Genomic DNA, 144,179 nt, shown 5'->3' on the forward strand with positions numbered 1-144,179 from the left:
CATAGAATGCCCACCCCAAATCACACCCTGACCAAACCAAATAGAGACATAAAAAGTCTCTCTAAGGTCAGGGCGTGACACACCCTAATAAAGTTTCGTAGTTGTAGGTAACTAAAGAAGTCCCTGTTAGGCAAGTGGTATTTCTGTTTCAGCTGTTCAAAAGACATAACTCCCTCCTCATAACAATGTTCCAGAAGAGTGATACCCTTATCAGACCATGGTCTAAAGTTACTATTCTGAAAAAAAATAGGAATCAATCTATTGTTCCATAAAGGGGTTTTAGGGGAAATAAATCCCTCTCGTCTGAACAGCTCATGCAGTTTGCACCATGCCAGGACAGAATGTATGATTAAAGGGTTGTCTGTGATGGTTTTTATAGATTTTCTGTCCCATTTGTAAAACAAATCTGCCCCAGTGTCATCATTTACCTCAAACTTTTCAATGTTCAACCATGAGGGAGAGGCACCATTGTCAAACCTCTGAGCCAGAAACCTAGACTGTGCAGCCCAGTAGTATATTCTAAAATTGGGGAGGTTTAAGCCCCCTTGACCGTAATCAAGGGTCAGTTTATCCAGGCCAACCCTAGGGGTTTTGCCGTGCCAGATAAACCGTCTGGTCAGCTTGTCGAGAGAGGAAAAGAATGCTGCGGGAACAGGGATAGGAAGAGATTGAAACAAATATAGAAATCTGGGCAGGACATTCATTTTAATTACATTGATTCTACCCAGTAGAGTGAGAGGCAAGTCCATCCATTTACACAGGTCACCCTCCACCTTTTGCAACAAGCTGGCCAGAGTTTATAGAGGTTCTTCAGGTTACCATCCACCATTATGCCCAAATATGTGAAGCCCATAGGCGACCATCTAAAAGGAAACTTGTGCTTGATGGTATGATGGTCAAAGACAGACAACGGTAAGATTTCGCTTTTATCAAAATTGACCTTATATCCAGAGAAAGAACTATAACACTGTAGTAGGATCTGCAAGTGAGAGAGGGACTGTTCTGGGTTTGTTAGAAATAAGATAAGGTTGTCCGCAAAGAGTGATAACTTATGGGTATGGGGGCTCACCTCAAAGCCATGTATGTCAGGGCACGTTCTAATAGCCTCAGCCAACGGTTTGATGGCGAGGGCAAAGAGGTGATGGCTAATTTGGCAACCTTGTCTGTTCCCACTATAGAGAGAGAAAGAGGAGGAAGTAATCCCATTGGTAGCAATCCTAGCTTTAGGAGATTTGTAGAGTGATTTTATCAAATTTACAAACACGGTACCTAAACCAAACTTTTCCAAGACGCGAAGGAGGTATGGCCATTCAACCCTATCAAAGGCCTTTTCAGCGTCGAGGGAGACTGCGACACTAGGTATTTTGTTTTTGTTAGCAAGGTGAATTATATCAAAGAACCTTCTGAGATTATTGGAGGACAATCTATTAATTATGAAGCCAGTCTGATCTGGGTTGACCAGACTCCAGTCTCTTAGATAGCATCTTGGTAACCAGTTTACAATCCGTGTTAAGGAGAGAGATTGGTCTATAGGAGGCGCACTTTGGCGGGTTTTTCCCTTTCTTGTGGATTACAGTAATCACTGCTTGAGAGAAAGACTCTGGAAAGCAGTTGTCTTCCCTGGCTTTTTTAAGTACCTCCATAAGGTAGGGGACCAACAGCTCCCTAAATTCTTTATAAAACTCTGGAGGGAAGCCATCCTCCCCAGGAGATTTATTAGAAGGTAAGGATTTAATGGCCTCCAACAATTCAGTTACTGAGAACTGTTCACTCAGGCGCTCTCTGTCTTCCACTGACAGGCATGGGAGGTTGAGAGTGGAGAGAAAGGAGTCGATCTCTGATAGAGCATCGCTTGATAGGGAAGTGTAGAGGTCTTCGTAGTATTTCTTAAAAGTATATTCATTTCAGTAGGGTCGAAAGATATCTCATTAGTAAGAGTTTCTATAGCATTAATTGTCCTCTTACTTTCCTCTGCTTTCAGTTGCCATGCCAATACTTTGTGAGCTTTCTCTCCAAGCTCGTAATAACGCTGTTTTGATTTAGTGATGGCCCTCTCAGCTTGATATGTGTTCAGAATATTATATTTCAGTTTTTTTTTTTACCAAAAGCCTGTATAGATCTTTAGTCGGGCCTCTTTGGTAGGTTTTCTCTAGCTCGGAGATTTCAGATTCAAGGACACTCAGTTCCGCACCGTGTTTTCTCTTCAGCCCTTTAGTATAGGAAATGTTCTGTCCCCTCACATAGGCCTTCAATGTGTCCCAAAGAATGAAACTGTCAGGAGCGGGTGGTTTGTTTGTCAAAGTAAAAATATGGATCTGCTCTTTGATGAATGCACAGAATTCAGGTTGCTTTAGGAGTGTAGAATTTAGTCTCCATCTATATGCTCCATTTACCTTGGTAGGAATGGAGATTGATAATACCAGGGGAGAATGGTCACTAAGCAATCTGGGGAGATACTCGATATCTAACACTCTATGAAACAGTTGTGTCGATAGTAAAAAGTTATCTATGTATGTATGTGTCTTGTGTGGGTGTGAATAAAAAGAGTAGTCCCTATCCTGTGGGTGCAACTGTCTCCAGATATCTAGCAAATTAAGATCTTTCATGAATGACATGGTGAGCTTGCCGGCTTTGGTAAGAAGTGAGGGTTTATCAGAGGACCTATCAATAACTGTATCTAAACTAAAATTAAAATCTCCTCCAGCCAGTAGCCATCCTGGTGGTGCTTGAGCAACCTGAAGGAAGACATTCTGAATAAACATATGGTCATCGAAGTTAGGAGCATAAATATTCAATAGGGTCCAAGACTCAAGACATATGCCCCTGCACCAAAACAAACCTGCCCGAGGGATCAGAGATGGTGTTGTTGACGCAGAAGGGGATGTGTTTAATTATCAAAATTGCAGTTCCTCTTGCTTTGGAGTTAAAAGAGGACGCAAAATTTGTCCTACCCATTCCCTCTTCAGTTTATTGTGTTCACTGGCTGTAAGATGTGTTTCTTGTAAAAATACAATGTCAGCCTTTAATTTTTTAAGGTATGTATAGACTCTTTTCCTCTTAATCGGGCTGTTAAGACCTTTTCCGTTGAATGTGACATATTTTAGTGGATTAAGCATAGGTTGGGTTTCAAATATGTAACCGAATGGAAATCTCTCATATGTAAATAGTCAGGAAATGTTTCAACTTTAGTTTGAACACTGAAGTGACCTATGAGTCTCTTTAGGAAGGAAACAACAATAAACATAGAAGAAGAAAAAAAAAAACACACCCCGATTGTCAGACTAAAACAACAATCCCAACAATCAAACATGAATACACTTGTAGAGATACGTTGTTGCTTGCTTTCCATCTTGCTCTTACTAGCTAAACCTTGGCGTAAACTAAAACCTGCGAGCTCTCTAAGTTGAAAACAAACGTTGTGAATAGACATTTATGGCTGAATATTTACTGCCCACAGTAAGGGCTGCTTGAGTCTCTTTTCAGGAGAGGAGAAACATAAATGGGGGGGGGAAAGCAGTGGGCCTAAGCCCACTAATTTGCTTCGCCCAGTGGATATTGACTATACCAAAATATACTTTCCTGTAAATGTAATAGAACTCACCCAGGGGGAAAAATGGTTAGTTGAAAATGTACAAATCAATTATAGCGACCGGATAGCGGGGTAAATGGATCCAAATTCCAAGAAGATATCAGCAGTTCAGTTCCAGGACAGCACGGATAAGAAAAATCAAAAAACTTCATCTTATCCCCCAGAGAGACCATCCTGATTCAGACGCAGTTCAGTTCTTTGAGAAAGGTGACCCCTTTTCCAATGGTGTGTTGAAGAGATGGCTTCGGCCTTTGTATAGAACTTTCACCCGCGCAGGGTGGATGAGGTAGCCGGTGATGATCTTCTCCTTCAGTGCTTTGGCGGCAGGTCTGAACTGTTTGCGATGTCTGGCGAGATCCGCGCTCATATCCGGGAAAAGGCTGACCCTCTTGCCATCGATGGTGATGTCCCCTTTGGCTCTTGCGAGTTGCAGTATCTTCTCTCTGTCCTGGAAACGGAGGAACCTGATCAGGACGGCCCGTGGGGGCTCATCTGGCCGGGGTTTCGGCGCTGATGTTCTGTGGGCGCGTTCGATTTCCAACGGCTTGGTGAAGTTGATTATGCCTAGGACATCAGGGATCCATTGAGTGAAGAAACTGACCGGGTCACGGCCCTCGCTGTCCTCTTTCAATCCCACCACACGGATATTGCTACGTCTGTTCTGGTTCTCCATCTGGTCTACCTTGTTTTTGAGGTAGGCATTGTCCTTCTGCAGTTGTATCAGAACCTGGTCATGTTGAGTGATGGTATCTTCAACTGTGCTAATGCGCAACTCAGCTTCAGTCGTTCTCAAAAGGAGATCAATCATGGAGGATTTCAGGTCGTCAATGGACAATGGACAATGGAGTTCAGCCGATTTCTTGTCAATTTTCAGAGAAAGACCTTTGTTACCATCCTGAATTTCCCGGAGGAGAGTAGCCAGCATGTCGGCAGGCTCGCAAGTGGCTCGTCGTACTTCTTGCCTCTTGGTCGGAGGTCGGAGGTCCATGGATCTTTGGGAAGGTAAGTACTTGATTTATCAGCCGATGTTAGAATATTGTTTCAACGTTGGTAATAATGGAATAACTTTGAAGAGCTCGGTTTGTCAACGTCTGCTCAGCTCCCAAATCACGTGCTCCCAAAAAGGGGGCAGTTCTCCCCTGGTGCAGAGTCAAACAGCCTGCACGCAGATTCTGAGGTGTCCGCATGGTCCTTAAGCACACCGGTGAGCGTTTTTCTTTACAGCCTACAATTTCACAACTCTTCAACCATCAAAAGGTTTCGGGCTGGACCAAAAACATTTGGAGCTGAATCCCTGGAAGCCCACCCGTAACAACGCCAATGGTCAGCTGCTTGGCACAGGCCTATAACCTGACTACACATCCACATCGCTTTGGCCAAACATCATGCCCACTAGCATTTCTTCTGGAGAGATCGATAAGGTAGCGGAAATTGAGTCATCAAGCAAACACCTGCCTGCTCGCCCAGCATCACTACTCTGGACGGTTCTGACTTAGAATATGTGGACAACTACAAATACCTAGGTATCTGGTTAGACTGTAAACTCTCCTTCCAGACTCACATTAAGCATCTCCAATCCAAAATAAAATCTAGAATCAGCTTCCTATTTCGCAACAAAGCATCCTTCACTCATGCTGCCAAACATACATTCGTAAAACTGACTATCCTACCGATCCTTGACTTCGGCGATGTCATTTACAAAATAGCCTCCAACACTCTACTCAGCAAATTGGATGCAGTCTATCACAGTGCCATCCGTTTTGTCACCAAAGCCCCATATAATACCCACCATTGCGACCTGTATGCTCTCGTTGGCTGGCCCTCGCTTCATATTCGTCGCAAAACCCACTGGCTCCAGGTCATCTATAAGTCTTTGCTAGGTAAGGCCCCGCCTTATCTCAGCTCACTGTTCACCATAGCAGCACCCACCCGTAGCACGTGCTCTAGCAGGTATATTTCACTGGCCCCCTCCAAAGCCAATTCCTCCTTCGGCCGCCTTTCCTTCCCGTTCTCTGCTGCCAATGACTGGAACGAACTGCAAAAATCACTGAAGCTGGAGACTCATATCTCCCTCACTAGCTTTAAGCACCAGCTCTCAGAGAAGCTCATAGATCACTGCACCTGTACATAGTCCATCTGTAATTAGCCCCTCCAACTACCTCATCCCCATACTGTTATCTATTTTATTTATTTTGCTCCTTTGCACCCCAGTATCTCTACTTGTACACTAATCTTCTGCACATCTATCACTCCAGTGTGTAATTGCTATATTGTAACTATTTCACCACTATGGCCTATTTATTACCTTACCTCCGTTATCCTCCCTCATTTGCACACACTGTATATAGACTTTTTCTATTGTACTATTGACTGTATGTTTGTTTATTCCATGTGTAACTCTGTGTTGTTGTTTGTGTTGCACTGCTTTGCTTTATCTTGGCCAGGTCGCAGTTGTAAATGAGAACTTATTCTCAACTAGCTTACTTGGTTAAATAAAGGTGAAATAAATAAAAAAGTTAATCTAAAAATAAAAAAAGACCTATACCCTGAGAATGACAAACACACTGTGATACCACTTTACAACACACGATGGCAGTGTTTTCATAAGAATGTACTTTTCCCATAATTTTCCAAAATTCTCTGTTTATGCCTACAGAACAATTTCATCCGGAGTAAGTATTCCACATACAGTACACCATGTAAGACTATGGAGTTGGTTTACAATTTGATCACTGGTTTACTAATGCTGCTTTTAAATGTTGTCAGAGACAACTTTGTGTGTGTGTGTGTGTGTGTGTGTGTGTGTGTGTGTGTGTGTGTGTGTGTGTGTGTGTGTGTGTGTGTGTGTGTGTGTGTGTGTGTGTGTGTGTGTGTGTGTGTGTGTGTGTGTGTGTGTGTGTGTGTGTGTGTGTGTGTGTGTACAGGACAGGGATGTGATATAACAAACATATGCCTTCTCAAAGAATCAGACACATCTTGTCAGTTCTCAGTTGAAAACACAAAGAATCATACTGTGAACAATGCAACAAAATACATAATGTCATTTATACGCAACTTTTGTAGTATAATAAATGTAGTCTATAGCAGCCAGAAGCATCCCTGCTGCTCTGTTATTAAATAGCTCAACAGAATAGAACAGTAAATATGTTGCAATTTATTGTTTTAGATTTCATTAAATGAGGAAAGACTATGTCAAAGTGTGTACACATTTGTGCCTAATACAATAAATAGTTAGTTCACGGTCCAAAACGTACATGACCACAAACACTTTTGATTGATTATGTTCTGGTTAGATCTGCACCTTGATATAAGGGTTGTGTAATGGTGAAAGAATGCATGAGATCATGTGAATACATCATCAGCAACAAGTGATTTCATTCACTATCAAAACTGCTGTTAGTTTGCCGATGCCACTCATTTGCATCTGTAGTGCTTATAAATACTTTATGAATGGTCTATGAAGCTCTATAAAGCCTTTATTCCTTGCCTCTCTGCTGTTTAGTTCCTGAGATCAGAAATCCAACATACTCATTAAAATTCCGGGCTGTAGGACCCGCTGGCACAGGAGAAAGGCAAACTGCTTGACGCTGGTGTTCACCCTGTTTTATACAAACAAGCGGGGGCACAGAGTGGGCTCATGTGCAAAGATTGGTTTTGAGAGGTGGCATCCAGGCATGCTGTGCCTGAAGACAGAGAGTAACAATAGGTGGACACACCATAGGGCCCTAACCAGCCAGGCCTGACACTCACGAAGCGCTATTACTCTCTCTCCCTCGTTTTCTCTTCTCTCTTTCTTTATCTCTCTCTCTCTCACACGCACACATAGCCTACACACATAAGCCCTGAATATACCTTTATTGAATCCAACTTTTGTATTCTAGTTGTCCACAAGAAGGCGCTGTTTACTTTTGCTCAATATCTGCTAAATTGCTGAGCTGGGGTCAAATCCAGACTCCAAGACGTGCCAAGCTTTTGAGTAGTTGTCTGATAATAGGGAAAGGCTAACATGACCATTCTATGTTATTTTTATGAGAATTATGAGACTTAATCTGACAAATAGTCCAGAAAACTAAAAACATCTTTGACGCTTCTCTGTTTTCTCAATGACATTCAAATCAGCATTATAAAAAGGTGCAAGATTAAGTTTGTTCCACCTGAGCGAGTGATGACACACCAAATGTGTTTGATCGATCGAGGGAAAAGCGCAGGAATAGGCTTTTGTAGGCTACAGTCCAAGGTATGTTGCCATCCAAAGATGATCTAACTTGAATAAACGCTTGGAGGCAGTGGTGTAAAGAACTTAAGTAAAAATACTTTTAAGTACTACTTAAGTAGTTTTTTGGGATATGTATCTGTACTTTACTTTACTAATTATATTTTGGACAACTTTTACTTTTACTCCAATACATTCCTAAAGAAACATTTTTACTTTTTACTCCTTACATTTTCCCTGACACCCAAAAGTACTCGTTACATTTTGAATGCTTAGCAGGACAGGAAAATTGTCTAATTCACGAGCTTATCAAGAGAACATCCCTGCTCATCCCCTGCCTCTGATCTAGCAGACTCACTAAACACAAATGCTTCGTTTGTAAATTATGTCTGAGTGTTGACCCTGGCTATCCGTAAATTTAAAAAACAAGGAAATCGTGTCCTCTGGTTTGCTTAATATTTTACTTTTGATACTAAAGTGCATTTAAATCAAATACTTTTAGACTTTTACTCAAATAGTATTTTACTGGGTGACTTTTACTTATACTTGAGTCATTTTCTTTTGAAGTGTCTTTACTTACTCAAGTATGAAAATTGGGTACTTTTTCCACCACTGCTTGGAGGTAAGGATGACAGCAGTGGTGTGGTCTTCGGCAATACGGATATCCCTTATTAAAGATATCTACATAGAGCATTAACGTGAATCACACTGCTGCTCTCTCATTTAGCTAATTGCACCTTATGGATTGTGGTTGTTGTGGATGGCTGTTTACAAATCTAAATGTGTATTTGAACCCAATAATGGTTGAATTCAAGAAGTTTAAACTGACTATCAGTCATTGTTTTTGAAACCAGTGGACAGCCAGTGAAAAATGTTGGGATGTAAAAATTATATATCCATTGATTCTTGAAGAATATAACTTATAAATGCCTCATGAGCTTAGTTCAACTGTCATACTACATGAGAACCCAAAATATACACTTGTTTTTCTCCAATGTTTGTAAACATTGTAAATGTAAACACTGTATAGACTCATAACATGGTTTAAACAATCATTTTGATATCATGGATGGTCAGTCCTTGAATCCATAGCTCTGTCTATTCATCTGAGAGTGATTACATTTCTCCAGGCCCATCCCTCAACTTTTTACCAAAACAGAGGCGGGCCAACGATTTTGTTAATGTTTCATCTGTGGATTTGCCCTTTAAACAGCTGCATATTATCAAGATATCAAAGTGTCACCAACAAAATGGTAAACAATAGGCCTATAGCAAATGCAGCATATGGCATTCATTTTTCACATGTAAATAGCACTTTTCAGGTGCCCTCAAAGCATGCCATTCCATAAGGGCAGCATTTATTTTTCAACTCGTATCAATGAGCCTAATCAGTCCTCCATGACAACAAAATCATAAACAACAGAGTAGGGCTGGCTAATAAGTCCTTAGTTTTGGGATTATACTCAGGTAAATCAATTTGGTTAATCTATACTTCCATATTTCCATATCCTATTCTTGAAGATCAAGGGGTATAACATTTATTGGAATGACTGGAATTCTGATAGACTTTGGTTTTTAATGTAAAGATATAATTTAATTGTATTATTATATGTAGTAGAAAGTGATGGGTTAGAATAAGCCTACATAACCAACCCATAAAGTAAAATGTAACATCTATATATGGCCTGCTATGTAAACTTTAACATTGATTTATCCTGCAATAGATGTCGTTCAATTGGTAACATACATTTTTGTTTTCTTCTAATGCCTCTTGAGGAAGGAAGTAATCTAAAAGTAACTGAATGTAATCTGATTACATTACTGAGTTTGGGTAATCCAAAAATTATGTTACTGATTACAATTTTGGACAAGTAACTAGTAACAGATTACATTTAGAAAGTAACCTACCCAACCCCGCCTATTGTCCATACAACATCATGTTGCTCAGACACATTTATCAGAAAGGCCTGCTATATATATGAAAAAAGTGTCAAGCCCATTGATAATTGCGGAAAGTGCCTAATGTGTAGGGTATATGGAAGGCTTGTTTCCAAATATATTTTTTTATCAGTGTTGCTGCTGCTATAATGCCAGGCCAAGACAACTAGAGATGGGGAAATAAATATCAATTACCAGAAATATGTGAAGGCCAAATAATTATTCATTGGGTGGGGTTCGGTGGGTGATATACTAATAAATTGAAATGATATCGTATTCTCAAATGAATAACCCAAGTGTCTCTGACAAAAACTGTCCTCCCACAAAACGTTCTGTCCGTGAAATCGAACAATAATTAAACTTTATCTAACTTTTCCCGAAACCCAACTGTTGGATTGAGTTAGCCCGGCCCATCTGGAGCAGCAAATGGCCCAACTCAACAGGGAGCAGGGAGGAGGTGGGGGGGTGAGAGTAGAGGGAGAGAAAGAGGGGATCGGATTGAAAACAGATCAGCCTGAAGATCTCACCACCGCATGTCTAGAACAACTGTCGATTAAAATCGAGTCTTTCAGCGAAAACACGCAATGCGCTTTCATATGAAAAAGCGCAAAAGGGAGTGAGAACTTTACTGCTTGAAGATGATGGATTGTGTAAAAGTTAGATGCGAGTATAAATGCGCCCCTCCGAATTAAATTTGTTATCCGAGGGATGCAGTGCCCGTAATTTCGAGTAGAATTTCAAACTTTTCTTGAAGTGCACCTCAATGGATTTTTTTCAAAGGGACATATCCTGTCCAAGCGGTTTTGATTGAAAAAGTAGAGTTTCAGTACTATAGTTCCCGGATTCTTTGCGGAGAATCATCGGACAAAGTGAACAAGAGAACAGGGTCTAAATAAATCATTCAAGGTAAGAAAAGTTTTTGTTGTGGTGTAGCCTAGATGACAGCTTTCACCACCGCACATTGATTTGGATACATTTTACAATTCCAATTGTTCTTATTTTCTTATTTGACAACTCTTGATGTTGAATGTAATATGTGTTTAAACTTAAACCACTATCCTGCAGTCACAGTTTAATATTGCGTGTCAAGGACTGAAGGGGTTTGGGGTAACTCCACATCTCATTTGCACTTTGAAATTATTTTACATAGGAATCTAAACAATTCTGTCCTGCAACTTGATCCAAATGTGAAGAGATGTGATCAGAAAGCTGCAGCGCCATTCCTACAGTCCTACAAATGCCTCGGAGTAGTAGAGCTATTGTGATCACTCACCATCTTTAACTATGATCCCAAAAGTTTGTTCAAAGTTCAGTGTAAACAATAACTTTTATTTTGCAATACATTTTGTGCATATTTTTTTATGGTTGAGATTGAAGGACTCATTGTGAGAGGCTATAACCTTTAGAAGGTTTGTGTTTTCAAATATTGTTGTATTGTCGATCATCATTTTTTGTGCATTCTGATAGACAAATATTGCATAGGCTACATTCCAACTTAAGGTAGTGGCTACAAGTTGATAGTGTCGAAGAAAGTGATAGGTAGGTGCTCAGGAGGCTCTCACTTCACTATGTGTACAGACTATTTCAAGATCCCTCTCATTTAAACACTTGCAAATAAAGATTTAAAAAATAAATGCTTCAAGTACTTGGCATGCTGTAGAATTAAGGCCACCTTCTTGGATCTCCCTGGTCAGTAGGAGTTGTGTAGCCTACTTATTGGTGAAAGATTCTCAGTTAGCTTGTTTGCACTGTAGCCTGAGTAATCAACAAACACTTGATGCTTTTGTGCTGGGTAAAAACACCTATATTTGCGCTTGGCTTTTACTCATCTAGAGTGTGTGCTAATAATCCCTAGGCTCACGCCTGAACTAATAATATGAGCACCATTTTCTTCCTTGCTTTGGTCTCAGATCAGTTACAGAACAACTGGTTTTAGGGTTGTGTGTCATTTCATAGGATAGAGCTTAAAGGTAGAATAAATTCCTTAATCAGTGACTTTCATCAACTCAATGTTAAATCTGATGAAAGTCATGTTAAAGTTATTTTATGTTGAAACTGCAGGGTTTTACAAAGGAACAATATGAGTTTTTCTAGAGAATGAAGTGAAAAGAAAACAGTGAAATTACAGAAATTATTAAGAGTAAGAAAAAAGTAAGAGAGAACCAATGTTTCAGGAAAAATCGGACTTTTTCCAAAAGCATTTTTGGTGGTGTGCATTTCTGCGTTGCGCATGGTGTGTATCTCTGTGCATGCACCATGAGTGTGTTTTTAATTTAATATGATGATGCCCATGCAGTTGGAGGGATCATTAGCATAAGAAAAAAGGTTTAGTGCATTTACCATTGTGCTGAATGAAGAGTTCCAGCAGTCAGACCCAGGGAGAGTGAAAGGATGTAAAGAAATGATGGGGCTATTCAGCTTATTCAGACCCTGCCTGGGGCTCCCTTCTCTGGGCTCTGAAACCCATGGTGGCGATGTCACTTTCATCTCCTGAGCCAGATCCAGCCTCCCTCTTTTCTGTTTCCCCGTTCCCCGTTTCCCCCCGTTTCTCTCTTTCACACGTCTCTCCACAGCTAGACCCACTTTATTGATCTTCTCCTTTTCTTCTCTGGAAGTCTGTGGAAAATGTAATGAACCGAATACTGGAAAGGGAAAGGATGGGAGGGGAGGCTTTTTAAAAGACAAATACCGATGAAGTCTAGCGTGCAGAAGGGAGAAGAGGAAAATAACAACCCCCCCTATGGAGAGATCTGAAAAGTTTAGAAAATAACAGGGTCTTCTTCTTTCTCTCTCACTCTCTCACCTCATCTCTCACCTCAGTGAGCTAAGACACTGTACTGTACTAATAAAGCCATTTCATTTACCACTGCATGGTATTCCTAGATTGCAGTCCCCCTTAAACTTAAAGGGATTCTCTGGTACTTTTGTATACTTTTTAGCCAGTTTCTGAAAGTAGCACTCACAAGCCAAAAGTGGTCCCTGAAAATTGCGTACTACGTCACACACTGTATGTGCAGATGTGCGACACCACGTAATTTCTCTCTGTCTGTATGTTGTTACAAATACATTTTTCCAAGCATTGGATTTTCTATACACATTTGCATTGATTACATTTTTTTTTTTTACATTTTTACATGTCCGGGACAGATGATATATATTATTTTCAGTCACAACTATTACAGATTAATAACTAATACAGATTAAATCGCCTTGTTAATGTCCAAAAGCAGAAGGCTCTCTTTCTATTTCCCCTGAAAACCGTAACATCCAGTTTTTGGGTACCCAGCAGATGCTAGCTGTCACTCATATAGCAAGGGGCTGAAGCTCATTGGTTGAACTCGAATTGCTAGGGGGCTGACCCACGTGGGGGAAAATGTAGGGAAAATGGCACAGCATAGGTTTCAGAAAAACAATTGCTTTCAAACTAGGGATTTTGTGCTAATTGAGGTAAATCTGCTCATAGATTATGCATGTATGAACTACACATTGACACATCCAGCCCAAAGCGGGAGGTAAAAAATATACTTAGTAGTCGCCAACGTACCGGAGCATGTCTTTAACTGCTCTGTAATCTAGAGAAAGGTCAGTATTTCAGTTATTAAGTTTAGAAAATTGTTGTGCTTAGGAAATAATTGTTGTTGTGCTTGTAAGAGAACCTTAGCTGGTTCATCTCTCCATAGATGACATGTTTTCCAGAAGGCTGCTTTCCCACAATTATGTGCTTGTTTTGATTGCCAAAATACATGGTTATATTAGGCCATTATGATTTTAAACCACACAGTTTAGATACAGTGAAAATGTTGGTGGTTGAATTGATTCCAAAGTGCCCTACAGTGCATTTAAAATGTATTTTCATCTTTCCATTATTGTTAAGGAAAATTAACATGCCAACTTCCCAACTTGTTAGGCCTGCTGTATGTTTTGGAACACGTTATTGAGGTCAACACTATTTCCCTTTTATCTACATGAAGTATATCCCTGACATTTTGTACAACGAGTGGTTGCTATGGAGTGAAAAGAGCTTTATCATTCTAGACTTATCAGAGACACCACTTTGAGCCTGTGGGACAACCTTGCAGCCTTCCTTCAGCCCAGCCCGGGGGGAGCTGTGGAGGGTGGCTGAAGTACACTCATGTCTGGAGCTCAATTGGTGGGAATTTAATGGCCATTTAGGGAGCTGTAAAAAGACAGCTATGTGATGAGTTAGTCTAGTCGGCCGCGCCTTGCTCTTCTTACAACGAGCCTGTACTTGAGATGGGGGGGCAAAGTGGGAAGTGGGGAGAAACACAGAGACGACTAAAGTGCCAGCAGCCGGCAGAGTAGCTACATTCATTTATTTTCAGGGTCCCTGTTTGAGTTCCTCTCTGCGTTGGCTTGGATGGCAAGAGGACACAATCAAGGCTTTTTAGTGGCTGTTGTCCCACACCCTCGAGGCATCCGGCTCATTCTCTCTCAAGTGTCTGGGGTTAAATAGGATCACATGATATCCGGTCTGGGAGAGAGAGTGCAGTTCAGCCTGCTCTGCCTGGCCTTGTCCCCTCATCCCCCTCTACATCTCCTACAGGGTTGGCTAGGAGTGAGCACTAAGATCCGACCTCGTCCCCTTCTCCATCTCATAGTGCCAGCCATGAATGAGACACACAGTCACATGGAAAGTGAGGTCTCATTGGGTTGAGAGAATTGACTTCTGTTATCAAAAGAAAATGGGAAACCGGTATGGCCTAGTTCTTTGTAAAAGCCATATGTCATTGTAGAAGTAAAGGAGCGAGCCCGATGTGGTTTTAACTAGCCATTTAAGTACTGTAAGGTAAAATCACTGACAACCTCCTTCCATCGCGATTGATGTCATCAATCATGCGAGGCAGCAGGCACAGTGAGTCCCCCTCATCAAAAGGCAAGAAGCTAGGCTACAATTATGAAGGAGCTGGTTTCTCTCGAGGAAACACTATTTCCAGGTTTCTGTTAGTCACGCAACAAGGCCTAATGATCTATTTCCTCTAGGCCTACCCATTTATTTCACCAAATTTCACCAAATCACCATGACAGGCACTAAAGTGGGGATATTTTGGGGGCTTTTGGACTTCAAGGGAGTGTCCAGAATGGCCCCTATTCTCTTTTATAGTGCATTAGTTGTGACCAGAGTCCTGGTCAAAAGAAGTGCACTACGTAGGGAATAGTGTGCCACTTTGGGGCCTCTGGACTCCATGACTCTGTAGTCTCAGCCTACCTTTACATGTCCAAGCTGTTCTCTGAGGGAGGACGGAATGAAACTTCAACAGATTAAATAACGTATACTATTTACACGTTGTTATATATGTGTCAACACCAGAACATCTTGACATGGTACCCAGCCCCCTGCCAGAGTTCTCCAAAGGAAGTTGTCCAGCTTGTGGAGGGGATGACACAACATTTATTTAATTACTTCACCCTAAAATAAACCATTGGGTTTAAGCTGCAGAGCTATGCACTAGCACAGCAAAAACCACAACTGGACAGGCCCACTTTGCTCAACCCGCTGCATGGCTTAAAAATGACTGGTTGCATTGGTATTACATCCCATGTTACCAATACACTACTAGTCAAGCTTTTCTGGTGCACTGGCACCAAAATGTAGCTGAACCATGTGCCTGTGCCTGGTTCTTCTTAGTTCTTGGAGAGACCTGAGCTCATCGTTGCTCATCTGAGGGGGTTGCCTTGATCCTGCTGCTAATTACCTCCTATAGCGGGTTAGCTAGAGTAAAACTTGATCTTCTGTTACATCAGGGAAACCTTCTTCCACTGTAGCTGGCAGCAGCCCAGGCAGAGTAGCATTATTAAGACCACTGTGTCTTCTCCTATCTTCCTCTCCATTGCCAATGAATGAACAGATTCATTGTGTTGGTTGTTCTTAAGACTGACATGGACTCCCAGACAATGCAGCATTGTCTTGAATGTTTGCCGTCGGCTTTAATCTGATGCAGCAAGAGGCACTGGCAGCACACGCAGCACATTCAACAGTGTGTGTGTGTGCTGTGCATGCATGCTCTGTTTGTGCTTCCAACATTGGGGTTTTGAGAAAGGCGAGAAGAGTCAGTTGTAAGTTGTGATTTATCCGAAGGCCTCCCATAGCTACAAAGCAAAGTTGACTTGTTGACTTGCCCATAGGGGCTGAGGGGCTGAGCGGTTGGCTGGCTAGGCTCTTCTTATTACGTTTCATATAATGAGAAATATTAACTCCTTGACTCTCAGCCAGGCCACAGACTCCTCTGTAATAGACTGGGAGACGAGCTGAAAGCATTGAAAGCATTGAGCTGCTTGCTAAGAAACCATGTGGCAGTCTTTAGCAATCTCTCCCCTTCTTCTACCCCTCCTCCCTCCCAAACACATGACCACTTGCTGTCTGCCTGCCGCCATTGCATCGGCCTCTCTCTGACTCAGAACAAGACTGGTTCTGGGTTCAGTCCAGGTTGAGGTTACTCTTGTCTTGGAATCCTCTCATTACAGAGAGAGAGAACAGGACGGGATGATGATTGTATGTGTACATTTTGTCTTCGTTTTCTCTTTGAATGTAACTGGAAACATATAAGACTGTCAAATACAATGCCGTTGCACGATGTGTGCTGGTCAGGGTTGCATCAGCAGGCAGTTATGGCATAAAAGTCTTGAGGTTCTCCTCGCCTGAGTTAAAATACCTCTTGATAAGCTGTAGACCGCACTCATAGGGCTGTATAGGGCATAAGCAAACAAGAAAATGCTCACCCAGAGGCAGCGCTCCTAGTGGCTGGTGATTTTAATGCAGGAAAACAGAAATCCGTTTTACCTAATTTCTACCAGCATGTCCCCTGTGCAACTAGAGTGATAATAACTAGATCTCCTTTACTCCACACACAGAGATAAATACGAAGCTCTTCTCTGTACTCCATTTCTAAATTGGAACATAACTCTATCCTCTTGATTCCTGCTTACAAGCAAAAACTCAAACAGGAAGTACCAGTGACACGCTCAATACGGAAGTGCTCCGATGAAGCGGACGCTAAGCTACAAGACTGTTTCTCTGGCACAGACTGGAATAGGTTCTGAGATTCATCCGATAGCATTGAAGAGTTTACCACATCGGTCACCGGCTACCTTAATAAGTGCACCAACGACGTCATCCTACAGTAACCGTACGTACATATCCCAACCAGAATTACAGGCAACATCCGCACTGAGCTAAAGGCTAAAACTGCCACTTTCAATGAACGAGACACTAACACGGACGCTTAGAAGAAATCCCGACAAACCATCAAACAAGCAATGCATCAATACAGGACTAAGAGCGAATCCTACTACACCGGTTCTGGTGCTCGTTGGATGTGTCAGGGCTTGAAAACTATCACATATTACAAAGGGAAACCCAGCCACGAGCTCCCCAGTGCCATGAGCCTACCAGATGAGCTAAATGCCTTCTATGCTTGCTTCGAGGCAAGAAACACTGAACCATGCGTGAGAGCATCAGCTGTTCCGGACAACTGTGTGATCACACTCTCTGTACCCTATGTGAATAGGACCTTAAAACAGATTAACATTAACAAGGCCACAGGGCCAGATGGATTACCAGGACGCATGCGCTGACCAGTTGGCAAGTGTCTTCACTGACATTTTCAACCTCTCCCTGACCCAGTCTGTAATACCTACATATTTTAAACAGACCACCATAGTCCCTGTGCCCAAGAATGCCAAGGTAACTTGTCTAAATGACTATCGCCTCTTAGCACTCGCATCATGAAATGCTTTGTAAGGCTGTTCATGGCTCACATCAACACCATCATCCCAGACACCCTGGACCCTCTCCGACGCCACAGATGACGCAATCTCTATTGCAACCCACACTGCCTTTTCCCACTTGGACAAAAGGAACAAATATGTGAGAAAGCTATTAATTGACTACAGCTCAGTGTTCAACACCATAGTGCCCTTGAAGCTCCCTGGGACTGAACACCTCTCTCTGCAACTGGATCCTGGATTCCTGACGGGCTGCCCCCAGGTGGTGAGGGTAGGCAACAACACAGCTGCCGCACTGACCCTGAAAACATGGGCCCCTCAGGGGTGCATGTTTAGTTCCCTCCTGTACAACAGCGTGGCCGCGCACGACTCCAACACCATCATTAAGTTTGCCGACAACACGACGGTGGTAGGCCTGATCACCGACGATGATGAGACAGCCTAAAGGGATGAGGTCAGAGACCTGGCAGTGTGGTGCCAGGACAACAACCTGTCCTTCAACGTCAGTAATACAAAGGAGATGATCGTGGATTACAGGAAATGGAGGGCTGAGCACACCCCCATTTACATCGATGGGGCTGTAGTGGAGCAGGTCGAGAGTTTCAGGTTCCTCGTGTCAACATCACTAAGAACCTATATTGGTCCAAACACACCAACACAGTTGTGAAGAGGGCATGACAGCGCCTCTTCCTCCTCAGGAGGCTGAAAAGATTTGGCATGGGCCCTCAAATCCTCAAAGTTCTACAGCTGTACCATTGAGAGCATCTTGACTGGCTGCATCAGCGCTTGGTATGGCAACTGCTTGGCATCCGACCGCAAGGCGCTACAAAGGGTAGTGGGTATGGCCCAGTACTTCACTGGGGCCGAGCTCCCTGCCATCCAGGAACTCTATACCAGGCGGTGTCAGAGGAAGACCCAAAAAATTGTCAAAGTCTACAGCCATCCAAGCCACAGACTGATCTCTCTGCTACCGCACAGTAAGTGGTACCAATGTACCAAGTCTGGAACCAACAGGCCATAAGAATTCCCCAAGCCATAAGACTTCTAAACAAGACTGCTAAATAGCAAATCAAATGGCTACCCGGACTACTGCATTGACCCATTTTTGCACTAACTCACTAACTTTTTTGCACATATGCTTCTGCTACTGTCTATTATCTATCCTGTTGCTTAGTCACTTTACCCCTACCTATATGTACAGTACACAGCTACCTCAATTACCTCGTACCCCTGCAAATCGACTCGGTACTGGTACTCCCTGTATATAACCATGTTATTATTTACTTGTTATTTCTATTCGTTATTCACTGTTTCACTATTAAAACAATAAATTAAATAAACATGTCATCCTTAACTCTGAATGACTGGAAAAGGACCAGTAAGTAATCATTTCACTGTGTCTACACCTGTTGCCTTCGAAGCATGTGACAAAAAGAGGTGATTGGTCTGTCCTCTTCTACACATAGCTCCCCTTTGTCAGTATGGAGAAGTGTGGAAGTTCCTTAAATTGCAGAGATTGTAAAATGTAATAAAGTCACTTGCGGTGTTAAACTGCCTACTACTGCCATCTCGTGTGGGTGGCTGATCTTTATACCTCAAAGTTGTGAGGTCTCAATGCTTTTGAATCATCGCTTGTAAAAGATGGACACATTCTGACAACTGATAAAGTAAAGTAATCTCTTCTCACTTCTTAGTGTGCTTGGGCAGCTGGTGGTACAGAGCTCTGACCCCCCACACACACAGACAACAGCCAGGGCTGTCCCATTCTTGTCACCAAGGCATCCGATCTGAGAAACAGCTGATACACTGACGACTCACACCACACACACAAACACGCACTCACTACAGAGATACAGTCTAGTTTCAAAAGCACTTATACTGGAATGATAATCTCTTGTAATAACAATGTGGATGTCACCATTAGATAGACAAACTTAGAACGACAAATGGCAACTTTAGATTTTTGCTAACTTTGATTGAAAGCGATGCACACATACGCTACACACCATACCGCCCACACCACCCACCATGGACTAAGGGGCCTAGTGAGGGTATTGACAGCTGTAACTGTTGAGAGTGAGTGCTAACAACACATTTAGGATAAATTACCAGGCCCCAAATGCTACTGGGAGAAAGAAGACAACTCTGCAATGTGGCACAAACGACAGCTGATCTGAGCTGGGGGTTTCGCCCATAGAATTATATGAGCATCTTTGGTTTGTCCTCTGGAAGGGAAGACAAGGGGATCACCTGTCCTGAGCAGATGACCACTTCATTGACCATACATGACACAACTTGATAAAGTGCCCAAATGTGCTTGTTACTGCATGGCCAGAGCATTACATAACAAAAACCTCCCCAACACACAAACCCCCCAACACACAAACCCCTATGTAATTACATAGAGATAAATTGAAATGATCACTGTTAGCGAACATGAAGCAGAAGTTAAATAACCAACAGTTAGGAAATTCCTTGGGTGATTGTGTGTAGGCTGTGTGTGAGTCTCCACATCTGTTTTCTATTGGTCAGGAGACAAAGAGATTAACCACAGGATATTACATTTACTAGCAGGGAGTGGTGGTGAGGAGGGTGGGTAACAGGGAACAGCTCATCCACATGGCTTTTCTTTCTGTGTAGATCTTTTCATTATGGGGCTCACTGGAGAAACATGGTCTCTGAGGGACTGACTGATTGCTTCCCAGTTACTAAGAACAGGACACAGGATCTAGTGGACCCCAGTCATTGACTGTATGTGTGTACAAAATTTGTTTTCTCATAGACAAAATCCAAAATAGCATCCTATTTCTTATGTAGTACACTACATTTGACTTAGCTCTGGATAAAAGTAGTGCACTTATCGTGAATAGGGTATATAGTCAACTGCCGGTTCTTTCAGGCTTCCTATGTGAACATGTTACAGCAGTAATAGTAGTATTTTCCTAGCCTGGGAATCCACACTACCTTTCACTGTTTCTCTTCAACTGTTAGTCTGGCCTTCCTCTAGCGTTTGTGCTCAAATTTCTCAATCTACTGTTGGTTCACTCAATCTTCCTTTGTGAACATGTTAAGGTAATAGTTTCCTTTCCCGGTTCATTGACCAGGAGGATGCCTATCTATATGACATATCACACAACAGATATTCCTTCCTGGATCTGAGTCAGGCACATGACTAATGAAGGCTCCCAGGTCTTTTTTCGCCATATTTAAACATGTGCCCTTTTTAAACCAGGGCTTCAAAGGTTTGCAGGAGTGTATGTTTTTCTGAAGACAGTGATTCACCCATCTAGAATGTGCCTTTGTCTTAACCCCAGCGTGTCTTGTTTAACAGAGACATCTCCGTGTGCCATCAACCTAATAGGACTAATGTGAAACATGGCCCCTGGAAAGGCTTGGAAAATAGACTAAATCAACTCAGATTTTGAAACTAAACAGAATGGTTGGAGCTGTTGCTTTTGTTTGAATTAAAATAAATCAAATCACATGTTATAGTAAGACAACACACTTATTTTTGTACAATATATGAGAGAGCGAGAGGGAGAGAAAATGTTGAGTGTAGAATGAGATGAAAACCTGTAACGATCGTCCTGGAAAGAAGGTGACCAAAACGCAGCGTGGTAAGTGTTCATTATAATTGAATAAATAACCTGAACACTGAAACAACCAAAATCAACAAAGTATGGGTCTGGGTGGGCATCTATCCGCGGTGGCGGCTCTGGCGCGGGACGTGGACCCCGCTCCACCTTAGTCTTGGCCCACTTAGGTGGCGCCTCTGGAGCGGGGACCCTTGCCGCCGACCCCGGACTGGGGACCCTTGCAGTGGGCCCCGGACAGGAGGGCGACCCTGGCGGCTCCCGGACAGGAGGGCGACCCTGGCGGCTCCCGGACAGGAGGGCGACCCTGGCGGCTCCCGGACAGGAGGGCGACCCTGGCGGCTCCGGACAGGAGGGCGACCCTGGCGGCTCCGGACAGGAGGGCGACCCTGGCGGCTCCGGACAGGAGGGCGACCCTGGCGGCTCCGGACTGGAGGGCGACCCTGGCGGCTCCGGACAGGAGGGCGGCTCCGGACAGGAGGGCGACTCTGGCGGCTCCGGACAGGAGGGCGACTCTGGCGGCTCCGGACAGGAGGGAGACTCTGGCGGCTCCGCACTGGGGATCGTTGCTGGCGGCTCCGGACTGGGGATCGTTGCTGGAGGCTCCGGACTGGGGATCGTCGCTGGAGGCTCCGGACTGAAGGGTGTCACTGGAGTGGAGAGACACACAGGAGGCTTCGTGCCATGGCTCATGACTGGAGGCTTCTTGCCACGGATCATCACTGGAGGCTTCTTGCCACGGATCATCACTGGAGGCTTCGTGCCACGGATCATCACTGGAGGCTTCGTGCCACGGATCATCACTGGAGGCTTCGTGCCACGGATCATCACTGGAGGCTTCTGGCCACGGATCATCACTGGAGGCTTCTTGCCACGGATCAGTGATGATCATCACTGGAGGCTTCGTGCCACGGATCATCACTGGAGGCTTCGTGCCATGGATCATCACTGGAGGCTTTGCTCTGGGAGAAGGCACAGGACTCACCAGGCTGAGGAGACATGCAGGAGGGTTAGGGCTTAGCACAGACACAGGACTCACCAGGCTGGGGAGACATGCAGGAGGCCTCTTCCTTGGCCGAGGCACCGGATACACTGGGCCGTGGTGGCGCACTGGCGGTCTCGAGCGCAGAGCTAGCACAACTCGTCCTGGCTGGATCCCCCCTGTAGCTCCACCGCATAACATGGTGCCTGACCAGTACGACGCTCGCCACGGTAAGCACGGGGAGTTGGCTCAGGGTCTCCTACCTGACTCCGCCAATCTCCTCGTGTGCCCCCCCCCAAAGAAATTTCTGTGGCTGCCTCTCGTGCACGTTTCCTCGAGCCAACTCCTCGTAGCGTCGCCGCTCCGCTTTAGCTGCCTCCAGCTCCTCTTTAGGATGGCGATACTCTCCCGGCTGTGCCCAGGGTCCCTTGCCGTCCAAGATTTCCTCCCATGTCCAGGAGTCCATTCCACCACGCTGCTTGGTCCTTTGGTGGTGGGTAGTTCTGTAACGATCGTCCTGGAAAGAAGGTGACCAAAACGCAGCGTGGTAAGTGTTCATTATAATTTAATAAATAACCTGAACACTGAAACAACCAAAAACAACAGAGAGAGAACGAAACGAAACAGTTCTGTCTGGTGCAACAACACAAAACAGAAAACAACTACCCACAACAAACAGGTGGAAAAAGGCTACCTAAGTATGGTTCTCAATCAGAGACAACGATAGACAGCTGCCTCTGATTGAGAACCACACCCGGCCAAACACACAGAAAAAGAAAACATAGAACACCAGACATAGAATGCCCACCCCAATTCACGCCCTGGCCAAACCAAAATAGACACATAAAAAGGATCTCTAAGGTCAGGGCGTGACAAAACCACATAAATGATACAGGGGCTCATCACTAGCCAAACCACTGTAGCAGTGGGATTGAATTATTACGAATAAAGAGGTAGATTATACTGAGAATAACTCACTGTGTGAGACCTCCAGATGACCAAACCACCACATGCAGTGGGATTGAGTTATTACGATTGAAGAGGTTAGTACTGAGAATAACACACTGTGTGAGTGCCTTGACCCCAGATGTTACCCCTGAGAGAGAGAGAACAATCTGAGCTGTTTGTCCTGCTGATAGATAAGTACTATAAGTACTCTGTGGGTTTTAGTGAGTAATGTCCTGTAACGCCACATGTCCTCTGGGTCCAGAGGGCATGCAGAGTACACTGGGCACAAGTGCCACGTCTAGGTAGAACAATAGTACATAGGATAGGCCAATTTCATGTTCAACAGTGTGTGGGTCTAAAGGGAGGAGATACCTAGGCCTAAACCATTATGTTGTTGTGGTAAAATCATTGCTAAGGTTAGCCAGAGTAAATGCACAGTTGCGAACTTGGAGGGGAAACTGTTGGTAAGTGAAAAGAGGATTCAATTATAGGTGTTTTGATGGTGCTGTATGTCACAAAGTCAGAAGGAAGTCAGCATCGGTCTGGCCAAGGCAGTTAGGTTAGGTCTGGCCATGCAATGGAAAATAAAACAGCTATATTTTGTCTGAATTAGCCGGTGGCCTTCCGTTTTTTCGAGGAGGAAATGGGTTGGATTTTGGGTTAGCTGAATGACTATGTTCATTCACTGTACTCTGTTAAGGCCAGGACAGGGGAGAGTTTTTGTAATGGCAGGTTGCAGAGAGAGAGAGGGCGAGAGGGCGAGAGAGAGAGAGAGAGAGAGAGAATCTTACCAGCATCATCATCATGAGATAGGAAAAGGAGTGCAGAGAGGAGTCTGAGAATCTTCAAATAAGAGAGCTGTCTTTGATGTCTGTTTGCATTCCTTTCAGTGTTGGTGAAAGAAGAGATGTTAAACGGAAATGGAAGAGAGGGAGACACTTGAAATTGAATGAGGCGCTAATAAAAACACACACCAGGTCTCCAAACAAAAGCAATGGGGAGAGAGAGAGAAAGAGAGGGAGAATAATTGAGAATAAGAGTGTAGAGATCAAGGGATCGAGAGACTTAAGGAAGGGAGAGAGAGCGAGAGTGTGTGTGTGAGAGAGCAGAGAGAGGGTAGTTGTCCGCTACATCTCTGTGCTGTTTTAAGGCTTTGTTGTGGTTAAGTGGCACGTCCTGGTGATCCATCTAGCTAAGTAAAGGCTGGCAGTATCAGGCTTTGTCCTAAATTACATCCTATGCCCTAAGTAGTGCACTACATAGAGAATAGGGTGCCATTTGGGACATAGTGTCACATAACCATTGTTCAGGGCAAGGAAGGGTTCATAATGGAGCAGAAGTACAATATCTGGGTCTCCTCTCACTTGTTTGCGGTGGTTGCTCCCGTCCTCATGCTTTTCCCTCAAATGGGCTGTTACACATGCCTTTGTTTCCTGTTGATTGTCTCACTCAGAAACGCTATAATGACAATGTGCATGAAGTAACATGTATACAACTTGTTTATGGCTTTTGAAAAATAAACTTGTGTAATGCAGTATGATAAAAACAGGACTAGAGGACCTTGAGCAGAGGCAGGGAATGACAACACGAAAAGCCTTCTCTCATTGTAGTTAGTGCACAGTAGAGTATGGATGGAAGAAGCTGCTTTTTACTATACCAGGACCCAGCCTTGGCCAGGCTCAGACTCGCTCACTGAGAGGTGTGGTATTGGGAATGGGGCAGCAGAGGGACAAATTCAAGAAGGGGGGCTGGGGGTCTGGTAAAGGGGATTATCCACACCACCCAGCACCGTAGAGTCTTCTGCCTCTAGTACTGTGGGGTGGAGGGGGCCGGGTGTGCCGTGATTCTGTTGGCACTCTGCACTAGGCTGACCAGCCAACCAGAAGAAGGGGAAAAGAAGAAGAAGAAACGGCCTCTTGTTGTTTGTTCTCCTCGTCCTCCATCTGTCTGTTCAGTTCCTGACACCTGTACTGTCCTGTCAGAGCCTGACACCCTGACAGGGGCAGATAGGCCCAGTCTTCAGGGACTGATGGATGGGAGGGAAGGATAGAGCAGCTAGCGAGACCTGCATGGTGGAGATGTGGGGGGATGGGATGGGGGTGAAGTTGGGGCCACTTCGCTTCTATCCCAGCAACACACTTTCTAGCTCTATAACCCAAGCTTACAGTACACTAAGATCCAAGCCCTACATTTTTTATAATGGACTTAACAGAACAAGCTTTTGTCTGTTAAATTCACAACTTGGAGCTTAATATGTATTTGTGATAGTGATAGGGAAGGGGAATTGATAAACCAATACTCGACTTGATTTAAAAGCAGAAAACAACTGCGATTTAATGGGTTGTCAGCCAGATGTTCCTATAAAACATTAATCAAATAAAATGTTATTGGCCGCGTACACATATTTTGCAGATGTTATAGCAGGTGCAGCGAAATGTTTCTAGCTCCAGCAGGGCAGTAATACCAAACATAACACACAAATCTCAAGACTAAAAATGTATTAATTAAGAAATATCAGAACTAACAATGTAGCAGTCACTAAGGTGCAGGGTAAAGTTGCAGGGTCTCCGCCTTCTAGATGGTAGCGGGGTAAGCTCGTTGATGATTTTCTGGCCTTCCTGTGATGCTATCAAGAAGAAACTCTCCTCTTTAGGGGTCATTCCACGGAACACAGTTAGACACTGACGTTGAGGGTTTAGTATGTGCTCTAGGGCTCATCCAAGAGCCTTTCATTGTCTTTGATTGTAAAACAAACATCTTTGTTCCAAATTCCTAAATATAACACTTCTTACTACTTTGGTTTGTGATCGGAAAAGGAAATGTCTTATGGTTGAGTTGTCAGCCTTAGTGACAAGATGGCTGGAAGGAAGACAACTTTTATTTGCTTTTGGCATGACAATAAATAAACAGATGCTTTCTAAACCTGTTAGCTGCCCACCTCTTAATCGGCTTACCTTGGCACAGGGACGGGCAGCGGGATGGGCGACTGGCATCTTTGAAGGGTCATACCAATAGCCAGTGGTCCACCCTTCCTCCAATAGAACATAACATGTTGGAGGACTACATGATACCAAAAAGAATACTTCATACATGAGCACACATTCAATTACTTGATAGAGTTCTGTAAGTACTGCTCACAGTGACTTGTGTATAACGGTAGAGGAACAGAAAATACATATTTAATCAATATATTACCAAAGCATATAGAATAATTCTTCGAAAGACATCATCAGTTGAGAAGTTCCTATTTGGTCTCTAAAATATCAAAATACTGCAAATACTATGTATGCCATAACTCAAGTGCTGTTGGTTTTCTTAAGCTCTGAACCTATCAAGTCATTTAAACATTTTTAGTATATGACAGTGTAAAATAAACAGTGTAAAACATAGTTTATGTTGCATTCATTTAAAGTTCTGACTGCCAAGTGCCCACGTCTGTTAACAAGTGTGTGGAAACTGTGTCACTTCACTTTGACACCACAGCAGAGCTGTTTTAAGTGTGTTTTACTACATTGAAGAGTAGTCCTAAAGAACTACAGAATTGTCAATATCCCACCCATGAATTAGGTAGCACAAGTTATCTGTTGTTGGGAAATCATGATTAATAAGCTCATAAATTAAATCAATTAGGTTTGTTTAGACACTGTCAATAAGGAAACCCTCATGTTCTCTCACTGAAGAGTAAAACCAGTGTGGATAACCATGACCACAAGCTAGTGCCTAGTGAGGGTGTGGAATGACCTCCCCTCTTAGCTTTAGACCGCTACTTGTTTGCACTTACCCGAGGATAATCGTGTAGGTTCCACAAACTCAAACAAATGGCTTGCTGCCAAGTCTTCTGCCGTTCAAACAAACATGTAAATGTGTTGACATAGTGGTGTCATAGTGGCTCAGGACAGACTTCTGAGCGTCTGTTCTTGTCACATTTTTACTATGGAGGACATTAGGAACGTATTACACTGAAAAACTGAAAAACCTGTATCTACAGTGCTTTCAGAAAGTACTGTACTCACACCTCTTGACTTATTCCACATTTTGTTGTGTTACAGTCTGAATTTAAAATAGATTAAATATATATCACTGCCCTACACATAATACCCCAGCCATCACTAACACAGAGAAGTTGTTGCCTACATACAGACTTAAAATCATTGGCCACTTTAATAATGTTTACATATCTTGCATTACTCATCTCATATGTACAGTTGAAGTCTGAAGTTTACATACACTTAGGTTGGAGTCATTTAAACATGTTTTTCAACCACTCCACAAATGTCTTGTTAACAAACTATAGTTTTGGCAAGTCGGTTAGGACATCTACTTTGTGCATGACACAAGTAATTGTTCCAACAATTGTTTACAGACAGATTATTTCACTTATAATTCACTGTATCACAATTCCAGTGGGTCAGAAGTTCGCATACACTAAGTTGACTGTGCCTTTAAACAGCTTGGTAAATTCCAGAAAATTGTGTCATGGCTTTAGAAGCTTCTGATAGGCTAACTGACATAATTTGAGTCAATTGGGGGTGTACCTGTGGATGTATTTCAAGGCCTACCTTCAATCTCAGTGCCTCTTTGCTTGACATCATGGGAAAATCAATAGAAATCAGCCAAGACCTCAGATGGTATACCTCCACAAGTCTGGTTCATCCTTGGGAGCAATTTCCAAACGCCTGAAGGTACCACGTTCATCTGTACAAACAATAGTACGCAAGGAAAAACACCATGGGACCACGCAGCCGTCATACCGCTCAGGAAGGAGAGGCGTTCTGTCTCCTAGAGATGAACGTACTTTGCTGCGAAAAGTGCAAATCAATCCCAGAACAACAGCAAAGGACCTTGTGAAGATGCTGGAGGAAACAGGTACAAATGTATCTATATCCACAGTAAAACGAGTTCTATATCAACATAACCTGAAAGGCCGCTCAGCAAGGAAGAAGCCACTGCTCCAAAACCGCCATAAAAAAGCCAGACTACGGTTTGCAACTGCACATGGGGACAAAGATCATACTTCTTGGAGAAATGTCCTCTGATCTGATGAAACAAAAATAGAACTGTTTGGCCATAATGATCATCGTTATGTTTGGAGGAGAAAGGGGGAGGCTTGCAAGCCGAAGAACACCATCCCAACCGTGAAGCATCATGTTGTGGGGGTGCTTTGCTGCAGGAGGGACTGTTGCACTTCACAAACTAGATGGCATCATGAGGAAGGGAAATTATGTGGATATATTGAAGCAACATCTCAAGACATCAGTCAGGAAGTTAAAGCTTGGTTGCAAATGGGTCTTCCAAATGGACAATGACCCCAAGCATACTTCCAAAGTTGTGGCAAAATGGCTTAAGGACAACAAAGTCAAGGTATTGGAGTGGCCATCACAAAGCCCTGACCTCAGTCCCATAGAACATTTGTAGGCAGAACTGAAAAAACTTGTGCGAGCAAGGAGGCCTACAAACCTGACTCAGTTACACCAGCTCTGTCAGGAGGAATGGGCCAAAATTCACCCAACGTGATGAAAGAAATAAAAGCTGAAATAAATCATTCTCTCTACTATTATTCTGACATTTCACATTCTTAAAATAAAGTGGTGATCCTAACTGACCTAAGACAGGGAATTTTTACTAGGATTAAATGTCAGGCATTGTGAAAAACTGAGTTTAAATGTATTTGGCTAAGGTGTATGTAAACTTCCGACTTCAACTGTATATACTGTATTCTATATTATCTATTGCATCTTAGCCTATACCACTCTGACATTGCTCATCCATATATTTATATATTCTTATTCCATTCCTTTACCTAGATTTGTGTGTATTAGGTATTTGTTGTGGAATTGTTAATGTTTCTGCACTGTCAGAACTAGAAGCACAAGCATTTTTGCTACACTCGCAATAACATATACTAACCATTTGTATGTGACCAATAAAATTTTATTTTATTTTTTCGTTTATTTCACCTTTATTTAACCAGATAGGCCAGTTGAGAACAAGTTCTAATTTACAACTGCGACCTAGCCAAGATAAAGCAAAGCAGTGCGACAAAAACTACAACACAGAGTTAAACATGGGATAAACAAACGTACAGTCAGTAACACAATAGAAAAATCTGTATTCAGTGTGTGCAAATGAAGTAAGGAGGTTAGGCAATAAATAGGCCATAGTGGCAAAGTAATTACAATTTAGCAATTAACACAGGAGTGATAAATGTGCAGATGAGGATGTGCAAGTACAAATACTGGTGTGCAAAAGAGCAGAAAAACAAAAACAAATATGGGATGAGGTAGGTAGTTGGTTGGATGGGCTATTTACAGATGGGCTGTGTACAGCTGCTGTGATCGGTAAGCTGCTCTGACAGCTGATGCTTAAAGTTAGTGAGGGAGATATAAGTCTTCAACTTCAGTGATTTTTGCAATTCGTTCCAGTCATTGGCAGCAGAGAACTGGAAGGAAAGGTGGCCAAAGGAAGTGTTGGCTTTGGAGATGACCAGTGAAATATACCTGCTGGAGCGCGTGCTATGGGTGGGTGTTGCTATGGTGACCAGTGAGCTGAGATAAGGCGGAGCTTTACCTAGCAAAGACTTATAGATGACCTGGAGCCAGTGGGTTTGGCGACTAATATGTAGCGAGGACCAGCCAACAAGAGCATACAGGTCGCAGTGGTGGGTAGTATATGGGGCTTTGGTGACAAAACGGATGGCACTGTGATAGACTGCATCCAATTTGCTGAGTAGAGTGTTGGAGGCTATTTTGTAAATGACATCGCCGAAGTCAAGGATCGGTAGGAGAGTCAATTTTACGAGGATATGTTTGGCAGCATGAGTGAAGGATGATTTGTTGCGAAATAGGAAGCCGATTCTAGATTTAATTTTGGATTGGAAATGCTTATTTAATGTCAAAGTGGAATTATGTTTTTCGACTTGAGTCAATAAGTATTCAACCCTTTTATTATGGCAGGAGTAAAGATTTACTTAACAAGTCACATAATGGGGCCTCCCGAGTGGTGCACTGGTCTAAGGCACTGCATCGCAGTGCTAGAGGCATCATTACAGATCCGGGAGACCCATGAGGTGGCGCACAATTGGCCCAGTGTCGTCCGGGTTAGTGGTAGGGTTTGGCCGGCTGGGATGTCCTTGTCCCATCGCGCTCTAGCGACTCCTTGTGGCTACCGGGTGCATGAACGCTGACTTCGGTTGCCAGCTGTACAGTGTTTCCTCCGACACATTGGTGCGGCTGGCTTCCGGGTTAAGCGAGCAGTGTGTCAAGAAGCAGTGCGGCTTGGCGGGGTCGTGTTTCGGAGGACGCATGGCTCTCGACCTTCGCCTCTCCTGAGTCCATACGGGAGTTGCAGCGAGGAGACAAGACTGTAGCTACCGATTGGGGAGAAAAAGGGGTAAAAAGTTTTACTTTTTTAAATTTTATTATAAATAAATAAATACAAGACAAATAGTAAGTTGCATTGACTCACTCTGTGTGCCATAATAGTGTTTAACATGATTTTTGAAGGACTACCTCATCTCTGTACCCCACACATAAAATTATCTGTAAGGTCCCTCAGTCGAGCAGTGAATTTCAAACATAGATTCAACCACAAAGGAAGGTTTTCCAATGCCTTGTAAAGAAGGGCACCTATTGGGTAGATGGGTAAAAAAAAATCTGACACTGAATATCCCTTTGACGATGGTGAAGTTATTCATTACACTTTGGGCGGTGTATCAATACACCCAGTCACTAGAAAGATACAGGATTCCTTCCTAATTCAGTTGCCGGAGAGGAAGGGAACCGCTCAAGGACTTCACCACGAGGCCAATGGTGATGTTTAATGTCTGTGATAGGAGAGAACTCAGGATGCATCAACAACATTGTAGTTACTCAACAATACTAACCTAATTGATAGACTGAAAAGAAGGCAGCCTGTACAGAATAAAAAATATTCCAAAACATGCATCCTGTTTGCAACAAGGCACTAAAGTAGTACTGCAAAACACTTTTTGTCCTGAATACAAAGTGTTATGTTTGAGGCAAATCCAATACAACACATTACTGAGTACCACTCTCCATATTTTCAAGCATAGTGGTGGCTGCATCATGTTATGGGTATACTTGTAATTGTTAAGGATTGGGGAGTTTTTTAGGATCAAAAAGAAACAGCATGGCACTAATCACAGGCAAAATCCTAGAGGAAAACCTGTTTCAGTCTGCGTTCCTCTAGACACTGAGACAAGAATTCACCTTTCAGCAGGACAATAACCTGAAACAGGCCAAGTCTACACTGGAGTTGCTTACCAAGAAGACAGTGAATGTTCATGAGTGGCCAAGTTACAGTTTTGACATAAATCGGCTTTAAAATCTATGGCAAGACCTGAAAATTGTTATCTAACAATGATCAACAACCAATTTGACAGAGCTTTAAGAATTTTGAAAAGAATAATGGGCAAATGTTGCATAATCCAGGTGTGCAAAGCTCTTAGAGACTTACCCAGAAAGACGATTCTAACATGTATTGACTCAGGGGGTTGAATACTTATCTAAGTTATATTAGTGTTTAATTTTTCATGATTTTTCTTCCACTTTGACATTTTACAGAGTATTTTGTGCAAATCGCTGACAAAAAAATGCCAATTAAATTTATTTGAATCCCACTTTGTAACACAAGAAAATTTGGAAAAAGTAAAGGGGTGTGAATACTTTCTGAAGGCGCTGTATTTAAGTGTACGTTTTCATATTGAGTGACCTCTTAAAACTATGTACAAACATGGTAGTTACTAGTTACAGTATGTTAATGTATTATTTGACAACTATATCCTGAGCGATACTTCTTATGACATACAGTCAAAACGTTTTGTTTTTATTCTCTGCCGAAAAGTTAAATAACTACATTTAGTTTAACTGTGCAAGAGAGAAGACTAGGACCAGACACGCTAGGTGATGTAAAATGGTAGCTAGACTAATTTCTCCTTTTGTGTCGTTGTTCCCAGACAGTGCCCGGTAACCAGCAACGCTATGCTTTACCTCAGAGAAGTGTGCTTCATGTCATAGAACTAAATAGTTATATATACAGTATAATTATTTTTTTAAACGCAAGCATATTCTTTCTTATTCATTTCATATTTTATACACATTGTTGGACTGTAATACAGAGTGTAAAATCTGTAGAGCTCCCTCTGTTGGCAACTCGGGCACAGCTGGGGGAACTCTTACATAGGATAATACAAGCAGTGAATGTGTTTTTTTCTGCGTGTGTGTATCCATGTTTTGTGACCAAAATAACCTCCTCATTCCAAAATATCCTACTTAAAAAAGCAATTGTGTCAACAACCTTTTTAATCGCTTTCCACATGTTTTGCTTTAATCTCTCCTTCTCCCTCTGTTTCTCTAGGTTGACTCTGACTCCCTGCTGTCCACCATGGAGACCTCTGCTCCGACAGCCACTGAGAAAAAGGAGCATAAGGGATCAGGTCTGGATGGAAGCAGCTTCTCAGACCTGCCAAAGAAACCATCTCCCACTACTGTGACCAGAGGTATGAATGACTAAGCAGTGGTGGAAAAAGTACTCAATTGTCATACTTGAGTAAAAGTAGATGCCTTAAAAGAAAATTTATCAAGTTCACGCAGTAAAATACTACCTGAGTAAAAGTCTAAATGTATCTGGTTTACAGTGGTGGATACAGTGGTGGAAAATACAGTGGTGGAAAAAGTACTACATTTTCATACTTGAGTTATATTTGGGAAAAAACAGACAGGGGAACACTCAAACATCATTTACGGACGTATTATTTGTTTTTAGTGATTCTGCCAGATCAGATGCAGTAGGGATGACAACGCGTTATATTGATAGATGCGTGAATTGGACCATATTGCTGTCCTGCCTGAGCATTTGAAAACGAGTACTTTTGGGTGTCAGGGAAAATGTATGGTATCATAAATATAACATCTTTTCTTTAGGAATGTAGTGGACTAAAAGTAAACTTGTCAATGATATATATTAAAGTATAGATACCCCCCAAAACAACTTAAGTAGTACTTCAAAGTATTTTTACTTACTTTACAGCACTGTGACTAAGAGCTAACACCTTCAACTATACCTCCAGTCTCTGTCTGTACACTATAGCAGTGCTCCCAGTCAGAAGTTGGCATCTTTGATACCCAAATCAAATACATTATAGGTGTCCCCCTGTCATATGGGATCTCCAGAAGTTTTCTTCCAATATTTTCATTCTGAAAATATTTTCAATATAAAATACTTCTTGACTGAAATTGATTGTGCAGAAGGTAAAATCTTGCCTTTAGGTATTGTTTTTCTTTCGGTGGTCCATGTTGGTGTATGCTTTACATAGTGTCTTATTGACCCACTCAGTGGCACGTGAAAAAAAGAGATATGGAGAGGGACTGCATGTTTCAAGGATGTCAGAAACTGGGTGATGGGGGAAAAAACACTATAATGAGGGCGAAAGACCTTGTTCTTACCTCGTGAGTATAAACGTTATAAATTACTAAAGCAGTCTGTGGTAACAGTGGACGGCACAGTGCATCAGAGTCCTCTGACACCGGCGAGGACCGTGAAGTACCTTTTGATATGCTAATGAGCTGTATCTGATATTGTGGCATTGGTAAGTTATATTTAATGATAAGCTTGGTGACCTGCCATAAGCAAAGCCATATGAGCATTAATTGTTTAGAGAAATAGATTTAAGAAAAATAGGACGCTTCTCTCTGCCCTCAATGGCACCTCTTCAAAGAAATCCTAGAAGATTGTTTCCAAACCTATTAATTATATTTATTGTACTGTATCCTATACAGGGTACCCTATTGCAATTATTCAAATCTACATAGACCAAATAATTGTGATAGTTGCAAATTATATTGTAAGTAATATAAAGCTGGTATAGTTTATTTTTATGGAAAGTAGCTGGCAGGCAACTCTTATGTGATGATAACTGTAGTGAGTTTCCATCCGGTCTGAGAAGAAAAAAGAGAGAGTGTGCGAGAAAGAGTGAGAGAAACAGAAAGTGTTAGAGAGGGAGGGAGGAAGAGGGAGATACAGATTAAGAGAGAGAGAGACAGGGAGAGAGACCTCTCATGTATTAAATATGAGACCTCGTGTTTTCATCAGTGAGTATATGTGATGAAATCTCCCCATAACGAAGACTGAGGGCCTTGTTCTCGCCTCCAGAGGTTTAACATTATGAATTATAAACGACTGCATGGCGGAGCGGTTCAACTGGACTCTGAAGTCCTTCCTTCTGAGATGGACAAAGACATCTAGCGAGGGCCCACCACTGAAATGTTAATAGAACTTATCAGTCGTACATTTTTACTGTTTAATGAATGGCTTGGTGGCCTGCCATCGCCAAACTATAATCATCATGCATTCTTTATTCACGCATTGGCAACAGCGAAAGTAGAACATTTACACCCATACTGACTTTGTTACATAGTTATACTCCTATGTTTCTCATTTGTTTTTGTCCTTTTGATCAGTCTTTTCACTGGTCCTGCAATTAGTATGAATATGAATATAGGGCCAAATCTGTTCCTGGAGAGCTACCCTCCTGTATGTTTTCACTCGAACCCCAGTTGTAACTAACCTGATTCAGTTTATCAACTAGCTAAATATTAGAATCAGGTGTGCTATATTAGGGTTGGAGTGAACTTACTCACCAGGAACAGGGTTGAAGAGCCCTGATATAGGGCATAATGTGAATAAATCAATATGATAGTGTATTATTCTTAGTACATTTCTCAAAGTAGCCAATATCAATGGCCTCATTCACTCAACTCTATTGAAACTACTGTTAAGTCAAAGGGTAACTAACTGAAGGATCATCAGACCACTCGGTGAAAGGTCTAAGAAAATCGCTCTAATGTCTGCATTAGCTTCAATGGTAAGTCATTACAAATGAACAGAGTTCCAACTACGGTACATCGTTTCCCTTCGCTGGCCTGCCCTGGACACGTTGGCAGGTTGAACATCAGTGTCTTACAAAGAAGACTCCGTTTCAGTTTCATGGAGACATGCCCTGCCTAGTTCAAGGGAAACTTCACCGCTGAACATTATTTGGGGTGTTTTTCCAGTTTCCTACATAATTATGAGTGATGAGGTGTTTCAGACATAATTATGCACCATAGCGGTATTTTTGCATTTCTGCCCAGGAGAGTTCAACCAATGATGTCATTGGTTGATTGAGCCTGCTATCTGAACAAAAAATGGGTTTAGTCCTGTTTTGTAGCAATTATTGTGGCCTTTGTGTTTTGCCGATTGCATGACGATCACGCTAGCAGCGAGTAGATATGATTGTCCTTGTTCAATAGATAGGAACGATGTTCCTAGCTGCCACATCATTGCAGGATATCTAGGTTGACTCATTTTCCCGAGCTTTGTAAAGACTACAGCCTGACGGGAGCCGTATTTCCTTGTCCAATTGTGTTCCCACCCTCGAAGGCAGGTTTTTAAAAATGGGTTTGGTACTAGTTTCTACAAGGTTCATGGGAGCTATGTTACCATGCACTGTCTAGCCAAGATGGCTAAATAATTACAATGGCTGCTTCTGATGATTCCTCTTTCCAAGAAAAGCTGGACGATGAAACAGTTTTCGATGTTCTTTTACATACTAACATGGGGACATACTGCCCTATTCATTTGAGCCGGGAATACACTGAATAGGAGTTGAGACGAGTACATGAATTGCGAAACCAGCAAGCAGCGATGGGGAACCACGGTCAGACTCCGATGGATCGTGTGTATGTGACAGACCATATAGGTTTTGTTGCACACATGGATAGGAGTGTGCTGTAGACCTCTAAGATCAACTGGCGGCGGCAGCCTAAACCAGTTAGACCAGGAAGGCAAATGACAAACGAGTAAGTTGTTTTGCTGTTGGTCCCTAGCTAGCAATATAAGCTATCTTTTCACACGAGGCAGTGCTGTTCAGTAAAGTATAATTTCGTGATCGATTCAACCATAACAGGGCTTACTAGTAACACTACAAGCCAAGCTAGCCATGTTGAGGTAGCTTTGTTTGCTTTAACCAAAAATCTACTGTAGCCTAATGTTATAGGTAGTTAGCTAACGTTAGCTAGCTAGCCTCAATGTATCTTATTAGGATTAAATGGATTAAATTAGGATTGATGATGATAATGAAGAGTAATGAGTAATGAAATTACTTTGGCTTTATGACTCGTATTAGTCTTTGAATAACTATACCTGTGTGTTGTAGCTAGCTAGGTAATGTGTGTCTGTGATATGTGTAATATTCTTTATTGTGCTGCAATACTAATACAGACAGTACACAACAATTGCCCATAATAGCGTTTTTGTAATTATTTTACAGACAATACCGCTTAGTGGCCTAGGGATTATATGTGTAGTTTGTTCTATGTGGGGAGAAGCTAGGCACAGGACACCGAATCCCCTTGCCTGCGTGGGTTGTTTGGGCCATTCAATTTATCCTTCACACGATGGACAGTATGTCGGATACAAATAAGTGGATGACTCGAGGAGATATGAAAGGTCCATAACAACAATCTCCCATTGTATCAAAGTGACTCCGAACATCTCACTGCACCCACCAAACACACCATATACAAATATTCCCTTTGTAGACCTGTAGTATTTGTTATAGGCGTTAGTTGTATATTTGTCTTTACTGCATACAGTATATGTCATACATTGCCATAATGTTTCTGTGTACTGCTGTGTAAACTCACCTCGCTCTCCAGAGCAAATTACATTTGTCTTGAATACAATCCATGTCTATTTATTTGCTACATTGACAGACTAATCTACTGATTTATTCAAACATGTTTACTTGCCAACAAATTAAAGTTGAAACGATACACCAACTCCCTCCATCATTTGTTTTAGCAGTAAGATTGTAGCTAGTTACTTCCCCCCAAAAGTATGAATATCACAAAGAATAGATCCAGAAGTAGAACTCAGGACTTTATTGGTTTCTGATGCAGCTTTAATCACTTTGTCACTTGTCAGTACACATATACAAAAATATTATATAAACATTTTATCAAACTCCATTATATACATATGTAAAAGAGCTAGCAATATCTATACCACAGTGCAATTGTGAGCATACTAGGCATTCTATATTATATGACAACATCAGTCTAACATGGATGTTGTGTTGGCTGAAATTATTAATCCAATGGGCTATAGGATCTCTACTACTAAAGCTGGTGTCACGGTCAGCAGCAGCAGGATTAGTCAGTGATTAACCAACATTTTTTTGTTGTAAAATGGTAGCCTAGTGGTTAGAGCGTTGGGCCAGTAACCGAAAGGTTGCTGGATCGAATCCCCAAGCTGACAAGGTAAATATCTGCCATTCTGCCACTGAGCAAGGCAGTTAACCCACTGTTGCTGAAGACTTGGATGTCGATTGAGGCAGCCCCCCACACCTCTTGGATTCAGAGGGGTTGAGGTTAAATGCGCAAGACACATTTCAGTTGAAGGCATTCAGTTGTACAACTGACTAGGTATTCCCCTTTCCCCAGTACACACTCAAACAAGGTACTATATCCACCACTATATCCACCCATCACCCTCGTGTCAATACATCATGCTGACTAACCTTCACACACAATACCCACTGCCAGCAGACACCAATCATTCATCCACACCATCCCATTCTTAATAATAACTCTGCTTTACTCCAATTTAGACTTCAAGTTTTGCATAAACAATCAACTAAGCCTCCATAATACAGAGAAAACTATGTTGTAGCCTACTTATAAACACGCCAACTAGGACAAGACACAGGCCATGTTTATGCCTAGCTCCAGCATATTTATTTGCTCATCGTGGAGTCATGGAAAGATTTACAGTAGCAAAGGTGACTTACAGTGCATTTGGAAAGTAATCAGACCCCTTGACTTATTTATTTTTTTAAATGCGTTACACCCTTATTCAAAAATGTATTAAATCGTTTTTTTCTCTCATCAATCTACACAATACCACATAATGACAAAGCAAAAACAGGTTTTTTGAAATCTTTGCAAATTAGTAAAAAAAGAAAAACTGAAATATAACATTTACATAAGTATTCAGACCCTTTACTCAGTACTTTGTTGATACACCTTTGACAGCGATTACAGCCTCATTTCTTCTTGGATATGTCACTACAAGCTTATTTGGGGAGTTTCTCCCATTCTTCTCTGCAGGTTCTCTCAAGCTCTGTGAGGTTGGATGGAGAGTGACGCTGCATCTCTATTTTCAGGTCTCTCCAGAGATGTTTGATCGGGTTCAAGTCCGGGCATTGACTGGGCCACTCAAGGAGATTCAGAGACTTGTAGCTAACATTAGCTAACGTTCACTTGCAAAGTTACAAATCACATTGCCAGATAGCAACTGGAAAATTACATTGATTTGCTTTGGAATGTCTAGCCAGCATACTAAGAAAACTAACTAGCTTGGTTTAGATAAACAAATGTAGTTCGCTAGCTACGTTACCTCTGCTCGACTTCTTAGGAAGGTAACCAATGAAATGTTACCCCAGCATCCTGTGCTTGTAGTTTGCACATCCATGTAATGAGCACCACACCATGACTAAACTTTACAGTTGTTGTCGACACAAAAATATAAATAAATAGTTGTTCGCAAACTGATGTTCTATGAACGAGTGGCTGGTCCAGTGAGTAATTTTAGCAACCTGTTGACACCCATTCTCAGCTGGATCCACCTCGACAAGGGCGGTACTACGTCCTGAAATCGCTATGAATGATGGATATTGTGGTTTGCTTTTAACCAGGAAATTCACATGGCCCGTTTTATACCGATGAGATGCAGAAATGTTTGTATTTGGATGTAGTGAGGAAATTCTAGATTTTTCTGACACACATATATGTTAGTAACATATGAATGGACATATACATTGAAAGACCAGCAGTGAAATGTCCCTTTTAAATTGGAGTCCATGACTCTTAAACCAAATGGAAGTATGCGTAGCCCCTATAGCTCTTAGTGCAAGGGGCCCTGACTAGAAGGGAAGGGGATGATGTTGGCTTGGCATGAATTCGCCTGTTCCTTGATATGCATCAGGCTGTTTCTTTAGCCGGGCCTTGTTAATGATTTTAAATGGGCACCCACGTTCTCTGTGACACCCCGCATCTGTCTGGCAGGGCAGGCTCTTACTGTGTGTGTGTGTGTGTGTGTGTGTGTGTGTGTGTGTGTGTGTGTGTGTGTGTGTGTGTGTGTGTGTGTGTGTGTGTGTGTGTGTGTGTGTGTGTGTGTGTGTGTGTGTGTGTGTGAGCGAGCGAGCTGTAAGGCTGCAACAGGACCCCTAGTCTGTAGGAGTTATTGGTCTGTCTCTCAGGTTGTGGTTCGCCAGTTGTAGGAACATGTGCACAGATCAGGTACTTCATACCGGGACAGATAAACATTCAAAGCTAAACCTGGCCTGGCTTTAGCAGATTCTCTTTCACACCAGCAAGGGAAGAGTGATGTGTAGGCATAGATAGACACAAGCTGTGTTCAAATACCCATACTATCATACTGTATACTACATATTTAAGGAGTGTATATACTATTAGTTCATTTTAGTATACTGTAAATGAACGGTATCCCTTCAGTTGAGTGTACTAGCGCTTTGCCTGTCTACCGGAAGTTGATGCTGTTGCTATGCAACTTCTTGCTAGCTTGTTAGCATAGCTAACAAATTACCAGCTTGTCAGAGTCGTGTGTATAGGTGGCAGGGAAGTCAGGCACAGGAGAGTTAAACGGAGTGTAAATGGAGTCTTTTAATATATGTCCACTTAACATGCTCCAAACACTAATATGTACATACATAAAATAAACATGGGTACGAGGACCCGTCGCGCACCTATACAACCAGAAACAACACTGACATAAAACAATCTCTGACAAAGACATGAGGGGAAACAGAGGGTTAAATACACAACAGGTAATGAATGGGATTGAAACCAGGTGTGTGGGAAGACAAGACAAAACCAATGGAAAATGAAAAATGGATCAATGATGGCTAGAAGACCGGTGACGTCGACCGCCGAGCACCGCCCGAACAAGGAGAGGCAACGACTTCGGCAGAAGTCGTGACACAGCTAGACATTTTACTTCTTCATTAGCAATGTCCATTAAGAACGCACAACGACTATACCTTTTAGCTAAACTAAGAATGCTGTGAATAATTCAATAAACGTTGGGTAGTTAGTTAGATACCATTTAGTTAATTTACTGGCAAGCAGGGACGGCACTAGAGATTCATGGATAGGGGGGCTAAGCTTCTTTTAGGGGGGTCTGGGCATACTCCCCCCTATAATAGGCCTAGCGACGTCCCTGCTGGCAAGTTTTATGTATTATTAGCCAACTAACGTTAGGTAGCTAGCTAACATACCAGTACATACAAGCAACTGCTGTAATGATATGCAATGAGGTTGGTTAGGCTAGCGTAGCTAACAAAATGTCACCGAACTGAACGTGTAACATAAGTTATTTGAAAAGGCATAATATTTTTACATTGCTCAGTATTTTCTTAACATTTGTCATAATTAGTATTTTACATTCTTCAAATCTGAAAATGTTGTGAAACCACGCCCATTTTCGGAAGAAATGCATTAAGGGCCCCAAAAGCACAGAAATAATGTTCACTGCTTGTATACTTCGTATTTTGGCAAATGTAGTACGACATCCGGGAACCTTTTGGCATACTTTGACCAATAAGCATACTACATACTCAATTTACATCACAAACAGTATGGTTAGTGCGGTTAGTAGGAGTATTTGAACTAGAGGTCGACCGATTTATGATTTTTCAACGCCGATACCGATTATTGGAGGGCCAAAAAAAGCCGATACCGATTAATCGGCCAATTTTATTTTTAAACTTTTTTTATTGATTTGTAATAATGACAATTACAACACTACTGAATGAACACTTATTTTAACTTAATATAATACATCAATAAAATCAATTTAGCCTCAAATAAATAATGAAACATGTTCAATTTGGTTTAAATAATGCAAAAACAAAGTGTTGGAGAAGAAAGTAAAAGTGCAATATGTGCCATGTAAGAAAGCTAACGTTTAAGTTCCTTGCTCAGAACATGAGAACATATGAAAGCTGGTGGTTCCTTTTAACATGAGTCTTCAATATTCCCAGGTAAGAAGTTTTAGGTTATTAGTTAGTTAGTTATTATAGGAATTATAGGACTATTTCTCTCTATACCATTTGTATTTCATATACCTTTGACTATTGGATGTTCTTATAGGCACTTTAGTATTGCCGGTGTAACAGTATAGCTTCCGTCCCTCTCCTCGCTCCTACCTGGGCTCGAACCAGGAACACATCGACAACAGCCACCCTCGAAGCAGCGTTACCCATGCAGAGCAAGGGGAATAACCACTCCAAGTCTCAGAGCGAGTGACGTTTGAAACGCTATTAGCGCGCACCCCGCTAACTAGATAGCCATTTCACATCGGTTACACCAGCCTAATCTCGGGAGTTGATAGGCTTGAAGTCATAAACAGCTGTCACGGCCGTCGAATAAAGAGGACCAAGGTGCAGCGTGGTGAGCGTACATATTCCTTTATTTATATCACGCCGACAAAAACAATAAACAATCCAAAACAACCGTGAAGCTAAGGGGCTATGTGCCACAAACAAAGTTAACCTCCCACAAAGACAGGTGGGAAAAAGGGATACCTAAGTATGGTTCTCAGAGACAACGATAGACAGCTGTCCCTGATTGAGAACCCTACCCGGCCAAAACATAGAAATACAAATAATAGAACTAAAGAACATAGAATACATAAAAGAGACATAAAAAGGCTCTCTAAGGTCAGGGTGTGACAACAGCGCAATGCTTGAAGCACAACGAAGAGCTGCTGTCAAAACGCACGAAAGTTCTGTTTGAATGAATGCTTACGAGCCTGCTGCTGCCTACCACCGCTCAGTCAGACTGCTCTATCAAATCATAGACTTAGTTATAACATAATAACACAGAGAAATACGAGCCTTAGGTCATTCATATGGTCGAATCCGGAAACTATCATCTTGAAAACAAGATGTTTATTCTTTCAGTGAAATACGGAACCGTTCCGTATTTTATATAACGGGCGGTCTAAATATCTAAATATTCCTGTTACATTGCACAACCTTCAATGTTATGTCATAATTATGTAAAATTCTGGCAAATTAGGCGGCCCAAACTGTTGCATATACACTGACTCTGCGTGCAATGAACGCAAGAGAAATTACACAATTTCACCTGGTTAATATTGCCTGCTAACCTGGATTTCTTTTAGCTAAATATGCAGGTTTAAAAATATATACTTCTGTGTATTGATTTTAAGAAAGGCATTGATGTTTATGGTTAGGTACACATTGGAGCAACGATACGCACCGCATCGATTATATGCAACACAGGTCACGCTAGATAAACTAGTAATATCATCAACCATGTGTAGTTAACTAGTGATTATGATTGATTGATTGATTGATTGTTTTTTATAAGATAAGTTTAATGCTAGCTAGCAACTTACCTTGGCTTACTGCATTCGCGTAACAGGCAGGCTCCTCGTGGAGTGCAATGTAATCAGGTGGTTAGAGCGTTGGACTAGTTAACTGTAAGGTTGCAAGATTGAATCGCCCGAGCTGACAAGGTAAAAATCTGTCGTTCTGCCCCTGAACAAGGCAGTTAACCCACCGTTCCTAGGCCGTCATTGAAAATAAGAATGTGTTCTTAACTGACTTGCCTAGTTAAATAAAGATTAAATAAAGGTGTAAAAAAAAAAAAAAGATTGTTATGAAAACTTGAAATCGGCCCTAATTCATCGGCCATTCCGATTAATCGGTCGACCTCGAATTTGAACAGTCTTTCTGTTTTGCCATTTTATTTTAATTGTCCTCTAGTAAGCAAGGTGCATTGTCTTCAATGTTACGTTAAAAAAAAGAGGTTAGCCCAGAAAACCAGAGGTAGATTTCTCTGTCATACTTTTACACTATACACTGTCTTTATGTAACCCTCAGATTGGAGTTGAGTTCAACAGTCACCATTGTGCCCTGTTGTGTCCCTCCCCCCACTCCACATACACTGGCTGTACAAATGTGGACTGTAGAGTGTAACCACTAGCCTAAACTCTGGGTCTAGTGACTACACTAGATGGATGAAGTGTCATTAGTTTTGTTAAGAGAGTGGTGAGCTAGTGATAAGGATGGAGCAGTGTGTTAATCACGCCCTCTGGTGTCCGTAAAGATGGTGAGTGAGTAAAGGTCAGGGTTCCGAGGGGTGATGGGAAGGTTAAGGCATCCGCATGCTTCCAATCTGAAACAGTTCGGGACAGTTTGTGAATATATTATGACAACATTTTGTGAGGTTTTTGTTCATTTTGTTCTTCGGCAAGGGTTTTTTCCGCTGTTTGTGCACACACATTTTTCTCTTGGGGCAACCCGAATTTCAGTAGCCGAAGTCTACGCCCATTCGTCGGTCATTGTTCAACTGTGGGGATTCTTCAATGAAGTGTTTGTTATTATTCAATGGTAGACGACTCATTTCCATGCACATTTTCTCACTTGAAAAATACTGCACCAAACATCTCAGTTAGATGTAAAATTGCGTAACTACAATCTCCTCAGCAAAAGCATAAACATTTGACAGATTTCTTAAATTATTTTAGACTTATTCTATTTTGAGGAAGTGTATACTGACTACGTCATCTCAAGACGTTTTTCTCGAGTTCGGCTAGTCGCCAGCCGACCGAAGCGTGCATAAGGCTTTTGAGGTGTGCGTGAGAGGGGAAGCAAGGTGCGTCTCTGCCATAGACCTCTCTCATGGTCCCTGGGCTGCTCTGCTCTGGAGAAGGCGCTCCGGAGGTTAGGCTGCTGGCAGAGAAAAATGTGACCAGAAAAAAAGGCTACCCGCCTGGTTGTCCACAGGCAGCGTCACTCCAAAGGGACAGACACAAATCTTCCTGAGAATGGGATTTCTGCTCTTTCTTTCTTTCCCACTAAGTGGAAATACCTAGTCAGTTGTACAACTGAATGCCTTCAACTGAAATGTGTCTTCCATATTTATCCCAACCCCTCAGAGAGGTGCAGGGGGCTGCAATAACCAACATCCACGTCTTCGGCGGCATGCTCAGGGGCAGAGCAACAGATATTTACCTTGTCAGCTCGGGGATTCGATCCAGCAACCTTTCGGTTATTGACCCAACGCTCTAACCACTAGGCTACCTGAGGCCCTTACTCTGCTGTGGTACTGTGGCCCCATGAAAAAGCAGGGAGAGAATAGAGGATCTGTGACTCAGCGGTTAGCCAGTGCTGTCTGACCTCTACCTCCTCCCTTATATGTTGAACTAACTCCATGGTCCCTCTGGTGTTTTAAACTGATCAAATAATAAATATCCTGATGAGTGGAATATTCTCTGTACTTTTTAAGATATTCATAACGTTACTCTAACTGCACAACGTGGATGAGTGCCTTCGTATTCGTTCCCTTTGCCTTTAAAAAGAGTAAACAAGACAATGCAAGAGATAAATAGTTCTGGTTACTGTCTTGCACAAGGCACCACCTCCATTGACCTTATTATTTTGAAAACAGCTTGACACACACATTTGAAAAGCCCATAATATATGTATCTTTCATTTCCCCAGTATATTGTCATGTTGGGAAAGAAACGACCAACTCTATCCAGTGTCATCTATTTCATGACATTGTATCAATACTGCATTGGCTAAGACCCGATACCTGAGAAGACTATACCAGGCAGGTCTTACAGGAAGGCCAAGCTATTGACTGGTTTGGCCCAATTCTGCTTTCCTGTCAGGGCGCTCCTCTTCTATAGCACACAGAGACAGATATCATTACAGAGCGGGAAAGACGTTCATTTTATTTTTATGGTCATGTTCTGTCAAACTGTATAGATCCTCCTAAAATGGTGTCTTATTTTACAGTAAATAGGTTATATTTCATATCTAATATGTTTTAAAAGAGGTTCATACAGAGTCTGTCCTGGGCAGTCAGCTCAATACATTTCTTTATACTTATACATTCCCTTGACTCTAAGTCTACATCAGTGTGAAACAGAGCTCCTTGGAAAACAGATTGTGTTATACTGAGGAGTTTCAGAAGTTACTCTGCCTCTGTCGGTAGTCATTAGAGCAAGTTCAAGTCTGAAAAAGTTGTTGCCTGCATAGGCTTCAGCACAGGGTGCGATACACTTCTGTTCTCTTGCTGGGAATTGGACACGGGTTGGGTTTTGCATTTTACAGTTGATTCTCTGGATAGTTGTTACATAGAGTAAATACATTCCTATGCTGAGTTCAGATTAATATTTAAGATGCTTAGAACACTACTGTGATCACAATTTTAAAAAAAATATATATGTTTGTGTTTGTGTGTGTGTGTGTGTGTGTGTGTGTGTGTGTGTATTTAATTAATTAAATCAGCACAGTATAGTACATCAATGCTTAAAGTAACAGTATAGTGTCTGTACTGTCTCTTTTCTATAGATTGACAGAGCTGAATACTTTGACAGAGTTATGTCTCTAATGTGGTTATGAAGCATAAATCATTCTGTAATAAAAATACATCTCTGATATTGGTTGTTTCTTTGGAACGTTCTTCTGCCTCTTGCTTCAAAGCTTCTAGTTAAAGTGAAGAAAATAAACTGTGTGCTTTGGGCACCCTCTGCCTAACACACGTAAATCTCTCCTTACAAGATGTGTCCACACACACACACACACACACGCACACGCACACACACAGCGTCCAAAGACAACACGTTAGGAGTTGAGAGCAATATATGGATATAGCCCAGAAATATATATAACTTTAGGGGATTTGCTGACACCCTTCCTCTCTCTTTCTTTCTCTCTCTTTCCTTCTTCTTTTTCTCTAACAGCACGCCGTTCCCAACATGCTCTGTTTAATCCAGGTCTCTTACTCTGAGATGTATATTTCCTGTTTTGGGTACGTGATATGGATCTGTCGGTCAGCTCTGGATGGGCTGTAAAGTTCTGGTTCTCTGCTTTCCCCCCCGGAGCCCCCCCTAGGCAACCCCTGCCCTTTGCCTTCTCTAAATGGGGGGGGAGGGGTTTACACATCCAAAATAATAACAGTAGCTAGCTGGACAAAAACAAGGTCCACTACATAAAGAAAACGGGAATGTCTGCTTAACGTAGACCTCTAAAAAGACCCCCACCCCTCACCCCCCACCCCATGTAACTCTAACTCTTATCAACCTGAACTAAGAGCCTTCCACGCCTGCTTTCATCCACTAATGTACCCCTTCACGCTCACAGTTCAAGTGAACAAAAATAAACCACTGAGGAGTTAAACAAAAATGTGTGTAAAACTGTAAACACAGACAGGGGTGCTTATGTAAACAGGTCTGTTCCTATAGCTGGGGTAAATGGGCTAGAGGCTATTCATATGGCTGGTCTTCTAGGCTACAGCAGGACAGGCTGAGGCCAGAGGAGTCCATCTTTTCTGAGAATGTTGTCGGGGAAAGTTAATTCCAATATTTATTGTGAACAACCAGAGATATATTATTGCCACAATTGATAAAATCACAGTTCTTTACTGTGCTTAGCTAATTTGACACTTCACCTAAAAAGAGCTATTGGCCTATAGCCATCGCCAGTATTAGAGCGCTTTGACTGTGCTGTTGCAGCTCTGTTAAGCTCACAGGAAATTGACTTGTAGCGACACTAGAATTTCTCCTCAAGCTGGGGGAGTTGGTTTGCTGGTAATTACAGATCTAAGGTTACACTGCTGACAACGGCTGGCAATACCACAGCATTAGCAATTAGTCTCCTTATGGATGGCTTTTAGTAGTAGAGAGAGTCACACATCATGTTCAATACCCTGCATCTGTAAGCCAGACAAACTTTGTCTAAGTAAAATCCAGTCAAATAAACAGACAAAAGAAAGGGTTTTAAAACATGTTTCTTTTGGTTTAAAAAACAAACAGAAATGGTTTAACGTTTTTTCATTATTTGTTGGGGTCACTTTTGTCCAAAATAAGCGTCAGGTCAGCTTAGCTTGAGGATGAGTAGGAGAAGAAATTCAATAAACATTGTGTGGTCAGTGCAGCAGTCAGCAGCAGCGTGAATCCTGTCTGAAACAAGAAAGCAGTACGTCCCAAATGGCACCCTATTCCCTGTAGTGCACTACTCTTGAACAAGGCCCACAGGGAATAGGGTGCCATATGGGACAAGCCCAGTGTGGCTTACGGCCCTGACACCAGGGCTACTGGCCTTCCTCCAAGGACAGAACGCATGCAGGCAGGCATGCAGACAGCATGACTACAGTAAACTGTGTGACCAGCAAAATAAGCAGACAGGGTAGCCTGAGTAAATGCATCAGACCCAGGAATAACAAACAAACAGAGGCATCCCAGACGAAAACTCTGTCCTGGCTGGAGACTAGTATACAGTTCTCCTAGAACAGGGTCAGGAAGGAAGGAACAGCCAATCCAAGAACCAATCTATGCCTTATGTTTTCCATTGTGTAGTGTTGAAGTCTCCTCCATTTTTCTTGTTTGGTTAATAGTGCAAATGAATGCAGAATCAGTTCAGTTCTGCACATATCCCCTGCACTATGCAATGGAGTAGCAACGTTTCCTCCACTCTGAGAAAGTCCTTTCTATCACTAGCTAAATTACAGTATATACAGTACACCCTGTAATTATACTGCAGCCTTGAGACCTCAATGTATGGTTGTCATGGTCCTGAGTAACATGTAAACAAGCCGCTGCCAGCCTTATGGAAAACTAGTTTGTAATCTCATACATCAGACAGCTCTGGGAAAAGTGTTGGAGGATGAGACGAAGGATGGATTTGGGAAAAATAAATAGTAATTTTCATAACAACTGGGTAGGAATGGAGTGAGTGATTGAGTGAGTGAAATCCCTTCATGTGAGCTCTTTGGTTAGAAAGTATGGAGATTTTGAGGATTCCCTCATACCTTCTTTGTTTCATTAAAATGTTATTTACACTGAACAGAAATATAAATGCAACATGTAAAGTGTTGGTCCCATGTTTCATGAGATGAAATAAAAGATCTCAGATATTTTCCATGCGTACAAAAAGCTTGTTTCTCTCAAATTCTGTGCACAAATGTGTTTACATTCCTGTTAGTGAGCATTTCTCCTTTGCCAAGATAATCCATCCACCTGACAGGTGTGGCATATCAAGAAACTGATTAAACAGCATGATAATTACACAGGTGTACCTTGTGCTGGGGACAATAAAAGTCCACTCTAAAATGTGTACACCACACAATGCCACAGATGTCTCATGTTTTGAAGGAGCATGCAATTGGCATGCTGACTGCAGGAATGTCCACCAGAGCTGTTACCAGAGAATTGAATGTTAATTTCTCTACCATAAGCCGCCTCCAACATAATTTTAGAGAATTTGGCAATGCGTCCAACTAGCCTCACAACCTCACCCCGTGTAACCACCTCATGTTTCAGCATGATAATGCCCTGCCCCATATCACAAGGATCAATCCACAATTCGTGGAAGCTGAAAAATTCCCAGTTCTTCCATGGCCTGCATACCCACCAGACATGTCAACCATTGAGCATGTTTGGGATGCTCTGAATCGACGAATCGATGTGTCTGACGGCGTGTTCCAGTTCTTGCCAATATCCAGCAACTTCGCACAGCCATTCAAGAGGAGTGGGAAAACATTCCACAGGCCACAATCAACAGCCCGATCAACTCTATGCGAAGGAGATGTGTCGCGCTGCATGAGGCAAATGGTGGTCACGTCAGATACTGGTTTTCTGATCCATGCCCCTACCTTTTTTTAAGGTATCTGTAAACAACAGATGCATATCTGTATTCCCAGTCATGTGAAATCCATAGATTAGGGCCTAAGGAATTTATTTCAATTGACTGATTTCCTTATATGAACTGTAACTCAGTAAAATCTCTGAAATTGTTGTGTTTTTGTTCCGTTTAAATGCATCTTGTCCTTATGCGCTGTACATAGTGGCAATGGTAGATAGTGTCATACCCTCTGTATACTTATTACAGTAATGAAGTGTTGCCTTCCCTATTACCACTCTGACACTGTGACCAGTTCAGGTGAACAAGAGGTTAGTGTTGTTAGACTGGACCCATTATTAACCTCAGTCAAATGACATTTCTTTTTCCAATGCATTATGACTTACAATGTAAAGCCTGTGTATTAGCAGTATAGTCTGTGCAGTCTGTGTTGTGGCCTAGGTAATTTCCCACAGTAGGAAATATGCGTGTGCATTCTTGGCCCAGGCTTCAAAGGATCAACAGGGTCATCCCACGGCTGCAGCAGATACAGACTTGTCTCTCTCTCGCTTTTTTTCTCTCTCTCTCTCTCACCCTAAGATTCCCCCCCCCCCCCCCCCGCGCCCTCACCTCCACACCTCCACACACACATAAACACGCATGCACACGCACACACACAGATACATGCCTCCACCTCTTCCAATCCCGTTGCTTTAACAGGTCCTTATCTTATCAATGATAGTGAGGATGGAATCAAACTGTCATGGTAAACAAGGCGGTAGTCTCTGACATGTTGTGGCATGGTTATAGACTGTAATTAATATAAGACCCAGAGACAACTTTCCACTTCAATTCTGGCCAATAGGGTCTCGACTCTCAATTTAATGGCACATACTGCAGCAGCGTTGCACACAGCTGCATCTACAGTATGTTACATTTAATTCAGTTATTTCCAAAATACAGATTCCAAACACGTGGAATCCCAAACAAGGAGAGTTCACTTACTCAATCTATAACAGTGTAGAAGCAGTCTGAGACATGTACATTTGCAGGAATGTACATGTGTAAAGTATATACAGTACATGGATGTGTACATTGTCCAAGTGTTAGCTTTGGCTCTGAGAGGGTTTGGATACTTAAGAAAGAGCTCAGTAAATCCTTCTTATTCATCAAAGTTGTAGTTCCTGCTCGCTCTGAAATTCCCACGGCTGTATTCACTACACAGTGTACTTAACTGAAGAGGGGGGGAATGTTTACATTTCAAGCGTCCGCTTCTTTAAACTCTCATGAATAACAATAATTTAGCCAGTGAGTTTTTACAGTTTAATTTCTTCATTGTGAGGGGATAAACCTTTAATTATGACTGAGGAAGTTGCTTAATCCACAGACAGAAGGAAGCTGAGCTCACAGGCTGAGAGGTATCTGGGACTTTTTTCTTCCTGAGGCCACAGTTTAGTTTACTTCTCTCTCTCTCATATATATTATTTGTTCAGTTATGAACATTTTGCCTGATCATTAGCACTAGCAGGGTGTCGGGGTCCCTTGCAATTAGTGTTATGCTCCAGGTAATATTTCCTTCCTCTAGGCCAGTCAGGCCAATTTCTCTCTCCTAGTAGAGAGAGGCCAGGCGTCTGGGCCTGGAAGACCGAGAGGGAACCAGTCGGGCCAATCTCTCTCTCCTGGTAGAGAGAGGCAGGCGTCTGGGCCTGGAGGACCGAGAGGGAACCAGTCGGGCCAATCTCTCTCTCCTGGTAGAGAGAGGCAGGCGTCTGGGCCTGGAGGACCGAGAGGGAACCAGTCGGGCCAATCTCTCTCTCCTGGTAGAGAGAGGCAGGCGTCTGGGCCTGGAGGACCGAGAGGGAACCAGTCGGGCCAATCTCTCTCTCCTGGTAGAGAGAGGCAGGCGTCTGGGCCTGGAGGGCCGAGAGGGAACCAGTCGGGCCAATCTCTCTCTCCTGGTAGAGAGAGGCAGGCGTCTGGGCCTGGAGGGCCGAGAGGGAACCAGTCGGGCCAATCTCTCTCTCCTGGTAGAGAGAGGCAGGCGTCTGGGCCTGGAGGGCCGAGAGGGAACCAGTCGGGCCAATCTCTCTCTCCTGGTAGAGAGAGGCAGGCGTCTGGGCCTGGAGGGCCGAGAGGGAACCAGTCGGGCCAATCTCTCTCTCCTGGTAGAGAGAGGCAGGCGTCTGGGCCTGGAGGGCCGAGAGGGAACCAGTCGGGCCAATCTCTCTCTCCTGGTAGAGAGAGGCAGGCGTCTGGGCCTGGAGGGCCGAGAGGGAACCAGTCGGGCCAATCTCTCTCTCCTGGTAGAGAGAGGCAGGCGTCTGGGCCTGGAGGGCCGAGAGGGAACCAGTCGGGCCAATCTCTCTCTCCTGGTAGAGAGAGGCAGGCGTCTGGGCCTGGAGGACCGAGAGGGAACCAGTCGGGCCAATCTCTCTCTCCTGGTAGAGAGAGGCAGGCGTCTGGGCCTGGAGGGCCGAGAGGGAACCAGTCGGGCCAATCTCTCTCTCCTGGTAGAGAGAGGCAGGCGTCTGGGCCTGGAGGGCCGAGAGGGAACCAGTCAGGCCAATCTCTCTCTCCTGGTAGAGAGAGGCAGGCGTCTGGGCCTGGAGGGCCGAGAGGGAACCAGTCAGGCCAATCTCTCTCTCCTGGTAGAGAGAGGCAGGCGTCTGGGCCTGGAGGGCCAAGAGGGATCCAGTCAGGCCAATCTCTCTCTCCTGGTAGAGAGAGGCAGGCGTCTGGGCCTGGAGGGCCGAGAGGGAACCAGTCAGGGGTTGCCAACAGCCAAGAGCCAGGCAAGCCCCATGCATGCAGTCTCGAGGAACATAGAGCCAGAGCTTTCCCAATACTACTCCTTGGCCTGATGATCACTCCATAACCACATACTGGACTGTCCAGTGCAGGTTTGGGGTCAATTCCATTTCAGTTCAAGCCTCAAGGACAATTGGAATTGGAGGTAGATTTTTTATATATATACATTAGTAGGCCTACAGCAGCTACAAATGACTTACTACATAGGAGATCTGACATTTTAGTGTGTCAAAGAATGTAAAAGTGTCAAAGACATTTGTTCTTGTCTGCTTGCCGAAATGTAAAAAAGTATCATTTATGTTCACTAACACAGATTTCTTCAATACAGTCTTGTATGGTTTTGCCAGGAAATATAACTTTTAGCAAGTCAAGAGAAACAGTGAATAGTGTTTTTGCAGGTGTGCATGCATCGACTAACACTAGACAAGGCTTTAAATTATTCTTTAAATAGGGCCTTGTGTGCCTGTCTGTCTGTTTAGTTAGCTCATGTTCAGGACAACTTGACATGGCAGCTTGTCAGACCAATAGAGACAGTGTAATTGCCCTCAACTCCCTAAGAAAACCTAGTTTGACTGACGAAATAACATGAATACGAAACCTTTTTCCATTTCCAATTGACACAACTCGGCTACAATGAGAAAAGCCATAACAGTGTAGCCTAGAAATCAAGCCTTACTACAAAAATTCACAAGCTGTACCATTATTCCTATAAAGTAAAAGATCTGTGAAAGAGCATAAGTAGTGTTGGTATGTAAATTAATCCCTTCAGAAACTGACACCTTGTCCTCCTTCACCAGTTACAAAACAGTGTGCATACTGCTCGTATAAGAAGAGAAACTCTTTGCCGAGAATGTTCTGTATTCTAAAGTTTTACATAAAACGTATGGCGAATTGTTTTCCCTCATAAACACTGTGAAATGGAATTGGTCTAAATCGAACGGCTCCAGTTTCTTTCCTACAGGACCAATGGAAAAAAGTCCCCAATTAACCAGCTGCGTGTTTGTCACGATATTTAGCACAGGTGTGGAGAGGTCACACTTTGAACTGAACAAGGCCCTTTTGTTTGTTAAGGACTGTGTTATTAAGGATAATTGTCACCGCCAGGGTTTTAAATGTACTGCAACATGCAGCCAGGCAGACATGTTCCTGTTGTGAGGCAGAGCATTCAAAAGCATTGGCCTGAACAAGGCACTGTGCAGATCCATTCAACTTGAACAGATACAATTAGTAGTTATTGGGGATGCTGCAGTACTGTAGGGGATTTGTAGATCAGTAATTCTGTGTGAATTCTTACTTAGGTTTATCCGCTCAAGCGCAGCAAATGTATTTTCTGTAGGGGGGGAAAAGTATAGTTTCTGCTATAGTCTCCCCCTCTCTCTGCCTCCACTCAGTTAAATGGAACCATTACCCTGTCATATTACAATACATATAACCTCAGGTGATCTCAGGCCTCGGTGCATGTAAATTCTCCTGAGACTGGGGGGGGCTGTTATGGGGGGCTGGGGGTAGAGACGTGGGGCTATGGTGGCTGGTGGAGGGGCTCAGTTACTCCATGGTTAGGGTGATTAGGACCACTACTTAGTATCTATAGGAGCTGATACGTGGCGGTCTGCAGGTCTGACAGGTTGCTGCTGGCTGCATACATGGTTTCAGACATGATCCTGTTCAGGCTCAGTGATAGAGCAGCCTCGACACTCTAAAAGACAGTGAAGTAGGACCTGCACACACCATTGCTCCACCACATACCGTTAATTAGGCTAGTAAATGTGCAATGTTTTGATCAGGATCATATTTAACTATTTTAACAGGATAAAGCTCTGTCTCCCCTACTCACTCCCCACTCACTCCCCTGTCTAGGCTGCTGCGGTGACCGGATTACCGCCACACTGGCAGTCATGAGTCATGACCGCAGTAAAATTCCACATGACCCTTGAGTCACGGTAATCTCCTCCTTATCATACTGTGGACACATGCTGGTAGTACCCAACTCGCTAACGACAATCAGGTTGCTAATGGCCTGGTACTCAGGGCTCTATTGTCCCTCTAACCACTCTGACATTAATGCAAATGTGATTGAAAATCACATCAAACACTTATCATCAAAACAGTATGTGCTTTTAAAGCTCACCTCACTGTGATGATCAATTTGAAGAAAGAAGTTCAACAGCAGGTTGAAACTGAGTGGAAAACATGGTTGTTGTGGATGTTGTTTCAATGCCTTAACACAATGAAATGGACAACGCTTTATACGGTGATTAATTCAAAACACCCATAAGCATATTAGAGTTTATGCATAGGCCTATGAGCCCAAGCCTGAAAAAACCCTGAATTAAAATAATGACTGTGCATTGTACAATACATAGCCTACCGCATATTACGCACAGCAGAATATTTTTTATTATTTAAGATGTCTTTAGTACACTCAAATTAAACAAATTCTAGCCTTTTGAATGTGGACTATATTATTATGCATACTGGATGGACTGGTTACCCTATGCTACGCTCCAAACTTTCTATTCTGGGAGAGGACCTATAGGCCTAAGCGATGCTGTTGGTTCATTGATTGTGCATGGCGGCTAAGGCTAGAATTATAGTACATTTGTATTTGATTTTGAATAGCCAAGTAAAAAGGATTTTTTAAATATTTTCATAATTAATAGGCTGACAAATGACCTTTAGCTACAGAATATCTCACCACCGTGCATTTCCATCTCTTCCTCTCTTTCCTTCATTCCTTTCTCCAGCGCGCAGAGAAATGAGTTTAATGAAATATGTTTCATTGTGAAAACACGTTACTATCGATGTTCCCAAACAGATTTCACTAGGTTTCCCAAATTAAGCACTGGGTAAATGCAGGAACGGGGTTGGAGAGCCCATGGCATACTTTCTGTTTTATTAATCTAAGTTAAATTATATTCTTCTTACTATAAAATGATATGCTATAAAATAATGGCACGGGACTTATAAGCATATCTTGTCTGCTAAATGAACAAGCTTACAGCCTGTGGCAATGGATTTATTGTGACGGTATAGGCCTATATTAAATGTATTTATGAAACTTTTTTTAATGTAAATGTTCCAAATGTGCACATCAGCGGCTTATATGCCTGGAGATGCTAAACGGGTTTATGTTAGTTAATGGTCAATTACCGTGAGACTGGTAGTCTTTTGCATGACAATAACCAGCTAACGAAATGTAATGAATGCCAAAGCCCTACCTCTGTCCATCCCACCCCACTTCACCCCAGCTATGGGTGTAAAATGCAGGAAATGCCCAGGAGTTAGTGGCCTAAGCGTAAGGGGAAAAGAGGCTGAGGTAAGACAAAGAAAGCAGCTCTTGAGTCAGGTGGTGGTGGTGGTGGAGCTAAGCTGTGTGTGGCTCTGGCAATATAATACGTCTTGGAGAAAAATATGAAATATAAGGCTATCAAAGCAACCACTGGATTTCTGCAACGTCGTCATTAATTTCCCACATCCAGCAGCTATGATGACTTCACGGTCACACGAGAGCTCCTCTCTGTCGAGAGAGCAGCATGTGGTCGGCTTATTTAAAGTTTTGAGAATTAAAAATAACACGGGCAACATATGCACTCAGTACAACCCACATGAACAATTTGACAAGTGTTGCGTCCCAAATGACAACCTATTCTGCCCTATATGGTCCAAAGTAGTGCACTTTATAGGGAATAGGGTGCTATTTGCGATGGATACTTGGATTATTTAGGAGACATCTGTGGCACATGTGGATCATCTCATCATCAAGGCGGCAGCGGCGATTGTTAAACTTCAATGTGCTGCTCTTAGATTGAGGGCTTTCTTTGCTTAGAGTGGGAAGGATTTTTTTTGTCAGAGCCTTGGAAAAACAAGCACTGTGCTGTTTTAACCCCGTCAAAACCATCCTAACCAACCAACCAATGTCAGGAGGCCAGATGCTTGCCTTACTGTATGTATGGATACATTCCTTGACATTTAGATCTCAAGTGCAGTATGTGAATGTATAGTACTTTACATTACATCGCTCTAAGGTAGGGACAAACCAAAAGGATGGGGCAACAGTCAGGTGATTTTTTTGGGGTGGTTCGCCAGTCCTATGTGTCCTCTACTTAAGAGACTAGAGCTCAAACCATTGACACCTGTTAGGTTCTGAACAAACAGAGTGAAAACTCAAACTAAGTTTATTCAACCCACTGTGTGCTTTAGCTGCAGACACAACATACAATCACACAAGCGTATATTTATACCTTCCGACTAGGCGGAGTCATCTCCTTGCATGTCTAAGATAAACACTCCCTCTTTGTCACTAGGCCAAAACACAGTAGGTTCCACTTACTGGTATTGTCATGGCCCTGCCTAAGTCTAGGACCTGCATGGGTGTGTGTGTGTGTGTGTGTGTGTGTGTGTGTGTGTGTGTGTGTGTGTGTGTGTGTGTGTGTGTGTGTGTGTGTGTGTGTGTGTGTGTGTGTGTGTGTGTGTGTGTGTGTGTGTGTGTGTGTGTGTGTGTGTGTGTGTGTGTGTGTGGACTGTAATCAGATGGTCTTCAGGGTGGGTTCCACATGCTTCATGGTCCTAGTTCCACAGCAACTGGCTTTACTTATCAGGAACTAAAACTAGACGGCTGCTCTTTGCCTACTTCCTTAGAAATATCAATATTCAGCATAACATGTTTGAACAGAATATTAACTTCTGTATTTCCGCTTGTCTCTCAGTAACTTTCCATACAGAGTTCCTACTCAACCTTAATTGACCCCCCCCCCCCCCCCAACATATACATTTCTTATACATGTAAAAGCATCAATAAGGTCTAGTATGGTAACATGAATAAGTACAGTATATTTCAAGCTAGAATCCAACACACCAAAATTATGTCATCCATGTTGTCACCACATACACACAAACAGCATTGACTAAGTTACACTTTTCCTCCTCACCTCCACATAAACATTAAGGAGTCCTTTTAAGTCTTGATGGGAAACATAAAACCTCTCTGTGCTCTTTGATAAGTTCCCTAAACGTCTCATTACAACAGTAGTAGAGGAGAGGGTCTCACCGGCTGGTAGTGATTTAGATGTGGGCTGAAGCCTTAATGACATACTCCTCAGTTACACTGCTGCTCTATCACTGGTGACAGCCACGTTGTGTGCGTGAGCGTGCTTGTGTGCATTGGCCTCGTTGTGTGTGTGTGTGTGGGGGGGGTATTACAAAGTGCCGGAGCAATGCAAGGCAGCCACAGCCATGTAGAAAGTCCTGATTGTATTGGCGTCATCACAGTTTAGATTACATTTTGAATTAACTTTTTTCCAAAGCAACCATGTACCATTTCTGTAATCTAAATTACTCTAGGATAGGGTTTTTATTTTTGACTTTTATATGTTTAGAAATATTCAAATTATGAGTGTAATGGTATATCTGTACAGTATATAGTAAAAACATACTAGTTCATTTGTTCCAGATGCTGAGAAAGAAATATATAGTATATGAATTCAAAAATCCATTGGTTGCATGTCAAAATCAGTTTAGTCACTACGAAGCCTGGCTGAATAGTGCAAGGTGAGGACAAACACACACACACACACACACACACACACACACACACACACACACACACACACACACACACACACACACACACACACACACACACACACACACACACACACACACACACAGCCTTCCCGCCATCTCTTTTCACCTCTCATTCTCCCAGAGAGTAATTGTACCTGTCATTAACAGTATAATTACCATATTAATGTGTCTAGTGTGATGCCTGGCTCTTTTCTACAGGATAATGACCCTCCTGTTAGCTGTGACAGCACCTATTGAACGCTCCCCTCTCACCGTCACTCTCTGCCTATTCACTCACACTCCTCACCATTTAAACACTTGAGTCAGCTGCAGGCTCAGTGCTCTCTCTTCTACTTCACCGTCTCCCCTTACAAATCATTGACTATTATCAATCCTTCATTCTGGATACTTAGTATGAATCTTTCATTGTGACAGTGGGAGGAGGTTTGACTTCTATTAGCAGATTGATGACCTCTATAGTTGTTAGACTGATTTGTATCTTCTTCCTGAGGACCTCAGATTGACAGACTTGGGCCTGGGTCTGACTGGATCAATAGAACTACATTTAGAATGTTTCTGATTCTTAGAAAGCTGGGGTTCTATTTCTATGACTGGATCAGGGGAGCAAACAAAAAAGTTATTCACATTATCGCTGAGTAATACTGTCACGCCCTGACCTTAGAGATCCTTTTTATGTCTCTATTTGGTTTGGTCAGGATGTGATTTGGGGTGGGTATTCTATGTTCTTTCATTCAATTATTTGTATTTCTATGTTTGGCAGGGTAGGGTTCTCAATCAGGGACAGCTGTCTATCGTTGTCTCTGATTGAGAACCATACTTAGGTAGCCCTTTTTCCCACCTGTCTTTGTGGGAAGTTGACTTTGTTTTATGGCACTTAGCCTTTAGCTTCACGGTTTGTTTTGTAGTGTTTATTGTTTTGTTCGTTGTCTTTTGTAATAAAAAGAGAATGTACGCTTACCACGCTGCGCCTTGGTCCTCTTCTTACAACGGCCGTGACAAATACTGAATCGTCAATGCAATAGATGGCAAAAAGTACCGGCACACTCCCGTTAACCGAGTGTTACACTCAGTAGCACCCTTTCTATCACCAGACAGTCTCTTAATGGTAGCGGGTGAACAGATGGTAGCCCACTCTGGGCTGTGTACGTGTGTAAAGGGCAATGCTTGGTTAGCTAGTTCCACTTCCTCCTGATCTGGCTCACACCGAGGCTCGAACCCAGTACCTTTTGCTTTGCTAGCATACGTGACCGCCCTGCCAAAGTGTCTTACCAGTCGTGCCATTCGAAAAGCTAGCTATTCCGTGGAGAAATGGGGATACTTCAGGCTGAGGAGTAAGTTTCACACATCATGTGCTACACCTGCGTACGTGTGTGTGTGTGTGTGTGTGTGTGTGTGTGTGTGTGTGTGTGTGTGTGTGTGTGTGTGTGTGTGTGTGTGTGTGTGTGTGTGTGTGTGTGTGTGTGTATCTGTCTAGAACTCATGTAGGGTGTTTACCCAGGAAGGCCCGTCCGTTCCTCCCCCCTCACCAAACCACGCATACCAGCCTCCCCCAGACCCCACTAAGATCAATATGACAATTCTTTGCTCATCAAGGACTGAAATCTGAGAGACAGACGGAGAGAAGACAGAGGTACGCCATGCCCTCCTCTGACAATATTTACCATGATGTTGAGAAGGCTTATAGGAGTGTGTGAAGAAAACTTAGTGGACTCACAATTGACTCCTGGGCTTGACTCCAAACACACTTCAACACATGGACTTTCTTTCTGAGGGGCCTTGATATGTATACGTATACAATCTTATTAGAGCTATATAGTGGCAAATTGTTTTTTACTATTTATTCTTGCCCCACACAAACTTTTTGGGAAGATAAAGGAGATCCCAGCAGACGAGTTCTGAGGTAAAAAAAACTCTCCTCACCTCTCTCATCTGGGACTGTCACACACACTGGGGAAGTAGCAGCTAATTTTATCACACAATGTAGCAGCTAGCTATTGTCACTGGACTCCTGGTGACAGATGATTAGTTATCATGAAGGTTGTTGTTGTAGCTGAGTAATGTCCCAGCCGCTCTTTCTCTCTCCCTCCTTGTTTCTCCTTCCCTCTCTCTCTCTCTCTGTCTTTCGTCTCGGACCATTTTTTTTCACCTCTATTTTCAGTGAGGAGCTGTTGCAACAAACACGGATGGTGCTTAACAAGTAACATCTTAAACAAAAATGTTCCTTGAGTTGTAAATGGATTCCCCAGTTCTACACCCTCGGCCCTATACCACCCTACACGTCAACCCATATCCCCCAGTACTAGTAGCTGTGTGTGTGTCTAAGGTCTCTGTAATGGGCTTACTCTCACTACATTTTACTCAAGTCACTCGCAATGTTGTATGAACTCTCCAGTGCTTGATTTGCCTGCACACTCAAACTAAATGAAGACTAATTAAGATGGACATATAGACGAAGACAGATTAACCTCCCTTCTCTTCTACAACGTAAATCTACTGTTAAATATTTTGACCTCTCTGCCAGCCACGAAGGGGCTGAAGAAAGAGACATGTGTTCCTCATAGACCCCTGTTTATTTTACTTTTATACTTGCATTACAGCGTAGTAAACATATCAGCTGCGCCTGGTACGTGAAGCCAGCTCAAAGATGCCGGCTTCTGTACTATGGCGAGATGGCTTATCGCTTTCCACAAGGCCCTCTCAATGCAGTAGTTTGATCAAGGGAGGAGAAGCATCTCCCATTGGTGGAATCAGATGTATTTCCTTTTTATTGGATTAAAAACATTAATGTAATCAAGATGATGTAATCTGAGTCTAACTCAGTAAAATGCTAACGATTTTGGTACAGTTCAACATTTCAAAAACATTTACGATAAATCCACTGAAACTTGTATGAAGGGTCCATAAACATACCTTTCTACATCTGGAAAGCAGTACGGTTTCCAAAACATTTAGTCACTATTGATATGGGTACCATGCTGAGCTTTGGGTGCTCTGAGAAGTGTAGGCAGTGTGTTGATGCATTGAGCTCTCAGCTCTCCGCTCTCTCTCTCTCTCTGTAGTGCTTGATAGTGTTTGGGTAAGGAGAGCTCTTCTGCCTGAAGGGTTGGTCGACTTATACAAGCACTCCATGACAGACGACAGAAAGAAAAAGACCACGTTTACTTGGCCGTTCCTGAGGTTAGCCTTTTAATTCATGCCATTGTTGACTCTGTGCCCCCCCGCCATCCACCAATCCCATTCCACTCCTCCTCTACTCCAGCGTGAAGCTAGTCAGTGTGTTTATTTTTCTCTTACTGGGCCGAGGATGTTGTGAGAGGACGACTAGCTCCCATTTTGATTTAATGATCACCCCCTCCATCTCACCCGCCAAACCTCCAACACCCTCTCTGTACCTAACCATCACCCACTTCCTATGCCTAGCCTAACCCAGCCCTACAAACATCCAACTCCCTCACCCATGGTTCATCCTCGTGCTCCAGATTTATACAGTCCAGCCTGGTAATATCCTAACCACCCCAGTGAACACCCACTTAACAACCCAAAAATGCACCCCTATTGTCCAGGGAGAAAGGGTCCTCTCCTCCTCCCCCCTCCTCCTTCCCACCCCACTGTCCCCTTTTGAGACCGGGCCCTTCCATGCTGTGCTATTGGACATTCCCTTGGTTTTTCCCCCACCCCTGACTGCCTCACTATAAACCAACCCGGATGCTCCAATTAAGAGCCTTAATCTCTGACTAGGCCCTCGGACATAAAAGGGGGAGTGAGCGAAAGGGACTGAGAAAGAGAAAAGGGGGGAGAGAGGGGCAGAGAAAGAAAGAGCGGGAAAGGTAGAAAGAGGGGGGAGGGTGTAAGGGAAATGCGTCCCAAAGTTCAGTGGCTTTTACACTGGCTGTGCGGGTCTGTGCTGTAAAAAAATATAAAATTAAGGCTGGCGATAAATCATTTCACTTTCTCTGTGTGGGAGATGGAGCTGTAGCCAACACTCTCCTGGTTTAAGACCTTGCTTGTTGTTTTTAATGTAAATGTGACATTGATTCCTTCAGTTAGCGTAGCCTGCTCAGCTAGCTGACACAAAAACCAAAGAGTAGTTGCAAGGCACTGAGTTAAATCCCCTACTAGACTAGCAGTAGTATATTCACAAACAAAATGGTTCTGTTTTAGGAAGAGAAAGAGTCAGAGCCTGACCGGACAGCCTGTCTGAATTCTCAGACCCCTAAAAAAGCACCTGCGAACCAATCAGACAGAGGATCTCTGACCCTTACCCAATCACATCAACCATCTCAGATCCTCCACAGCTGTTTCTCATTGCTGTTTTTAAAACTCGTTCCCTGAGTGAGAGAGTTTCCTTCAGACCAGAAATCCCAGGAGAATGATCCTGAGACCAGACTGTCTGTGAAGAGGTGAGTCAGGTTCTTGTTCTGTGTCAGCAGCCTAGTGTTATCAGTGGCAGTTTAATAGAGTCCAGAATATGTCTCTCTCTGAGACACTCCCCACATCCCCTCTTGGCTCACCCCACCCCTGTCAGGCCCCAGTTAGGGCCCAGAACCCTGGCTACCCAGGAGGCCATCACCCCGGGGTGACCCCCAGCCACAACACCCAACCCCCCTCAGACAATGCTCCCACGCATTGTCTGGCTATGGAGGGCACTTCCTCTGTTTCTCCCACTCTCTCCCTGTTCCCGTTAAAAAATACCCTTTTGTGAGGGGGAGAGGGGGATGTACTGAACCAGTGCTGACCATGCCGTCATCGGGCCGTTAGGGTTGTGAGGGCGTTCTTTGTATGAGCTGGCAGCTTTTCTATCAGCTGTGATGCAGATGTCAAAGGGTCAGATAACGCTAGCTGTTGTGGCCGGGGTTCCCGCACTGGGTTTGAGGTGAGACTTTGCTTAGTTGTTGCATTAGCAAGACCAACAAAAAAAGACAATGTGCAATCAGTAAGAATAGAGAATAATATAGAAATTGCAAATCATGTCAACTGTGTTAGAATAAGAAATAATACAACTAAGCTTGTAGATAGCATTGTGTCGAGGGACAGTTTTATTCACACAATCTTAATTCAACAGACAACCTCGTTTTATCACCATCTCTGCTGTATAGACAATAGACTTAGTTCTCTGTGCTCTAAGGTAATTAGTGAACCAGACCCACACCTGGGTGTGTTAACCAGGGTTAGGTCAGCTGATCCAGTGATCCATCAGAGTCTGGTCAGGTAGCTGATTAACCAGACAGACCATCAGTCTTACAGAGACCCTCGCTCCTCTCTGGTCCCCAAAGCTACAGCATGCTAACGGTATGCTAACATACCAGTCATCAGTCTCACAGAGACGGCACGCTAATGCTAACATCTAGGCAGTGGTGGAAAAAGTACCCAGTTATACTTGAGTAAAAGTAAAGTAAAGATACCTTAAAATGGCTCAAGTAAAAGTGAGTCACCCAGTAAAATCCTACTTGAGTAAAAGTAAAAAAGTATTTGGTTTTAAATTTACTTAAGTATCAAAAGTAAATGTAATTGCTAAAATTTACTTAAGTATTTAAAGTAAAAGTATAAATAATTTGGAATTCGGCACGATTTTCTTTTATTATTTTACGGAGAGCCAGGGGCACACTCCAACATAATCTACAAACAAAGTATTTGTGTTTAGTGACCCAGCCAGATCAGATGCAGTAGGGATGACCAGGGTTTTTCTCTTTAAGTGCGTGAATTAGACCATTTTCCTCTCCTGCAAAGCATTCAAAATGTAACGAGAACTTTTGGGTGTCAGGGAAAATATATGGAGTAGAAAGTACATTATTTTATTTTGGAATGTGGTGGAGTAAAAGTAAAATTAGTCAAAAATATAAATAGTAAAGTACAGATACCCCAAAAAACTACTTAAGTAATACTTTAGTCTTTTTACTTAAGTACTTTACACCACTGCATCTAGGTTCAAAAGAATTCTTAACAGCTTCTACCCCCAAGCCATAAGACTGCTGAACAGCTAATCAAATGGCTACCCGTACTATTTGCATTGACCTGCACTTTTTTTTAACGCTGCTGCTATTCACTGTTTATTATCTATGCGTAGTCACTTTACCCCTACCTATCTGTACATACTGCCTCAATTACCTCGACTAACCTGTACCCCCACACATTGACTCTGTACCGGTACCCTCTGTATATATACCCTCATTATTGATATTTTATTGATACTTTTTTTAACTTTAGTTTATTTTGTAAATATTTTCCTAACTCTTATTTTTCTTAACTGCATTGTTGGTTAATGGCTTGTAAGTAAGCATTTCACGGTAAGGTCTACACCTGTTGTATTCAGCGTATGTGACAAAGACGATTTGATTTGAACATCACAGGCCAGTGAAGCCACACGGTTGCCCCCCTCAAGCTCTTCTTTCTCTAAATGCCCAGCATAATGTAGTCCGCTCCCAGCTGGGTGATGCATGGCGGTCATTAGACCCTGATCCCCAAGACACGTCTGCCCATCGCGGATATCTGCATTTCCCTTCCAGCCATTGCCCCCCTTTCCCCCACACTACCATAACATACAGGCCCTACTGTTATAACTTACTATATGGCAAAGAGAGGTGAGGTCCTAGTCTTATTACAGTGCCCTAAAGACAATTAAGAGCACCAGAGGACCAGTGCCCCTCCCTACCTCAGCTCAGGTATAGGTGATGCATCATACTGACTGGTGGTCAAAGAGCAGTCAGATTTGGGGTTGGCTGAAACTGAGTTTCTTAGGAGTGATTGGTTGGATTAGGCCTGTTGTTGAACGGAGACGGGTGATGGCAGAGAAAAGCCAGCTGGAGAGAGAGAGAGAGAGAGAGAAAGGGAGAGAGAGAGAGTGCGTGTGTGTGTTGTGAGAGTGTTGACTGTTAAGGCCCATCATGCAGGCTGTGTTTAGGGCCAGTTGCCATGGGCACCCCAAGATGTGTCCGATCTTCATCGGGCGTTGTGTAGCCGTGTCCTGAGTTCGTTTCCTGTACACAACTCTCTCTCTCTTTCTCTTTCTCTTACACACACACCCACACACACACACATTGTCTAACATTTACAATGGTGCTTCTCACACAAAGTTTCCCTGCCTGATATGATTTAATGAACACCTTCCAAGAATCTGAAGTGGAATAATGAGTCCTCTCTATAAAAAAACATTTTCAAAGAACATTCTCCCATCCTCCCTACATAGTCTCCCTTCAGCCCCCTCAATCTTACTGTTTAACACGGCATATGGATGCCCTAGCCAAGCTGTAACTGTCACCAAATGGACAATGTACCGTTTGAGACGTCAACGTCTTCAAATAAATAATTTAAATCAACCACTTCCCTGAGTCAACAGAGCTGGAACTGAAAACAATGTTACTTTTCCATACTGTATGTTTATTTGAATATTAAAGTGAATTTCCTCTGCCTCTTAGCAGCCAGTCACTGACTTCAAACTTCAAATCACTCAAAGAAAATAAACACAGGTTCTCTGATAGACATTCGTTCTTCATATCACATGTTGCTATGGAGCCAGGCCCTGACCTAATTTACTTACCTTTAACCCCAAATCCCCTATCAATAAAACATGTATCATTTTACCATCTGCCCCTGAGGGAGGGGTGTGAAGAGAAGAGCACACACACACAGTCTCTCTCTCTCGCACGCACACACACTTAATACTTCCTTTCAGAGGTGGTATGGTTGTTTCGTGCTCTGCTGTAAGCCCGTAATCCTTCTGTCGCCATGGTGAGCCCATGCCTCAGGAGGAGTCAGCACCGCAGACTAAACCTTGGGCTGTGAACTTTAAACTGGTCTTGGATCAGTCTTAATACATTGGCCTATTAACCTGTTGTGTGTGTTGAATTGGACTAGGATCTGACTAACCACACAGGCTTATTAACCTGGCTGGTTCATGCTGTGTGTGTGTGTAATAATAGTCATAGGTCAGTCTAAATACACAATAGGAACAGTTTAACCTCTCAAATGGGGCTAAACTGTTGTGGTTGAATGGATGTGCAGTACTATTGACGTCTAAAAAAAGGCTTCTCTCCCTGTATTTCTCCTCAGCTTGGCGTTAACAAATTGCACGCTAGCTACCGAAATCTTTCCTCCAGCCACCGGTAGCCTTACGCCGGTCAGACTGTTGCTTTGCTTCCCATGGTGCAGTGCAGCACAGGCCAAGACGGGACGGGGCCGTTCGTTCGTTGTGTGTAGAAGTTGGCATGGTGCTGTGTAGTTAGGACCCCAGCCAACTTATTCTGCTGGAATTTCCTGTCTGAATGGAACCCCCTCCTACTCCTCTCCTTCTTTCCCTCCTACCCTAGCCCCCTCCTCTCCTCCTTCCTCTCTTCCCCTAGCTCCCTCCCTCTCTCATACCCCTCTCCCCTAGCGTCCTCCCTCATTTTCTCAGAGAGCGAGACAGAAAAGCTGTTTTAATTACCCTGTCCAGGCTAGGTCTCTCTCTCTCTCGATATTATTATCACTAAGTACTTCCTTAGTGGATGACCCCCTGTGCGTTCCAAATGGCACCCTATTCCTTATATATAGTGCACTACTTTTGACCAAAGCCCTATGGGTCCTAGGTCAAAAACCGTGCACCATATAGAGACTCGGGTGCCATTTGGGATGCAGACCCTCTTCACTTCAATGTAGAGCCCTGATCTGATCCTTGCTACTGCTGGCTGTGTCTGGACATGAAAAGTGAATGTTTTCCCTTTGCTCTGAGCATCACAGACAAAAAACACACACCAGTGCCCTTTGTTAATAACACATGTCTCTGTCTTTAGGGTGAGATCACACCCGACCACAACAAGAATAAAGGTTGTTGTCTGGATGTTTGACACATCTAAGAACATTATTATGGGGGATGGAATCCAATAATATTTTTAAAGACATTTAAGCAAATGTAATGATGAGGGAACATCTACAGGTGTTGAGAGCACACAGATATGTAAATGAACACAAACAAAGTTAACACAGTTTAAGAAGCATGTTCCCATGAGGTGGGTGGATCAACTCCACTAAGTGATCCACAGAGATGAAAGTAACTGCCTTGAAGTGACAATGAGCTGCTTTACGGACACTAACTAGAATCTGATGAGAACATCCTGGCTGTAACTTAACCTTTCTGCACTGGAGGCTCACATTTACATTTTACATTTGAGTCATTTAGCGGACGCTCTTATCCAGAGCGACTCACAGTTAGTGCATTCATCTTAAGACCGCTAGGTGGGACAACAACAAATCAAATACATTTTTATTTGTCACAGGTGTAGACCTTACCATGAAATGCTTACTTACAAGCCCTTAACCAACAATGCAGTTAAGAAAAATAAGAGTTAAGAAAATATTTACTAAATCAACTAAAGTTAAAAAAAGTAACCATAAAATAACAATAATGAGGTTATATATACAAGGGGTACCGGTACCGAGTCAATGTGTGGGGGTACAGGTTAGTCGAGGTCATTTGTACATGTAGGTAGGGGTAAAGTGACTATGCATAGATAATAAACAGTTAGTAACAGCAGTGTAAAAACCAAGGGTGTGTCAATGTAAATAGTCCTGGTGGCCATTTGATTAACTGTTCAGCAGTCTTTTGGCTTGGGGATAGAAGCTGTTAAGGAGCTTTTTGGACGTAGACTTGGCGCTCCGCTTGCTGTGCGGTATCAGAGAAAAGTCTATGACTTGGGTGACTGGAGTCTTTGACCATTTTTTGAGCCTTCCTCATAGTAAGGTGGGGGTTGAGGGGGGTGCTGTGGGATTATTTCAGATACTCTTTGAAGAGGTATGGTTTCAGGTGTTTTCGGAAGATGGGCAGGGACTCTACTGGCCTAGCTTCAGAAGGAAATAGAATCCCTTCTATCCATTCAAGTAGTTCTATGTCTATGATTACATGCAGTTTTGTATAGTCTACACTACTGTAGAGTCTACAGAGAGCAAAGTGAGACGGTGTGTTCTAGACACTTTCAGCATTGTCTTGCCAGAGGAGAGTGAGAGTGTCAGGGTACAAAAGTGTGTGAGGGGAGGCTGGGGCAGTGTGTCCCTACATTGCTGCTCACCCAGGGGGACAGCTGGCAGTCCAGTGCCTGTGGACCCTACCCTGTACCATGTACCCAACCCCTGTACCTGCACCTGCCTCTTGTTGTCCCTGTGGCCCAAGAAACAATGCAGCTGTCTGGGTGATGGAACAGGCCTACTCAGTCTATCCCCCTAGATCAGAACAGCTCCTCTCTCTCTGGGGCTCCTTCCTTTGTCTAATAAGAGGAAGTTGTTCCTATTTTCTTGTTTTCAAGTTAGGGTATGCCAACTCCAGTAGACTCTGAGTACCACTGACCTACTTGACCCAGACCCATTCCATATCACTCCATCCTCTTCAACAGCCCACTCTCCCTGCCTCGCATCCAGAATTGTTGGGAGCCAGGAGACATGTTTGGATAAACGCTGGAACTTCTCCCCACAATCATCTCCCCATTAAGTTTTTACAGGGTGGCTTTTTGTTGCTTCTAACGTACAAGTTGACTTGTGTCTGAATGTGTCTTCTCTTTCATATAAAGGGAAGAGAGAGGCTCGTTGGCAGACGTCCAAAGTAGAACAGGGTTTCCCAAACAAGGTCGTCGTCCCCCCCCCCCCCCCCCCCCCCCGGGTGCAAATGAAGTTTTCTGTGTAGTGCTAGGGCAAAAACCAAAACGGGCACCCAGGGGGGGCCCTAGGACCCGGTGTAGAACGTTACAGAGACTGAGGTCCTGTAACGTGGAGGGTGAGGATGTTCAATTACACTGACTTGATGCCATGATGAACACTGTTTTGTTTCAGTTGTGCTACTTGACAAGCTGTCAATGATGAAAACAAAGAACATATACAGTACCTTCTCTTCTTCATGATTAATGCCACAACGCTTGTAAACAATTCCATGCAAGTCAACCATTTCTAACAACAATCACAGTTGTTGGGACAGTGCATACCTGAAACCATGCATTTGTATGTCACAATAACCCACAAATTAGGTTACGGTACAACAGGCAATCATGAGAACAATAGGCTCAATCGCGACTAAGTACCAGTAATGTCTTGCTTTGTGTTTGCAGTTCCCAAAGAAAAACATTCAAAACATTCTTGTTTGGCCTCCAGGCAGACAGAGTCGAGTTACAGTGGCATGTTTTCTCAGCCATGGCTTCAGGAGCCTCCATGAGTCTTTGTGCAGTAATGAAGCTAAGTACATATCAAACAGGAGGCTGCCAAGGAAGGAGCCATCATGCTCAGAGAAGAAAGTTGAAGAAAGTTTCCTGTCTTGTCTTCAAACACCACTGCTCAGAGGCAAAGCACTGCGGTGGGCTTAGCCTCAGTCCATATAGCTTTAGTCCTTTTCCTCTCAGGTGGGACATGAGGCCACAACAATCTCTGTCGTTTGCCTAGGTTTGTGCTCTGTTCGTGGGCTAAGCTTTGTAGTGTGGTGCCTGTCCATCAAAGTGACAGGGGGCTCTGCTGGGCTTAAGTGGCTTTAGTGATGACCCAGGAATGCTGACTCTTGCAGGTAGAACTTCCCCTTGAAATCATGCACACACACCCTCATTGCCTGCTTCCACATCCCCCTATCTCCTTCATCACCCTATCCCACACAGGAGATAATGATCTGTGCCACCTAACCTCTGACCCCTATAGTCTCTGCTCCCCAGGTCATCTCTGACTCACTGGAGCGCATGATGCTGCACAAAGAATCTTAATACAGAGATCCCAGAGACCAACCAGCCAACCCAAGAGAGCTGGCCTGGCCTCCTCCTTCTCCTCACTGCAATGCACACACACTAGCCTGGATCCAGTTATAAAAACATATGCTTTCACTTACTCCCATTTGTGGAGTAGAATCAGGGCAATTGTTGGGGTGGCATGTGCTGCTGAATATCCACGCTTTGATTTTATTCAGCATACATTTAAAAGGGGAGGATGTTAAAGGAGGAGAAACTGAACTGGTTACAACTTAGAAAGTGTTCATAAAGACAGCTAGAGAAGGGGCTAAAGAGGGTCTAAATAGGCTCAGACTCAGATGTAATCATCACACTAATTAATGAATGTCTGTTGTTTTTAACAAGACGTCCCATTAGCTATGAACCTTTTTATGGCAGGAAATTGTTGATTTGTGCATTTTTCTAGTCTTTCACATAAACACACTCATCGTGAAATAACTGTGTGTTTCATCCCTTTTACACATAGAGCGCTATTAAGAGACACAGTACCCGGGGCGAACGATCCAGACCAGACTGATTGTAATTTAACGTTTCAATTACTGGTATTATTGGAACAGTAAAAAGGTACAGTTACACCCCATGCTGTGGAGGTATGGGGCAGGAGTACATCATCCTCAGCTAGCTAGCTTGGTGAAATGCCTGCTGCTTCTCTTTTATGACTCATTCCAGCTCAGGACAGCAAGTAAGTGCTCTCTCTCCTCTTACATGAACCACTACTAGTGTGTAGGGTAATAATGGTTTAGCTGCTGCCTGTGAGGTGAGCATCTCCAGTATAGCAGGGAGGTTTTCATCTCAATGCTGTTGTTCCTTGTTTATGTCCAGACTGTAGGACTCCTTCACATGGGCACCTCTACACGCACACACACACACTTACACACACACACCAAGTTCAAAGGGATGGATCGCAGCAGGTCTTTGTCATCTCTCATGTTTGAGATGTAGAAGGATTCCTCAGGACCACTCTTTATTTAGTCATTCTTCTTCATGTGTGATAGTGCCAATATTTGACACAAAACTGCTCAGCCAGCCCTCTGAAGTGGTTATGTTTGCTGCATTATAGCTTTTTACCCTTTAAAATATTTCACTGGAAAGGCTTTATTGAAGTGGATTTTCTCTCTCGCTCTCTCTCTCGCTCTCTCAAATTCAAAAATTCAAGCTGCTTTATTGGCATGAAAAACATTGTGTCAATATTGCCAAGCAACAATATACATTGTAATAAAATTATAAACAATTACAAATAATAATATAAAATGGCAGTAAATAATAATACAAAATTAAATACAAAAATAATAACAATAAAAGGGTAACAGTCAATAGTAGAATGTAATGTAATAAATATAAAAATATAAATATGGAAAATGAAACTATAACTAACTTATAACTAAATAACGGTCATCTTCACCATTACATCAGTACTACAACTACTATCATCATTACCACTACTTCTACCACCACCATCACTAAACTGCTATCATTACCATTACCAACCATACCACTACTATTTGGAATGATAAACAACAATAATAATAGTAATAACAATAACAGTAATAACAATAATAGTAATAATAAGTAAGTTACTGCTTACTATGCAGATGTTATTATTCAGTGTCCCTCAGGCTATGGCAGGCAAATACATATTTGGCTGCAAGAGGAGCCATTGCTCCTTCGCCCATGAGTATTTTTAGTTTTTCCTCTGGGTTTAATAAGTTCAAATTTGGAATAAATGTAGTAATTTCTGTGAATAATGAATCTCTTGGTGAGGAATATTTATCACAGTAAAGGAGAAAGTGCATCTCTGTCTCTACCTCCCCTGTTGTGCAGTGACCACATACACGCTCCTCTTTGGGTAGCCATGTCTTTTTATGTCTGCCGGTTTCTATTGCCAATCGGTGGTCACTCAGCCTGTACTTGGTAAGGATCTGTCTCTGCTTCGTATCTCTGACAGAGTAGAGATAATCAGCCAATTCATATTCTCTGTTTAGGGTCAGATAGCAATTTAGTCGGCTTTGGGATTTTGTTTCGTTTTTTCCAATGTTGTATATATGAGTCCTTTGATTGGTTCATGATTTTGTTTATTGGAATTATTTATTTTGAAGCAGTGCTGGTGTCAGCTTGGTTGGTTAGGTCCAACACCAGCTGACTGAGAGGGCTCGTTTCTGGGCTCAGCTCTTGGGTTTGAAGTGCTTTAAATTGCAGACTTGAATTTGGACTTGAATTTAGATGTAGCTGAAATTTTAATGATCTTTTCTGTATTTTCATTATTACTGGAAAGCGGCCCAATTCTGCCCTACATGCATTAGTTGGTGTATTTCTCTGGACTTGTAGGATTTTCCGACAGAATTCTGCATGTAGAGCTTCAATTGGATTGCCATAATTTGTCCCACATTTTAAAGTCCAGTTTATTGAGTGGCCCCCAAACCTCACTTCCGTAAAGAGCTATTGGTAGGATTACACTGTCAAATATTTTGGTCCAAATTCTAATTGGGATGTTGATTTTGAATAATTTCAATTTTATTGCATACAATGCTCTGCGGGCTTTTTCTTTGAGTGCATTTACTGCCATATTAAAGTTTCCCGATGCAGATATGGTCAGACCAAGGTAGGTGTAATTTTTAGTGTGTTCAATTATGGTGTTGTTCAGGGTGAATTTATATTTGTATTTCTGACATCAGTATTTTGGGGGGGAAATCATGATTTTCGTTTTTTGGAAATTTACTGCCAGGGCCCAATTATGGCAATATTGCTCTAGAATATTAATGTTCTGTTGAAGACCTTCTTTGGTTGGTGATAGAAGTACCAAGTCATCAGCATATAGCAGGTATTTCAACTCTGTGTCAAATAGTGTGAGTCCTGGCGCTGGAGAATGGTCCAACATGTCTGCTAATTCATTGATATAAATGTTGAAAAGATTTGGACTCAAACTGCAGCCTTGTCTCACACCTCAACATTGTGAAAAGAATTCTGTTCTTTGGTTTTTGATTTTTATTGCACACTTGTTTTCTGTGTACATACATTTTATTAAGTCATACACCTTACCACCAAGCCCACTTTGGAGAATTTTGTAGAATAGCCCTTCGTGCCAAATAGAATCAAATGCTTTTTTTAAAGTCAATATAGCAAGCAAAGATTTTGCCCTCTTTTTTTGGTGGACTTGAGCTTTGCATTTAGTTCTTGTTGGGTTATTGGGTAATCTAATGGATTTTGGTTGTTTTTAATGACTGATTCAAGGATGTTCAATTTTTCTTTAATTTCTAATTGGTTCTGTTGTAAGTCTTTTTGTGGGATGTTTTTGTATAGATTATCAAAATAAGTTTTCCAAATTCCTACATCTTGTATGGCTAATTCTTGTGGCTTTGTTGTGCTTAAATTGTTCCACATGTCCCAGAACTGATTTTGGTCAATTGCGTTTTCAATTTCATCAAGTGTCTTGTTGGTATAATTCAATTTCTTGCGTTTGTTTATACTGTTTCAGAGTTTCAAAGTATTCATATCGTAGCTCTGGGTTGTTTTGCTGCTTATGTTTTTTGTTTGACATTTGTCTTAGGTGTTTTACATTTCTCTCTCTCTCTCTTTCTTCCCCCCTCCCTGTACAGGTCCTCACCATCTCTTCCCCACGTTTCACACACCGATCCCAATCGATATGCGTCACCACGAGGGGAGGTATCATTACGAGCCACATCCCCTCCACGCCATGCATGGGTAAGTAAGACTAATGTACTCATTAATTCATAAAGTGGTGGTTTGAATTTAAGTTCAGATTTGCACCAGTTGTGTTGCACAGGAGGGCAGAATGTGAGTGTTTATGGCCAAGGCATCTAGCTCAGTGGTGCCCAAACTCTTTATAGTCCCGTACCCATTCAACCTCCAGCTGCGTACCCCCTCTAGCACCAGGGTCAGCACACTCTCAAATGTTGTTTTCTTTTGCCATCATTGTACGCCTGCCACACACACACTATACGATACATTTATTAAACATAAGAATGAGTGTGAGTTTTTGTCACAACCCGGCTCGTGGGAAGTGACAAAGAGCTCTTATAGGACCAGGGCACAAATAAAATATAATAATAATAAATAACTTTGCTCTTTATTTAACCATCTTACATATAAAACCTTTTGTTAATTGAAAATTGTGACTAACTCACCACAGATTAATGAGAAGGGTGTGCTTGAAAGGATGCACATAACTCTGCAATTTTGGGTTGTATTGGAGAGAGTCTCAGTCTTAAATCATTTTCCACACACAGTCTGTGCCTGTATTTAGTTTTCATGCTAGTGAGGGCCGAGAATCCACTCTCACATAGGTATGTGGTTGCAAAGGGCATCAGTCTCTTAACAGCGTGATTTGTCAAGGCAGGATACTCTGAGCTCAGCCCAATCCAGAAATCAGGAAGTGGCTTCTGATTCATTTAAATTTTCACGGAACCATTGTTGCAATTTCGATGAGGCTCTCTTATTCAGATATCGGTAAATGGACTGGAGGCAGGACATGAAGGGATAACGAAACCAGTTGTTTGCGTCATCCTTTTCGGGAAAGTACCTGCGTATTTGCGCATCCAACTCACTCAGGTGCTTCGCTATATCACATTTAACATTGTCCGTAAGCTTGAGTTCATTTGCACCCAAAAAATCATACAATGATGGGAAGACCTGTGTGTTGTCCTTGTTAATGCAGACAGAGAAGAGCTCCAACTTCTTAATCATAACCTCAATTTTGTCCTGCACATTGAATATAGTTGCGGAGAGTCCCTTTAAACCTAGATTCAGATCATTCAGGCGAGAAAAAACATCACCCAGATAGGCCAGTCGTGTGAGAAACTAGTCATCATGCAAGCGATCAGACAAGTGAAAATTATGGTCAGTAAAGAAAACTTTAAGCTCGTCTCTCATTAAAAAAAACGTGTCAATACTTTGCCCCTTGATAACCAGCAAACTTCTGTATGTTGTAAAAGCGTTACATGGCCGCTGCCAATATCATTGCATAGTGCAGAAAATACATTTGAGTTCAAGGGCCTTGCTTTAACAAAGTTAACCATTTTCACTGTAGTGTCCAAAATGTCTTTCAAGCTGTCATGCATTCCCTTGGCAGCAAGAGCCTCTCGGTGGATGTGGCAGTGTACCCAAGTGGCGTTCGGAGCAACTGCTTGCACGTGCGTTACCACTCCACTATGTCATGGCTTTTGCACTATCAGTACAGATACCAACATGAGCAACAGCTAAAAGCACTGTTTGAAAATGTTAAGGAAAAAATGAATTTGGCGTATCCCCGATGGCATTGCATACCCCAGTTTGGGAATACCTGATCTAGCTAAATTGTTGGGCACTGGCTTCTGTTTCAGTTTGTTAAACCTTATCTTTAATTAAATGAATGTTTTCTGGAGTGTGTCCTGTTCTTTACAAGAATGTGAATGAGCAGGTCAGTCATCACCCTGGAGTGATTTACCCTCGGTGGTCCCGCCATCTCTCCCTCCTTTCATCCAAGTCAGAGAGAGAGAAACCTTTCCAAACGGAGAGAGAGAAAGCCAGGTCCATATTAAAGACAGATGATACTGAGAGAGAGAAAGGAGAAAATAAAGAACCAGTCGGTTTAGCACCAATACAACAGAATGTTAACATTTCCGTTGGTATCTCCCTTTCGTTTCATGGTGTGGGACTTGGAAAGCTCTGTAGTTCCGCTGGCAGGGTGCGCTGAAACGCTAGGGAGCATTGCCAGAGAGACATCCTCTTCACATTAGAGGAGATCCACAGAGAGGGATCTGTCAGACAGACAGACTGAGGCAGGCAGGCATGCAAGCTATCAAGAAAGAAAGATAGACAGAACTTTGGCCAAATTGGGCTTATTTTTGTCATTCAGGCTCCACCCAAACTGACACATTTCTTTCCAGTCCACACCTTTTAATTTGTTGTCCGTCCCAGAAAAAGTTTGGTCTGCTTAACATTGCCAGCTCTCCTCTCCTTTCTCCGCTTATCTTAAAAAACACAAAGAGGTGGATGAAACAAATCAATAGGTTTGTGGGACTTCTATTTGCATTCCCAGATCTGATGGTGATGGTGATACATACTTGGTTCCTGCAGTGGAAAAGCTATTCATCACTAGACAAACCAGGGAGGAGGACGAGTGGAGTTGGAAACAGAGTCCTTACTCCGACTGCCATGATTAATGTGATTTGATCTTGACAGTGCTCCCCTAATTCATCAAGCCCCTGATCTAGCTGTCTGTTCCTCCGGCTGTGCCAAAATCACCCTAATTACATATACCTTGCGCTGCAAATTAAGTAGCGGTGTCATATGTCGGCGGTGTATGTCGCTTTGTTACCCGCACTGCAGTATGTCAGGGGTTCTGCTTCCTGTCTACCTGAACAAGACGGCTCCGCACTGAGACCCTTCATCACTGTTTGCTTGGAAAATAATGAGGGCATGGGTCATTTTGTCAGAGCTGTCATATTTACAGCTATCGGACTATTCCTACTCTGGTAGAAGGGATGGATGCTGCCTTCATGCCTGGCTGGCAGCGCCTCAGAACAGAGCTAGCTATGGGACAGTTCCTTCTCTGTTTATAGCTAGTTTCCATATACACTGAGTGAACAAAACATTAGGAGCACCTTCCTTATATTGAGCTGCAACCCCATTTGCCCTCAGAACAGCCTCAATTCATTGGGGCATGGACTCCACAAGGTGTCGAAAGCTTTCCACAGGGATGCTGGCCCATGTTGACCCCAAAGCTTCCCACAGTTGTGTCAAGTTGGCTGGATGTCCTTTGGATGGTGGACCATTCTTGATACACACGGGAAACTGTTTAGCGTGAAATGTGCCTGGCACCTACTACCATACCCCTTTCAAAGTCACTTAAATATTTTGTCTTGCCCATTCACCCTCTGAATGGCACACATACACAAACCATGTCTCAAGGACTAAAAATCCTTCTTCAACCTGTCTCCTAGCCTTCATCTACACTGATTGAAGAGGATTTAACAAGTGACATCAATAAGGGATCATAGTTTTCACCTGGATTCACCTAGTCAGTCTATATCATGGAAGGAACAGGAGGAACAAGAACCAGAGTTCCTAGGGAGGGATGCTGCATCAGTCAGTACCTGGCTAGATAGGCCTCTTAGTTACTCATGGATATGGCTAGATGCACCAAAGACATAAGAGTAAACTGCCTGGAGCATTTCGCTGGTCTGGACTAGGGGAATTTGGCGAAGTTCTTTGGAGAAAGATTGGGACATTTGGGGAAAGATGCATTCATCCCTCAACAGTACACTACAGTGCTTGCTTGCTCTGAGACAGTGTAACAGTACAGAGCTTTGCTTTGAGACAGTGCTTATAATGTGCGGTGTAGGCCTAAAGTGGATTGTGGAAATGGGCATCCTCTGTGTGAACCCACAAGTCAGTGAAGAGGGAAGCCAGCCTCTTCTCTCTGCCAACATGTTGGAGGGGGTAATTAGTATCCAAAATCCAGCCTTCCGTTCCCAGAACATAAACGGCAACACAACGAGAGGAAGCAGAAAACAGATCCCCACTCATTCCAGATCAGCAGGACCGCTATTTATTCTTTTTGGGAGTTGGATCCAAATTGCAGCATTGAACTGAACTGAATTCTGCCCCAAGGTTTTGTGAGGTGGAGCTGGAGAGCTGCGGCCTGCACCACCCCTGTACGCAAACACATGCGGTCCAGCTTACCAGGCAATCAGTCTAGGCTTGGAATGTGTTGATTAAATGGACTTTCCAGATCAGCTATTTGTTTTTTCTAGTTTAAAGTACAGTTCCCGAGCGTGCGTTAGAAGCGAAGCCGATCTTGAGCATGCTGATTGGTTAGCGTTGGAAGATTGGGTTAATCCTGAGCATGCTGATTGGGTGTCAGTCCATTGACACTCAGTTTTTTAGGATGTTGGTTCTAGCCTTCACTCAGTACTAATGGAAGGATTTAAAAGTTCCTGTGAATTATTGCGAGGAATGCATTCATGAAAGGACAGAAGCAGCTATCAATCAAATGGTTTGAAAATGTCAAGATTTATCTGGCAAATTTTGATAATTTGGTTTGAAGAACTGCAGAAGTCGCCAAGTTGAATCAGAATAAAAGATAAGTGTGTCTTTGCATACTAGCTACTGTCCCCACTAGGTTTCTAGGTCATCCTGATTCCTTTGTCTGCTGTACACAGAGTCCACTTGTTAAAGAATAGTATATCATCAAAGTTTGAGTCCAAATCCTCAGCATCCTGATGAAGAGTCCCAAAAACAACTAGGAGCTCACTGTAGTCCCATCCCCAGCCCCTGTGGGGTAACACAGCTTGCATCCCAAATGGCACCCGATCCCCTTTATAGTGCACTACTTTTGACCAGAGCCCTATGGGCCCTTGTCAAAAGTAGTGCACTATATAGGGAATAGGGTGCCATTTGACACACAGCCACAGTGATTTATCTCAATGGGAGTGGCTGCCCAGAAGTACAGACGAGAGTGTGTCACGTCGTAATTCATCTGCTGAGCCAGTAGGGAAAAACATGCCAGAGAGGCAAATACTAACTTGTTGGCGGTTCCAGATAGCCAGGCAAAGAAAGTAGAGAGAGAGATCCACTGAAACAGGATGCCTGAATTCACATAACCTTCAGTGTTGGGGAGGAGAGGTAAAGGCTGCTATCTGTCTGTCTGTTGGTCCAGAGAAAGGCTTCCTTAACTCCTTGTTCCACCACCCTGGAGTTGCTGTAAAGACTAAGGCTACTTAAAAAGAGGTGTTGAATACAGTAGGTACAGGTGGCCCTAACCAGCCTATGTCCATTTACTGCCCTGCCCCACACCAAAAGGACCGCACAGAAACATCCCCCTCCCCTATCCTCTGTACTCCACATGCATACACACAGTTATGCACTTACTCATATGTTTTTGAAGCTCAAACAAGCAATCCCTTGTCCAAATGCACTTTTTCTCACACTAGGAATCTAACAATGGGGTAGCAGAGAGTAGCTACATAAGCTGGTAATCATACAGTGAAGCAAACAACAATTACCTCAAGTGGAAATGTACAGTACTGTAGTTTGTGTGGCTTGTATTCACTCTCCACCTTCTACTCCTCCTACAATATACAGTGCATTCGGAAAGTATTCAGACCCCTTCACCTTTTCCCCATTTTGTTATGTTACAGCCTTATTTTGAAATGGATGAAATAAAAAAAAATGACTCATCAATCTATGCACAATACCCCATAATGACAAAGCGAGAACTGTTTTTATTTTTTTATTTTAGCAAATGTATTAAAAATAAAAACAGATACCTTATTTACATAAGTACTCAGACCCTTTGCTATGAGACATGAAATTGAGCTCAGGTGCATCCTGTTTCCGTTGATCATCCTTGAGATGTTTCTACAACTTGATTGGAGTCCACCTGTGGTAAATCCAATTGATTAGACATTATTTGGAAAGGCACACACCTGTCTATATAAGGTCCCACAATTGACAGTGCATGTCAGAGCAAAAACCAAGCCATGAGGTCGAAGGAATTGTCCGTAGAGCTCAGAGACAGGATTGTGTCGAGACACAGATCTGGGGAAGGGTACCAAAACATTTCTGCAGCATTGAAGGTCCCCAAGAACACTGTGGCCTTCATCATTCTTAAATGGAATAAGTTTGGAACCAAGACTCTTCCTAGAGCTGGCCAAACTGAGCAATCGGGGGAGAAGGGCCTCGATCAGGGAGGTGACCAAGAACCCGATGGTCACTCTGACAGAACTCCAGAGTTCCTCTGTGGAGATGGAAGAACCTTCCTGCAGCATTCCACAAATCAGACATTATTATAGAGTGGAAAGACGGAAGCCACTCCTCAGTAAAATGCACATAACAGCCCGCTTGGAGTTTGCTAAAAGGCACCTAAAGAACTCTCCGACCATGAGAAACAAGATTCTCTGATCTGACGAAACCAAGATTGAACTCTTTAGTCAGAATACCAAGCGTCATGTCTGGACGAAACTAGGCACTGCTCATCCCTTGGCCAACACCTTCCCTACGGTGAAGCATGGTTGTGGCAGCATCATGCTGTGGGGATGTTTTTCAGCGGCAGTAACTGGGAGACTAGTCAGAATTGAGGCAAAGATGAACGGAGAAAAGTACTGAAAGATCCTTAATAAAAACCTGCTCCAGAGCGCTCAGGACCTCAGACTGGGGCGAAGGTTCACCTTCCAACAGGACAACAACCCTAAGCACACAGCCAAGACAACGCAAGAGTGGCTTCGGGACAAGTCTCTGAATGTCCTTGGGTGGCCCAGCCAGAGCCCAGACTTGAACCCTATTGAAAATCTCCGGCGATACCTGAAAATAGCTGTGCAGCAACGCTCCGCATCCCAACCTGACACAGCTTGAGAGTATCTGCAGTGGACAATGGGAGAAACTCCACAAATACAGGTTTGGCAAGCTTGTAGCATCATACCCAAGAAGACTCGAGGCTGTAATCGCTGCCAAAGGTGCTTCAACAAAGTATTGAGTAAAGGGTCTGAATACTTATATAAATGTGATATTTTTTTTATTTTTTATTATAAATTAGCAAATATTTCCAAAAAACAGTTTTTGCTTTGTCATTATGGGTATTGTGTTTAGATTGTTGAGGGGAAAAAACAATTTAATACATTTTAGAATAAGGCTGTAACGTAAAAAAAAAAATATGGGAAAAGTGATTCTGAATGCCTTCTAAATGCACTGTACATAGCTACAGACAAAGATAAAGAGACGACTGTCTGTCTTCCACTCTCCCAATGACTTCATAATATAAATTATAATAATAAAATAAATTATAAATGCCATTTAGCAGATGCTTTTATCCAAAGCGATTTAAAGCCAATTTATGCTGGATCTGAAAATGTGGTCGGAGGCTCCGTATGGAGGGGGTGACGCAATTGAGAAACCTCCGGAGGCATGCAGAGGCCAAATCGAGCTCCGTGCCAAATTCGAGCTCCGTACTGCATCACCGTGCACCTCCCAAATTTTGTAACAATGTGGAGGGCTTCGTATAGCTGGTTGACAGTAGGTGGGCCGGGAGGTCCTGTATAAACACAAATTCACTTTCTTGAAAACTTCCTTCGCAACAGCTCTGCAGTGCTACAGGAAGCGCATGAAGTATGAATGCCCTGAATTCTGCAGAGGCCGTATCGCAGTAAATGCTGTATGGCCACTGCAGACATCAGATTGACCATGCAGGACCTTTCACAGTCATGCTTTCATACATGTTACGTACGGGTGGTCCCGGAAATCAAACCCTCTATCCTGGTGTTGCAAGCGCCATGCCCTGCTAACTGAGCTACAAAGGACCATTTCAGTTTCTTCAGTTTAGTCTGGTAGCCACCCATGGCGCTATGTATGATGGAATTCTCTTTAAATGACAGGTTCTGATGTAGAGACTGCTCTCCCAGGCTCGTTTGTTCAGGGTTGTTGCACTACATACTCCGTCTGTGACTAAGACCTGTCTGTGGAGAAACAGTTCAAGTAACATCTTGTCAGAAAGAGGGCGGATTGACAAGACTTCAATAATAGTAGCTGCCAGAGAGGTCTCCTATTTGTTGTCTCCTGACAGGCCAAGGTAGTACATTTCACCTCATTATCAAAGACTCAAACATGCACGTGTGTGATTAATGGTGTTTGTTAACATGTTCTGTGTCATACCGTGACAGACAAATAAGGTTTCGATGATGATTATGTGTGAAAACTGCAATGTGTTACTGCGGTATTTTGAAGCGCAAAGAAAAAGGCATTCAGAAACGCTTCACCATTGAAACAAAGGAATTCAAGGGATTTAAGAAAGGTATATGTGTCAATTGTATGTCATTTCTCCATTTGAGCTCTGATCAAATAAATAATTTAAGTCTGGGAGGTAGGGCACGACCAATTCATTTTGCACCAGTCAGGTCAGTTGTTGTTCATCATTCTTGCACTTCAAGCTTGTTTAGATTCCATCTAGGAGGGGGCTCCCATAAGGGAGAGCATTCACAGCCTCCACAAACTAGCCAATTTCAATTTCACAGTTTCAATTAAGTTTATTGACTTATATTCCAAATACTTGAAAGGAGTCCATACCACTGTATGTATAAACACAACATTGGCCTCTTATCTGGCTTTAAATGTTTATTAAGAAATGGCACATTTGAAAATGTTCACTTGTGTACTCTGTGTTGATTCTCTGTGGTTGAGGTCGGGACCACAGGCGAGTCAGTCAACGTCCAAAATTGTACCATATTCCCTATTTAGTGCAATACTTTTGACCAGGGTCCATAGGATTTTGGTCAAAAGTAGTGCACTATATAAGGAATAGGGTGCCATTTGGGATCGCAGCCTCAGCCGGCTCTAAAGGCTCTTTGGGGTCGTCACACCTCAGATCCCACCGCTGCCTCCAAATGACACTCCCCCCACAGCGCAGCGATAACCGGGAACACTGTGGCTAAACATGAAGGACGGTGACCAACCAGCACGGTCCGTAGTAAATTACTCAGACAGATAAGAGCACTCTGGTGCCAGTTTTACGAAACCTGGAGCTTCAGGGAAGCTGAACGCTAGTCTGTGAAACTTGCACAGGCCTCTAGACCCGCGCCTTGTGGAAGCTCCAAGGGGAGGGAATCAGCTTGTGTTTTTGTGTATGGAGCGTCTGTTTCTTCTCAGCTCCCCCAGAACAGAACAGAGACCTCTTTATGGGCCGTCCATTGGAGGGGTTGACGGCAGAAAGTTGGCCATCAGACAAGGCTGGTTGTCTGTAGGCGTTTACTGGAAACGGAGGGAGCAGCAAGAGCTGGGTTGGGTTGGGTTGGGTGCAGGTTGGCTCCCATACAGAGAGGGGTATAAATGAGCGACTGAGGTGAACCCAGGCCTTGCCAAGAACGCTAACATCTCAGACCCACCTTTCAGACCCACAACCAGCCTCTGCCAGCTTCTCATCCCTATGGATTTCAGTGAGAGATCAGTATAACCAAATCCACAGATTTTACGGGAAGAAGCCATATCAGTATTTCAACTATTTTCTTTACCTCATGTACTCCTGGCACATATCAGCATTTACTACGGAAATGTGTGTTGTAAGTCTAAGGTCCACGTAGTATCTAATATGAATTCTTATCATTATAACTAATAGATATTAAAACATCTTTGTGTATACTAACTTATATCGGCTTCAAATACTTTTTTCTTCAAAGCAAGAGCATTTTTAGTGTGGTGCCTGCCTGCCCTGCAACTCATCAGTTGAGCAGACTGAAGTCTGGTACGCTGAGCCCCCAACCCCACCGTCCCCACTTTCCCCCATCCTCCCCCACCTCCTCATCCCACTCTCCTGAATCCACCCCCATGTCCCGCTCCACTTCATCAACCCTCTCCTCCCCCCTCCCCAATGGACAGCATACTATGACTCATTACAGTGGTAATTTGGAGACTAATGAAGTGTGAGGACGTGGTACTGTCCTGCTTTCTTTAAAAACACCTCCTGACACATCTACTCCTTGGTTAAGAGAAGCAGCCTGTAGTATAGGAGAAGCCTGTAGGCCTCTATAGCAGCAGACAGAGAGTGGAGAGGTGAGGACGTGGTACTGGCCTGCTTTGTTTAAATCCTGACATCTTCTCCTCTTCACCTGTTTCCAGGTGCTGTACTACCTGGCTCACCACACACAGAGGTTTCAATTAGACCCAACAACCATATTAACACAAGGAGTAGCATGCCCCTTCAAAGAACAAACTTTGCCAAAAACAGTTAAAAGAACTGTGCCAGCGGCCAGCAGACACCCGGCACGGTATTCGGTGTTCTATTCTGGCTTCAGGGAGTAGCTATCAAGAGTTACAGCAGCCTCCTGGCTGTGTTTCTACAAGCAGACCTGCTAGTTACCTGCCAACAGATGACACATTTATATCCCACTGACTGTGACCTGTGGGCTATATTATCAATGACTCAACTTTAGTCAGGGTATCTTGTTCTATTAATCTGGTAGCTTGAAGGTGGCCGACGAGACGCCTCAGTTTTTTACAGTTACATCCGGATGGATGTGCTGACTCGTAACAGGGCTAAGTACTAATATGAGAGACACCTTGGCTGTGCCCACCCAAACAGACACCCAAACAGTAGGCTTTTTCATAGGAGTGTAGTCTGAGACCCTCAGTCTCAACTTGTTCAATGCTTCAGGCAGGAGCGGTTCACTAGGACAGATCAGGAACGCTAGTAGTGGATCTGGATTGACATGTACATGTTTTCAGGGAACGACCTGAATGGCAGACATACAGCACATGTAAACCACTAACATGTTCAATTCACAAAAATCCTGTTGTACAAAACACTGTTTTGCATTACTCTTTCAAGGTATTCATGCTTGTGCATGGTTGTCTCTTTCACTCTATTTCTGTTACTAACTCATTTTCCCTCTCTCTTTCCAGACATCATGGCCTAGCAGGCAGCCCGGTCATCTCAGACGGCATCTCTCTGATCCGTCTGTCCCCCCACGCAGCAGGGACGGGGGATTCCCCCTTCAGCCCCCCTCACTCCTACGTCCACCCCCAGATGGAGCACTACCTCCGCTCCATGCACAGCAGCCCCACCCTCTCCATGATCTCTGCTGCCCGCGGACTCAGCCCTGCAGAAGGTGAGACACACGCATACAAACTACTGGCAGTTATAGGGGAGCTTACTGTAACAGAGCATTAAAAGAAATACAAAATATTAAAAAGTGCATCATATTTTCTACGCCCATATCTGTCAGATTGTACATGATATATATACAAATGCTAAGAATAAGACAGAAATATAGTTTGAAAGTTGTTATGTAAGGGTGTGTGTTGATAGATTTACAGACATTCGGTTCAGTTTTAAGGAGGTGAGATGAGAGGATCAGACTGTGTTTAAGGGAAATAACACTTAATGGATAGTTCTCGCTATAAACACAGAGAGAGAATGTCTGGAACACATCTCCCAGAACACACCTGGGTATATGTTGTTATGTTGTTTACACACCAGATTACCCACCATACTGTGAAAATTTGTCTAACACCTAATACACTCTGCTACATTAAAACTTTCTCCTTTCATCCTCTCATGTAATGGGATGTGTATGGTTTATACAACGGGTGGGTCTAATCCTGGACGCTCATTGGTTAAAACCGCATTCCAACCGGTGTCTATTCCACAAGTTACCACCGGCTAAAGCTATGACGTTGAAATGCCTATTTACTCTGTTCCATCTCACTGCGCAATCCACTGTCTCATCAGCCCAGCCAGGCAAGTTATGAACTTGATCGCCACTATAAAAAGTTATGAACTTGATCGCCACTATAAAAAGCATGTAGACATTATCTCCCATTTCTTTTAGACTAGCAATTGGTTTTCAATAGCGGTAAAACTTGCTGTCTTTCCCTTTGATATTTGCAACATTGTTTCAGTATTGAAATTCAATCTCCAGCTGTCCCATAGTAATGAACGTGTTGGGAGTCAGAAGGAGACAGACAGACAGGCAGGCAGCTTTTCTCAGCCAGTCGAAGTCATGAATCAGCATAATTTTTATGGATATTTACAAAGAAAATATTTACAATTTACCGGTTAAAACGAAACGAAGTAAAAACAGGTCAAACGAAACAAAGTACAGCTAGTTTGCAGACTTTCCAGCTTCAGTTTGAAGTGATTGTGTTAACTGTGTTGTTGGCTAGCTCCTCTGAACAACAATGTCCTGACGAGAGAGCACATTATCTATGCCAGGTGAAATAGTGTATCATTAGCTCATTATTACTGATGTATCCAAATAAATATCACTAGAAAACAGCTTAAACAAACGCAGCTACATTGTTGTTATTCTGGCTGTGCTGTTTGACGTGACTGTAAATTATCCGTAGTTGGCTAGCTAGCAAGCAAGGGATAAGAACGTTGCCAGCCAGTATGGCAATAGAGCATTTAGAACAAAGTCAGGGTTGCGTCCATAGATGCAGAACAAAAAGACTCAACGACTGGGTCACGTCACCGGCAACCAAACCGATAGAACGAACGACCAGCTGGCTTGGGTAGCAACCCTAGATTTGTGTCGGGACTATATTTTGTGGAAGGATGAAATAATATGAATACATTTAAATAAAGTTTTTAATGAAAATACATACAGTTGAAGTCGGAAGTTTACATACACTTAGGTTGGAGTCATTAAAACTAGTTTTTCAACCATTCCACAAAATTCTTGTTAACAAACTATAGTTTTGGCAAGTCGGTTAGGACATCTACTTTGTGCATGACACAAGTAATTTTTCCAACAATTGTTTGCAGACAGATTATTTCACTTATAATTCACTGTATCACAATTCCAGTGGGTCAGAAGTTTATATACACTAAGTTGACTGTGCCTTTAAACAGCTTGGAAAATTCACAAAAATGATGTCATGGCTTTAGAAGCTTCTGATAGGCTAACTGACATCATTTTAGTCAATTGGAGATGTACCTGTGGATGTATTTTAAGGCCTACCTTCAAACTCAGTGCCTCTTTGCTTGACATCATGGGAAAACCAAAATAAATCAGCCAAGACTTCAGAAAAAAATGTGTAGACCTCCACAAGTCTGGTTCATCCTTGGGAGCAATTTCCAAACACCTGAAGGTACCATGTTCATCTGTACAAACAATAGAATGCAAGTATGAACACCATGGGACCACGCAGCCGTCATACCGCTCAGGAAGGATACGCGTTCTGTCTCCTAGAGATGAACGTACTTTGGTGCGAAAAGTGCAAATCAATCCCAGAACAACAGCAAAGGACCTTGTGAAGATGCTGGAGGAAACGTGTACAACGTATCTATATCCACAGTAAAACGAGTCCTATATTGACATAACCTGAAAGGCCGCTCAGCAAGGAAGAAGCCACTGCTCCAAAACCGACTTAAAAAAGCAAGACTACAGTTTGGAACTGCACATGGGGACAAAGATCATACTTTTTGGAGAAATGTCCTCTGGTCTGATGAAACAAAAATAGAACTGTTTGGCCATAATGACCACTTTTATGTTTGGAGGAGAAAGGGGGAGGCTTGCAAGCCGAAGAACACCATCCCAACCGTGAAGCACGGGGGTGGCAGCATCATGTTGTGGGGTGCTTTGCTGCAGGAGGGACTGGTGCACTTCACAAAATAGATGGCATCATGAGGAAGGGAAATTATGTGGAAATATTGAAGCAACATCTCAAGACATCAGTCAGGAAGTTAAAGCTTGGTCACAAATGGGTCTTCCAAATGGACAATGACCCCAAGCATACTTCCAAAGTTGTGGAAAAATGGCTTAAGGGCAACAAGTCAAGGTATTGGAGTGGCCATCAGAAAGCCCTAACCTGAATCCTATAGAAAATTTGTGGGCAGAACTGAAAAAGCGTGTGCGAGCAAGGAGGCCTACAAACCTGACTCAGTTACACCAGCTCTGTCAGGAGGAATGGGCCAAAATTTGACGTTTGACCCAAGTTAAACAATTTAAAGGCAATGCTACCAAATACTAATTGAGTGTATGTAAACTTCTGACCCACTGGGAATGTGATGAAAGAAATAAAAGCTGAAATAAATCATTCTCTCTACTATTATTCTGACATTTCACATTCTTAAAATAAAGTGGTGATCCTAACTGACCTAAGACAGGGAATTCTTACTTGGATTCAATGTCAGGAATTGTGAAAAACCGAGTTTAAATGTATTTGGCTAAGGTGTATGTAAACTTCCAACCTAAACTGTAAATCATTAAATGTTGGTTACCTATTGTATAAAAGTGTACACTGTGTGTGTGTGTTTGCATGCGTGAGCGTGCATGAATGTGTGAGTGCTTACGTGAGTGTAAGAGAGCTAGAGAGAGAAAGAAAGAGTGTATGTGCACATGCTAGAATGTGTGTATACGTTTCTGAACAAATGTTTGGGTATCGGAAACCATGGAAATTAGCAAGGACTAACAGAGCACATTTCCCTCCCCAATATGGAGCTCATATGATGACAGGCCTGTCCTCACGACCCTGTTACAACAACAGGTTGAAGAGAGTAGAGAGAGCTGCCTGAGAGGCTACAAAGGCTGAGAGATAGAGCTGTCTTAGATACAGATAAATCACTGAGTGTACTCCCCTGTTGACTTTAATGGCTCTGTGGCTTTTAGGAGAAGCAATGCGGAAGAGATTCTGTCACTGATAAAGTGGCAGTAGTGGCAAAGAAGTATGTCATAAAATGGAGGGCATTAAGCTTGAGTGAACATAAATAAAGTTGTGTAAGCGTGGAGCCTATCGGAGAATACTGTAGATAATTCTCGAGATAGAATACCTGTAAAGTAGTTGTAGACAACTTGTTTTGAGTGTAGTTTTAGTAACCTAATGCCTGGACACTACTGTTAATTGTCCCAGAGATTATTATTTTTCCTATGTTGTTGTGGAGCTATAGAATCAGTCCATTTTATCAGCATATCAACTTGGTTACATCAAGAAAGGGACAGATCTTCCAATTATAGGAAACATCCACACCCTTTATAGTCAGTGTTGTCAATGTCTACTATATGTCTGATACAGCAGTGTAGGGTCACCCCAAACCATGTAAATGAGATAGAGCCTCCTTGCTCTGCCTTCTGTCTGTTGAATTCCCTGGCTTTATGAGCTGGTTTCACCGGGACGACTACTGGTTTTATCCTCTACCCTCCACTACCATGCTCCTGTCCTTGTGTCTGTCTTATCCACTACCCTCCACCATACTCATTCGGTCTGTCCAGTCCAGTCCACTACCCTCCACCATCCTCATTCTGTCTGTCCAGTCCACTACCCTCCACCATCCTCAGTCTGTCTGTCCAGTCCACTACCCTCCACCATCCTCAGTCTGTCTGTCCAGTCCACTACCTTCCACCATCCTCAGTCTCTGTCCAGTCCACTACCCTCCACCATCCTCCGTCTGTCTGTCCAGTCCACTACCCTCCACCATCCTCATTCTGTCTGTCCAGTCCACTACCTTCCACCATCCTCAGTCTGTCTGTCCAGTCCACTACCTTCCACCATCCTCAGTCTGTCTGTCCAGTCCACTACCTTCCACCATCCTCAGTCTGTCTGTCCAGTCCACTACCTTCCACCATCCTCAGTCTGTCTGTCCAGTCCACTACCTTCCACCATCCTCAGTCTGTCTGTCCAGTCCACACAAAGCAGCTACTGGAAGTGGTTATGTGATCCGGCAGGCGAGGAGAAACTAAAGCTTCTCTGTGGGCCTCCTAGCCAGCACAAACAGACGCCTGTTCTTTTTTTACCACAGCCAGCCCTAATTAGTCCTGATAGGACCGTTTTGGTGTGGCCCATGGTTTAGGCACTGCAGAGGAAGGGGGCTCAAACCTCCACCCCTCCTTCCCCTCTCTCTCTCTTCTCCCCAGTTTATCTAACTAACAGTAGTGACATTAGGTCAGGGGTGGTTGGAGTAAAACATATATACTTTAAAATGACTAAAACCAAATGGAAACTGTGTAGAAATGATAATAGACCTACATTCATACAGTTTCTTGACTGTGTCCACCTCGCTAATAATCACCCAAATGAAAGCTAGACATTCAGGGAGCATCGGAAATAGTAAAAACTATGGATAGAGGACTATTTTTTGTACATTTCTACGGCGAGGAAATATAGCACATTTTCAGTGCAGCCCTCCAGACCTCTTTGATGACTGAATGTGGACCCCCGGGGTAAAATTGGTTTAAAACCCCTGCATTAGGCCCTTTAAGGGAGTTCAAACCTCCACCCTTCCATCCCTCCTTTCTTCCGCTTCTCCTTTCTCTATCTGTAGAGACGTTAGCCCCTGATATATCCGCAGGGGCAAACGGAGAGCAGGAAACAGGGGGAGGAGGCCACAGTGGCTCACTGCAAAAGGAAAGAAAACAAATCTACATCTCACTCTTACAGCTTGTGACACTTTTAAATGTGGGTTTACAGGGTGCAGGTGTTAACACGTTCTACATCAATATTTCCGTAATGCTCAAGGGTTTCCCTTCTCTACCACTATGGATGCCATTTTATGGCTGTGTGTGTGTGTGTGTGTGTGTGTGTGTGTGTGTGTGTGTGTGTGTGTGTGTGTGTGTGTGTGTGTGTGTGTGTGTGTGTGTGTGTGTGTGTGTGTGTGTGTGTGTGTGTGTGTGTGTGTGTGTGTGTGTGTGAGCACGTGCGGGTAATCTGTCTCAATGAATTTATGTACGAGACAGGAGAAGAGCAGGAATGTTCTATTCCCTCCTTCTTTCTCTTCTTCGTTTACTCCCCGGGGTCATTCACACACCCCAGCAAACCTCAAAGACTTCACCTATCTTTTATCAAAAGCCTTTTGCCCTCCAGGCATCTTCTGTAGCATAGATCTTCAAACCTGTGAAGCAACGCACCATGTGTGTTCCCCTCTGTCTCTCCGTCTGTCAATTCTACTACTCACTGTTTTGGTCTGTGTCTGTCTCTGCGTCCTCTCATTTCACCCCCCCCCTCTCTCTCTGTCTGTTCCTGTGTCAGTCTTCCCTGTCCCCATGTCAGTTGTTCATTAGTTGACCTGTGTCTCACATCTCACCCCTCTCTCCATCTCTGTCCGACAGTGACCCATGAGCACCTGAAGGAGCATGGTCTGTTCAGCCTGCCCCCTCCACCTCCAGGTGCCAACCCTACAGATTACTACCACCTCATGGCCAGTGGCAGGAGCACTTACGGAGACCTCATCATGCAGACCGGGGCGGCCGCAGCAGCAGCCGCCGCAGCAGCACACCTGCCCGACTACATCAGCCCTGTGGACGGTGAGTGACCCTGAAATCCTGAAACACACCTTCCTGGGGTGTACCCCAAATGACACCCGATTCCCTAGATCAGGGGTTGGCAACCCTGGTCCTGGAGTGCAACAGCCACTGCACTGCAGGATTCTTTCCCAACCAGACACCACACCTGATTCTACCAATCACCTCACTCAACTTAATTGAATAAATTCATCACCTGGTCTAAAGCAAAACATGAAGTGCCTGTGGCCCTACAGGGTTTCCTACCCCTGAACTACCTTTGACCTGACACAGCCCAGGTCACACTGACTATCATATGTGGGACTTTCCCACCTCACTGCTAGCTGTATCATACACTGAGTGTACCAAGCATTAGGAACAACTTTGTAATATTGAGTTGTACCCCCCCTTGCCCTCAGAACAGCCTCAATGTGTCAGGGCATGGACTCTACAAGGTGTCGAAAGAGTTCCACAGGTATGCTGGCCCATGCTGACTCCATTGCTTTCCACAGTTGTGTCAAGTTGGCTGGATGCTCTTTGGGTGGTGCACCATTCTTGATACACACAAGAAACTGTTGAGCGTGAGAAACACAGCAGTGTTGCAGTTCTTGACACAAAACTGGTGCACTACTACCATACCCAGTTTAAAGGCACTTAAATCTGAATGGCACACATACACAATCCATGTCCCTATTGTCTCAAGGCTTAAAAATCATTCTCTAACCTGTTTTTGTCCCCTTCATCTACACTGATTGAAGTGGATTTACCTGGTCAATAAGGGATCACAGCTTTCACCTGGTCAGTTTATGTCATGGAAAGAGCAGGTGTTCTTAATGTTTTGTATACTCAGTGTACATTGTGAAGTATCCATATGCCACACTACTAAATACTAAGAGCCTCATCACCCTTTGTGCTTACCTCCAGGTATGTGGTGCTGTGCTTTTCATAGATGCCCTTTCTTCTTCTTGTGGCTTTCTGTGTGTAAGACTTCCCCACATCAAAGCAAGAGGAGCATTCCTGGACTTATAAAAAGCCTCAGTCATAGCAGGGGGTGTCTATAAACACAGAAAAGCACATGACAGAAAGGCCGACCACTGTTCTCCCAACACAGGCCTCTAATTTACACAGCTAGTCGCATAGTGTTTCAGGTGTGTTACTCTGTTATGAGTAACATCCTACAAATCCACAGTGGTAACCTTAAAAGGGCAACCATGTTGAGAGGGAGAGGAAAAGAGAGAGAGAGAGGAAGAAAGAGGAGAGAATGAGATGGAGAGAGGGAGTGAGTGTGTGAGAGATGATACAGAGATGAGAGACAAATAGAGAAAGCGAGAGAGAGAGGTTTGGCAGTGGATGTACTATATTTCAGGCAGCAGCAGATGCCAGGGCTTCTGAATCTGTCTCTTCTCTGTTTCTCAGTCAGTGTTATGGCAGGTATACTGTAAATCTGTGGTCCCTGCTTTGCTTGTGCAATCTAACGGCAGGGATAGAGGATAGTGGCAGGCAGGGGAGATTTAGTGACAGTGTGACAGAAGAGACGTGGTGAACAACCCTGCTTTTCACAGGAGAGGTCAGACATATGGTCAGGGACCATAGCCTTGCAGACAGTCCCAGGCCTATGAACAGAGTGATAAGTAAGGCCTAATAATGCTGCTAGGACCTGGAGATTATTTCAACTCAGGAACCTTCCAGTTAGCTGTATGAATGGGCAATACAGTGCTACAGAGTGGAAAGCTAAACTAAACTGTCCATGAAAGTAAGCCTTTCGATGCCTTTCGACCGTCAAACACATACATTCTCTGCCTGCCTGGCACAGACTCCCTGTTTGGTATCCATATCACTTTTATCCGGTCTCAAACCACCCAAGGGAAAAGAGTGAGAACGAGCCATCTACCATCTAACGGTGTTTGCACCTCCTGTCACGCTCTCCGTCCACCCTGCGTGACGCTAAAGCACCAATCCTCATGTGCATGCTAGGAAAACGCTACCGCCATGATCCCTGCCAACGCAGGATCCACCTTGAAATGAACCGTTTAAATTACCCCTCAATCACTAAATCAAACATGAAGAGAGGGAGGAGGAGGGGAGGGCATGCAGATTTGGGCATAGAGGTTGTTGTCTTCCTCCTTCACTACTCCGTCCCTCCATTCCTCCATCCATCCTCCCACTCCTCTCTCCCGGCGTGACCGCCACTGCTGCTGGCTTCCCACAGTTGTTTGGGGAGGCTGTTTGCTCAAACACCCACAGACACCGACTCACACAGCACAGAACTGGGCCTTCTCCTCGCCTCCCCACACCCCCCTCACCTCCACACCTCCCCCTGGCAGGTTTATTTGGTGTTCTCTACTTCTCAAACCTGGCTGGGTTTGATGTGGTCAGCGTCCTGGGCACTCTCTGGCTTGAAGCTCTCCGTTAGTGCGGTTAGCGAGGCTAGCAGCTCCACAGACACACACAGACTCTGTATTGACCTAGCCAGCCAGCTAATGGCTCAGCGTCTCAGCATACGGCCTGGCTGAATAAAGACCCTCATTTAATGGCAGAGAGGGCGATACATATGCATCGAGACCGCTACGTTTGTTTTGGAAGCCTAGCGCTGATAAAATTAAATAAATTCATATGCATATTTAAAAATCAATTTATGCTCTAATAAATTCATTGGACCTACCACAAGAGCTGAGTCCTCAGTGAACCCAAAGTTATAGTATGGCTGGTTATTTTCCCTTCCCAGTGATTCCTATTAGTACTGCAAACATGAGAGAGTGGGCTTAAAAAATTGTGATCGTTAATAAAAGGGAGAAATGTGTTCATGGAAAATTCTGCAGACTAGCCCTAGTGCCGGGTGTACAGTAAAGTTTTAAGACAGTCAGGTGTTCTCATAGTTCCATAGGGTTAATGTATGGATTTACTGTAAGTTTTACCACTTGCCATTAAGCAGAGCTATAACCTGGGTCTTTTCTCAAGAACATAGCTAAATGACACTAAACATGGCACCCTGATGCTGTCCAGTTTCCCAGAGCTAGCTGCTCAGGACAGACCATGTATCCCTGTGCCCATGCGTGGTACTGTATACAGTATGTTGACAATTGTATACCGTAATACAATTAATGAAACAGTCAATAATCTGATCATTAATCTGACTGTGTGCAAACCCATTCTCAGTTTTGGATCCCTTTGTTGAGGCCTTATGCTCCGCAGAGAGTGAAGGGGAGTAGGTAGCTAAGTAGTAATGCTTTCTCTAAGAACACATTATGGGCCCTGGTCAAAATTACTGCACTATAAAGTATAGGGAATAGAGTGCCATTTGGGACGCAGCCCAGTAGCTCTCTGCTCCTCTCCTCCGCCCACTGTGTGACTGATTGAGGCATGGGTGCCATGTAGGCTACATGCAGTCTGCTCCGACAGGCCTACAAAACAAACACCGACAGATCCTCCTGCCGTCCGTCAGTTGGTTGGTTAGCGTGGGCCGTGCTGAAATGCCAAGTGTGCCTCTGTGCCAGTGGCGTGCTCTGACGCGTTCATCCACTAAAACAACATAGACCAATTTCCCCCGCTAATAGCAGACACAAATGTTTCCACCAAACCAGGCAGAGGCCAGTTGGGCCTTGTACCCTAAAGCCCTTAGTAAATCTATTGCGTGTGGCGTGTGATGTTATGAATGGTCTCACCCAGAGATCTCAGATAGATCGATGGATAGATGGAACAAATCGGTCCAGAAAAGAATCTGTACAGCCCTCCTCTGAATTGTTTAATACCAATGTGGCCCTCAAGACAAAATGATTAGCCACCTCTGCTCTAGCTGGAACAGCATTTTCACCCTTTTCAGTGTAAACTTAAATACTGTAAATCCTACAGATTACACTTCATCATGTCTTAATAGTAAGCTCACTGAGGAACGCGCCAAACAAGGCTAAACAAGGGGGGAGGGTTGTAGAGCAGCATAGGACCCTGCTGCCGGGAAAAGAAACGCAAAGGTCCCATGACAATAGCTGCTGCCAAAGTAAATGTCTGCCATGCAGTCAGAGGAAAAAGAGATCTTAGTGTTTGGGGAGCAGGAGGGAGGGAGGGACGGAGAATGAGGGGGGTCTTGTCCAGTCCCTGCGGACTACATACACAAACACTTACTGTATGAACACACATGACCCCCCGGCAGAAGTGTGCACATACACAAAAACACACAGCTGGCTTTAGCAGGACACTGGGGGCTCATAGGGGAATCATCGCAGTGAGCTCCCTCTAATAAAATGTGCAGTGATGGTATTAGCGAGATTTACCAGGAAAAATAAACATTCCTCCCCACTCGGAGGAGAGCAGAAGGGATCGGGGGTGGCTGGACTTGGCTGGGGCTCTTGGCTGGCTGGTACCCAGGCTGCGGTGTTGTTTAGGGGGGAGAATGGGCCTCGCGCTGGGCCTCTCTCCCTCGCCTCGGAGGACCAACGCCTGACCCTGCATGCTTTACCTCAGTCTGGGGTCATCTGAAAGAGAGAGAGCTAGAGCAGTGGAGGTAGTGGATCCACTGTACAGCAACCCTACTAGAGAGAGAGCCCGAGTGAAAGAGAGACCAGAGAGAGACCAGAGAGAGACCAGAGAGAGACCAGAGAGAGACCAGAGAGAGTCCAGAGAGAGTCCAGAGAGAGTCCAGAGAGAGTCCAGAGAGAGTCCAGAGAGAGTCCAGAGAGAGACCAGAGAGAGACCAGAGAGAGAGACAGACAGACATAGCCAGAGAGCAGCAGAGGTAGTGAATCAACACTCCTAACTAAATGACCCAACAAAGCCAGGCCCTCCACAGGGCTCCACTGGCTCTCCTGATGGGAAAACAGAGCCCAGATAAAGAGACCCTACATCCCATTGTAATATCATTCTCTCAGGCTAACTACTAACTACAGGCCTCTAAAGCCTGTTGCACTGAACAAAGGGAGACTACCTTTGTGTGCTGTGTGTGGAACCTGTGCCAACTCTCATTCGGGGGGCTTTGGTTTGGGGGCTGTACTGGGAGGGACGGGGGGGTAAAGGATTAAGGATTACTACCCTTCAATTACAGTATTCAGATTTTCCACAAAGCCATTTCCATCAAAACAGCAAGGCAGATGCTTAAAATAATCGCTCAGCCCCCTTTTAGTTTTTTTTGTTAATGTGCACTCAAGTGCCTGTGATTATGAACCTATATATCAGTCCAGATCCCCCAATTATAGCCAACCCTCCCTGTGCTCCACTCTGCTCCCACAGAGACAGAGTCCTAGACCTAGAGAACAGGACATATCCCTCGGGCCAGCGCCACGCCACCTCCCTGCTGCCAGAACCTGGCATACCCCTAAATTAGAGCCCCGCCATCGATAAAGCACTCCATCACTGTGTATGTTGCCTGAGTAACCTCAGGCAGAGCAGACACAATAATGACCTCACAGGGGTGCTTATTTTTGTCCTGTTACGCACGTGTTTTTCTGCATATACCAACTCCCCCTGAGACACCCGCAGGGAGTGGGGTCACGGCCAGGGTCACCATTATACAGCGCCCCTGAAACAATTAGGGTTAAGTGCCTTGCTCAAGGGCACAGTGATAGATTGTTCACCTTGTCGGCTCCAGTATTCGAACCAGCAACCTTTCGGTTAATGGCCCAACGCTCTAACCTCAAGGCAACCTGCCGCCCTAATAAATTGTGGCTGTCTTCAGGCGCTGTCTCTCTAACTTGGGGGGCCAGTGGAGGAGTGCATCCTTGGTGTGCCAGGTCCAGGCTAGAAAAGCAAACGCTGCGCTCTCATGCACACACTGTTGACTAACACATTAACTAGGGACTCCTGAGTGGATGGAGAAAGTTGTACTGAATTGATTAGGGGGAACCTACAGTTTTTCTGGGGATGGGTACGGATGGGGATTTTGGGGTTGGAGGTATGAGGTATGAAAGGGGTTGAGGCAATGTTAAGGGGGTTATTACTACAGTATGTCTGGGGATATAGATGTGGGTTTTTGGGGGGTGAATCAGTCTTTTGTGAAGGGGTTGAGATCATGTCTGGGGCTAGGGATATGGAGGGTTTTGGGGTATGGGGTATGAGGCTGTCTTTTGGGAAGGGTGTCCAGGGGGTGAGGCAGGCGCCAGTTTCGCCAGGCTGTGAGCCGTACCTCGCTTAGTTTCCTGCTTTATAAAGTGGCACATTAATAAGCAAATCTCCCCTGAGGTTCAGTTCTGTGGTGAGCAGAGATGAATAAGACCGCTGCACCACACACACAGACCGAGACACACACACAGACAAACACACGGCAGCTCCACAATGGGCCAGCCCAGTCCCAGGCAAGAGAGAAAGAGCCATTACACTCGATGCAAATCTGAATCCACCCCTAGCCTTTCTAAAGAGTATAATATAAACCACTGTCGTATCCGGGTAGCAACCCTCTCCTCTCCCCACTCCACCCCCTCTCTCTCCTCCCCCTCTACTCCCCCGATAACCCCCCCCCCCCCCTCCTTTCGCAATATGCCTAATGATACTTGATACATTTATTTTTTTAGCTTCATAGAAGAACATTCTTAGGGACCGATTGTTGTTTTTGTCAACTTTTTCATACATCTCTACAGCTGAGTTTTCATTGAGCAGCCAGAGTCCCTCTGAAGTCCTGCAGCTCTCTAAGTAAGCACATAAGCCTTTTGTTTTACAACTCAGCAACATAATAGTCTTTTTTTACACACACCCACACACGTGCGCATGCCCCGACACCCACCCACACACACACCATGTATAAGACTACCATTTTTACGGCCATAGGTTTGGATAAGTATAGTGGTCTCTGAATCCATATGGCCTGAAAGAAAGGATCACTAATTTACCCAATAAAGGGTCAGAGGATTGGCTGCAGGTTGACAGTGGTGTGTTTGACATGTTGGCAGGTGGTGGTGTGTGCGTCTGTCCGTGTGTTTTGGGGAGGTGTGATGGGAGCTATTAAGAACTTCCTGTTGCCAGCGCCTCTGATGATGCCCCCTGTTAGGCCTAATAACCCCCCATCCCAGACCAGTACTACCCCCACCACTCTGCCCTGGTATGTGTCCTGCCACGCCACATCACACCAGGGCTAATACTCAGCACCTGTTGGCCCACAGCAGCTGGCCAACGCTACCCCCTACCCTTACCCCGTATTCTGCTAGCCACTACCCCCTACCGAAAGGTAGCTGGATCGAATCCCAGAGCTGACAAGGTTAAAATCTGTCGTTCTGCCCCTGAGCAAGGCAGTTAACCCACTGTTCCCCGGGCGCCGAAGACGTGGATGTCGATTTAAGGCAGCCCCCCGCACCTCTCTGATTCAGAGGGGTTGAGTTAAATGCGGAAGACACATTTCAGTTGAAGGCATTCAGTTGTACAACTGAATGGGAAAGTATCCCACTTTCCCTTTACCTTCCCTACCACTACCTCTGTCTTTCTCTCCCTAACTGTCACCCATTGCCACAGGAACAGAGTCAAACCCAATCCCACCAAAGAAAAATTCTATTAACTTTTTGAACAACCCTGAAAGACATCTTTCCAAATGTCTTTGACCACCTGGAACTGTTTTATGTAGCCTGTAAAAGGGACTTTCCATTGCATGTCCCAAAGAGGAAGGTTAAAGTGAACTACGTGCTCAATTCAGGTCAGAATTACATGCACAGAACTCGGTTAAGGATGTCTACATGCATTCTTACAGAATAATGATGATTATAATACACAACCTGAGGGAATTAGTTCCAAAAGTGTCAAAGTTGACACAATACCAAATCAACAGTTTGTGGAAAAAAACGTAATGTTTGGTTTTTACTGTAATATTCGTGCTCCAAAAACAGCTTGGTAAAAGCCATCCATGACTCTCTGGGTTTACCTTTACCTTTTGTAGCTATGCTTCATTCTTTTAATGGTATTCTCAAATCAATTTGTTTAAATTGCCTCCATTTAACATGCTGAAATACAACTGACTGGGTGAGATTCTTATCACGGTAATTACAGCAAATTATTGGGAGGGATTCATTATGCATAAGAGGATGTGAGCGTTAAGGGGAGGAGGAGGGTTGGGGTGGTGTTAGAGAGATGATGGAGAGAGATATAGGCTGCATCCCAAATGGCACCCTATTAGCTATGTAGTGCACTACTTTTGGTCAAAAGTAGTGCCGTGCACTAAATGTGGATAGGGTGCCATTTGGTACAGCATAGACAGACTGAGGGGGACTGTACCTTAGTCTAGGCTAGACTAGCACTAGAATGACCTCTACTAGAACACCTCTGGATAAACAGGTTTCTTCTGCTTTCATCTTAAAACTGTAACTCTTTGGGGGTTTACTGACTGACATTAGTATTCTTACTTTTTAGTATGCTGTGGGAGTATACTACTAGTGACATTTTGTTTTCTTCTCACAATTGTTGTAACACTTAGTCAGGGTAGGGAGAAAGGGTCACTAACATGTTGTGTGTATAGGCTTTCTCGTTGGGATTTAGCCTGGGTACTGCAAAGCACTGCTGATGTTAAAAAGGCTTTATAAATATGTTTGTTTGATTGATTGATTGATTGATTGGTGCTCTCGATCTGCAGTGTCCCGGTTCTCCAGCCCCAGACTGAACCCCAGGCTGAACAGAAAGCGAGCCCTGTCCATCTCCCCTCTCTCAGACGCCAGCATCGACCTGCAGACCATGATCCGTACCTCGCCCAACTCCCTCGTGGCCTACATTAACAACTCACGCTCCAGCTCTGCAGCCAGCAGCTCCTACGGACACCTGTCAGTCAGCGGCATCAGGTACAAGATACACTACATGACCAAAAGTATGTGGACACCTGCTCGTCAAACATCTCATTCCAAAATCATGGGCATTAATATGGAGTTGGTGCCCCCTTCTCCGCTATAACAGTCTCCACTCTTCTGGGAAGGCTTTCCACTAGATGTTGAAACATTGCCGCGGGGACTTGCTTCCATTCAGCCACAAGAGCATTAATAAGGTTGGGCACTGATGTTGTGCAATTAGGCTTGCCTCTCGGTCGGTGTTCCAATCCATCCCAAAAGTTGGAAACAGAATCGTCTAGAATGTCATTGTATGCTGTAGTGTTAAGATTTCCCTTCACTGGAATTTAGGGGCCTAGCCCGAAACACAGCCACAACCATTATTCCTCCTTCACCAAACTTCACAGTTGGCACTATGCATTGGGGCAGGTAGCATTCTCCTGACATCTGCCAAACCCAAATTCGTCCATCCAAACCCAAATTCGCCAGATGGTGAAGCGTGATTCATCACTCCAGAGAACACGTTTCCACTGCTGCAGAGTCCAATGGCGGCGAGCATGGTGATCTTAGGCTTGTGTGCGGCTGCTTGGCTATGGAAACCCATTTCATGAAGCTCCCGACGAAAGGCTTCCAGAGGCAGTTTGCAACTCAGTAGTGAGTCTTGCAACAGGACAGATGATTTTTACACACTATGCACTTCAGCCCCCGGCGGTCTTGTTCGGTGAGCTTGTGTGGCCTACCACTTCACGGCTGATGTTTCCACTTCACAATAACAGCACTAACAGTTGACCGGGGCAGCTCTAGCAGGTCAGAAATTTGACAAACTGAGCTGTTGGAAAGGTGGCATCCTATGACGGTGCCACGTTGAAAGTCAGTAAGGCCAATGTTTGTCTATGTATATTGCATGGCTGTGTGCTCGATTTTATACACCTATCAGCAATGGGTGTGGCTGAAATAGACGAATCCACTAATTTGAAGGGGTGCCCACATACTTTTGTATATAGTGTACATGTGGTGCACACACATACAGTACACAACGACTGTTCTACACATATACATCTCTAGAACTTATGTATTACTTTCAACAATCGACACATAGGGCTCCACATACACCAATCAATCATAGAATAGCTGCACAGTTTTAAAAGTTATCTTATCTCTATAACTAAGTGATTACAGTTATTTTATTTGCTGTTGTATTTAAAAATGGAGTGCATCCGCTAATAACTGTCCTGTCCTTTCATCTCTCAGTCCGTCGTTCACCTTCCCCCACCCCATCAACCCCATGGCCTACCAGCAGCTGCTCAGCCAGCAGAGAGGCCTGAGTGCGTTCGGCCATACTCCTCCCCTTATCCAGCCCTCGCCCTCATTCGCTGCCCGCCAGCATGCCCACGCCCTGGCAGCCTCCACCCTCAACACCACCCACAACACCTCCAGCTCTGAGTCCAACCAGGTGAGTAGCATTGTCTTACGTCAGATATCTGCACTTATATGTCTGATATCTCACAGACACTGGTTTAATTGTGACGCGCATGACGATGTAGTCCTAGAGATCCTATAATTCATGTTTTCTATGCAATTCTATGAATGGAGTTGTGAATACCCAGAGAGGGATACGGATGAATTCCATTCAGCTATAACACAGAAACCAAAGCTCTCTAACGTGAATGGAATGTTGACTGTATATTGTCCAAAGTATACTATGTAAATTATGGATAAAATGATGGCATGCTAAATTAATCCAGCCCAAGAGTATCATAAACTGTCAAGTGTTTTTGGCTAGGGTTCGCTCCGCTATGAGCTGGAGGATGACTCCCTCCCATTAGCAGCAGTTTTTATCTGTCTCAGTTCATAGAAGTGTTTCCTTTGTCTCCTTTATCAACCTATTGTATACATGGTCTCTATGAATGTAAACTTCCCCCTCATCTACCGTCACCCCCTCACACACACACCCATAAATTCCATCACTATGTCAATTTTAGTATACCAATGTACACACAGATACACACACACACACACACACACTGAGCTAAACCCCCCCCACCCCTCACAGACATTGATCAGAACCACATTTCCCCTGGTTTCCAGCCATTGAAGGTAGTGTTAGTGAGAGCATGGGGCCGCTGAAGCACAGTCAGCGCCGTACTGTACTGTAGTGGCTGGGTGGGATTTGGATACTAGAGAGACCCCTCCTCACTGACCCCCAACCCTCACTTCATATCCTTTTTTATGATGCTTAAACACACACACACACACACACTCACACACTCACACTGAGCGTCTCCTCCACAGACCCTGTGACTGAGGCGTAAAAAGGCCTGTCTGTCTGTTATGTTGAGAGTTGGTTGGAGGATCAAAGCTCTGAGCGTTGCAGTGTGGATAATAATTTCTCTCTCTTCATATTTCCCCTGGCTGACTCTCATAAAGCAGTCTAAACTGTTTAGTCTCTGTGTCGGGTCGCTATACGAGTTATGGGCCCTGAGCCTGGTGCTTGGCTGGCTCTGGTTGACTCTGAAACCAACCAAACCTCACATCATCACGTTACCATAGAACAGAGCCAGTCAGCCAGCGCCAAGAACAATACTGTGATGTCGCTCTGACTTTGCTCTGAGTTATCTTAACTCTGCCTCTGTCTCTACACACTCCAGAGCACTGCATCTCTGACTCCTTCTTCTGTTTAGCCACTTAGCAGACACTTTTATCCAGTGAGTGCATACATTTAGTGTATAATCCCTGTGTGAATTGAACTTGACATTCTTACCAACTGAGCCATTAAGGACCACTCTATCTAACCTCTACTTCTCTCTCTACAGTCCTTCAGAAGGCTGGTATAGTCTGTGTCTCTAACGTCTACCTCCTTCTCTCTCCTGCAGAATGCTGGTGGTGACCCGGCGGTGAGCAGCACAGTCAACCCCATGATCACCAAGAGGCACAAGGTCAAGACAGAGGCAGAAGGACCCCGGCCCATATCACCATGCTTTCAGGTATGGGATCCCACAACCTATTTTTTGCTTCCCTTATCTTTACAGTGAGTTGTGCAAAAGCAATCTTAGATCATTAAGATGCAGATTAGCAAATGCAGAATAGTACAGTATACTTGGTTATATACAGTACAAGCTATTGTCAACACACACACTTGCATGCACATAAGACAGTCATGAACCCCTTTTGACTGAGTCCTCTCGTCCACAGGAGCATGTCCTGGACCTGAGTGAGGAGCTGGACAAAGATGAGTGTAAGCAGGAGCCAGAGGCTGTCTACGAGACCAACTGTCACTGGGTCGGCTGCAGCAAGGAGTACGACACCCAGGACCAGCTCGTTCATGTGAGTAATTATTAAGTGATCTTTAGTAACCACATAGAGTTAGGACATCTGTGAGTAGGGGCCTGCTGGTGCCTCTACAGTCAGGGGATATGCTTGTGACTTTCAGTGGACAAAAACTTAAGGCAAGAGAGAGGCACACAGATACAGGAAGAAGTCTGAAAGACACCCTCCCATTTCCCACCTTTTTTTAATGTTCAAAAAGGCCTCCTATGCTCCTCATTAAAGCATCAGTCCAGTCAGGTTTAAGATTTAACCAGTCAAGGCAGTAGTAACTGATCCTTTCCTGTGGCGGACACGCGCAGGGTTAATGAGGCCTGTTGATTCTGACTGAGGAGATGGAGGTACTCTAACGCCCCTGCAGATGTGACCCCAATCCTTGGCTCTCAGCCACCTCTGACCTCTGAACCCTAGAGGCATGGCAGTAAATCCATCGTCATACTCAGAGCTCTGGAACTCTGTTTTATTCCTTTCCTCTCTAAGGAACCCCTGATGCAGCCCTATGTACTCTACTCCAATAGGCTATGATTAACTGGGATTGTCAGTCCAGTACCCAGACTGGGAGTCTCTGAGCTGAGTCTGGAATGTTCTGAAGTCTCTAACTCCCAGTGTTACGGGTCAGGAGTGGATTCACCTTAGCCCCTTTCTCGACCCCTTTCCACCCTCCAGTCTGTCTTGACAAAGAAAGTCCAGGAGTAGAGCCACCTTAGAACCCCATTTACCCCCTCTTTCCCCCCTTTGCTCCCCTCTCCTCCCCCACCCTATCACTTCTCCCCCCTCGTCCTGCCACCCAGCCCCCTGGCCCCAGTCGTCCTGACAGAGGGCATGTCCAGACCAGCCCCAGTAAGTTCCAGGATCCATTCCCCCTACACTGCATCTCTGTCAGGGATTGAGGGGATTAGGGAACAAAGCTAGGGCCTGGTGGTGTGGATGGACATGGTGAAGCAGATCACATACCACAACTCACTGGAATAAGGGAAAGGCAGCAAGGAAGGAAAATAGAAAAATTAACAGTAAATGTCCATGTGTGAATGAGTCTCTTGTTACAGTAACTTCTAATTACATACCAACGTAGATGTAGACATCTGTAGATGTAATAACTGAGAGTCTGCTGCCAAGTATTTGATAGGACTTTATCCCTCCATCTACAGTACACACCCCCTGTACTGTAGTTCCAAGGTTTCACACAATGTTCTCACCAGTCATATAAGTGAAATCACTCACCTTGACAAAGAATACACTAAATTATGGCGTAGAACTTCTAAGTTCTATTTACCCAAAGTAATCCTTCCCCAATAGCCCCAAATTATGGTTTCAGTATGGTATGAAGAGTACATGGCTGAAAATGGAAGCCTGTTGCAGGCCACACACTTCACTTGTTCATCCACTTTTCCTCTGAAAAAGAACTGGGCAGGATCAGGACTGTCAACCACTAACCCAGTCAGTGGGTGGATGGCTACATCCCAAATGGCACCCTATTCCCTATATAGTGCACTATTTTTGACCAGGGCCCCGGCTTGTGACAAAGTGGCCACATTAGTAGGATATAGTGAGGGTAAAGGTCCCAAGGAGACAAAGTGGTTTGTCTGGCTGTGTGAATATTTTCCATGTGGTTGTTTGTGCGTGTGGCTCAGTAGAAATAGAGGGATAGGCACTAAGCAGGGTAATCTTACCAAGTGGCCTTGCATGCCTAGACAATACAGCAGAATGAGTCTTCCTGCCCTCCTGACCACACACACTTAAATGAAAGACAGGCAGTTCCTCTGAAACAAAAACTCTGTGTTTGATTCTCAGTTTGTTTTCTGTAATTTAATGGAATGTAACTCTAGACATTTATGTCCAATCACAGTCATGTTTTTGAAACACTCACGCAAAAATGGATGCATGTCTCCAAGGTCCTTTGACGATCTTTCAACCATGTCTGTGACGGCTAACATTTTAAAATACCAACTCTAGTTCAGTTTGTATCGTACAGTACAGTACAGTATCGTACAGTATCGTACAGTACAGTACAGACAGACAGACAGACAGACAGACAGACAGACAGACAGACAGACAGACAGACAGACAGACAGACAGACAGACAGACATAATTTATCTCCAGGTAGAAAATAAAATCAACCATTCAAGCATGGACATCTCAGAGTAGTGTACACACGGTATGTTACACACCATTGGTTTCCTGATCAAAGCGAGAGAGAGAAGGAGATGTGTGTAAATCTCAGGTGTCAGGAAGACAAGTCAGGATTGTGTGCGTGTGTGTTTAACTATTCTTGAATAGTAAACAAACAAAAATTTGACCAACTGGGGACATTTTGTTAGTCCCCACAAGGTCAAATGCTATTTCTAGGGGGTTTAGGGTTAAGGTTAGAATTAGTGTTACGGTTAGAATTACGTTAGAGTTAGGGTTAGGAGCTAGGGTTAGTTTTAGGGTTAAGGTTAGGTTCAGGGTTAGGGGTTAGATAAAATAGGATTTTGTGTGTGTGTGTGTGTGTGTGTGTGTGTGTGTGTGTGTGTGTGTGTGTGTGTGTGTGTGTGTGTGTGTGTGTGTGTGTGTGTGTGTGTGTGTGTGTGTGTGTGTGAGACGCAGGGCCTGACAAAACAGTCCCACCAATAACACATCACAACCCTTTGTCTACAACGTGACGAATGGAGACTTACTGTCAGCCTTGATGGATGGCGTTGTCACTCGTGGTCTGGCGTGGGGAAGGGAAGAAGGTTGTTCCACTCTGGTGGGAACTCAGAGAGGGATGGTTGGGAGGTCTGCTCTCACAAGCTCTTTGCTGACTCAACGTCTCCTCCACACACACACACACCATCCCACCTCAAATGAGCAGGAAGGGGACATTTTTAAAGACATAAACAAATCTGACAACTTGTTGATTGAGAATATCAGATCCTGAAACAGATGAGGTTCATGTCAGGTTGAGATACATGGATATGCCTGCTCTGTTTTACTTCCATGTGTTTTATTCCCATGTAACCCCATGTTCCCCTGTTCTCTCTGCAGCATATCAACAATGACCACATCCATGGGGAGAAGAAGGAATTTGTGTGTCGCTGGGATGAGTGCTCGCGGGAACAGAAGCCCTTCAAGGCTCAGTACATGCTGGTGGTCCATATGAGGCGACACACTGGAGAGAAGCCACACAAATGCACAGTAAGAACTCTAATTCCCAACATGCACCTGGGAATGTACACATTCTCCCAATAAGCCCAGAGCCTTCTGTAATAGATCACGGATAAGCCACTCACTTAAGTATCTCTGCTTGTATCACACACATTTATAAGTCCTACCTCTGGTTATGATTCTGCTTTGTGCACTATAATAACTATAGACCATAGCCTTAAAATGGTACTTTAGCTTCTCACCAGTAGAAATCCATCCACTCCACATAGTGGGATTCATCTGTTGCACTGATTCACTCATGATAACATTTTTGTGTGTAGTATCCTCAGCTTCAAAGCTCAATAATGAGGGCTTGTGAGTCCATTAAAAGAGAACTTCTGAGAAGAGAAGACTTCACAAGGCTGATTGACATGAGAGGAGGATGTTAGTCATTCAAGTGTAAAGAGGACTAGGGGTCCATGGGTCCTTATTAAGATCTACTCTACTGTATAGTTTAGTTGCTAAATCCCACATGCATCTCATTCACCCTAGCTATCTCCCTCTCTACCAAGTCTTGTGTTTTTGAAAGGGAGGATCTCAGGTCTTTTATGTCCACATTTGAGCTAATCTAGTTTGATCCCATCTCACACTCTCTGTCAATTACCCACAGTGCACAGCATAGCGCACTCTGAAGGAATACCAAATCCTACCACATAACAATGCATAGCATACCAAAGCTAAACACAGAACTCCTCAGCTGCTTTGTTTCAACAAAGTGTTCCATGATGTCTGGCGCTTTGCTTAAATAGTTCTAATAGTCATTTTTCTCAAAGAGCAAATCATTTTTGTGGTATATGTCAGTCTCTTTTAATAGTCATTTTCTCAAAGAGCAAATACTTTTGCGTGATGCATGTCAGAGTCTCTGAGGCTATTGCTAATGCTGACCTTTGTCTGTCTGTCTCTCTTCTCTCTCCCTCCCCCTTTCCATCAATCAATTTTTCCATCCATCCCTCCTCTCTCTCTCTAGTTTGAAGGATGCTGTAAGGCCTACTCTCGCCTGGAGAACCTGAAGACCCATCTGAGGTCTCACACAGGGGAGAAGCCTTACGTCTGTGAACACGAGGGCTGCAACAAAGCCTTCTCCAACGCCTCAGACAGAGCCAAGCACCAGAACAGAACTCACTCCAATGAGGTAAGGCTTCTATAGACACCCAACCATAGACAATCAAATGAGAGACATACTGTGAGCTACATCTATGTATTTACCCACTGCCATTATTTAAATCAACTAATGCACATTTAAGTTCATTGTGTTTACACTTTTAAGGATTTTTATGTCCAATATGCAGTCAACATTCTCTGTTTTATTTGTGTTTTACATAATGTATTTTCAGAAGACAATGAATGAAAACAATAATCAACTTTAACATCAGATAATAAGATATTATGTAAAATGATTATTTCCAGAAACCCTACATCTGTAAGATCCCTGGGTGCACTAAGCGCTACACAGACCCCAGCTCTCTCAGGAAGCATGTGAAGACGGTTCATGGACCTGAGGCCCACGTCACCAAGAAACAACGTGGCGATGTGCCCCCCAGGGGTCCTCCTAAGGGGAATGGAGAGAACAAGGCAAACGCCAAACAGAGTGGTAGAGGGATGGATGGAAAAATGGAGGCCAACAGCACCATTAGAGGAGCAGAGGACTGCCTGCAGGTCAAGTCAATCAAGACTGAGAACTCAATAGTAAGACTGGATGTGACATTTTATTGTGTCATAACAGCTGCTTTTAACAAAGCATTGACTTTGACTATTGTCAAAATCCTATCATCTACTACTAACGACTTAATACTATAAATGCTAATCTTAACATTATCATTCATACATGTTCTATGTTATTTGAGTCTTGTGACGCAAATGCAAGCCTTTCACCATTTATCACATCACCTTTCACATGAACTGATCTGTGATACAACTGCTGATGGTCTATCCTCTTCTTAACCTAACTCACCTCTCTGGTCACTGCTTGAATGTGCTTCTCTTTCCTTAACACTTTCCCTATTGGACAGGCTTCCCAGAGGTGAGCACCACCACTGTTTCTATTCCTTTCAATGCTTTTTAACACTGCATGTCAATCCTGAGTCAACAGTCAATATATTTGAAATGTACTACTCTGTTCCTCCATGTATTAAAAACAGAGGACTTTCCAAGAGCTTCTTGTTTTAAAGTGTGTACTAGCTACAGTTAGATGTTGTGATGTACTGTGAAATCTACCCAATGAGTTATACAGTGCCTTTGGAAAGTATTCAGACCCCCAGACTTTTTCCACAATTTGTTACATTATAGCCTTATTTTAAAATGGGTAAAAATATAATTTAAAAAATCCTCAGCAATCTACACACAATACCCCATAATAAAAAAGCCAAAACAGGTATTTAGAAATGTTTGCAAATTTTTTACAAATATAAACCAGATATACCTTATATAAGTATTCAGATCCTTTGCTATGAGACTCGAAATTGAGTTCAGGTGCATCCTGTTTCCATTGATCATCGTTGAGATGTTTCTACAACTTGATTGGAGTCCCCTGTGGTAAATTCAATTGATTGGACATGATTTGGAAAGGCCCACACCTGTCTATATAAGTTCCCACAGTGGACAGTGCATGTCAGAGCAACATGACAGCTTGAGTGAATCTGCAGAGAACAATGGGAGAAACTCCACAAATACAGGTTTGCCTCATACCCAAGAAGACTCGAGGCAGTAATCGCTGCTGTCTTCTTGTCAGAGCGAAAACCAAGCCGAGGGAATTGTCCGTAGAGCTCCAAGACAGGATTGTGTCAAGGCACAGATCTGGGGAAGGGTACCAAAAAATGTCTGCAGCATTGAAGGTCCCGAAGAACACAGTGGCCTCCATAATTCTTAAATGGAAGAAGTTTGGAACCACCAAGACTCTTCCTAGAGCTGGCCGCCTGGCAAACTGAGCAATTGGGGGACAAGGGCTTTGGTCAAGGAGGTGACCAAGAACCCGATGGTCACTCTGACAGAGCTCTAGAGTTCCTCTGTGGAGATGGGAGTACCTTCCAGAAGGACAACCATCTGTGCAGCACACCACCAGTCAGGGCTTTATGGTAGAGTGGTCAGATGGAAGACACTCCTCAGTAAAAGGCACACGACAGCCCACTTGGAGTTTTCCAAAAGGCACCTAAAGACTCTCAGACCATGAGAAACAAGATTATCTGGTTGGATGAAACCAAGATTGAACTCTTTGTCCTGAATGCCAAGTGTTATGACTGGAAGAAACCTGGCACCATCCCTACAGTGAAGCATGGTAGTGGCAGTATCATGCTGTGGGGATGTTTTTCAGCGGCAGTAACTGGGAGACTAGTCAGAATTGAGGCAAAGATGAACGGAGAAAAGTACTGAAAGATCCTTAATAAAAACCTGCTCCAGAGCGCTCAGGACCTCAGACTGGGGCGAAGGTTCACCTTCCAACAGGACAACAACCCTAAGCACACAGCCAAGACAACGCAAGAGTGGCTTCGGGACAAGTCTCTGAATGTCCTTGGGTGGCCCAGCCAGAGCCCAGACTTGAACCCTATTGAAAATCTCTGGCGATACCTGAAAATAGCTGTGCAGCAATGCTCCGCATCCCAACCTGACACAGCTTGAGAGTATCTGCAGTGGACAATGGGAGAAACTCCACAAATACAGGTTTGCCAAGCTTGTAGCATCATACCCAAGAAGACTCGAGGCTGTAATCTCTGCCAAAGGTGCTTCAACAAAGTATTGAGTAAAGGGTCTGAATACTTACAGTATATAAATGTGATATTTCTTCTTTTTTTTCAATTATAAATTAGCAAATATTTCCAAAAAACAGTTTTTGCTTTGTTATTATGGGTATTGTGTTTAGATTGTTGAGGGGAAAAAACTATTTAATACATTTTAGAATAAGGCTGTAACGTAACAAAATAACAAAATGTCAAGGGGTCCAAATAGTTTTGAAGCTACCGTGCCTCCATCTTGGCACTCCCTCAACGTTATAAGAAATATTTTAGAAGCTATAGAATGGCGTTTATTAATGTCAACAATAAAAAATCCACGTTTATTCTATTGCACACACCTTAATGCTTACTTTTAAATTATGTTATGTGAGCTAAACATACAAATAAAACATTTAAAAATATATTTAACAATTTCCTTAATTAAATATTATATAATTTTTATATAATTTTTTTCAAAGTTCTAAAGTTACTGCCCCCACTACAACAGAACAATACTTAAATACATGTAATTTTGTCCTTAAAACATTTAAGTGAAATACTGTGGAATTCCATTCATTCCTATGTAGGACTGCTCTCCTGGGGAGTGCCAATATGGCCAACAGGTGGCTTCAAACCCTCTCATTGGCCAATACATAGCATCAGCAATCCAGGGTTTGTATACTATAAGGACCCCTTTGTACACACACACACACACACACACACACACACACACACACACACACACACACACACACACACACACACACACACACACACTTCAGTTCTATTCTTCTGTGGCCTAGAGATCTGAAAGTAATGTCTGTCAGGCCATGATAAAAGTAATTATCAAATTAATATTCAAACAACGGGACTGTTCAGCATGTGCGCCGAACAAATAGTTCCAGCAATCAAGCTGTGATCAAGACTCTTTCTAGTTCAGTCTGTGTCAGAAATAACCACTGTCAACACTTGACTGTGATGAGAATCACAGTATCCCCCGTCCCTCCACTAGACATGTTTCCTTTAGAAAAAATCTAACAAATCAATGATAAATAAGATTATGAAACTATAGCTAGGCTACATAATTCATTTAATTTGTGGTTTTGCAAAGTTTACCTAATTTATTAATCGGAATTTTGCATCTGTATTCCAGTATTTAATCTTTAAGCATCTTTTTTATAATAACAATGCCCTGTCTGACAGTGATAACCGTTTCACACTACCATGCCAATCCGAACCAAATCGACTAGAGTAATGTGAAAAGCCCTTAATAGGCTTGATTCGGTGTCTCACCTGAACCACCTATCCTGTCCCCCTCTCCAGACGTATCAATCCAGCCCGGGCGGTCACTCGTCATGTAGCAGTGAGCCGTCGCCACTTGGCAGTGCCCACAACAATGACAGTGGAGTAGAGATGGCCCTGCACAGTGGGGGCAGCTTTGGGGACCTGAGTGCACTGGACGACCCTCCCATGGTGGACTCCTCCACCCTCTCCCCCCGCAACTCGGTGGGGGTGGGTCTTGGGCTTCATAAAGGGGGAGGAGTCACCATCAAGCTGGAGAACATCAAGAAGGAGAGGCTGAAGAATGTGAGGGACTCTTGTCCCTGGGCCAACTCTGGTCCTCAGGCACCTCAGGTCCGAAACACCAAGCTGCCTCCCATTCCTGCTGTTGGTAAGTGTGAAGTTCTATACTGGAACAATATAGTTTTTGATAACAACTGTTTTTAAGAACCTACAATAATGCTGAAGGATTAGTAAACGATAATAAGGAAGAAAAAAATTGCACATCGATTATAGGAGAGATTGAGTTGAGAGGAATATGTGAAGAAGCCTTAGAAACCTAGAAAGGGGTTTTGCCCTACAGTGGCTTGCGAAAGTATTCACCCCCCTTGGAATTTTTCCTATTTTGTTGCCTTACAACCTGGAATTAAAATTTTTGGGGGGTTTGTATCATTTGATTTACACAACATGTAAAGATGTCTTTGAAGATGCAAAATATTTTTTATTGTGAAACAAACGAGAAATAAGACAAAAAAAACTGAAAACTTGACCGTGCATAACTATTCACCCCCCCAAAGTCAATATTTTGTAAAGCTACCTTTTGCAGCAATTACAGCTGCAAGTCTCTTGGGGTATGTCTCTATAAGCTTGGCACATCTAGCCACTGGGATTTTTGCCCATTCTTCAAGGCAAAACTGCTCCAGCTCCTTCAAGTTGGATACGTTCCGCTGGTTTACAGCAATCTTTAAGTCATACAACAGATTCTCAATTGGATTGAGGTCTGGGCTTTGACTAGGCCATTCCAAGACATTTAAATGTTTCCCCTTAACCACTCAAGTGTTGCTTTAGCAGTATGCTTGTGGTCGTTGTCCTGCTGGAAGGTGAACCTCCGTCCCAGTCTCAAATCTCTTGAAGACTGAAACAGGTTTCCCTCAAGAAAGTCCCTGTATTTAGCGCCGTCCATCATTCCTTCAATTCTGACCAGTTTCCCAGTCCCTGCCGATGAAAAACATCCCCACAGCATGATGCTGCCACCACTATGCTTCACTGTGTTCTCGGGGTGGGATGGTGTTCTCGGGGTGATGAGAGGTGTTGGGTTTGCGCCAGACATAGCGTTTTCCTTGATGGCCAAAAAGCTACATTTTAGTCTCATCTGACCAGAGCACCTTCTTCCATATGTTTGGGGAGTCTCCCACATGCCTTTTGGCAAACACCAAACGTGATTGCTTATTTATTTTCTTTAAGCAATGGCTTTTTTCTGGCCACTCTTCCGTAAAGACCAGCTCTGTGGAGTGTATGGCTTAAAGTGGTCCTATGGACAGATACTCCAATCTCCGCTGTGAAGCTTTGCAGCTCCTTCAGGGTTATCTTTGGTCTCTTTGTTGCCTCTCTGATTAATGCCCTCCTTGCCTGGTCTGTGAGTTTTGGTGGGCGGCCCAATCTTGGCAGGTTTGTTGTGGTGCCATATTCTTTCCCTTTTTTAATATTGTATTTAATGGTGCTCCGTGGGATGTTCAAAGTTTTGGATATTTTTTCATAACCCAACCCTGATCTGTAATTCTCCACAACTTTGTTCCTGACCTGTTTGGAGAGCTCCTTGGTATTCATGGTGCCGCTTGCTTGGTGGTGCCCTTTGCTTAGTGGTGTTGCAGACTCTGGGGCCTTTCAGAACAGGTGTATATATACTGAGATCATGTGACAGATCATGTGACACTTAGATTGAACACAGGTGGACTTTATTTAACTAATTATGTGACTTATGAAGGTAATTGGTTGCACCAGCTCTTATTGAGGGGCTTCACAGCAAAGAGGGTGAATACATATGCACGCACCACTTTTCCGTTTTTTTTTATTTTTTAGAATTTTTTGAAACAAGTAATCTTTTTTCATTTCACTTAACCAATTTGGACTATTTTGTGTATGTCCATTACATGAAATCCAAATAAAAATCTATTTAAATTACAGGTTGTAATGCAACAAAATAGGAAAAATGCCAAGGAAGATGAATACTTTTGCAAGGCACTGTATATGTTATAATGTGGTTCCTTTTGTTGGTTCCTCAGGTTCCCTTCTGGAAAACTCTAATATGATCGCTCCACCCGGGCCCTACCCTGGTCAGCGTCTTGGTGACCTGTCATCATGCGAGGTGACCATGCTGAACCAGCTAAACGAACAGGGCCGCCGGGACAGCAACACCAGCACTGCCAGCTCAGCCTACATCAGCCGGCGCTCCTCTGGCATATCCCCCTGCTACTCCAGCCGCCGCTCCTCCGAAGCCTCGCAGTTCAGCAACCGCCACAACAACATCAGCTCAGCCGACTCCTATGACCCCATCTCCACAGACCTGTCCCGTAGATCCAGCGAGGCCAGCCAGTGTGGAGGTGGAAACCTCTCTAGTTTGCTCAGCCTCACCCCTGCCCAGCACTACCATCTCAAGGCCAAGTACGCTGCTGCAATCGGGGGAGCTCCACCTACACCTCTGCCCAACATGGAGCGTATGAGCCTCAGGACCAGGATGGCCCTGTATGGGGACCACGCCCAGGAAAGAGAGAGCTTATCCCACTCTCAACTGTTCCACCCACCTACCGCATCAGTTCCCCGACGCTGTAGTGACATCGGCTACGGTAGCCATAGCATGATGCCCCACGAGGTCCCTGGGAACCTTCCCCGGCGAGCCAGCGACCCCGTCCGCAGACCTACCCTAGACCCACTGTCCCTTCCACGAGTCCAACGCTACAACAGCATGAACAGTATGAACCCCAACAGTATGATGCCTCCTCCCTCTGCCGACCGCCGGGGCCTGGCCATGCAGAGCTACACGCGATCTGACGGAAGCCTGCACCACCACCCCTTCGCCCCACGGCCCCCCAGCATCTCAGAGAACGTGGTGATGGAGACCATGGCCGTGGACGGGCTGGACCATGCAGGAGATGAGGACATGGTGCTACCTGATGATGTCGTACAGTACCTCACGTCTCAGAACACTGGCCCCGGCCAATCAGCAGGCCCCGCCGACTACGCCAACAGTCAATCACAAGGCGGCTTCCAGGTCCAGAGGAATATGACCTCCTCCCAACAGCAGTTCTATGGGCAGAGGAGGATGGCCATGGTGGATGCCAACATGCCCCTGTCTGGGTCAGGCCAGGCTCCCCTACCCCCCTACCAGATGAGCCCTGGGTCTGGCTCCCAACAGCAGCAGTACCCAGCCTCTCACAGTATGAACAACAAGAACAACATGCCAGTCCAGTGGAACGAGGTTAGCTCAGGGACTGTGGATGCTACAGCCACCTCCAGACTCACCAAGCAGAACCTCCTCAGAAACAACAACCTGGCCATGGTCCAGCAGAGACAAAACTTTGGGCATTTCCAGGGTAGAATGGGTAGTAACAGTAACCAGCAGGTGATGCCCATGAACCAGAATATGGTGCTACAAGGCTACACCCAGAGAAGCAACTCCCAGTGGATCAACTCTGTCCAACAGCAACAAAGGCAGCCATGCAGCATGAACTATCCTGAGCAGATGAGTCCCCAGCAGGGATATGGCCAAGAGATCATCCCTGTCCCTAACTCTGGATCTGGGAATGGCAGCCTACGACCCAACTTTAATGGCATGGCACTGCCCAATGGCAGGGTGATGGCTACACACAACAATCCTGATACGCAGATCTACAGGTCAAGGACTCAGGTTGAAAGCTCTGCCCCCCACATGATTCAGGTTGACCAGCAGAACTACAGTATTTCTTCTCAGCAGCAAGACGTCAATACTGGGAACAGAGCTGGGATGCAGCCCAGGCCTCCCATGGAGCCCAAGTCTATGAGCAGTAGACAACACTCAGGGTCCAGAAGTATGATGCAGCAGAACCGTTTCCCTCAGTCTGACTTACATCACAACACCTCTGAGGCCAGTCCAAAGAGGCCGGGTGGCACCGCAGCACATACCGGCGGACATAACAGAGACTCAAACTCCAATGCTTCAATGTTTTATGCCGGCCAGATCCAGATGTTTGAACCCAATAACAACCACAATGTGAGCTTCAACTCCCCCATGTCCCCCTTCATGGGCCAGACTCCGGGAGGCACCACTGTTACCATGGCATCTCCAGGGGTCAACCAGGTCACCAGCACCGTTGACTCATCCGGCTCCTCTGGATCGATCTCTGGGGTGGAGCATACCCAGATCGACTTTGACGCCATGTTGGATGATGGAGACCACTCCAGCCTGATGTCAGGGACCCTAAGCCCCGGACTCCTCACCAGCCTGTCCCAGAATTCCTCGAGGCTTACCACCCCCCGTAACTCTGTGACCCTGGCCTCTGTGCCAGCAGGGATCGGTAATATGGCCATCGGAGACATGAGCTCCATGTTGACCACCCTGGCTGAGGAGAGCAAGTTCCTCAACATGATGAGCTAAGGCCTTGGCTGTATCACAATAATCTCTCCTTTCTCCCGAACTGTGCACTTGTTCACTTCCCTTCTTGGATTTGAAAGAAAATGTATGGAAACTCCCTCTAGCATAGCCCATGCCCCACCAATCCGATGCTTTTAATTTTGTGGGGAGTAGGGAAAGAGTGCACACTTCGGAAGGAAAGAAAGATTATTGGGATGCCCCATTGTGTATTCGGACCATTTCAAGGAAAAATGTACTATAAAAGCACTGATTATATGTAACAATATGGAAATAGTTACTCTTCAGGAGCATGTCGATCTCCGCTGGCCTGTATAGAGACTTTGCTTATCCAGTAATATGTCATATTTGCTCAAGTACATTTTAAGTAGTGTTTGTGTTGAGAAAGTAAGTATAGTAAAGATATAAGGAACATTTTAAAGACATAAGGAGCATTATCACTGTTTTGAGAAGCCATACTTTGTATCTACGAATAAGAATAGACCAGGGTATAAAAATACATCAGCAAATATGTGTCCATTGCTCCGTATTTGTTGATGTTTGTTACTCTTTAAAAAGCAGTGCACTGATAGCAGTTCACGAAGTGCCTTGCTAAATAGATCATGTTTGAATAATATGTGAATTCATGAAACATACATACATGTAACGATGTTGCCAGGTAAAAAGGCATATGGAAATATTAGAATAATTTTCTCATTACGACCTTTGATCATGTTTATAGATATACTGTATGGTACGTGCTTTAAATTATGTTAAAGAGACTTGATTATTGCAAGCTAAGTTCAATATGATGCAACTATGGAACATTGTGATGCTACATTGTTAACATCCATCCATGTATAGAGGAGCTTGCAGAGGAACAGGATCCCATGCAAAGCTAGAGCCGGTTTTCGTGGACCCAGATTAAGCCTAATGAAGGACTAAAAACCATCCTGAGTGGAGATTCTCAATTGAAAGTGATTTTTAGTCCAGGACTATGCTTAATCTGTGTATGTGAAACCAGCCCCTAGTGTGCAGGAGATGGCCACTTGTCATACTGTATAAAATATCTTCCAAGTGCCCTCCAGAAGCTGTACAGTAATTTCTAAGGACCCTCCTCTTTGTGAGACTGACTGTATGATAAAAAAAGGACAGAGATCTGCCTCAGTGTAAATCAGTCTGTGGAGACACACGCTAACCTGGACTCAGGGGTAGACGTAGCATAGTAAATTTAAATACGGGACACTCCTATTAGTAGGATATGTATTCATTTGTGGATGCCCATCATCCATTTCGGATGGTATGTTATGAATTACAATCCGTATGATATGTTACGAATTGCAATTCTTACAATATTTAAAGAATTGCAATTCGTTCAATATGTTACAAATTTGCAAAACGTATGATATGTTACGAATTCCAATTTGTTGTGCTTAGCTAGGTGGTAAGGTGGCTAATGCTAATGTTAGCTGGGTGGCCAATGTTAGCTAGACTAGGGATTAAAGTTAGCAGTTGGATTAAAGGATTAGGATTAGGGGAAGGGTTAGCTAACATGCTAAGTAGTTGCAAAGTAGCTAAAAGTAGTAGGTAGTTGCAAAGTTGCCAAAATGCTAAAGTTGTGAGATTCGAACACTCAACCTTTGGGTTTCTAGGCGTTTGTGTTATACGCCTGCCCACCCACCCTGATCAACCGCCCTACTTTAATTTTTGCCTTAAGTAACCTTCTCTCTTATGTAACCAATCCAAACTTAACACATCCTAATTTGAGTATCCCTGATTTACATTTACTATATTACGTCTAGTCTATTAGACCAGGGTGTACACACAGACCCTGTGCCTGTCTAGGATGTATCAGATCTCTGAAGGAATATGCTAGTACTCCATGTGTACTCGGTGGACATGATTACACACTAATTTGTGGATTCATTACCCCTCCCTACTCCCTGGGCTAGACATGGACTATATGGAGAATCAAATAAGGGATGAATTACTTTGATTACAAATCATATCAAGAACAATGATACACCGCAACCTCCTCAGTTTTTATTTTAGTTTGCTTGCTGGAATTAAAGTAGCCTTACCGTATGTACAGGTATGCTGCCCATCCATTTTACTATTGTGTGTGTGTGTGTGTGTGTGTGTGTGTGTGTGTGTGTGTGTGTGTGTGTGTGTGTGTGTGTGTGTGTGTGTGTGTGTGTGTGTGTGTGTGTGTGTGTGTGTGTGTGTGTGTGTGTGTGTGTGTGTGTGTGTGTGTGTTGTATATAGCTTTTGTACATTTCAAATACAGTATCTCAGTTTTTTCTGTTTTAACCAAAGTGCTGTGTTGTGTCTCCTTTGAAATCACATGGTCTCGTCCCTCTGGGACACATGAAAGCAAAGAATCGTTATTCAAACTCTTCAGCACACACCCTAATGAATTCTAGACACCATGAAAACCATCCTCATGTCAAAGAATTCATCTTGATCAAAAATACACTGGACGTGTCGGAGATTATATTTTTAATATTTTTTTTCTACATCATGTTTACACCGTGAAGAGAGCAGAGTTCACCTGTTCAAGAAGTTGAGGGGATCCTACCCATAGAATTGCATAGGATCTTTATGATTCTACCCCCTTAACACTGCCCATACATTTCATATCATACATCATTTTTTTCCTGGTCATTTATACACAAACTTTTTACTGTTTATAGCTAATATTTGTGTTAGCTGATGTAAAAAAAAATATGCATTTGCTGTTGGAAATATATCATCTAGCTACAGCATTTGATGCTTAGCGGTAAACGATGCCTATTGTTCACTTAGTTCACGTTTTGAAGGGTAATTTTATCATAGATGAAGGTGAGTGGTGGTTAAAAAGAAAACTCTAAGAACATAATAAGTTACTTGTAAATAATGTAGGGCAAACTTTTTCTCTTTGATCCCTTCTCGTTCATACATTCACAAAACATATTTACTTAAACAGGCTCCATAGATATGCATCTTACGAGGCTTTTACAGTTTTTTTTTTACAACGTTGGCGAGGGCAAATATTCTACCTCTAAAAACCCAGATGAAAAAGGATCCTCCGAAAACACAAAACGCTTAAAGAGCCGTTTCTAAAGTTAGCTGGCATGTTGTCCAAAATCGACAGTGGCAGGCAGGCTTTGAGGAAAGGTTTTTCAGGAATCACATAAAATGCACCAGTGGAGAAAGATAAAAAGAAAGACAGACAGAAATAAAGAGAGAAGGAAAAAGAGGGAGAGCGAAAGCGTGTGTGTTGAAGGAGAGCCAAAGAGAGGGGGCTGTAAAAAGGGATGACGCGTGGAGAAAGTGTAAAGGAAGGGGGAACAAATGATTTTACTCTGACAGGCAGCGGAACTCTGCTGAGGATCCTTTTGATGTTTGTCACTGATTGCTCTTGCCACTGGAATTCCTTATTCTCTCAGAGAAAAGATGGGAGCAAAATAGCCCGGGGTAAGAATGGATCTCAGAGAACAAGATGTTAACACGGGAGCCAAGATGATCAGTAACGGACAAGGCACTAACTAATTAGACAAGAACACAAACGAGGTGATACAAGACTCAGAGAGAGGGAGAACTGAAGATCCAAAGAGATGGCCTGCCTGCCTGGCCTGGCATGCAGTCTCAGAGCATCACATTCTAGAATAGTGTTCTCCATGCTGCTTGGTCCCATGGTTCCAGTGATTCCACACAGAGATGCAGTTTTCTAAGAACAGGGAGAGGGTGGGCTGTGATCTCTGACTCTTTCTCTGTCCCTCTCTCTCTATCCATAACCCCTCTCCACTCAGTTGTCCCCTAGTTGGTAGACTCTGGGCAGCTGGAGGAAGGAGAGAAAAAGAGAGAGGAGGGAGGGCAGGGTTTTTAGCTGCTGAGGGAATGCATGAAACAATGCCACCAGACATTACAATTCACACTAGGTTCAGAGGCCTCACATTTTTTTTATCTCAGGACATTTCCCTTTGTGCATAAGTGTCCTTAGTGGACTTTTTGCCAGCAATATAAATCACTAAGTAAGCACCTCTTCCTATCCTCATCCTCTCACATGTCAAGATCCACTGCTTTAATAGTAAGCAATTTTCATCAGCTCTCAAAATCCTCCCACTTTCTAATGGTATAAGGGAACCACGTTACTAAGCAGTTAAACTGAACTCAGTCGGTTGTAAACAATAGATCATTGCTTGTGGGGTGGAGTGAGTTAAATACCTCAACATAATACAAATAAATCCATCCGGAGAACTGCATTTGTTGTTGAAAGAGACAATGATAAGCCTAAGAACAATGTCCCACACAATGTTTGATCTGTTGTCTATCTATATATTTATAGATATAAATGGATAGAATATATATATGCAATGCATTTGGTCAGTAATAAGTCCCCTTGACTTTTCACATTTTGTTACGTTACAACATTATTCTAAAATGGATTCAATAAAAACATTTCCACACGATACCCCATAATGACCAAGCGAAAACAGGTGTTTTAAATAAATACGATAAAAAATTATGAACAGAAATATCTTATTTACAGAAGTATTCAGACCCTTTGCCATGAGACTTGAAATTGAGCTCAGGTGCATCCTGTTTCCATTGATCATCCTTGAGATGTTTATATAACTTGATTGGAGTCCACCTGTGGTATATTAAATTGATTGGACTTGATTTATATAAGGTCTCACAGTTGACAGTGCATGTCAAAGCAAAAAACAAGCCATGAGGTTGAAGGAATTGTCCGTAGAGCTCTGAGACAGGATTATGTTGAGGCACAGATCTGGGAAAGGGTACCAAAACATTTCTGCAGCATTGAAGGTCCCCAAGAACACAATGGCCTCCATCATTCTTGGAACCACCAAGACTCTTCCTAGAACTGTCCACCCAGCCAAACTGAGAAATCGATTTGAAAAAGGCACATGCGACTCAATAAAAGGTACATGACAGCCCGCTTGGAGTTTGTCAAAAGGCACCTAAAGGACTCTCAGACCATGAGAAACAAGATTCTCTGGTCTGATGAAACCAAGAGTGAACTCTTTGGCCTGAATGCCAAGCGTCACGTCTGGAGGAAACCTGGCACCGTCCCTACGGTGAAGCATGGTGGTGTCAGCATCATGCTGTGGGGATGTTTTTTAGCGGCAGTAACTGGGTGGCTAGTCAGGATCGAGGGAAAGAGGAATGGAGCAAAGTACTGAGAGATCATTGATGAAAACCTGCTCCAGAATGCTCAGGACCTCAGACTGGGGCAAAGGTTCACCTTCCAACAGGACAACAACCCTAACACACAGCCAAGACAACGTAGGAGTCTCTGAAAGTTCTTGAGTGGCCCAGCCAGAGCCCGGACTTGAACCTGATCGAACATCTCTGGCGATACCTGAAAATAGCTGTGCAGCGATGCTCCCAATCCAAACTGACAGAGCTTGAGAGGATCTGCAGAGAAGAATGGGAGAAACTGCCCAAATACAGGTGTGTCAAGCTTGTAGCGTCATACCCAAGAATGTGATATTTCTTTCTTTAGTTTTATAATTTGCTAAAATTTCTAAAAACCTGTTTTTGCTTTGTCATTATGGGGTATTGTGTGTAGATTGATGAGGGAAAACATATTTTTAATGCATTTTAGAATAAGGCAGTAATGTAACAAAATGTGGTAAAAGTCAAGGGGTCTGAATACTTTCCGAATGCACAATGTATATATACAGTACCAGTCAAAAGTTTGGACATACCTACTCATTCAAGGGTTTTTCTTTATTTCCATTTTTTTTTTTTTACATTGTAGAATAATAGTGAAGACATCAAAACTATGAAATAACACATATGGGATTATGTAGTAACCCAAAAAGTGTTAAACAAAACCAAATATATTTTAGATTCTTCAAAGTAGCCAACCTTTGCCTTGATGACAGCTTTGCACACTCTTGGCATTCTCTCAACCAGCTCCATGAGGAATGCTTTTCCAATGGTCTTGAAGGAGTACATGTACTTCAAATCAAATCAAATGTATTTATATAGCCCTTCGTACATCAGCTGATATCTCAAAGTGCTGTACAGAAACTCAGCCTAAAACCCCAAACAACAAGCAATGCAGGTGTAGAAGCACGGTGGCTAGGAAAAACTCCCTAGAAAGGCCAAAACCTAGGAAGAAACCTAGAGAGGAACCAGGCTATGAGGGGTGGCCAGTCCTCTTCTGGCTGTGCCGGGTGGAGATTATAACAGAACATGGCCAAGATGTTCAAATGTTCATAAATGACTAGCATGGTCAAATAATAATAATTACAGTAGTTATCGAGGGTGCAGCAAGTCAGCACCTCAGGAGTAAATGTCAGTTGGCTTTTTTAGCACGTCCGGTGAACAGGTCAGGGTTCCATAGCCGCAGGCAGAACAGTTGAAACTGGAGCAGCAGCAAGGCCAGGTGGACTGGGGACAGCAAGGAGTTATCATGCCAGGTAGTCCTGACGCATGGTCCTAGGGCTCAGGTCCTCCGAGAGAGAGAAAGAAAGAGAGAGAGAAGGAGAGAATTAGAGAGAGCATACTTAAATTCACACAGGACACCGGATAAGACAGGAGAAGTCCTCCAGATATAACAAACTGACGCTAGCCCCCCGACACATTAACTACTGCAGCATAAATACTGGAGGCTGAGACAGGAGGGGTCAGGAGACACTGTAGCCCCATCCGATGATACCCCCGGACAGGGCCAAACAGGAAGGATATAACCAAGTTTATTTTATATAGCCCTTCGTACATCAGCTAATATCTCGAAGTGCTGTACAGAAACCCAGCCTAAAACCCCAAACAGCAAGCAATGCAGGTGTAGAAGCACGGTGGCTAGGAAAAACTCCCTAGAAAGGCCAAAACCTAGGAAGAAACCTAGAGAGGAACCAGGCTATGAGGGGTGGCCAGTCCTCTTCTGGCTGTGCCGGGTGGAGATTATAACAGAACTATGCCAAGATGTTCAAAAATGTTCATAAGTGACAAGCATGGTCAAATAATAATCATGAATAATTTTCAGTTGGCTTTTCATAGCCGATCATTAAGAGTTGAAAACAGCAGGTCTGGGACAGGTAGGGGTTCCGTAACCGCAGGCAGAACAGTTGAAACTGGAATAGCAGCAAGGCCAGGCGGACTGGGGACAGCAAGGAGTCATCATGCCCGGTAGTCCTGACGTATGGTCCTAGGGCTCAGGTTCTCAGAGAGAGAGAAAGAAAGAGAGAACGAGAGAATTAGAGAGAGCATACTTAAATTCACACAGGACACTGGATAAGACAGGAGAAGTACTCCAGGTATAACCAACTGACCCTAGCCCCCCGACACATAAACTACTGCAGCATAAATACTGGAGGCTGAGACAGGAGCGGTCAGGAGACACTGTGGCCCCATCCGAAGATACCCCCGGACAGGGCCAAACAGGAAGGATATAACCCCACCCACTTTGCCAAAGCACAGCCCCCACACCACTAGAGGGAAATATTCAACCACCAACTTACCATCCTGAGACAAGGCCGAGTATAGCCCACAAAGATCTCCGCCACGGCACAAACCAAGGGGTGGCGCCAACCCAGACAGGAAGATCACGTCAGTGACTCAACCCACTCAAGTGACGCACCCCTCCTAGGGACGGCATGAAAGGGCACCAGTAAGCCAGTGACTCAGCCCCTGTAATAGGGTTAGAGGCAGAGAATCCCAGTGGAGAGAGGGGAACCGGCCAGGCAGAGACAGCAAGGGCGGTTCGTTGCTCCAGAGCCTTTCTGTTCACCTTCACACTCCTGGGCCAGACTACACTCAATCATATGACCTACTGAAGAGATGAGTCTTCAGTAAAGACTTAAAGGTTGAGACCGAGTCTGCGTCTCTCACATGGGTAGGCAGACCATTCCATAAAAATGGAGATCTATAGAAAGCCCTGCCTCCAGCTGTTTGCTTAGAAATTCTAGGGACAATTAGGAGGCCTGCGTCTTGTGACCGTAGCGTACGTGTAGGTATGTAAGGCAGGACCAACTCGGAAAGATAGGTAGGAGCAAGCCCATGTAACGCTTTGTAGGTTAACAGTAAAACCTTGAAATCAGCCCTTGTCTTAACAGGAAGCCAGTGTAGGGAAGCTAGCACTGGAGTAATATGATTAAAAAAAATTGGTTCTAGTCAGGATTCTAGCAGCCGTATTTAGCACTAACTGAAGTTTATTTAGTGCTTTATCCGGGTAGCCGGAAAGTAGAGCATTGCAGTAGTCTAACCTAAAAGTAACAAAAGCATGGATTAATTTTTCTGCATCATTTTTGGACAGAAAATTCCTGATTTTTGCAATGTTACGTAGATGGAAAAAAGCTGTCCTTGAAACAGTCTTGATATGTTCGTCAAAAGAGAGATCAGGGTCCAGAGTAACGCCGCGGTCCTTCACAGTTTTATTTGAGACAACTTTACAACCATCAAGATTAAGTGTCAGATTCAACAGAAGATCTCTTTGTTTCTTGGGACCTAGAACAAGCATCTCTGTTTTGTCCAAGTTTAAAAGTAGAAAGTTTTCAGCCATCCACTTCCTTATGTCTGAAACACAGGCTTCTAGCGAGGGCAATTTTGGGGCTTCACCATGTTTCATTGAAATGTACAGCTGTGTGTCATCCGCATAGCAGTGAAAGTTAACATTATGTTTTCAAATGACATCCCCAAGAGGTAAAATATATAGTGAAAACAATAGTGGTCCTAAAACAGAACCTTGAGGAACACCGAAATGTACAGTTGATTTGTCAGAGGACAAACCATTCACAGAGACAAACTGATATCTGTCCAACAGGTAAGATCTAAACCAGGCCAGAACTTGTCCGTGTAGACCAATTTGGGTTTCCAATCTCTCCAAAAGAATGTGGTGATCGATGGTATCAAAGGCAGCACTAAGGTCTAGTAGCATGAGGACAGATGCAGAGCCTCGGTCTGACGCCATTAAAAGGTAATTTACCACCTTCACAAGTGCAGTCTCAGTGCTATGATGGGGTCTAAAACCAGACTGAAGCATTTCGTATACATTGTTTGTCTTCAGGAAGGCAGTGAGTTGCTGCGCAACAGCTTTTTCTAAAATTTTTGAGAGGAATGGAAGATTCGATATAGGCCGATAGTTTTTTTTATATTTTCTGGGTCAAGGTTTGGCTTTTTCAAGAGAGGCTTTATTACTGCCACTTTTAGTGAGTTTGGTACACATCCGGTGGATAGAGAGCCGTTTATTATGTTCAACATAGGAGGGCCGAGCACAGGAAGCAGCTCTTTCAGTAGTTTCGTTGGAATAGGGTCCAGTATGCAGCTTGAAGGTTTAGAGGCCATGATTATTTTCATCATTGTGTCAAGAGATATAGTACTAAAACACTTAAGTGTCTCTCTTGATCCTAGGTCCTGGCAGAGTTGTGCAGACTCAGGACAGCTGAGCTTTGGAGGAATACGCAGATTTAAAGAGGAGTCCGTAATTTGCTTTCTAATGATCATGATCTTTTCCTCAAAGAAGTTCATGAATTTATTACTGCTGAAGTGAAAGCCATCCTCACTTGGGGAATGCTGCTTTTTAGTTAGCTTTGCGACAGTATCAAAAATGATGATGGCTCCGAAAGCCTTTTGGAGTGGGTCTGTGGACTTTTCCATGTGAATATTAAAATCACCAAAAATTTGAATATTATCTGCTATGACTACAAGGTCCGATAAGAATTCAGGGAACTCAGTGAGGAACGCTGTATATGGCCCAGGAGGCCTGTAAACAGTAGCTATGAAAAGTGATTGAGTAGGCTGCATAGATTTCATGACTAGAAGCTCAAAAGACGAAAACGTCATTTTATTTTGTCAATTGAAATTTGCTATCGTAAATGTTAGCAACACCTCCGCCTTTGCGGGATGCACGGGGGATATGGTCAATAGTGTAACCAGGAGGTGAGGCCTCACAACACAGTAAATTCATCAGGCTTAAGCCAGGTTTCAGTCAGGCCAATCACATCAAGATTATGATCAGTGATTAGTTCATTGACTATAACTGCCTTTGAAGTGAGGGATCTAACATTAAGTAGCCCTATTTTGAGATGTGAGGTATCACGATCTCTTTCAATAATGGCAGGAATGGAGGAGGTCTTTATCCTAGTGAGGTTGCAAAGGCGAACACCGCCATGTTTAGTTTTGCCCAACCTAGGTCGAGGCACAGACACAGTCTCAATGGGGATAGCTGAGCTGAATACACTGACTATGCTAGTGCCAGACTCCACTAAGCTGGCAGGCTGGCTAACAGCCTGCTGCCTGGCCTGCACCCTATTTCATTGTGGAGCTAGAGGAGTTAGAGCCCTGTCTATGTTGGTAGATAAGATGAGAGCACCCCTCCAGCTAGGATGGAGTCCGTCACTCCTCAGCAGGCCAGGCTTGGTCCTGTTTGTGGGTGAGTCCCAGAAAGAGGGCCAATTATCTACAAATTCTATCTTTTGGGAGGGGCAGAAAACAGTTTTCAACCAGCAATTGAGTTGTGAGACTCTGCTGTAGAGCTCATCACTCCCCCTAAGCACTTGTTGGCTGCTTTTCCATCACTCTGTGGTCCAACTCATCCCAAACCATCTCAATTGGGTTGAGGTCGGGTGATTGTGGAGGCCAGGTCATCTGATGAAGCACTCCATCACTCTCCTTGGTCAAATAGACCTGACACAGCCTGGAGGTGTGTTGGGTAATTTTCCTGTTGAAAAACAAATGATGTTCTTACTAAGCGCAAACCAGATGGGATGGGGTATCGCTGCAAAATGCTGTGGTAGCCATGCTGGTTAAGTGTGAATTAAATTATAAATAAATCCCAGACAGTGTCACCAGCAAGACACCCCCATACATCACACCTCCTCCTCCATGCTTCACGGTGGGAACCACACATGTGGAGTTCATTCGTTCACCTACTCTGCGTCTCACAAACACGGCAATTAGAACCAAAAATCTCAAATTTGGACTCATCAGACCAAAGGACAGATTTCCACCGGTCTAATGTCCATTGCTCGTGTTCCTTGGAACAAGCAAGTCTCTTCTTATTATTGGTGTCCTTAAGTAGTGGTTTCTTTGCAGCAATTCAACCATGAAGGCCTGATTCACGCAGTCTCCTCTGAACAGTTGATGTTGAGATGTGTCTGTTACTTGAATTCTGTGAAGCATTTATTTGGGCTGCAATTTCTGAGGCTGGTAACTCTAATGAACTTATCCTATGCAGCAGAGGTAACTCTGGGTCTTCCATTCCTGTGGCGGTCCTTATGAGAGCCAATTTCATAATAGAACTTGATGGTTTTTGTGACTGCACTTGAAGAAACTTTCAAAGTTCCTGACATTTTCTGGATTGACTGACCTTCATGTCTTAAAGTAATGATGGACTGTTGTTTCTCTAAGCTTATTTGAGCTGTTCTTGCCATCATATGGACTTGGTCTTTTTCCAAATAGGGCTATCTTCTGTATACCACCCCTACCTTGTAACAACACAACTGATTGTCTCAAACACATTAACGCATTAAGAAGGAAAGAAATTCCACAAATTAACTTTTAACAAGGTACACCTGTTAATTGAAATGCATTCCAGGTGACTACTTCATGAAGCTGGTTGAGAGAATGCCAAGATTGTGCAAAGCTGTCATCAAGGCAAAGGGTGGCTACTTTTAAGATTCTCAAATATGAAATATATTTTGATTTGTTTAACACTTTTTTGGTTATTATGATTCCATATGTGTTATTTCATAGTTTTGATGTCTTCACTATTCTTCTACAATGTATAAAATAGTACAAATAAAGAAAAACCCTTGAATGAGTAGGTGTGTCCAAACTTTTGACTGGTACTGTATATGGATGTGTCAAATGTATCATTTGAAAAGTTTTTTATTAAAAATGTAGTTACTTGTCACATTTGACTACTACTACTTATTTCTCTGAGAGTGAGGCATATATATAGCGTTTTGCAATAAAACATGATCATTTGTCTTTCTGAAATGAAACCATCAAGTGATAGACGTCAAACAAATACGTATGTCATTGAACAACCCCTTGCCATGATTAGGTGGTGAAAAAACACATCTCTTTTAGAAGTTCTTTAAACAATAAAAGCTCATTCTGAAAATGGATATAGAGCGTTTTGGAATGAAACTCTTCATATCTACACAAGACCACTAATCATGCAATTTTATACATCCATTACTGAAACATTAGATAGCACACACAAAAAGAAAGTAGATCAAAAGAGGCTGTACACTCAGAGAGTGAATGAGAGTGGATGAAAGTATCTCATTCTATTTTTAGAAACAACAGTGTGTCACATTTTCACATTTGACCCAAGAGGGCAGGTCATCATAATAAAGTGATTGGACTGGGGCCCTCTTTCTCCATCTTTATCTCTCTGTCTCTCTCTCTCTCTGTTTCCCTCTCTATGTTTTTATCTTTCTCTCCCTCTCTCTCATCAAAATCTTCCTGTACACAGCCCAGTCCATTGAGATCAGAGGGACGTGACCTGCGTCAAGGGGCACCTTCTACACCAAAGGGGCCTTGGCCTATCACCCAAGCCTCCAGGCAGTAGCCTATGCAACACTATATAGCTCAATCTGACACCATAAGTTATTATCACCCTAGTCTCAGCCCAGAGGATGTGCACGCTCCTCCATGAAGGACTGCATTGTGGCCTGACTCTGGGTAGAGACCATAGAGAAACAGGACCTTGCTATGATCCGTGACCTTTCATATATACGCTGCTACTGTGACGAAGCACTGGAGAGGTCAATGGCTACAAGGGGGCAAGAGCTGTGTGGGCTGTTAAAGAAGAATGCATTTGTGAATGGGGTTTGGGTTGAGGGCAGAGGATTGCTGATTGAAGACTTCTGTGAGTGAGAGTGAGAGGTAAGGGAGAGGCGAGAATGGATGACCCTGTTCGAGCCCTAGCTGGTCAGGGAGGCTCATAGTTCCTTCTTTTAAGTTTATAATGTATTTCCCTTTCCTGTTGTAATTGGCCTTTGGGATGGATACACCCATCACCACTCCACCCCTGACCACTCCACCCACATCATTTTCCTCCGGAAATTGCTGTTGTAAGGACTTTATAACTTAAGAAAGTGTAAGAAACTATTTTTTTATCATTATGTATGGAAACCTCAACTTTTAAAAGCTTAATTGAGCCAAACATTCTGTTTAATAATTGTTTTATAATCTGAAAGTTGAGGGGGAGTTCAATTGGCAAAAAATAATCTGAGCAAAGAGTTATAAAACGATCAAGTTTAGTACTGTAAGTAGAGGCAGTTCGGTTTTGGCTAACGTCTACTGGTTTGGCTCACTTGTGTCTTTCTTTACCCAGGCCACTAACCCAAGAACCTACCTTAAACCTCCCTTTAACTATAAAAACCCTCTAATTTCCCTGTTTTTACTTCTGGGGGAATCACACTAATAGGCTGAGCGGTGTCCACCCAAACCCTGACCTTGTGACCTCCTAGTTCTGGGACTGAGAGACAGACCTAAACTAGGGATTCAACAGAGTGGAGCACAGTGGGCGGGGATGGAAACTCCTACTAGGCTGTCCTGGGTGCCTATTTTCAAAACTTTACCATTGCAATTATACCCCAAAATACAAACTGAAATGACCGTTTGAACAGCAGAACAGCTAGAATAATAGAGAAACAGGGTTTTAGGGTTAGAGGCACCTCAGGTATTTATGCTTGTGTTAAATATCCTCTGCCCTTAATTTACTTCCTGGGCCAATATTCATAAAGCATCTCAGAGTAGTAGTGCTGATCTAGGATCACATCCCCCCCCTGTCCATTCATTATAATCTGAAAGTCAAAAATGATCCTAGATGAGCACTCGGAGATGTTTAAAAATACATGCCATGGTCTGATTTTGTAATGTGTCTTTTCCCAAGTCCTCATAAGAATGGGTCAGATGAGGATTTGCAGCAAGTAAATTACCCCTGATTACATTAAGTGGGTAAGGGACCCCAGCATGTCACAGGGATAATATATTCCCCCAGAATCCCCCTGTCTGTCACATGGTACAGGAAACAAGAAGAGGTCATGATGCAGCAGAAACCAGCTGCCCAAACAAAACAGCCTGTTTCCCTCTATAATCTATTCGACGCCTACCCTACTTACCCTGGTTTTCTATTCTACCTGATAATTATTGTACCCACCTGGTGTCGCAGGTCTAATACACTCCCTGACAAGAGTTGAACAATGAAAAAACGCAGTGGAACTGGCTTCGAGGTCCAGAGTTGAGTTTGATGGGTCTATACCACAGGAGGTTGGTGGCACCTTAATTTGGGAGGATGGGCTCGTGGTAATGGCTGGAGCGGAATAGGTGGAAGGGTATCAAACAAATGGTTTCTATGTGTTTGATGCCATTCCATTTGCTCCATTCCAGGCATTATTATGAGCTGTCCTCCCATCAGCAGCCTCCACTGGTCTATGCAATGGCACAGTAGTCCACCAGGCAAATCATTCATGTGTCTCCTTTAACACCAAGACTTACTGTGGGAGAAGTGGTCTGATGAACCACAGTGACATTGTTGGGAATGAACCAATGTACATATCCTGAAAATAGCTCCATCCCATGAAGGGTGTGTATATTTGGCATGTGTCCTCAGATCCTCAAAAAGTTCTACAGCTGCACCATCGAGAGCATCCTCACTGCCTGGTATGGCATCTGCTTGGCCTTTGACCGCAAGGCACTACAGAGGGTAGTGCATACGACCCAGTACATCACTGGGGCCAAGCTTCCTGCCATCCAGGACCTCTATACCAGGCCATCAGATGAAGGCCCTAAAAATTGTCAAGACTCCAGCCACCCTAGTGATAGACTGTTCTCTCTGCTACCGCATGGCAAGCGGTACTGAAGCGCCAAGTCTAGGTCCAAAAGACTTCTTAACAGCTTCTACCCCCAAGCCATACAGCTAATCAAATGGCTGTCGAGACTATTTGCATTGACCCCCCCCTTTTATGCCCCCCCTTTATGCTGCTGATACTCTCTGTTTATTATCTATGCATAGTCACTTTAACTCTACCTACAAGTACATATTACCTCAATTACCTGGACTAACCGGTGCCCCCTCACATTGACTCTGTGCCGGTACCCCCTGTATATAGCCTCACTATTGTTATTTTACTGCTTTTCTTTAATTATTTGTTACAGTTATTTTTTATTTAACACTTATTTTTTATTTAAACTGCATTGTAGGTTAAGATATTCTTGTCTTTCATTGTGATTCAATTTATTTTTATGTTTCTACCTCAAGACCTGGTGTGACCAGTTTGCTTTTGTGGTGTCTAACTATCAGATCATTTTAAATTGTCCGCACACATATCGTATAATTTAGGTTTATGCGCTTACTTTTTATATATGACAGAGAAACCACTGGACACTGGTGGTTCAACGAGTCCACCAATCTTACATCTCCAAAACCATCAAAAGGGTTCATTAACTATCATAAGGACAGTGTGTCATTGGCTCTCTCTCTCTCCATACATCGACCCCAAGTCAGGTTAGTGCCATGCACCAACATGAAAGGCATCTCTCCTGCAGTACACTGAACATCCCCCAGGAGAGGCCCTAGAAAATCTTCTACGTAATTAAAATTTTACTGAGTGTCAGAGAGCTAGCTGAGTTAGCTGAGGCTCGACGCCTGGGGGTTTGTTCAGAAGGCATTTTAGATCGTGATCGCCTGAGGTGCCTTGAAGATGTTTCTATTGATATTCACTTTAACAAGCTACATGTGCAGACAACTAAGACACGACAGAAAAGAAAAGCAGATGATTTAGCTAGCTACTAGCACATAACAGTGCAAACATAACCCCTTACATGGCCGGTGATAAAATAGTTGAAACCATTTTACGTGGCCTTGTGGTTTTGCTTCCAGTTTATATGAGAGTATTATTCTTGTGAAAGTTAGGAAGGTCATTCTTTCAAACCACTTGCATGCGCCCTAACAAATACACAGTTAATTATGAAGTTATAAAACAATGTGTTTGTGTGTGCGTGCGCATTCGTGTGCCCTTCTCTTCAGTTCTCCACCAGCGTGGCTTTACAAGCAATGCTAAATAAAACGCTGTGCTGTGGCCAGCAGTTCACATTTACCTAAAATGGACTCCAGCTGTACAGCAGAGTAGAGCAGTGAGGTTTCCCAGCTGTGGTGCGATGCAGACATGGGTTCAAATACTATTTGAAATCTTTCAAATACTTTAAGTGTTTTCTTTAGCCTGTCTGGAGTGCCAGGTGGGTGGAGTTCGCACTTTTGCGACTATTGTATTTGATCCATTGCGACAGGCAAGATCAATCAAGCCCAGCTAATGTATTTGAAATTATGACAAATAGTACTTGAACCCACCCAGCTGTGGTGCGATGCTGACAGCGCTGACAGGCCTATCCGCCCAGAGCACCCGCCTGCCTGCATGCCCTCCTGCCCTCACACAGGAACAGGAAACCCATCTCTGTACCAACAGCTCTAGCAGGAGCAATCAGCATACCCCAAGACAGCCATGTTATTTCACAACCAATCAGTTTTCAGGGAACTTTAGGAAGACACTTGTTTGGTATTCTCCAGTGTAGTGCCTATCTTGGGTAAAAGTGTTCCCTAGTCCTTTTTCACATTTCTCATACATGTCAGAATGAAAATGTACACACATGAATTGATGAACAAATAAAAGACGAACAGCAAACAGATAACTGCAAATAGAGACAGCTCGTTTTACTACTTCCTTACACACACACGTTACCCAGCTAAAGAGGTCTACCACCGTGGCACTCGGACCATAGATCCCACTGGGCACAACATTGATTCAACCAGTGTAATCCCAGTCAGATGTCACTGTATAATCCACCTGTAATTATTCATGATATGCCCCTTTCAATATCCCTCCATCTGCCTAAGTGACTCTGTTGCACTTGGAGTTTATTAAGACAACATAAAACAAGCTCTGATTAATACACAGTAATGACACTGATCATTATTTCATCTAGGTGCCCAACACACTGAAATAGCACTGAAATAACAAATCAATAAATTCATAAAATCAGCATTAGAAAGGCAATTCTAGTTACACTTTAAGTGTTGCTTCTTATGGCGACATGTGCTGCTTGCTACTAGCCCCCAGAACATGTACAATAGCCTCAGTCATTCTGCCCATAGGGATGGAGAGAGGAGACACTTACTAGCCCCTTTTAGTGTAATTTAAGCACAGTGCTAAACCCCACACCAATATCTGGGCTTTTAGCACTAGCAACATGTCAAAACCTTCCATTTTAGGTGGGAAAGGATTCTCACACGTCACATCAACATGGGTGGGGGTGCAGGGCCAAAACAGTTGGACTGGCATTATCACCAGCTAGAGATTCTGGTGTCCATCACTGTGGTACTGTGCATTCCCCTGGACATCCTTGTTAGTGAATTTAGTCCTCACAGTTAAACCTGATTCTCATGTTAAACAACACATTTATCATAAACATATGAATATTATCATTTGCAAACAATTATTGACTATTTTATCCAGGAATCTTATAAGCAAAACACAAGCCTAAGTACAGTGCATTCGATAAGTACTCAGACCCCTTGACTTTTTCCACATTTTGTTATGTTACAGCCTTATTCTAAAATTGATTAAATAGTTTTTTCCCCCCTCATCAATCTAAACACAAAACCCCATAATGACAAAGCAAAAACATGTTTTTAGAAATTGAAATATCACATTTACATAAGTATTCAGTAGCACCTTTGGCAGCGATTACAGCCTCACGTCTTGGATATGATGCTACAAGCTTGGCACACCTGTATTTGGGGAGTTTATCCCATTCTTCTCTGCAGATCCTCTCAAGCTCTGTCAGGTTGGATGGGGAGCGTAGCTGGATGGGGAGTGTATTTTCAGGTCTCTCCAGAGATGTTCAATTGGGTTCAAGTCCGGGCTCTGGCTGGGCCACTTAAGGACATTGAGACTTGTCCCGAAACCAATCCTGTGTTGTCCTTTCTGTGTGCTTAGGGTTGTTGTCATGTTGGAAGGTGAAACTTCGCCCCAGTCTGAGGTCCTGAGCGCTCTGGAGTAGGTTTTCATCAAGTATCTCTCTGTACATTGTTCCGTTCATCTTTCCCTCGATCCTGACTAGTCTCCCAGTCCCTGCTGCTGTAAAACATCTCCACAGCATAATGCTGCCACCACCATGCTTCACCGTAGGGATGGTGTCAGGTTTCCTCCATATGTGGCACTTGGCATTCAGGCCAAAGAGTTCATCAGACCAGAGAATCTTGTTTCTTGGTCTGAGTCCTTTAGACTCCAAGTGGGCTGTCATGCACCTAATACTGAGGAGTGGCCTCCGTCTGGCCACTCTACCATAAAGGCCTGATTGGTGGAGTGCTGCAGAGATGGTTGTCCTTCTGGAAGGTTCTCCCATCAGGAACTCTGGAGCTTTGTCAGAGTGACCATTGGGTTCTTGATCACCTCCCTGACCAAGGCCCTTCTCCCCCGATTGCTAGGTTTGCCCAGATCTGTGCCTCGACACAATCCTGTCTCGGAGTTCTCTGACAATTCCTTCGACCTCATGACTTGGTTTTTGCTCTGACATGCACTGTCAACTGTGGGACCTTATATAGACAGGCGTGTGCCTTTCCAAATCATGTCAAATCAATTGAATTTACCACAGGTGTACTCCAATTAAGTTGTAAAAACATCTCAAGGATGATCACTGGAAACAGGATACACCTGAGCTCAATTTCGAGTCTCATAACAAAGGGGTTGAATACTTAGGTAAATAAGGTATTTCTGTTTTTTATTTGTAATAAATTTGCAAACATTTCTAAAAACCTGTTTTCACTTTGTCATTATGGGGTATGGGAAACAAATATGTAATCAATTCAAGATTAAGGCTGTAACGTAACAAAATGTGTAAAAAGGCAAGGGGTTTGAATACTTACTGAGTGTATGACTGTATGTTGTCAAACAAATAAAGTGAAATATTTTTGACAAACCAATCATTCTTGAAAAAATTCACCATGATGGGTTTTAGCCACTAATCATAGGCCAGTTTAATGGTCATGAAGACGCCCATTATATTCTGTGGCAATTATGGGGCCAGTTGTGGCAGAGGGAACGTTATCCCCAGGTCCAGGAAAATTGGCCTCTCCCACCACTCTCTTCGGCCCTATCAACCATTGACTAAAGACATCTGTGGAAGACATCTTTATCACTGGATAACCAGAGGATATTGTGAGAACATTGGCCTGGCCTGGGCTGTCCCTTAAGTACACTGTTTGAACAAGGTCTCGGAGGACAAAGGGGTTTCTGGTCTAAAGCCAGCTGGAAGAAGAATAAATGAGGTTAGGACATAACTGGAGTGATTGTCCTTTAAATGTGATCCAACTGTGGGGCAGAAAGAATGTGAGGGATGTTCTGTCACAGAGAGAGCATGTGCACAGCACGCATGCACATGCACACATGTTTACACTTATGGCTTAATACTATCTATAGTTGGTATCAGCCAACAGGCAACAAATATGAGATACAAGAAGAATACAGCCTCTCCTATCTTAGTAAATCACTTGCTTGGCTACCCAGACTCCTTGCTCCGGCCAAACGCTACAGCACGCCCACGGACATTAGTTTCTTGTCTGCAATGACTCTGGATCTGAGTACCTCCCTGACCCTTCACTGAATGCGAACACATTCTGGGCTGTCTGATTGGTGCAGACACCAATGGGTTGTGGGCCAGAGCCAGATCACACATGGGTAAAGGGGCGGATTAAAAATGTGTCATTGGCTTTGATACTCTTGTTAGAGATGATTCAGTCGCCCCTCGTCATCATAAATGATGGCAGTCTTAGAATAAAGTATGTAGCAAAGAATTGTGTGTGAGTCGTCAGGCTAGTAAATCACATGCGTGGACTAAACCAATAAAACATTTCATTTTATATCAGTGTAGTCTATACATCTCCTCTCCCACCAGACCATGTTTTAAAATCCATGAATGACAGACAGACAAAATGAAGACAAAATGATGATCTGGCAGCGATACAGACAGGGCTCTCTCTGACTTAGTGACAGTCTGAAAAACCTGCTCTCTCACTCTGAATAGAATAAAAAATCTGCCTGCTTTGTATTTCAGAATTAAAAACCTCACTGTGGTTTTCCATTTTCCTGTTTCCGGCCACACCACTAGCCAGGGCCGGATTACCGAACAGGCATGCAGGGAAATGTGAAGAATAGCAGTAGATTTACTTTAAAACTGAAAACATTTATCTCAGCCTCATGGAAAAATGTGAACAGAAGCATGAGATGACCTATAAAACAAAAAAAATATTTGCCACATAGAAAAAAGTGTTGAATTAAAACTGCAACATTTTCTCTTGAAATGCAGTAAGTTAGCTGAGGGTGGTTGGTAGGTCAGTGTCCCGGGGCCCCACATGCAGTAGTCCGGCCCTGCCACTAGCCTTTGTGACAGCACAGTTCCAGGAGCCAGAATCCCTACTGGGTTTTGTCCATTAGCAATGCAGAGAAAGAGACATTTACTGAAAAACAAACAACAACAAACAAAAGTGAACGGGGGGACAAAAATAAACTTGCACATGACATAAAATAATTGCCAGTCACAATTTCAAACAGATGTGTGTTTGGATGGAGTTGGCCCGGCCAGGCGGCTTGGCGGCTGTTAAATAGAGTAATTTGATTCGAAAAACAAGCAGTGAGTGAGTGTGAGATGGGCTGAGGGCCAATGGGACCATTCAGAGAGCATTCTAATGACTCTGGAGGTCAGGGGTCGTCGGAGTAAAAGCAGATCAGAGAGGATGTGAGGCCGGCCGCCAGGACAAGGCCCATAAATCCACCCATCTCAGCTCCCCTCTCTCTTTTGGAGGAAGCCATCTTTTCGCTTGCCATTAGAATTAAAACACAATCACAAGCCTCATATTGTGCTACAGCCAGGGCCAATCCTAGCGGTTATAATTCAAAGAGGTCAATGAGGTCATGTATTTTAAGAGCATTTGAGGAGCATTGTGTTGCTGGCTGCTCTCTGGGTGACTGAAGGGTTGTGGGAAACTGGCCTGGACTTTATTTGTATTTACAACTGAGTGAACAGTGCATGCACTCTGTAATGTTGAATACAACATGATTTGGGACATTTTCTGTGAGTAATTATTCTACAAATGCTGCATATTACAAACATAAAAATGCAATATTTCAATCAATTAGGATAAAAAAATTCAAGAAGACTGCTATGAGAACAGTGTTGTATTAAATGTCCTCTAAATCACTGTAACAAAAAAAATATGCGAGTGCAAGAAAATAAACAAACCGTCTCTGGGAAAATCCCAGAATTAAATAGTTATTCTTCCTATTTTCAGCCAGCCAGTCAGCCATTCGTTCAGCCAGACAGCCATACAGAAATGTTTTAACACTGAGCGGACAGCTGCAGTTTATGGCAGAAATGGTGCAAGACGATCAGGGTCATTTTCATGGCTTGGCCCTTGAGAGAACACACACACGCCTTTCAATTCTGCATGTAAAAACTTTCAGCAGGACGGCAAACAATGGCTGAGAAAAAGTGTGAAGAAGGGAAAATGGTTCTTTCACTCAACAGCTCAGGCCAATTTGAATGCTCGGGTACTTCACTGTAGAATAGCTGTGATATGCCCTCTAGTGGTGAAGGAGTAGAATGGTTCCTTTTTAAATTACAAACTGGAGGAAAAAGCAGATTGGGGTTTTGTTCAGATACAACCCATGAGTTACAAAGAGTAGATACAGACACCAAGTATCTCTGAAAAAGACATATAGAACATCCAATCAAACATTTCAAAGAATAAGCATGTGAAGCTCAGATCAGTCATTGTAGATCACATGTTTTACACAATATCAGCCATTATCATCATGGACAGTACGTATATGTGTTCCCTTCCCACATGAGAAATTACTCTCTGAAGCATACTATCCCCACATTCCTAGCCCCCCCACCACCCAGCCCACAGGGGCTGACAGAAAGAACCACAGAACAGGGGGCATAATGTTCCACTCTGTGGCCCTGCATGGGGCTGTGTGACCATTGGTGAAGACCTGATGAAGACCTGAGTGGTCAAAACATTGTTAAATAAATCACATGGGAGCATAGAATGCAATAACTGGACTGTAGAGACTCTTTTCGCCCTTGGTGCCCCAACCATGACTCTATCTCTAGGACTGTGCAGCACCATGCCACCCCTCACATCCCAGTCTCCAACCAGCTCCAGTGGATTCACCTCTAACCTCTGACCCCTTTCTTCTAACCTCCTGACCCTCAGCCCATGACATGGTGTGGATTCCTTTAAGCTTGGCGACTCACCTCTGTCCACTGGAACCTAGAACATGAACTCTGGGTAACCAACGTGCCACGGCGTTAATGCTATGTACTGACATCTACCAGGCCTCACCATATAGATAGCTCAACCTAATGTCAGATGAAGATCTGTGAGTTAGGCTGGTGTAAGAGGAGCTGGAGCATCTCTGGAATGCTTTAGAGCTGCTGTGATGTGTCATTTTTCAGTGGCAAATATTGTAAAACGCAGCTGGACATCTTTGTTTTAGACCCTAGAACGAATCTCGGGAACCGAACAGTCTGTCACAAACAAGAAATTACCCTAAAAATACAATATCTCAGAGTCATGCTGCTAGAAAATCTGATAACAATTCAATTTGAAGTCAATGAAATAAGGATTTATAAATCCCCCCCAAAAATGTGTTGTAATTTTGTTAAATCTAGAGGAATCTTAAATAATAGCTCTACCGTGTGTTAAGTACTCTAATTCAGACTCACACAGCCTAACACCCCCCACCCCTGGACCAAATTTGGGAAACCCTGTACCAGAGAATACTGTCATTAAGAGATACATTTGTCATCATAATATCATTCTGACAGCTCTCAATCCCCTGAGCATGATGGAGACCTCAGTCATCACCATAGACATACATACATCGTTGGCCATTACCACCACATCCATACTAAGCAGGTGTCTCCAGACCCCCATAAACAGGGAGACCTAGCAGGTGACAGGGTTCCCAGGAGGATCAATCACACGCTTGTCTGTCATTCATCCAGTCAGGTACTGAGAGGAGGAAAGTGGACACAGGTAGAAGAATATGGACCAGATTTACTAAGCTTTCCCCTATGTTTGAACCTATTTCAAAAGGGAATTTAACATGTGATTTGTCCCTATTGGTGCAAACGGTTAGGATATCTGGCTTTTGTATCTCTTTGTGTCTGATCAGCCACCATCTTCTGTGCAGTGACCCTGCAGACCTCAAAGTCTGCCACATTCTACAATGTCCCAGCATGCAAAGGGACATGTCACCTCCCATGAGCTTCTCCGATTGCAGCCATCTGCCACCGTAATGTATGGACTACAAATACCTGCTAATCATCAGGACACGACACCTTTGAGTCACTCAGGCTACCATCAAAAGTCTTACCACCCTCTCAAAGCCTCCAACTATATATTGTCCATATTTGGGAGATTGGCTCTCAGTAGTACTTCATTTTGGTCTAGACATATCTTGGTTCAGTAATGACCGAGGGCACTTACAGTTATCGTTTATTTGTATTGATGAGTAGTTACTTGTCATAGGTGACTTACTTGTTGTAAAACACAAAATAAATAAAGCATATACAATCCTTTTTGAACACTCACACAAAACGGGACAAACTATTTTCATGCCACATCGATACAGCTATGACCCGAAGTGGTTTTCCTAGCAGGTAACAAGAGCATTTTTTTTTTTTTAACATGCTACAAATAAGTAACTTCCGGTTGTAGTTGTATCGAAGTGGCATGAAATGGGTGTTTGAATTTCTCTTGGACCCATAGAGATAGATAGAGGACTCTTCATGGATATAACTTGTTTTAGCATTGACATTGCCATTGCTATTGGACATTGCCATCACCCACCATGTTAAAGTAGTCAATTGTGTGGGGATTACTATGGGTTGTAGCCTCAATAGTGCTGCTCATGCTGTCACAGACCTTACAATGGCACAGATATAAATATGGTTCCTATATCTATCTCTATGGTTGGACCTTGCGTATAAGGGGCACACTCTTTTCACAGCACTTGGATACAGCGACGATTGGAAGTGATTTTCCTAGCAGTTTAGGAGAGCATTTTTGGTATCCCTAAACCCTAACCCTTTTCCTAGCCTTAACCTAATTCTCCTAACCTGCTACGTTCATTCTCCTAATCGTATGCCTAAATTCTCCTAACCTGCAACGAAAAAATAACTTCAGGTCTTCTTCTTTTAGGGTACCTGTTATTCCCCTCTTGTGCTTGAGGCGCCATCATCTGTCAGACTTGGGCAGTGCGTCCTTATTCAAAGAAAGCATGATGCCTCCGATGCCAGCATTATATTGCTCTGTTTTGGAAATGTACAAGTTAGATTTGACTCACTTTATTCAATGGGACCACACAGAACAGTTGATTGCTGCCTGCAATCTTATGCTGTACTATAGGTAAACTGGAGCACCAATGTTGGATACTGTGACATATTTGACAAATCCTCATGTCACCATGACAAACTGGTTCTTCGATTATAGTCACTTCATCAATGTGTCTTCTTGCATTGTTGAAAATACAGAATCTGCCTATCAAACGCAGAAAGGCCATAGTAGCCTACATATATGATCAAACCAAAATAACATCTACTAAAACCTGAGGCAAATAAAAGATACAGGGTTAATTTGGGAGTTACCTGAGATTCTCCAATCTCCAGACGTTCTGTCTGGAGAATGACGTTCTGTCTGGAGAATTGGTCATATATTTATTATGGTACTTGCTTGGGGAAAATATCGAAAAATGTTCAGCCATACAGTAGCAAGACATTGAGTGTTGGCCTGATGTGAGAGTGTGGAGGGTAAGAATGGTCTGCAAATAAAGGTCTGAGCTTTCAGCATGAGGGAAATTTATCAGCATATATCAAGGTTGTACAGTACCAGTCAAAAGCTTGGACACACCTACTCATTCCAGGGTTTTTCTTTATTTTAACTATTTTATACATTGTATAATAATATTGAAGACATCAATACTATGAAATAACACATATGGAATCATGTAGTAACCGAAAAAGTGTTAAACATATCAAAATACATTTTATATTTGAGATTCTTCAAAGTAGCCACCCAGGTGTGTCCAAAATTTTGACTGGTACTGTATATTTACACTACCGTTCAAAGGTTTGGGGTCACTTAGAAATGTCCTTGTTTTGAAAGAAAAACACATTTTTTGTCCATTAAAATAACATCAAATTGATCAGAAATACAGTGTAGAAATGTTTAATGTTGTAAATGACTATTGTAGCTAGAAACGGCTGATTTTTAATGGAATATCTACTTAGGTGTACAGAGGCCCATTATCAGCAACAATCACTCCTGTGTTCCAATGGCACGTTGTGTTAGCTAAGTTGATAATTTTAAAAGGCTAATTGATCATTAGAAAACACTTTTGCAATTATGTTAGCACCGCTGAAAACTGTTGTTCTCATTAAAGCAGCAATAAAATTGTCCTTCTTTAGACTAATTGAGTATCTGGAGCATGAGCATTTGTGGGTTCGATTACAGGCTCAAAATGGGCAGAAACAAAGACCTCGTCAGTCTATTCTTGTCCTGAGAAATGAAGGCTATTCCATGCGAGAAATTGCCAAGAAACTGAAGATCTCGTACAACGCTGTGTACTACTCCCTTCACAGAACAGCGCAAACTGGCTCTAACCAGAATAGAAAGAGGAGTGGGAGGCTCCGGAGCACAACTGAGCAAGAGGACAAGTACATTAGAGTGTCGTTTGAGAAACAGACGTCTCACAAGTCCTCAACTGGCAGCTTCATTAAATAGTACCCGCAAAACACCAGTCTCAACGTCAACAGTGAAGAAGCGACTCCGGGATGCTGGCCTTCTAGGCAGAGTTCCTCTGTCCAGTGTCTGTGTTCTTTTGCCCAGCATCCCGGAGTCGCCTCTTCACTGTTGACATCGAGACTGGTGTTTTGCGGGTACTATTTAATGAAGCTGCCAGTTGAGGACATGTGAGGCGTCTATGTTCACCGACTCGTTATCACAGGGCTCTCTCCCCCCGATGCTAACCCAAGCCTCCATCTCACTTATACTTAAGAAAGAATAAGATCCAGCGGAATGTGGTGGATATTGGCCCATTTCACTTTTGAACGCTGATGTTAAATTATTAGCTAAGGTTCCAGCATGTCGGTTGGAACCCTGCCTTCAGGATCTCATATCTAATGATCAAACGGGTTTCATAAAAGGGCGACAACTGTTTTCCAATGTATGAGGGCTTTTGAATATTATACTCTCTCCTATCTCCCCAGACCCAAAAAAAGTGTTGTTTCCCTTGATGTGGAGAAGGCTTTCGACCGGGTGGAGTGTGATTTAAGATTTTGGGAAGATTTGGTTTTGGGTCCAATTTCATCTCATGGATATGTCTGCTCTATTCTGCTCCTACGGCTAGTGTACACACCAACTCTCAACACTCAAAATACTTCCCCCTCTGAAGAGGGACCCGTCAAGGGTGCCCTATGTCCCCGATCCTTTTTGCTCTTGCGATAGAACCACGTTCCTTGGCCTTAGAATTATCACCATCATACACTGGAATCCACCGAGCTGGTGAAAAGCACAAAGTGTCACTATACGCAGATGATCTACTATTATATACAGTTGAAGTCGGAAGTTTACATACACTTAGGTTGGAGTCATTAAAACTCATTTTTCAACCACTCAACAAATTTCTTGTTAACAAACTATAGTTTTGGCAAATCGGTTAGGACATCTGCTTTGTGAATGACACAAGTAATTTTTCCAACAATTGTTTACAGACAGATTATTTCACTTATAATTCACTGTATCACAAGTCCAGTGGGTCAGAAGTTTACATACGCTAAGTTGACTGTGCCTTTAAACAGCTTGGAAAATTCAAGAAAATTATATCATGGCTTTAGAAGCTTCTGATAGACTAATTGACATCATTTGAGTCAATTGGAGGTGTACATGTGGATGTATTTCAAGGCCTACCTTCAAACTCAGTGCCTCTTTGCTTGACATCATGGGAAAATCAAAAGATGTCAGCCAAGACCTCAGAAGAAAAATGGTAGACCTCCACAAGTCTGGTTCATCCTTGGAAGCAATTTCCAAACATCTGAAGGTACCACGTTCATCTGTACAAACAATAGTACACAAGTATGAACACCATGGGACCACTCAGCCGTCATACCGCTCAGGAAGGAGACGTGTTCTGTCTCCTAGAGATGAACGTACTTTGGTGCGAAAAGTGCAAATCAATCCCAGAACAACAGCAAAGGACCTTGAGAAGATGCTGGAGGAAAGTCCTATATCGACATAACCTGAAAGGCCGCTCAGCAAGGAAGAAGCCACTGCTCCAAAACCGCCATAAAAAAGCAAGACTGCGGTTTGCAACTGCACATGGGGACAAAGATCATACTTTTTGGAGAAATGTCCTCTGGTCTGATGAAACAAAAATAGAACTGTTTGGCCATAATGACCATTGTTATGTTTGGAGGATAAAGGGGGGGGATTGCAAGCCAAAGAACACCATCCTAACTGTGAAGCACGGGGGAGGCAGCATCATGTTGTGGGGGTGCTTTTCTGCAGGAGGGGCTAGTGCACTTCACAAAATAGATGGCATCATGAGGGAGGAAATTATGTGGATATATTGAAGCAACATCTCAAGACATCAGTCAGGAAGTTAAAGCTTGGTCGCAAATGGGTCTTCCAAATGGACAATGACCCCAAGCATACTTCCAAAGTTGTGGCAAAATGGCTTAAGGACAACAAAGTCAAGGTATTGGAGTGGCCATCACAAAGCCCTGACCTCAATCCCATAGAAATTGTGTGGGCAGAACTGAAAAAGCATGTGCGAGCAAGGAGGCCTACAAACCTGACTCAGTTACACCAGCTCTGTCAGGAGGAATGGGCCAAAATTCACACAACTTATTGTGGGAAGGTTGTGGAAGACTACCCTAAACGTTTGACCCAAGTTAAACAATTTAAAGACAATGCTACCAAATACTAACTGAGTGTATGTAAACTTCTGACCCACTGGGAATGTGATGAATGAAATAAAAGCTGAAATAAATAATTCTCTCTACTATTATTCTGACATTTCACATCCTTAAAATAAAGTGGTGATCCTAACTGACCTAAGACAGGGAATTTTTACTCTGATTAAATGTCAGGAATTGTGAAAAACTAACTTTAAATGTATTTGGCTAAGGTGTATGTGAAATGGCTAGCTAGCGGTGGTGTGCGCTAATAGCCTTTCAATCGGTTACGTCACTTGCTCTGAGACCTTGAAGTAGGGTTTCCCCTTGCTCTGCAAGGGCCGCGGCCTTTGTGGAGCGATGGGTAACGACGCTTCGTGGGTGTCAGTTGTTGATGTGTGCAGAGGGTCCCTGGTTCGTGCCCGGGTCGAGGCGACGGCGGTAAAGTTATACTGTTACATTGGTGCCGTGACCCAGATCACTGGTTGCTGCGGAAAAGGAGGAGGTCGAAAGGGGGGTGAGTGTAACGGATCTGAAATGGCTAGCTAGTTAGCAGTGGTCCGCGCTAATAGCGTTTCAATTGGTTACGTCACTCGCTTTGAGACCCTGAAGTAGTGGTTCCCCTTGCTCTGCAAGGGCCGCGGCCTTTGTGGAGCGATGGGTAACGACGCTTCGTGGGTGTCAGTTGTTGATGTGTGCAGAGGGTCCCTGGTTCGCGAGGGGACGGCGGTAAAGTTATACTGTTACATATGTAAACCTCCGACTTCAACTGTATCACTAACCCTGTTTACTTTGTCGATAACATAATGCATATTTTAAACACGTTTGGATCATTTTCAGGATACAAATTGAACATTCAGAAAAGTGAATGTTTTCCTATCAACCCTGCTGACAAGCAAATTCCCCAAATTAGCCCTGCCTTTCCGTCTGTTGCCCTCTGGTTTTTCCTATTTGGTTGTGAATATAACACACTCTCTGGCTACCCTCCATAAAACGAACATTGCAAGCCTAGTCACACGAGTTAAAGCAGACTTACAATGATGGGATTGTCTGCCTCTCTCATTAGCTGGCAGAATCCAATCTGTTAAAATGAATATTTTACCTACAGTAGGTTTCTATACCTTTTCAATGTCTTCCGATCTTTCTGCCAAAATAATTTTTTACCAAGTTGTATAGGCTCATCAGTCATTTTATCTAGGCAGGCAAATCACCTAGGATACATAGAGCAATACCTCAAAGAAGGAGACAAGATGGAGGATTGGCACTTCCAAATTTACTGCTTTACTATTGGGCAGCCAATATTCAAAAGATTATGGTCTGGTGTAATGCTCCAGGTACCAACTGGTGCTCATTAGAGGTGCACTCCTGCCAATCATCCTCCCTTTCTGCTCTTGCCTGTGCCCCACTGTCCTTGTGTCCTTCAAAGTATACGGGAAACCCCATTGTGCGCTCTACTTTGAAGATCTGGAGACAATTTCGGCAACATTTTAGACTTTCTGCCCCTTTTCCTCTAAGCCCTATCTGTAACAACCACCTATTTTTACCCTCCAAACTCCACCAGGCTTTTGTTTTGTGGCGTGAGAGAGGTTTGGTTTGTTTCAAAGATGTATTTTTAGATGGGAAGTTTGTCAGTTTTAATGATCTCGTAGCTAAATCTAATCTTGCTCATTCTAATCTTTTCCGCTATTTTCAAGCCCGTAACTTTGTTCGCTCTCATTTTCCCACCTTTCCAAGACGTTGCTAGAGGAGATTTTGTCCCTCCCGTGGAATCGGCAAGGTCTGATTTCTAGATTATATGACATTATGCTGTACTCTGAGCCCTCTCCAATAAACAAAATCAAGA

General features: G+C 43.5%; 1 protein-coding gene across 1 annotated transcript; it reads left to right on the forward strand.

The window, feature by feature from the left end:
- Positions 1-23,383: 23,383 nt before the first annotated feature.
- Positions 23,384-116,476, forward strand: gli2a (GLI family zinc finger 2a). The gene is made up of 14 exons (XM_039006900.1): positions 23,384-23,470; positions 32,382-32,523; positions 72,449-72,554; positions 83,238-83,443; positions 89,381-89,575; positions 98,088-98,289; positions 99,523-99,724; positions 101,145-101,255; positions 101,464-101,595; positions 104,603-104,752; positions 105,729-105,893; positions 106,169-106,447; positions 109,789-110,137; positions 112,029-116,476. Exons 2-14 carry the CDS (start codon positions 32,409-32,411, stop codon positions 114,374-114,376), a joined length of 4,560 nt encoding a protein of 1,519 aa, XP_038862828.1. The 5' UTR covers positions 23,384-23,470; positions 32,382-32,408; the 3' UTR covers positions 114,377-116,476.
- The last annotated feature ends 27,703 nt before the right edge of the window (positions 116,477-144,179 follow it).

The sequence above is a fragment of the Salvelinus namaycush genome, chromosome 13, assembly GCF_016432855.1.
Source record: "Salvelinus namaycush isolate Seneca chromosome 13, SaNama_1.0, whole genome shotgun sequence".
NCBI lineage: Eukaryota > Metazoa > Chordata > Actinopteri > Salmoniformes > Salmonidae > Salvelinus > Salvelinus namaycush.

Coding starts and splice junctions, on each gene's coding strand:
- gli2a (XM_039006900.1), top strand. CDS start 32,409: ATGGAGACCTCTGCTCCGACAGCCACTGAGAAAAAGGAGCATAAGGGA. Junction 98,290..99,522: donor CTGTCAGTCAGCGGCATCAG/GTACAAGATACA, acceptor TTCATCTCTCAG/TCCGTCGTTCACCTTCCCCC. Junction 101,256..101,463: donor CCATATCACCATGCTTTCAG/GTATGGGATCCC, acceptor TCTCGTCCACAG/GAGCATGTCCTGGACCTGAG.